General features: G+C 40.9%; 9 protein-coding genes across 10 annotated transcripts in view; 5 read left to right on the top strand and 4 right to left on the bottom strand.

Annotated features, from left to right (window-relative positions):
- The window catches only part of Ifrd1 (Interferon-related developmental regulator 1), a 24,822-nt gene extending 20,093 nt beyond the window's left edge, over positions 1–4,729 (bottom strand). Inside the window, exons 1-3 of the mRNA XM_080272032.1 lie at positions 4,506–4,729; positions 1,244–1,318; positions 289–415 (exon numbers count right to left, since the gene is read on the bottom strand). Coding sequence (XP_080128158.1) covers positions 289–415; positions 1,244–1,318; positions 4,506–4,572 — 269 coding nt within the window. The 5' untranslated portion in view covers positions 4,573–4,729. The remainder of the gene's footprint in view (positions 1–288; positions 416–1,243; positions 1,319–4,505) is intronic.
- A 7,788-nt stretch (positions 4,730–12,517) lies between these two features.
- Positions 12,518–13,818, top strand: LOC145399478 (uncharacterized). The gene is made up of 4 exons (XM_080272085.1): positions 12,518–12,564; positions 12,812–12,953; positions 13,114–13,233; positions 13,681–13,818. The coding sequence occupies exons 1-4, from the start codon at positions 12,518–12,520 to the stop codon at positions 13,816–13,818; spliced, it is 447 nt and encodes a 148-aa protein (XP_080128211.1).
- An 85-nt stretch (positions 13,819–13,903) lies between these two features.
- Positions 13,904–20,678, bottom strand: LOC145399477 (uncharacterized). Its single transcript, XM_080272084.1, has 5 exons — positions 20,632–20,678; positions 20,207–20,345; positions 19,391–19,510; positions 17,980–18,078; positions 13,904–14,002 (listed from the first exon to the last, which is right to left on the bottom strand). Exons 1-5 carry the CDS (start codon positions 20,676–20,678, stop codon positions 13,904–13,906), a joined length of 504 nt encoding a protein of 167 aa, XP_080128210.1.
- Positions 20,679–22,898: 2,220 nt separating this feature from the next.
- On the top strand, positions 22,899–24,945 carry LOC145399476 (uncharacterized). Its single transcript, XM_080272083.1, has 4 exons — positions 22,899–22,945; positions 23,314–23,455; positions 23,937–24,056; positions 24,811–24,945. Exons 1-4 carry the CDS (start codon positions 22,899–22,901, stop codon positions 24,943–24,945), a joined length of 444 nt encoding a protein of 147 aa, XP_080128209.1.
- A 9,865-nt stretch (positions 24,946–34,810) lies between these two features.
- On the bottom strand, positions 34,811–44,155 carry LOC145399518 (tubulin alpha-1D chain). 2 transcript variants are annotated; one of them, XM_080272124.1, is made up of 9 exons: positions 44,080–44,155; positions 40,486–40,708; positions 39,047–39,211; positions 38,543–38,679; positions 37,763–37,962; positions 37,160–37,334; positions 36,376–36,528; positions 35,774–35,937; positions 34,811–35,207 (listed from the first exon to the last, which is right to left on the bottom strand). In XM_080272124.1, the coding sequence occupies exons 1-9, from the start codon at positions 44,080–44,082 to the stop codon at positions 35,069–35,071; spliced, it is 1,359 nt and encodes a 452-aa protein (XP_080128250.1). In that variant the 5' UTR covers positions 44,083–44,155; the 3' UTR covers positions 34,811–35,068. The 2 variants fall into 2 exon arrangements, with proteins under 2 accessions (XP_080128250.1, XP_080128249.1); XM_080272123.1 differs by lacking the exon at positions 44,080–44,155 and having other exon boundaries at positions 40,486–40,729.
- A 2,763-nt stretch (positions 44,156–46,918) lies between these two features.
- On the top strand, positions 46,919–73,004 carry SMC5 (structural maintenance of chromosomes 5). Its single transcript, XM_080272082.1, has 24 exons — positions 46,919–47,013; positions 49,387–49,460; positions 49,842–49,983; positions 50,459–50,529; positions 52,512–52,596; positions 53,672–53,801; positions 54,369–54,492; positions 54,847–54,952; positions 55,169–55,309; positions 56,525–56,726; positions 56,934–57,094; positions 57,566–57,691; positions 58,284–58,489; positions 59,983–60,137; positions 60,920–61,070; positions 61,820–61,936; positions 65,958–66,066; positions 66,939–67,115; positions 67,801–67,917; positions 68,392–68,490; positions 69,876–69,991; positions 70,895–71,186; positions 71,911–72,006; positions 72,802–73,004. The coding sequence occupies exons 2-24, from the start codon at positions 49,396–49,398 to the stop codon at positions 72,946–72,948; spliced, it is 3,135 nt and encodes a 1,044-aa protein (XP_080128208.1). The 5' UTR covers positions 46,919–47,013; positions 49,387–49,395; the 3' UTR covers positions 72,949–73,004.
- A 15,362-nt stretch (positions 73,005–88,366) lies between these two features.
- On the top strand, positions 88,367–94,108 carry Mps1 (dual specificity protein kinase monopolar spindle 1). The gene is made up of 7 exons (XM_080272081.1): positions 88,367–88,554; positions 89,339–89,487; positions 89,806–89,981; positions 90,754–90,878; positions 91,826–91,921; positions 92,537–93,139; positions 94,035–94,108. Exons 1-7 carry the CDS (start codon positions 88,480–88,482, stop codon positions 94,071–94,073), a joined length of 1,263 nt encoding a protein of 420 aa, XP_080128207.1. The 5' UTR covers positions 88,367–88,479; the 3' UTR covers positions 94,074–94,108.
- Positions 94,109–98,084: 3,976 nt separating this feature from the next.
- LOC145399414 (cytoplasmic dynein 2 light intermediate chain 1) lies at positions 98,085–107,306 on the bottom strand. Its single transcript, XM_080272031.1, has 10 exons — positions 107,191–107,306; positions 106,027–106,263; positions 105,268–105,369; positions 104,839–105,012; positions 104,609–104,698; positions 100,593–100,705; positions 100,018–100,131; positions 99,762–99,894; positions 99,220–99,321; positions 98,085–98,409 (listed from the first exon to the last, which is right to left on the bottom strand). Exons 2-10 carry the CDS (start codon positions 106,243–106,245, stop codon positions 98,341–98,343), a joined length of 1,116 nt encoding a protein of 371 aa, XP_080128157.1. The 5' UTR covers positions 106,246–106,263; positions 107,191–107,306; the 3' UTR covers positions 98,085–98,340.
- Positions 107,307–108,200: 894 nt separating this feature from the next.
- On the top strand, positions 108,201–138,433 carry LOC145399472 (rho GTPase-activating protein 17-like). The gene is made up of 8 exons (XM_080272080.1): positions 108,201–108,358; positions 122,756–122,894; positions 125,128–125,222; positions 125,334–125,490; positions 126,003–126,131; positions 127,873–128,088; positions 130,452–132,047; positions 138,359–138,433. Exons 1-8 carry the CDS (start codon positions 108,300–108,302, stop codon positions 138,377–138,379), a joined length of 2,412 nt encoding a protein of 803 aa, XP_080128206.1. The 5' UTR covers positions 108,201–108,299; the 3' UTR covers positions 138,380–138,433.
- The last annotated feature ends 5,746 nt before the right edge of the window (positions 138,434–144,179 follow it).

The following is a 144,179-nucleotide window of genomic DNA, read 5'->3' as shown; positions in this document are numbered from 1 at the left end:
GGCACAACCATCCACACGTATGTACACATGTTACCTATCAATTAACCACACTGCTGTTGATCCTTTCATTCTAATAATGTACATTTGTCTAATTCTTGCTACTTCCAGATGATTTTATTCATTTGGGGGGTAATATCTTTAAATGAAATGACAGTGAAGATACCTAACCCCTCCAGTTTCAAATATGTCGAGCTAAATGAAACTGGCCGGAAATGGCAAGAATAAACATATCACTGGACCAAATGGGTTATCATCATCATCACCATAAAACAGAAGTAAACAACTCACCTCTTCTGTAGTGCAGTGGTGAGTGCAATGAGTGCATTGGTGCGTGTATGGACAGACTTCTCCAGGGCCAGGTCCATCGCTTCTTTCACCTTGTTCTCGTATGCCTCTATTTCAGACACTCCCTCATCTGGTCACAATTATAATAAATCACCACCTTGATCTCATTTTTAAAAATTCACAGCAGTCTACTGTATGCTTATTACCCATTACTAATATTAACAGACAACTGAGAAAATGGAAGATGTGCACGCTCATTAACTAGTGATGACGAGAGAGAGAGAGAGAGAGAGAGAGAATCCTAGTAACAATATTACAGTAAGTAGGCTATATGTAAAACATGTCACACACCTCAACCCACACTTACCATATAATAGTGGGTGTATCATTAGGCCAAGGATTACAGAGAATATTAGTACCGGTAACAGACACTAAGATTTATAAACAGTTCTGGCTCCATGGAAGGAACAGAGGGGTGTGGTGGTGTGATGGGGAGGAAGAGAAACACAGTGAGGTGGTACATGTGAACTGAAAGCAGGAAGTTCAAGTTACAAGGACTGTCTTAAAAGAAAATGGGAAGAGTTGCATCTATAAAAACTAAGGAAAGAAAGAGAGAGAGAGAGAATGGATGGATATAATGAGTATCAATATGAAGGAAACTGCACAGTGCTGTTGATATGAACATGTGATAGGAAAATAATATAACAAGAGGTTCCTAGGATTGGGGAAGGTGTGAACTAGATGGACAAACAGACAGCTCTTATATACCATCTGAAATCTGAGGTGGACTGTGTGCTTGCTGGTAAAGATATACAGATAAACAGATAGGTACTGTACATATGTATTGGGAAAACAAATAAACAGGTACTGTACATATGTATTGGGAAAACAAATAAACAGATAGGTACTGTACATATGTATTGGGAGAAGCATAGATAATACGAAACATTGCTCTTACCATCTGAATACTGTGCTGTGGACTCCGTGTGGTCGCTGGTAACACTCCCCACGTCATCATCATCCACACCAGGACCTGTAATACAAAAGACCTACTGATTACCATGCCGACAACAATACTAAATACAGCTCACAGACAAAATAATCATTATGCCCTCACTGCAATGCAGTCCCTCACATCATCATCATCATCATCATCATCCATACTGCCATCTGTAACACGTACTGTTTGCCTTACCATCACTACATAGCAACAATGCAAAATACCACTCAAGAACAACCTAATATGCTCTCACTATGGGTCTGGTTAGGGACATCTTCATGTGGTGGCACTGATATCGATGAACAGGCAGTGGCGCCAGTCAGTCCTTCTCTGTACATCCCCCAAGAGGAGGATGGATTGCAAGATGAGGCCAACTTCTGCCACTGTTCCATGGGTTCATGATTCGGATAAGCCTGGGGTTTGCAACTACTGTTACTACTACAGTCCACAATGTAATGCAGCCCCTTCCTGACACTATAACATCTGCTTATTCATTTCAATCAGCTACAACACAGACAACCCTTACATACAGGCCCAACAAAAAATCTCAAGGAGCACCTGACTGAAGTGACTGGTTTCCTAAGTTCACAACTTGACCTAGATTTTCACCCTTTTGCAGATTATCTTATGCAACTCAGTGGCAGGAATATACTGTACAGTATCATAACTCAATACATTCTTTCCACTGCACATCTTTATGACTGGCACCATCCTCTAGTGTTATCACTGCAACTCCACATTCAAGGTGGAGATGGCAAAAGGCACATATCATGGGATTACTTCCCCATATTTTGTAAATTGATCCTATTTTTACCAGTACTAACCCCCACTCCCTTTCCTTCATCTTTCAAGCTCTTCTCTGTCATTCAAGGTGGAGATGGCAAAAGGCACATTTCATGGCATTACTTCCCCATACTTAGTAAACATGATCCTATTTTTACCAGTATTAGCCCCCTCTCCCTTTCCTTCATCTCTCGAACTCTTCTCTGGCCTCCATCATCGTATAACAACTACTATGGCAGCTCACTTTTATTTCTTCTCAGCAATATTCCACAACCTATACCAAGGTGAACTATAATTATGGGATTTAAAAGCATATTTATCAATTTGGAAAGTTGCCCCTATGCCAAATAAACCAATGCAGTAGCAAGAATATAAAATACTTGTACATAATTTCCAAAGCTGCAGAGCCTATAACTTACAACAGCTAAAATAAAGACTTAGCAACTGATCTAAAAATGTTACACTCTCACCCAAGTATGCATCATTTCCCAAAGCTGAACTGAACTGCTATTAGCTGAAAGAGAAAATAAATAAATAACCACTGAAAAGGTTATGCACTCATCGAACAAGGCACACGTTGAATGGATGACGACGACACCATGACCCCAGGTGACCAATCAGGTACCAGTACCATCTTACACCTGTGCAGGCTGTTGGACAGCCAATTAACACATGGATTGCACACCTCATTGCCTTTGTATCCCTTTACAATCATCAGTAAACAGTGGATGGACTTTTCTCTCAATGGCCACCCCTGAAGGGGTGACCATTTGACTCTGCATTAGCTAGTTGTTTTACAGGGAGGGGCACTAACCCTCCGCCAACCCACTTGTTAATGAGTAGGGAACACGTATGAGTTGGTCACATGGTTACAACCCAGCACTGTAAATGGTTTCCTGGCTTACAGGAAACCATTAGACTTGTCACTTAATGTAAAGCCACCTGAAAAGTGTCAGGGCAGATGCAAAATACAGGATGAGAAGGGCAGACATAAAAAACGTAAAAAAGGAACGCTAAAGGTGCAGGCAGAAGTACGTAGCACCACATCAAGTGAGCTAAAGATGAAGGAAGAAGTAGGCAGCTCTTCTTCAAGTGAGCTAAGGGTGAAGAAGTACGCAGCACTACAGTACATCAAGTGATGGTTGCTACTACCTACCACATTTTACAACCACATAATATGTTTGTGAGTGCCTTTTTCTTCACTACAGCATCAATCGATAATTACATGTACTTACTACCTACACAAAAACCTGAAAACAATGAACCATATAAGTATGAAAGGCAGTGTTTACCCTGGATACTCACAGATTCTGCCCATGAACTTATTTTCATTTTCCATTTATACTTTATTATAAAATGAACTGCTTATAAAAGTGTATCAGTGGTGAGCAATGGCCATCTGTTTAAAAATTAGGCCATCCACCTGTGAGACTTAGTACCTGAGCCCCTATCTAATCTATAAAAATCCTATTGTATGTAAAATGAAAGGGAGACTGAATGACAGGAATGAGACTGAACACACTGTCACTATCATTGTCTTTTTCTATCCTCATTCTCCTCTTGCCACCTCCTCATTCTCTCTTCTTCCCCTCTCCTCCTCCTCTATCCTTCAATTCTAAATGTAGGGTTTTCTGCACAACACCTACTTCCTCAAATCTAAAATCTTTCAATTGTCTGTGTATGAGGTCAATATTTTAAACAACATCTGCTGCTACTGCAACCAGTTAAAAAAAAAAAAAAAAAAAAAAAAAAAAAAAAAAAAAAAAAAAGGACAATTCTGAAGACATTGGCAAAAGCTGACAGATGTAAAAATAAAACACACCCACGATGAATGAACAGGATACCGTACAACGCTCACCGAGGACAATAGCTGAGAATAAAGGATGCAAGATAAAAATGAAACAAAAGCCCCAAGAATACTGTAAAATTACACAGAACTTCAGTACGGTAAGTGCCAAAGTAAAAAGTGCTGCACATGAAACTTAGAATACAAGACCTCCAAAACCACAAAAACAGATTCCTCATTAACATGGATTCACGTGCCTACTGAATGCAACAAATATCACCATACATATAACAACTACTAGTCATCTAACAAGACTATAGCATGGCTAACTGATGGAAAGGTCACACTTCTACACAAACCTTTCACAATTCACTCATGGACATACTCTATACATTTTCTTCCTCACACATTTACATCTAGTTGGGGGAATCCATCTTGATCTATTTTCAGGAATCCTACCATTCAAAAGTGATGAGGTAACTGTACATTATGAAATCCCACCCAGGGGCTATGACCAGCTGGCCCCGTCCCCCTCCCCTCCCGCATCCCCACCCAGACCCATTACCCCTCGTACCACCCCATCACGGTGACTCGTGGATAACCCTAGATCAAATGGCATAAAATGCAACTTGCAATCTCGTAAAATCTTACTCTGGGAGGATGCGGCAGCAGCAGCAGCGGCGGCCGCCCTCTTGCTAGCCTTCTTGTCTCGTGGCATTCTCGCGGCACCAGCACACTAAATCACTACAATTTACACTCTTCACGAAGGCAGAGTCTTGGGATTCCTAAAACAACACCAGAATATCGTTTCAGAAGAGTGTGAGAGGGACAGCAGCTCCAAAACCATACGCATCGTGTTCAGGCGCTCGACTGGATCGTGGAGTTCACGATATGGCGGCCACCAACCTCTTACACCATGCTCATATTATCGTTGACACTAATTTCGCTATATATTACGTGAATTTCTTTGCAAATTTAGTGCAATATACATAAATTTACTAGAATATTTTTTGTGACTATATACATACACACAGCAAGCATCTATGCTTCGTTTATTGTCATTAATGCTCAAATGAGGAAAACTGAACACGCGCTATTTACGTGTGATTTCTATTTTTCTTACATTTCTTCTCAATATCTAACACTCATAAAATTATATAATGGTACATCCGTATCTTCTATGCAACATATTGCTTGCCAACATATATCAGAACCATTGTTTCCGACTGGTACCAGAGCAGTAGTTATCGTACACCGCAGAAATCGATGACCAAAAGTTCCAAGGTTGTGGACCAAGGCCAGAGCAGCCTAGGTGGTTTATATTTAATTCCGGGAAATTCAGGTCACTCAGCTTCGTGCCCAGTTAAGCGAACGACCCCGGAAGCAATATTATCGAGATGGAGATGTAGTAACTCAGCCCTAACAGAAGAATATTTAAATTTAATGGGTGGATTCAAACAACGCGGGCTTTTTGAATGACGCACATGGCACCATATTGCGTCATCACCAGTCATGAGCAGCCTGTTAATTTCTCATGATTTTATACTGTTTAACTTCACTATTATTTACTCAAAGTAGCAAACTGGTTTAATTATGAAAGAAGATTAGAGAATGGTATGGACGATAAAGAAAATTAATGAGTAGGTGACCTGTGCTTTGTTACCGCATATATGGTGACGAAGAATATGACAAAGCGACACACGGAACAAAGAAATTGGCATATTTTAACCTATTCAGTCAGAGAACCTATTAATATTTCATTTTATGTAACTACCTGGTAATTTATTCAGCACAGGAGTGGCTTTTCGAGCACGAGAGGTTAGATACAGCCTTCATTATCTTTCAATACAAGAGGTCATTCCCAAGTTGCATAAATTCAAGGAGCAACAAGAATAAACTTAATTTTGAACTGCATGAAAATTAACAGATTGTTTCTCTTTAGACGTGACACGTTACGAAACGGGGTACGCGTGAGTGAAAGGTGACTTTGGGGAGTCATAGCAAAAACAAGAACCTCAGCAACGTCAGGCAGTATCTGACTAATAAACTATACCGGAGGAGAGGATGATATGTCTTTAAATTGTCTTTTCTCCTTCCCTTTTGGTTACTGCAAGGGCGAATCTAGCAATTATAAAAAGAAGCGTGGTAATGACAATCATGCATTAAAAAAATGAATTAACACCTTTAATTTGTACCATAAAGTAAGGCTCTATCAAAATGGTCAAACTTTACCATTAGGATTTAACAAACGGGAATAATGCTATGTGAAAAGTAGGGGGGGAATCCAAAAAGCCTCCCCCCCCCACACACACACACAATATTCTGGATCCGCCACTGTTGCCTACTCGTGTCCGCCGCGTGGGAATCTCCTGCGATCACGTGCTATGACACATGATGCTAAAATCTCGCTTACGTCACCCACATCAGCTGCAGACACGAATGCTGATAGTCTACCGCAGCTCACCACTTTCGTTATCGTCAAATTCGTTATGTATCACACGAATGCCGAATATATTGAGGGTTTCACACTGTGCGTCGGTTTGGTTTTTTATATGCTTACGCCATTACATAAACAAGCACTGTAATCTACATAGTGAGTCACAACATCTGTCTGCTTGTATGTTTTTATTTGCACACTATGCACATCCACAGTTTTCAAGGTACAGTCTCTCCAAACAGTATCCGAACGTTGCAAACAACACGCATTTTGAAATATAAAACCATGGAATATGAAAACAGCTTTCCTTATGTGTACACCATAATGGCTGCTGCATTGGACATCAGTATTCCATCACTCATTCCGAGATGAATACTTTCAACTCCAAATTCATCGTGCCCCCCCCCCCTTTTTTTTTTTTTTTTTTTTGAGGGGGGGATGGAAGATACTGTCAAATATCCGGATGAAGGTCACGGACACATTATGGATAACGCATGGGGTTAAGGGAGCTAACCCCCGCCCCCTCCCCGCGCCAAAATATGTCAGGTTTTTAAGACTATGAACTATGAATATTGCTGGTATTAAGCCACAAATGCAATGGTTTTCTCAGGATCAGTTTAACCTGGTCTATTCCAGAGTTAGAGTATGAACAACTTACAATCGAAAAAAAAAAAAAAAAGTCAGCAAGTCACTTTCTCAAAAACGATCTGTGATTCCACCTTAGAGAAGAGCGATGTGGAACAGGTGTTTTTTTTTTCTTTCTTTTTTTCAGTTTAAAGCAATGAAGAAAAAGAAAAATGTAAGGGCCAAGACAAATCCTACTGGGCATGCTGTGAAATGTGTCTACGATAGTCTCTTAGTTACGAGGCTGCATCACAAAAGCTGGACGATGGCTATTCATTTGTAAATTAGGTGTCATGTACGTTGTGTCACTGCAGTCATAGTGGCAATTCAAAATATGTATGTCATTTAACTGGTTCCTATGACTCCCTCAGCTAAATGAAATGGCTGGGCGTTAGAATACCGGACTAGAGTTTTCATGTTCAGTATTCTCGCCGGTTAAGGAAGTTCCCTAACACTTTTTCTTAAGCATTTATTTCCCTTATTGCAACTTGGTATCCTCTTCTGTTACATAAATCTTTCGAATATCGCCATATTCTGTATGAATCACGTACAAAAGGATATCAACCACCCGCATCCACAAATTAATCGCTAAGGAAGAGGTGTTAGAGAGCTTCTTTATCCGACGAGAAGACAGGCACATTACATAGCAAGGATAAGCGTGACAAAGCTTGCGAGAATAGTTGCTAGTTGTTATATCCAGACCTCTAATGACTTGAGAAGCATTCACAACAAGGAGTGACATGGCCTGCGAGAATATTATGCAAGTTGTTATATGCAGACCTCTAATGACTTGACAAGATTCATAACAAGGATAAGGGTGACATAACTTGCGAGAATATTTGCTAGTTATTATATGCAGACCTCTAATGACTTGAGATGCATTCATAACTAGACATGTCATCTCCATATCAATCACGTATCTGAAGTGCGTTATCGCCCCTGAAGAGTCACTGTGTTACGGTGCAATGACTTTCGTCCTTAAGAAGAGATCGACATTGGATGAGAAGAGACAAGTTCAAGGGTGCATCTACGTCTGTCAAGTGCCTCATGCAGCATCCAGTTACTACATCACCACCTCCAACCACAACACAACATCCTCCCTCATACACTCAGGTTCACATATTATATACAATCACCTAGTTCTAAAATACTTCCTACCTTGTCCCTCCATACGTACTCCACATCTTCCTCTCCCAACCACGTCACTCTCATATACCTGTACTTCCAACCTCGTCCCTCTACTTTTTTTTTTTTTCATCTACGTATTCTGCTCCCAACCACGTCACTCTCATATACTTCCCACCTCGTCTCTCTACCTGTTTGATGTACCTATTATTCTCCCAATCACGTTTCTCTCATACACTTCCCACCTTAATTGTTCTTTTACCTCGTTAATAATACTCTCTCTCTCTCTCTTCCAACCATCCCATTCACATACCACTCAAATAACTGCCAGGCATCAGTAAGGATAAAACCAAATACACTACCATACAGACAAGTCTACATAAATTACGTAAATATACAATTACAGTATATATGCACGGCTGTATGTATATATGAATGTATGTAAGTATATATGTATGTATGTGTATTCTTGGTACGTTCAGAACATTGTAGTCACTTTAAACTGGACTTTTTTGAACTGTCTTCCTTAACCTCTTCACTGACACGGTACTCTCCTCATACATAAGCCTCCGGTACCAGCAAGAAACTATTATAAAAAAATAAAATACATAAAATAAAGGACGTTGCATTATTGAAAGGAAAAAATTAATAATAAATAAATGATAATAACCGGGCCAGACTGCATCTTAACTGATAACCTTGAATTTCGACAACAGCTGCCGTTCTTGGCCCTATTCTCCTGGGTTTAGCAGGCTCCCAGTGCAGTCTCTCCTGTCACATAAAACTACTACCATTACTACTACTACTTCTACTACCACCACCACTACTACTATTACGATTACTACAGTTACTACCACTAATAACAATAATGAGTTCTAGGTCTGGCCAATTAACTGTCTTTCTGTGTTAAAAATTTGCTCTTCTTGGCTACGTGTGTGTGTGTGTGTGTCTGTGTGTGTGTGTGTGTGTGTGTAGATAAGAAGATACAGATAACACCCACACGTTCTTTTTGTAACTGGAGATGAGTGTACAATAGCAGTTTTATGTTTTCATTTTGTCCTGGTTCTGGATCCTACCCACTTTTTTGGGCAGGAAATGAGGTCATGGTGATGAAGATGATGATGATAATGATGACGAGAAACTGGGTTAGGATGGTGGTGGTGAGGAGGAGGAGGATGGAGGTGATACTCAGAGCTTAGCATGAAAATAAAAATGGAACAGATCCGTGCAAATGAAATCAAGACAAATTTTAACACTGACTACTAACGTTAGGATTTCTTTCATCTATCGGAGTAGCTACTAGGGAGGAGAGAGAGAACGTTAGGGGCGCTCATTACATGACCCCAGTCCCCCTAAATTATACGGAACACTGTCGATGAAGGCCAAGAAGGAGAGGACACATGAGAGCAAAAGGATACTGATTTATGTGTGAAAAAAGTTAACTGAATCCAAAGTTTGTGAAGCTACCCCTGGATGACATTTGAACTTCAGTGGTCAACTTTAAGACGAACTTGCCTTGTGCGTCGTTCACCAATTTGAGAGGTCTTCGTTAGAGCTCAATAAAAATCATCTGGAGGTAACAAGAACAGAAGTAAATATGCCAGTGTAATAGGGGTTAAAACAGTTTAGACAGAGGGATGGAGTGGAAAGATATTAGAAAGATATTAGAAAGAGGTGGTGAGTTAGACGGAGGGCAGTCATGTGGAAGAGGAGAGTGACAACCTGTAGCAGCGATTTGTTTGTGGTCACCCCTTAGGAAACTGAGGCGTGACAAACACATAGCCAGGCAGATGGAAAACTTCACATGGTTTCCCCACGTTACATAAAATCACATGGTGGTAGGTTAAAACAATGTTTTAGTAATGAAGGTATTCCAAGTGTATTCACTAAACGAAATAAAACGCCTTGTGTAATGCAATGGGATATAAATGCAAGACCCACCACCTTCTTTTGTTGTATTAGCATTCCATACTTTTTACAACAATAAACATTTCAATTCAGTTCAAGATACAAGAACATTATTAATTTTACGAGTATTTCTATATCACAGAAAACGCTCAACTCATATCCCTGAAAGAAAATCCAGGAACATAAGCTTCAACTGCAGTAGATCAATATCTAACAAGTTTGTCCTAAAATAAGCAGACTATACATTAACACACCAAATTCTACTGTATTTACCTGGCTACTAAACAGAAATCATATAAAAGTACACTGGATTTTACATTTCTTATACTGAATGGATGTCTACCGATTACTGTAAAATGACGTAACTAGGAACACAAATTAAACTTACTTGCGTATGACCTAACGTCCAAGTATCAATGGTTTCCTCTGACAAGTATTCACATATCCATAGCAAAAAGAAATGGGAGTCAAAGAATAGGCTACTTAAGAATGGCCTATTGACGTTTAAGAATAGGCTACGTGTACAGAACCTACTAAGCTAAAACAGTGCTGGTATTATTAGTTTATGTGCGAAGACAATGAGATATATTTGGACGCCTTGGTGGCATCGATATAGCCGGGCAACTTTTATATTGTTAAACTACAATATTAATACGTCACCGGACTGAAGGGATTAAAACTGAGAGCGCCAACTTCGCGAAGATGTGGGCACTGCTTTACTCTCCAACTGACAATAGAAGAAAAATTTTATGTCCGTCGTTTGAAACTGATCTACGTGAAAATATGAAGCAAGAGGACAAAAAACTGGACTAACTTTAAGTGGAAGCGCTATATCACTGCTCACCTCACCCTTGCACACGTTCTTGCAAGCGTTAGCATCGTCAGTGCTGGAATAGGTGGTGAATGCGTTGCAACAGATCAACACTAGAATATTATGCTAGTCATGACGATGTGCTACGGAAATTTTGTCGAGACATAGCAATGTTTTTCTGCCAATTGAGCTACGTGGAAAACGCTATAAAAGGACCAATACGCTGAAAAGGGACGAAAATCTGGCCCAAGTTAAGACAAAGTAAACTACAAAAAAAAAAAATCGAAAATCTGGCCCGTTACGGTAAAAGCTGAAAAAAAAAGAAAAAAAAAAATCTGGCCCAAGTTATGACAAAGTAAACTACAAAAGGACAAAAATCTGGCCCAAGTTACGGTAAAAAAAAAAAAAAAAAATCTGGCCCAAGTTACGGAAAAAAAAAAAAAAAAAAAAAAAAATTCTTGCCAAGTTACGGTAAAAGTAAGCTACAAAAAGACGAAAATCTGGCCAAAGTTAAAATGACAGAAATATAATGTAGTTGCCCACCTCACTCTTGCACATATATTCCAGTAGGTGTTGGCGTTGTTAGTGCAGGATTGAATAGTGATCTCCGGAGCCCCGCAGACCATGAGTTGGGAGTACACAACACGAAGGGCTGCAGCGACACCATGGCTCCCTCTCACACCTGTAGAAGAATGCACCGTAAATTGAAGGTATGGTCATATGGACAGAATGGATATAAACATGATGGTGAAAAGGGTACATGTGAGTTTGAAGGTGAGAGGAGGCATAGTAGGCAGAGAGAGAGAGAGAGAAGGGGGGAGGGGTCGAGGCCTTGTCTACCCTCATAGGAACGCTCTGCCCTACTGCAGCCTCATCGTATGCACAATTTACGTAAACACTAAACACACACACACACACACACACACACACACACACGTATTCCTCGTTACACTGGACGATCAGTAGCACCTTTCTCCAGGCAATTATGCCTATTGGATACTGATGTCCTCTTTTAAATTAACTTCCAATGGTTTAGTAAATAATGTGGTAAAGTCGAACCGTATCCTAACCTGCGCTGGAGGCTGTCTAGCACTTTTCTCTTAGCGATTTATTATGGTACTTACACCTTGATAATGCACTTATAAATTTTCTGCATTTTTAGTACCACATAGTTTGGTTTATTGTAGGTACTCAGAGCCACACATGGTAAAGGAGGTGGCCACCCAATAAAATAATCCTGGGACGTTTGAAAAATCTTGAAGACTGAACGCGATCGTAAAAACGTCCTGCTCAAAAATAAAACCTTGCAAGAAGGATGAACGTTCGTCAAAAGAAAATACAACCTGCCCTGCAAAACTGCCGGTCAAATTGGGGACACTGTAGACCTTTCTAACACACCACCAAAAGTGCGACGTTAAAGGCACCTCAGAGGAAAGAGCTGATACGTCCTACTGTAAAGGCCCGAAGGCATGTGCTTGTTTTCTACATATATCCTTCTAAGATCAAGCTGCATATTTCAAGCCGGTGTGTCTATTATGGAGGGGAATGAAGTTTATCTAGGACACCCAAACAGCCGGATGGATCCCACTGTGATTAGGCCTAATATTGAATCTTCATTTCTGTGTTGGGTAAGACGTGATGGCGTTGTGTAAGATGCTGCTGTGACGTCACCAGAGGGCATCATGAGGCCTCAGGTCGTGGGTATATAAAGGTCAGCACAAGTGGGGTAAAGCCAGTACCATTCAGGTCTCCCTCAAGATGAAAGTCGCACTTCTCCTCCTGGCCACTGCCTTCGCCGCCGTCAGGTAATGCACACATACAAAAAATAGGCTAACTCCAGACGATTTTATTCATCCCCATCAGTCTGACTTCTTTTGCTTCATTCTTGTCACCACCAAACTAAGTTCACATTGAAAGACATCTACCTTTCCTGCTCTGCACTCTAGCACTTCATCGTGAACCCCCCACACATTCGTCCAGCACCAAGTAACCTTACCAAAGAAACACGGCTAAGCCTTTTCCTTCTCAATTTAAGTGTTTTTCTCCCCACAGCGCGGACAAGGAGCCGTGGTGTCGCTGTGCTGCCTTCATCACCTATGAGTATTCCGAAATTATGGTGTACGAGGCTCCAGAAATCGCCATCGAGTCCTGCATTGACGACGAGAATCAGTGCAAGAAAGCCTGTGCCAATGAGGTAGGTAACATCAGCATTTTCACTTTTTTTTTTTTTTCCTTCCATCTAGAACAAAGCAACCATCATTCCCATACTCAAACCAAGAAAACCACCCAACAATAGACCTATACAGACACCATATAATTTCCTGTAATGTATATACGTGATTCCGTGTCCACAGTTGAACGGAGCCAGCAACGACGGTGACCTCTGGATGATGACGGATCACGGCGTCACTGTTGGCCAGGACATCTGCTCATACCTCGCATCTCGCTTCATCTTCTGGATCAACAACAAGAAGGTAACAACACTTAATCCAACGTAAGCTAATGTAACCTAACCAACTGCAATAATAATAATAATAATAATAGTCTTTAATCACAGTTTTGCTTTCTACCTGCTTAAAATCTGGCGAAAAACTCCTCCCAAAACCCCCACCACCAAACGTCCGCCATCTTAACCGCTCCCCACGATAATTCCTCCCAAGCAGTAACACATATTCATTCTCACGTTTCCCCACATCATCCCGATATTCTATTAACCATTTCACACACCCTGTCTCTCTCCCTGGCCATAATTTTGTTTCCTATCTGCTTAAAATAAAAGAAATCGGTATAAAGAAACACCGTAATGTCCGCCATCTTCCAAGCCTCCCCAACACACGCGCTGCTACGATCCTCCCCGAAGCATCAAACCCGCCAAATTCAAAAGCAAATCCCTAACCTGTGTCTTTACCTACACCACACAGGTCTACGGATACTACGAGGTCTGCGGCGGAGCCTGGCAATGGTCTGGTGTGGAGTCCATGCAGGAGTTGTGCTGTGATGGTGGCCAGCAGGAGCACTGTGTCAGCAAGAAGCACCCTCGTAGCCTCCTCAGGAACTAAACATCATCACTGCTATTATACCCAACTCAGGCAACGTTCACATCAGCAGTCAGTATTGTGGCCACCTGAAGCAACAATTATTTCATCAGTGAGCATCATGGCCAAGTGAAACATCAACTGTATCATCAACCAGTCTCATGGCCAACTGAAACATCAATTCATCAATCTCTACCATGGCCAGTTGCTACAAGAATTATCAGGTAAAATGTCATGTTCATCAACCAATATCATAACCAGCTAGCGTAACAATTATTTCATCCATCAAATCATGCCTGGCTGAAACAATTACTTCATCCAACACATCCCATAAATACTGATAAATGTAACTAGTGGTACTGCTGGTCTTACTACGACTTTGCAAGAAAATATACTGAACAGAAATTAATGTAACAAGAGCGGCCATGTTTATAAAAAGCATGCAGGAGGATATACCATCTACCTATCAATAAAATGTTAAAAAAAAAAAAAAAAACTTTCCTTCCTACCTATACCCTGAGCACTCTATTCGTCTATCTATCTTTCTATCTGTTACCAGACGCCGTAATCCCGTAAGGGGTGGCCACAAACATATCGCCTCCATGTCGTCTATTTGAAACTTCCATTAAAAGTTCCTCTTATTCAGGGCTGTATTTTAGCTGGCACTGCAGGCTCCGTAGCTCCGTTTTCATGGCGATTTATTTTACTTATTACACCTTAATATTCTCTCATCCTGTTTATATATACTTCAGTACCAACATAGTCTCAGTAACGTACAAAAGGAAAAAAAACACACAGCAATATCAATTATAAAGAGATGCTATGAAGTCTCTCCTAAATCAGCTACATCGCCCTTGGAAGAGCAATATGGTAAAAGGAATATTTATCCGAGGTGAAGCCAGGATTTCGGGGCATGAAAAATTGAGTGTCCGGCTCATTTCACTGGGAACTGTTAACTGTACTCCGACTTTCGGGCTTTCTTTTACCTTGTTTTCTAAATTCTACCTCACTCCGTTCTTGAATGGAGGAAAAAAAAAAAAAATGATGATAATGATGAATACTACTACTACTGCTGGTGCTGCTGCTGCTTTCATTATTTATTTATTTATTTATTTATTTACTTATTCGTATATCATCACCATCATGTTAATCCTTTTTCCCATGAATAATAGTCACACCGATATAACCAAGTGGCTTCATATCCTGGTTATGCAAAAGTCCCTCAATTAGTTCCCTATCCCCCAAAGAGCGGATGAAGTGACACAGCACAGAGAAAACAGAAGTTGAGTCCTGTCAATAAGGCGCCAAATGACAAGTTGTTCATCCATCTGGTCCTTTTATTAGTCTTCAAACTTCTCAGCCGCACCTAGAGGCACTGTGAGCTACATATTAAGTAGCTCTGGTGTGTGGTAGATATAATTTGATATTAACTTTTCGTCCCTTGAAGCAGGCGACTTTTTTTTTTTTTTCCTCCAACAAAGGATTTTGTTAACTCTGACATCGTTTTGACAGCGTGTCAAAAAATCTGGAAACAAGGGAAGAGGCACATCACAGGAACTGCTCAATGTGACGCCTATCTCTGTGCTTCCAACTTTTTTATTCACCTTGTAGTGGTGGGGTTAATTAGTGTTCATTAACCTCTTCACAGCCTGCTCTCTCTCCCTTAGCTGAAGTAAATCGTCGGTGGCAATCATCAAATTAATAATGCGCCATCGGACTCACGACGTTACCTTGTAATTTTAGCGGGTGCCGTCACCATGACATGCCCCTTAGCCAGATTTGCCAGAAGCGCGCGGCACAGACCCTCCACGGCACGAAAACCCAAGCCGGGCAACATGACGTGCAATAGAGCGCGCAGCATGACCCCTAGTGTGGACGGAATTTTAGATGTATTAGCCATTTGAAACTGCTGAGAGAACGAATCAAGAAAGTACTATTATCTAGGGCCAAATCATTAATTCGTGAAATAATGTAATCCGTTACTGTGCAGGTAAAATTTTCAGGAACATAGTTTCAAGTTTCATGCAGGCTGGCAGCTTAATATTTCAAAAAAAAAAAAAAAAAAAAAAAAAAAAACTCTTGAATCTCGATCATCAGCACTTGCTCATAGTGATACGACTTCGTAGTGTGTTGTCAAAACTATACATTTCCAGAAAGTATCCATGAGTCCTTTTGTTTTCATCTGACAATTAGGCCACTGCCATAATTTGAATACTACGTTGTAGTTGCATGAAATTCGATGCGCTTTAATTACGAGACAGGAATGTGTCTCCTTGGTTACTAGAAGAATCAAACCTTCAACCTGATCATACTTGGCCATCAACCGAGCTTAAATATGTTAGGGATCTTTGTCAGACTGGAGTACACACACTATAGTATCCTAAACACCCATTCAAAAGAAGGCATTACTCGAAACATTAAAAAATTCAATTCCCGGACCTTGGAGAGGCAAGGTGAACAAGTGGTTACAGGTCATCTGCTGTGTAAACTGACACCAGTTCGATCCCAAGCCAGGGCAGAGAACAGACTGGCTTACTGAATTTCGCAGTTAAACAAGTGGTGCCAGACACAACAAACCTCGCCCGACAGCAGTTATTTTATTGCTGTTAAACACTGAACTGCTTGCTGCTGTTGTCAGAACATGAGTAAAGTCTAAGGTAATGGTGCAAATGTTTTCCAGTTACGCCCTCTAAAAATCCGTGATCTTGCGTTTGACCCTTCATGATCACTCAAGGTCACAGGTCGTGGTGCCAAATGAAAGCCCATATGAGACTTCCTATATCTTGATAATAATAAATATCTGTCTTCAACGAGATTCGAGTTATAATTCCCTTAATATCCGTGACCCTAAAGAGTTTGACCTTTCAAGGTCACTTACGGTCAAAGGTCATGGTATCAATGAAAAACCCATATGGGATTTCCTGTATGTTGATAACAGTAAATGTCTATCAACCAGTTTCGAGTTATAGCCCCCTGAATATCTGTGAAACTGAATTTGACCTTTCAGCGTCACTCAAGGTCAGATGTCTTGGTGCCAAATGAAAACCTATGTTACGAGTTTCTGTGTGTTCCAATAGTAAATATCTATATCTTCAACCGGTTTCAAGTTATAGCCCTCTGAAAATCTGTGACCTTGTTTCGACCTTTCAAGGTCACTCGATTAAATCCAAAATTTAATCACTTTCTTCTGGGACCAGTGTTCACATATCCTGAAAGTTTCATGTAATTTCATTCAGCCGTTTTTTCGTAATGGTGCTAACAAACAGAAACAAACAAACAAACAAACAAACTCGACCAAAAACAATACCTCGCCGGACTCAATCCGGGCGAGGTAAAAAATATTACTGATCTTTATAGGACCCACCGATACGTCATCAAAATATTCCCGCTACTACCACTGCAACAAACCTGAATGAGACAACCAAAGCATACATTAAATATGGATGGTGGGTACTAGTACTAACGTGGTTACATGTGACGATGTGTGACATGTGGGAAGACTCCTAGAACTAAGGGAACGGACTGTTAAACCTATGCCCAGGGTCGGACACATAAGAAAAACAAACCACTTTAACCAAATTTTAATTCATCAATTACTCGTTTCTCTAAAGATTTTAAAAGGATGTTGACAATAAAATGTGACAGTACTACGCATGTCTTTATTTCCTCAACTTATCCAGCTTCTCGACATGTTTTTATCGTTTATTTGGCTCTATTATTGATGTCTTAAGTTAAGGTCTAGTACATGTTATGAGTACATCATCATCATCACTGTCATCACCCTAACCCAAATTTACTCTCAAACGGATGGGTTGCTCTTTGTTGACGTGAACCCATGGACTGCCGACTCTTCGGCGGGACGCTCCCAGATATTTTTTACTTATTTATTTATTTATTGTATAGGTTATGTTGAGGCATGATGGATGTTTCAGATAGAAGAGGACAGAGTTGTGATGGTGTTAGTTCCTCCTGATGATACACTGATAAAAAATAGGGATGGACTGTGTATAATAGATTTTGGGCAGATTTATTAAGAAAAATGAGTGTTGGTGTTCGTCCCTCCTACCAATGCAGTGATGGTGATTATTGGTAGATAGTATATGGAGGGATTATGATTAGGAATGGCTAGAGGTGGTGTGGAAGTAGGAATTAGTCTTGATGATGGTGTTAGTGTTACTTTGATACGCAGTGGTGTTGCTGTCCACCCTCACAACACAGTCTCTGCTGGGATTGCACTCCAGCGTACTGCCAGGCCCCGCCACACACCTCGTAGTAACCGTATACCTGTATGACGAAGGAAAGCATTACATGTTGCACCCTAGGACGAATTGGGTTCTACTGGATCCCATCACCGAAATAACAAGAAAGTGGCGCAACCAGACGGGTGGATGAGGTGCGACTGGCCACTGACGAAAATATACCAGGCCACATCATGTTTCAGGGAGAACAGCCCCGATCCCTATTCACGAGTTCTCCATGGGCTAACCTGTAACTAGGGTTGGCTATCCTGCTTCTCAAAACCTTAGCTAAGCCACTGTTATACTTGAACTTTATTCTGGCCTATACTTTCGTCCTTCTGCAGCTATTTCATGTACCTCAGTGGCGAAGAAAGGCAGTGCTACAGGGCTACATCTTTTCCATAGCACTTTTTCTTTACCGGCAACATATTCTAGTGTTATCTATTGCTGCAATTCAGTATTCATCTTGGGGAGATGGCAATTTTTGGCCAGGTTAAAGTAAAAAGAGTACAGTGAATAAATTTGTCCGTCCCTGACTATGCCGGCTACTAATGGACATGATCAAAATTAACTTAAATGCACATCTTTACACAAGTACTTTATTCTGTGCGCTGGTGTCTGCTTCTGTGTGTTGGTTCCTGTGTTATGTGATGATTTTTTTTTTTTTTTTTTTTGTCTGCGTTGGTTCTAAATTCCCGTGTTGTGAGCTTTTTTTCTTTTTTCTTATGTCTGCAGTGATTCTCTTGGTGTCTTTTATGTCTGCACTGGTTTTAAGTCTGCATTGTGTTCTGGTGTGTTGATGTAAGTGTTGTGAGGTGTTTTACCGGTGCTGTTGTTTTGTGTTGATGTTTTTGCTTCCCCCTATCCCATGTGCTGCTTCTGACCGTCTTACTGAGAAGAAGGGGTGGCTGGCTGGGTATGGATAGAGCTGTGTAATGTCTTTGTTCTGTATTTTGGTGTTAGATGTTCCCTTGTTCTCCTGCCTCTTTGTCATTTATCTATTCTCTTACCACACTGTTCTTTGTTATAGTTCTTCAGCTGCCCTTACCTCATGCGCTATTCCTAACCGTCTTGTGGGTATGGAAGAAGTGAGGCACGTGCAAGTATCTATAGTCTCTATGCTCTCTACTTTGATCTTTCTTTGTTCATGTTCTGTTACGACTGTTCTTTGTGATAGTTTTTGCCCTTATCCTATGTGCTATTACTAACCGTCTTATTGGAACGGCAGACGAAGTGAGGCATGTGCAAATCTCTGTAATTAATCTCTATGTTCTCTACTTTGATCTTTCTATGTTCTTGTTCTGTTACGACTGTTCTTTGTGATGGTTCTTGCCCTTATTCTATGTGCTATGACTCACCGCCTTGTTGGTAATGAAGAAGACGAAATGGCTGGCGAGGTAGGAGCAGATCTCTTGTCCAACTGTCACACCACTGTCAGTCATGCTCCACAGGTCACCATCGTTGCTCACATCACCAAGCTGCAACCAAGAAGGTGATTAAGGAGGAGGAAGAGGAGGAGGAGGAAAAAGAAGAGGCCTTATGATTGAATTCTAAATGTTTCTGACGATTTTATAACACTTTCTTAACTATATAATCACTACTATAAATGACACCTTAGAATTCCCTTATATTACTGATGCAAACTATGTCGATCTTAAAACAATATAAAATATACATGCAAGAAAATACTAACATACAGAAAAGGCAGATAAATCGCTGAAGGAGAGGCACTGCGAAATCTACTACGCCAACAGAGAGAGAGAGAGAGAGAGAGAGAGAGAGAGACGCGAAAAAACTATAATCCTTTTACTCTAACTTGGACCAGAGTTTTGTCCTTTTTTGGCTTATTTCAAGTAGCTCACCAGCAGAACAAGACACTGCTATGGCTCTACATTCTTTCCATGGCACTTATTCATGACCAGCATCATATTTCAGTATTGTTCTACCGTTACAACTTAGTATTTAAGATGGAAAGATGGTAATTATAGGCCAAGTCAGAGCAAAAAGGGGGATGGAGTGGAGAGAGGGGTGTGCGCTTGGGGAAGGGCATCGAAATAGCAGGGGACGGGGCGACATGGAGGCGATTTGTTTGTGGTCACCCCTTATGGGATTAGGGAGTCTGGCTATACATAGACAGACAGGTAAAAAGAGTGGTATTGCTGAAGTGTACCAACCATCTGGGCACAGGTCTTCTTGCACATCTGGACATCCTCGCAGGAGTCGATGGGGATGTTGGGAATCTCGTACACGTAGAACTCCGAGTGTTCATAGGTGACGAAGGCGGCGCAGCGACACCAGGGCTCTTTGTCCGCGCTGTAGGGGTAAATAATAATAATAATAATAATAATAACAATAGTTGTAGTAGTAGTAGTAGTAGTAGTAGAAGTAGTAGTAGTAATAATAATAATAATCATCATCATCATCATAATAATAATAATAACTCATATATGACCAAAAAGTAAACATCTCTCAGACTCTTAAAATGCCAACTGACTCGATTCATATGCCAAACCTAGCATAGACCCTTGGAGGTTTGTGTTTCCCGCCCAAAATGTCACCTCAGTCTTGCGAGTTAAAGGTAATAATGATGAAATATGACCTGACGGCGGCGAAGGCAGTTGCCAGGAGAATAAGGGCGAGCTTCATGTTGAGTCAGTGAACGTTACTACTAGACTGACTCCATCGCCAAGTCAGACCTTTATATACTCCACAGCCCTCCATAAGGCCTACAGTATACCGTGACGTCACACCACCTGGTAACGTCACATCACTTGTACCCGTCAAAATCATATCTGTTTCTGTGTCTACGTAACTCCACACAAACTAAGAGGAGCATGTGGAGTTACGTGGAGAGGCAGGCAGACAAACTGGGAAGTTAAGCGTTGTGATGTTAATGTGGATATGCTGCAGAGAGCTGGGAGAGGTACCCTTAGATGCTCTGGCCACTTGGAGAGAATGGAGGATGAGAGACTGACTAGGAGTATATGAGTGCGGTGGAGGTGGAGCGGGTAGGGAAGTTGCAGACCGAGGATGAGGTGGAGGGATGGGGTGGAGAGGTACATGAGTAAGGGCGACGTTAGAGGATGACCTTCTAGGAGAAAATGGTTTCCCTTATAAGTCACACACAATGTTAAGGAGGCTCCCTAACACCTCTTCCTTAGCGAATTATTTTTTTTAATATGGCTGGTTAACATCCTTCTGTACGTTGCATCTACCCTCTGCAGTTCGAATAGTATCCCCTTCGTGAACAAAATCATCTGAAGTAATTTTCATTTTGTTCTCACTGCCTCAGACGACCTGTTTCAGCTTAAATGAGACTTCTCTAACTTGACGGGTTAAATGCAAGGTGAAACATTTTTCCTAAGTGCAGGGTGAGAGATTTTTCCTAAGTGCAGGGTGAGATCTTTCCTACGTGCAGGGTGAGACATTTTTCCTAAGTGCAGGGTGAGATCTTTCCTAAGTGCAGGGTGAGATCTTTCCTAAGTGCAGGGTGAGAGATTTTTCCTAAGTGCAGGGTGAGACCTTTCGTAAGTGCAGGGTGAGAGATTTTTCCTAAGTGCAGGGTGAGATCTTTCCTGAGTGCAGAGTGAGATCTTTCCTACGTGCAGGGTGAGATCTTTCCTAAGTGCAGGGTGAGAGATTTTTCCTAAGTGCAGGGTGAGACCTTTCGTAAGTGCAGGGTGAGAGATTTTTTCAAAGTGCAGGGTGAGATCTTTCCTGAGTGCAGAGTGAGATCTTTCCTACGTGCAGGGTGAGATCTTTCCTACGTGCAGGGTGAGATCTTCCTACGTGCAGGGTGAGATCTTTCCTACGTGCAGGGTGAGATCTTCCTACGTGCAGGGTGAGATCTTTCCCAAGTGCAGGGTGAGATCTTTCCTAAAATAGTCGTCAGAAGGTGGTAACAATAAACTGTAGCCAGCACAGAGCCTCACAGGTGACTCTATGAAACCTACAAGCAAAGTCCATAAGAATACCATGGACTTAGCCTAGAAGCTCACAAGTGCACATAATACCGCAGGTAGTACTAAAAAGATCTGGATACCAATACCACACATAGGCATAAAACCGTCGTCTGTAACGGGGCAGTCCCTCTCGCTGGGCAACGCTTTCTCTCCAAACCTCATTTATCGTCGTCTTCCTCATCATCGTCCCTCTCAAAAATGGACCCATTCCCTGTCCCATTCCTCTCGCACGCTTTGAAGTGAGAAAAAAGACGCGATCGGATGAAAGGCGGAGAGACTTTCTGAAAAGGAGTGGTCAGGTACAGCCTTATTGAACCCCACCAGCAGAAGGGTATCCTAGGCTTAAAAAAAAAAAAAAAAAAAAAAAGGTAACCAGACTAAAACTGACGTCCTCAGGTTGCAGACGGTGACTCTTCCCTCCCATAACGAATTCTATTTTTTATTTTATTTTTGCCGAAGTGCAGGGATGTATGAGAAAATCTGACTCCCAAGTGGACGCCGTTGCTGCTTCACCCAGGGTAAACAGTGCCACCACGTGTAGGCTCCTCAAATGCGCCTGGGTGTTGTACATCAGTAGTCAAACATGAGGGATGAAAAGCAAGGCGAGTGGGGACCTACCTTCCCCTTTCGTTGCCCACAAAGTAATGATACGGCTTATTGCCTGGGGGGTCACAGGACGGAAAACTCTGGGAACTGCTGGTATGGACAGTGTACACAGAACGAACTCAGTACATTTTTTTTATGTTTGGTACCCCCACGTGTTAATGGGTATGAAATGGTGGTGTTGTATAACAGATCATGACATAAACACACAAAAACCGAAAAAAGGGTACAGGACATGAGTATATAAAACTCGAATAAACTCAAGGAAGGGCAGTAACATTCTAACTCCCTCAACTACAACATGAAGCTCGCCCTCCTGCTCCTGGCCACCGCCTTCGCCGCCGTCAGGTAAAGACACAATCTACTCGGTCATTATTAGCCCTCTCATGGTCAGAACAACTCAAGCAATATATTCCAACTAAAGCCAGACGCTATTACTGAACTGAGCAATGTCAGGTGGAAAGGTGGTGATGGTGATGTATAGGCGACTGATGATGTGGCGTGAGAGCAAATAAATAAATACCATAAGTAAATAAAAAGGAGCTGAGGGAAGTAAAGAAGGGCTGCAGAAGTCTTACTCCCTCAGCGACAACATCAACCTTGCTCTTCCCATCAACCTCAAGCAAGCAACCATCCCTGTAGTGTCATTATTTATATCGAACCCATTTTTTTAACATCTAATCTCTTTTCGTCTTAATCAAAAGTCCCCTACACAGTGCGGAAGTGGAGCCCTGGTGTCGGTGCGCTGCCTTCGTCACCTATGAGCACTCTGAGATTTTGGTGTATGAGGCTCCTGAGATTACCATTACCTCCTGCGAAGATGACACCAACGAGTGCAAGACCGCCTGTGCTACCCAGGTATGTATATTCAATGGTTAATACAGAAATGAATATAAGAGATACATAAAGAAAATTAATACAGAAAATAAATGAATAAATAAATTAACAGATAAACAAAGCAACAGCTAAGTTAAATCGACAAACAGAGAAGTGAATAAAAATAAATATTAATTACATGTCGTCAAACCAATAAAATAAATAATTAAACAGACACATAAAGATAAAATAAATAACGATAAATAACAGACTAAATAAGTACCTCAATCAATCAATCAATCGTGTTGCGGCTCAGTCAGCTTTCTCAAAATCTACTGTACAGTATATCACATCACCTACTCACTTCCTATTCCCACTGCCACACCCACACCAGCAGACTGAGCCGTAAAATAATGCCATGTGAGTTTTTAGTGCTACATAGACAACCCCCTCTTATATCTATTTATTTACATGTTATCTAGCGCTTTTTACGGACTATCCTGTATATTTTCCTACTCGCCAGCTGAACGAAAGTAGTAACAATGGCGACCTGTGGATGATGACGGATCACGGGGTCACTGTGGGTCAGGATATGTGTTCCTACCTCGCATCCCACTTCATCTTCTTCATCAGCAACCGCAAGGCAAGTATTGTGTGTGTGTGTGTGTGTGTGTGTGTGTGTGTGTGTGTGTGTGTGTGTGTGTGTGTGTGTGTGTGTGTGTGTGTGTGTGTGTGTGTGTGCTATACTGGCTAAAAGTTCTCTGTTTCTGTCTCGCATCCTACTTCATCGTCTTCACCTGCATCCGCATGGCAAGTACCGTGCATTCAGGGATCAAAGTTAGCCTAATGTTTCACCTATTCTCTCTCTCTCTCTCTCTCTCTCTCGCATCGCACTTAATCTTCTTCGACAGCCGCAATGCAAGTAGACAGGCACGAATTCAATTTTCACCTCTTCTACGATTTTCACCTCTTTTACTCCTCACTTTCCTCTGCTGGCTAACATTCCTAAGCTTATCGAGGCTTGATATGTTTCTCTGTCTTGCATCCCACTTCGTCTCTTTATCAGCAAGCGCAGTGTCGGTGAAGTCAAAAGGTCTCCTAATGTATCATCTGTTCTTCAGTTCATTTTCCTCTACTGGCTGAGAGAACTTTGATGTACTTCTCTGCCTAGTATTTCACCTCTACTTCTCACCTTCCTCTACTGGGTGTTACTTCTAAGCTGAGAGTTTCAATATATTTCTCTGATTAGTATTTCACCTCTTCTTCCACCTTCCTCTACTGGATAGTATTTCTAAGCTGAGCGAGATTTGATTTCACCTCTTCTCACCTTCCTCTACTGGGTAATATTTCTAAGCTGAGAGGGGCTGAAAGTATGATATCTAACATTTATCCTACAGGTGTACGGTTACTACGAGGTGTGTGGAGGGGCCTGGCAATATACTGGAGTGGCGTCTCAGCAGGAACTGTGCTGTGATGGTGGACAACACGACCACTGCGTTACAAAGAAGCACCCTCGTAATCTCAAGAAATAGGGTCATCACCACCACAGCAACCTGACCCAAGAGTAGAAAGGACCACACAATATATCATCTTTTATAAATGTGTCCAGCTGTTGAACTAGATATTACATCAGACAGTATCATGAATTGTGACCCAGCAAACATAACACCCATCTAGAAAATCATAATCACCTTATGTATTTGAAACTCTAAAAGGCAATGTTAAGCTCATTATTATAATGACGCTGTTACCATCAAGAGCCATCATCCTCTCACAACTTAAGGATTGATTTTCAGAGTGTTCGTAGTGCTATACTGTTCATCTTAGCACACATGTTGACAAAATATAATGATAATCCTACGAGTAACAAGAATGATAACCCTAAAATATCCTGTAACAAGGGCTGTACATGTACCTCGGGAGTGGCCATGTGTGAACCACAAGCAAAAGCATATCCCTTGCCAGCAGTTAATAAAAATCTGAAATGTACTGCAGTTCTTACTTTTTTCCTCATAACAAGTGTATGAGATTTCTTTTTCTTTCTTTTTTTTTAAGATCTGGACACATCAGCTACAGACCGGCCATTTCTGGAACTTTCTCCAAATTAGTTTCCCCCTAAACTTCAACCTATAGCATTTCAAGTCCAACTGTTACAGATTTTTTAATGAATGGAGGAAATCTGTAATCTGGTGCATGGATTTTTAAAATTTGTTTTTCCTTCCTCTGTTCATCATCTTCACACACACACACACACACACACACACACACACACCGCTCGCTGGTGCAGTGGTAACGTTCCCGCTTGCCAACTGGTGGACGGGAGTTCGCGCCTCGCTCAGGTTGCGAAAAGTTTCACTGACGAAGTGGGTGGTTACTGTCCCCCTTGAGCAAGGGGACGGGTGTGTGCGTGTGTGAAGGTCACAGCCTTGCCCTTAGATCGGACTATATGAGCTTTCAGCTCCCTTCCGGGAGGGTAAAAGCTGACGATCACGACCATCAAGTGATCCTGACCGACCCGGTGAATTACACACACACACACACACACACACACACAGAAGGATATCCCACCTATACCCTTTTCACTCTAACTTGGACCAAAGTTGCCATCTCTCCATCTTGAATGCTGAGTTATACGAATACTTTAGCACTTGAATAGGATGCTTGTCATGAAAAAGGCTATGGAAAGACCGCAGGGACATAGTATTACCTCTTTCTATCACTTAGCTACATGAAATAGCCCATAAACCGACGAAAATCCGGGCTAAGTTAGAGTAAAAATAGTATAGCAATTAATAATGTCAAATATTATATATACACACTAATCTCCTTTGTTTCTAATGGTGATGAATCCTACGAGATTCTGGGATGAGAGTGGCGAAGAAATTCCATCTAGTAATTAACAAACTATGATAAATTTTCTAGTAAAAATATATATACGGTATATCCCAGTTACGTCTGAAGAAAATTTACAGCTGTCGAAATACAGTGAAAAACCCCATCTCTACTAGTGCCTGATGGCTCGATTTTTCTTCTATGTATTCGTCAAACTTAGGGAAGATGCTTGTGTTTCTGTACATCCTTTACTTGTTAAAATGACAGCAACGAGAGGGTGCACTGCGATGGGGGGAAAGAGGAAAAAAGAATTGAAATGCAGCTCAGTCGTATCCTGAGTGGCTTTGGAGATTTCGTAACAGCTCTTGCTTAGCGATTTATTTTGCACATTACGCCCTGACAACCTCTTCTTTGCGATTTCTTTTGCACATTACGCCTTGATAACATCTTCTTAGCAATTAATTCTGAACATTATGCCTCACTACCCTCTTCTTAACGATTTATTCTGAACATTATGCCTCAATATCCTCTTCTTTGCTATCTATTCTGCACATTACGCCTTGATAACCACTTCTTAGCGATTTATTTTGCACATTAAGCCTTGATAACCTCTTGGTAGCAATTTATTCTGCACATTACGCCTTGATAACCTCTTCTTAGCGATTTATTCTGCACATTACGCCTCGATAACCTCTTCTTAGCGATTTATTCTGTACATAATGCCTTGATATCCTCTTACGCTATCTGTTACTGATCGCCTATTACCTACATATATCTGTATGAAAGCTACATAAACGGCATACAAGACAGTATCATGGCGTAGATATGCAAATAAATCGCAGAGGAACAAGTGCTTCGACGTCCCTCGGGCCACCAAGAATACGTCAGGGCCTCCTTGTGTGTGTGTGTGTGTGTGTGTGTGTGTGTGTGTGTGTGTGTGTGGAGGGAGGGGGCTCACCACATACACCACCTCTAAATTGTGAAGTCAATAGCATTTTTTGCCATCAACTGCACTCACTGGCTTCCTTTAGTCTCTTCACTACAACGTTCCCTCTCTCTCTCTCTCTCTCTCACACACACACACACACACACACAAACACACGCACACACACGCACACACACACACACATTAAAAACTATAAAGATCCATGTGAGTTTTACAGGTCGGTGGGGAGTTGTGACGTTAATATCTTCTCAAGGAAAAAAAAAATCATCAGAGAACAAGGCAAAGAATAAATGCCCATCACCTGAACAAGGGTCACTGAGGCGGATTATTCTTTTTTTTTCTTTTCGTTTTTTTTTAATTCATTTTCTACATCTCAATTTTCCCCTACAGGCTAATACAACAAGGAATAATCGACTTTATGGTACATCCAGGTCACGTGTACTGCTGCGAGAAGAGGAACAAAGGGGAACGTATTTTGTCCAGGAGGCTGACCGGCACGAGAATCGACCTCCAGTTCCAATTGCGAGCTGGATAGGCTATTCTACCACTGCACCACCAGCTACCCTTCATAAAAGATAATAAAGTATAATAAATAAAGGTGAAGTAAGGGTATGGAGGAGGGTAGTGGGAAATAATAAATGAAGTATCAGTATTCCTTATAAAGATGGCAGAGAGAGAGAGAGAGAGAGAGAGAGAGAATCTACTGTATAGCATACTCCATCTGTCAATTCCCACCTTCCGTACATTATATAACCTCGCCCAGACGCCACATTTCGTCAATCATTTTACATAAGCATGGAAAACTTTGGACAAACAACATACTTGGGTTAAATAAGATTCTTTTTTTTTTTTTTTTTCTCAATAGATCAGTTTTTATTTGGTTTGGACCATACTTGGTGAAAGGGTTGCGGATCTTAGAAGCTGACTTTTTTTTTTTTTTAGAACAATAAAGCAAAGATGAAGGTCAGAGAGTATGGTCAGCTTAAACACTTTTGATTCAATTTGGTCTAGACTTGGTAGTTTAAGGCTCAGACACGGTTGAAGTAATTCGAAAAAACATTAAATAAATGAATAAATAAACAAATGAGGCAAGGTTTACAGGGCAGAGGCAGGTGTTTAGCCAACTGATCAACTTTGAGGTGCCGGTGTTTCACTCTAAGTGCTCCTTATGGCTCTATAGTGTATGCTTGCTGCCTCCAGACAATTTTATTCCACTTTCGGAAGGCTTTCTAGAAGAGAGGAAATAAATTGTATCTACATCAAACGTCGCTCTTAGCAAACCAGTCACATAAGCGTGGAAAACTTTGAGCACAATAAAATTAGGTCAAGGAAGATTACAAGATGGAGAGCAGATCACGTACCGCGTAACCATTTACTTGGGTAACGAAATATAAGAGATTAATAACAACTCTACTGTTACCGGTATATATATTCCGTCCTCTTTAACCTGGCCTAAAATTATCATATCTCCATCTTGAATTCTGATCTGTAACACGAGATAAACACATGAATATGATAGTGGTAGCAAAGAAGCGGTATGAAAAGCATGCAAAGCAGCTGTATTAATTTTATAACAATTACCTACGAGAAGAAAGCTGAAAACGGACAAAAATCTGCGCCTAGTTACGGTGAAAGAATTATAGTTAACTGTGGCAGGTCCTCCTTTCTTTTGCCCCTGCATGTTAAAAAAATAATGCCTAAAAATAAACACAACGTCAAATATTACTGCAGGAAAAAGGGTGAACCATCTTTACGCTAGTAGACGTTTCACTTACGGTTTTCATGCACGAGAGAGGAAACTTGTGCAACGAAACATGCAATAGCAGCAGCGCGTTTGATAAAACCCACAAGCTGTTCTTTTTAACTAGGTTTATAGTTGTCGTCTCTCCACCCTGAATGCTGATCTGTAACAAGAGACTATGGTAACGCTAGATTAGGGTGCCTCGTCACGAAAAACTATGGAAAGGATATGCTGAGCCATCGTATTGCCAAATTCTGCCACCGGGCTGCGAGAACTGACTGCAAAGACAGTCTCCGCCATGCTAAAATATTCGTAAATAGAACTACAGCTGTCGAATTTTTAGGAATTGTTTTCTTACTGGTTATTTACCAGGAAAGACAAGCTGTTCAAGTCTGTGATTCATAACAGTACAATATTTTACATTATATTTACCGATATTTATTATTTACTTTCATTCAGTTAGTAAAACACCAGTATACACTATTAGTAAGAGAGTAACCATGTGAATTGCATAGCTTACGTGTTTGTACTGTATTTGTGTTTTTGCATCTCACTCGACTTAACATCATACTGGTCGTCTAACATTATATAGATACAAATAGACAGACAAACACTGAGTAGACAGGTAAACATACAGACACACAGACAGACAGATTTACTGTGGGTATATCGTGGCATATGAAGCAAGAACTGTCACTATTGAAAGCTCTCGAGCCTTGGAACTAGCACTGCGACCTAGACTTCAGTAACCAATAAATAATACCGAATATAATATACTGCGTAGTACATGGCTAAGCCCTGGTTTACGTAATAGGAGACACGGATAACATACGCCATGGTCTCGCCATTACCGTTGGGAAGTGAACAGATGCCTGACTTGAAGGTGCGCGTGTAAGGGTTAAGTGTGACACGTGTTAATGTACAATTTTTTAACCCGTTCGATGAGTATGGACCCACTGAATAATAATAATAATAATCTCATTATCATAATTAGTACCGTAATTAGTTACCAAATTGCTGTTGCTACTGTTAATACAAAAGTAATACCAATGTAGTCTAGTTTCTCAGAAGTGCCAGCTCTTCCGTAGGAAATCACTAACGCTCAACAAGTTTGCATTTTAACAGTTAGGCTACAACAACTGATAAAAAAAAAAAAAATCTGCAGACTAACACCAGACTACTGTATATTGTTGATCTGAGAGAAATCTTAGTATTCAAAGAATGTATCTCCTTGATATCGGTGACGCATTCCACACTGTACTGATTTATTCTTAGTACGATACGATTCTATACACCTTAGATACGATTCTATTCACCTTAGGGGAAACTTGCAGTGATGTCATACAAGCTACACCAACTAAGTCATCAGTGTATTGACCAATGCAGTATCGGCCGTAGTTATCCCACATCTTATTCACACACAGGGATTATTCCCCCGTGTTAGACCTGGATAGATCATATAGCCTTGCTAGGGTTATGGGAGAGAGCTACCCCTTCCAGCAAAGGCAGATACCGTATACAGTACACGGGCGGGACGCCAAACTCTCCACCTCGCGATCTCGAGTCACACGCTCTACCACTGAGCCACCCCACTCCCCTTCACACATACAGATGGAGTGAGGCAGAATTCACAGAAAGCACAGGTATAGACGAAATATCAAGTTGCCCAGTGAAACGGGCCACAAAAGCTACAGGCTTTCGGAATCATGATTAAAACTCACAAACCCATGTCATGTACTCCTATGTAGCCTATACTTCATTCGTTTGGTTTAACTTCCGGATACCGCTCCTTCACCCACTTGTCATACACTACTACATTCTTGGCCCACCATGCCTCCCCTTACCTTCAAATTCGCCCATTTTATCAGTTTCATCACCCCAGCTGTAAATTTTAAATATGGCCATACCATGTAAAATGCCATTCTTTTACCGTCGATCGTCTTCCTGACTTCATTCTCTCCCGTGACCATATTTTATAACAGCTATATTGTAAGTAAAGGTAATGTGCTACTTACCTTTTGATGCACAATACTGGTTACATGATGGAACGCCTGGATATTAAACATCCCTCAAAATATTAAGAGTGGTTATCACAAAAGCTTGGAATGTTTACATGGCTCCTCGTGCTGCATTTTTCTCGTAAATTTCATATTCACAGGGATAAATATAACAATTTCTGCGCAGTTCTGTTCCAGGCGATAATATCAGTCAACATATTTAACAGATACTGAAAACATGCACTAAATTCTGAAAGAAATCTTCAATTTCGGAAGAGTACCTCGCACATAGCTTTACCACAACTCACAAGTCACTTTTTTGCGCCTGAAAATCAAATGAGTGTTGATATTGGCAGTCGTGAAAATTTTTTTTACATTAATGTTTGATATATTTGTAAATTACTAAATTTGCGTTATAACAGATCAAAAGTAATGTAATAGCCTATTGTATTCACAGACAGTAGAATTTTTAAAACCTATTTTAGAGTACGCCTACTCTGATTCTCATTTAAGCCTACGGTCGGTCTAGAGCAGTGGTTCCCAAACTTTTTCTGGTCGTTACCCACTTTTCATACATGATCCTTGTCCATGGCCCCCCTTCCCCAACCATAACCCATGACTACAGTGACTGTCTACACTACAGTCCTACACTCATCATGTCCATATAGAAATCACTCTAGCAAATCCTGTAATTTTATTGATTCCGTTTGTTATTTTCTCTTTTGTTAAGTATTAATAAAGAAATGTGTATTTTGTCTTAGCTGAATCTTATATAATTATTGAAATGGTACTAAAGGAGTAATAAAATACACATTTAAAAAATCCATACTTAGAGTAATTAAAAATTGCATTATTGCGAAAAGCTGTATAGCAATAAAAAAAAAAATTCACTGGATTGAAAAAGTGTATTAATCCCACGCAATTTGATCTGAACTTTGAATCTTACAAATCTGATAACTTTATAATTCTGAAATGATATGCTAACATAGTGAGTCATAATTATCTACCACAACCATGGCCTTCAATTGCGACACACCCACCTCCTCCCAGACCATTTGCTTCTGAACATTCATACCAGGTTCATTTTTCCTTCATTTGAATCCCCATTCCACTCAGTGTGAAGGGTGTTGTTGCAGATTATCAACAAGCTTCTTGATTCTTGGTTTTGTTTCACTTAAAGCACACCGTAGGTCATGCTTCACTTCAAGTCTGTTGCGATGTTTCGTTTTAATGTGGAGTAGTTGAGAGAATGCAGCCTCACATGAATAAGTTGATGAAAATGGTAGGAGGTGGCGAAAAGCCAAGTCACATAAGTTTGGGTATGAAGCTGCCATTGATGACCAAAATACTGAGAGAGATACAGTTTCAAACTTCATCCTGGCTCCTGAATCCTCCTGAAGTGTCAACAGCTCAGTTTGGGCATCATCACTGTCATCAGTAATGCATGTCACTGGAGCAGTGAAGGGGAACCTTACTAGCCGAGAAGTTAGGCTTTGGATATCTGGGAAGTATCTTTTAAATCCTCTCCACTGACTACCTACTCGCTAAACTCCTTCGGTTCAGGCTATGGCCCCCTACATTCTGATATATGGCCCCCAGTTTGGGAACCACTGGTCTAGAGCATCAGCTTTTGTCAGAAATCACTGTTCTGGATACACGATTATTATTTCTCTCTTCAATGACTTACTGTGCATTATTAAAGGGAATAAATTCCCCCTGGCTAAACCTTGATATATATAGCCCTGCTAGGTGATGGGAGAGCCCTACCTCTCCCGGCAAGGTAGCTACCCTGGCGGGGCGCGACCTCTCGATCCTATGGTCTCGAGTCAAATGCATTATTAAAGGAAATACTGTATTAGATTACTGGTGAGTACTTAACATGCAGCAATGATCTTCATGAGTCTCCACTGTGGAAGAACTCATGGAGAGTTAACACCCGATATTGTCGTATCCAGCAATAAACAACGTTGATATGATTTGAAATTAGTTTCTTTGGGAATTACGTAACAGCTCATGAGTGGTAAAAAAAAAAAAAAAATCCTAGCTAACAGAACCAAATATTCTTGGGCTGGGTGAATTTGCACCGATTTCCTTAACGGTGAAGTCAATACAACAGGTTTCTCAACCAGTGCTCTGAGCCTCCGACACCTCACATGCATCACCGGACAAAAATGAACTCGAGCTGAATGGGTATGATAGGTAATGCTATATAGGGAAAATAATTAGAGGTGCCATCTTGGAAGAAGTCCCTTTGGTTACTATTCAAATTTCCCCGATCTGACTACACTTCGCCATCAGCTGAAGTGAAATGGTTTAGGGTAATAGTTGTGCTACATTAGGAAAACAAAAACCTGGATTTAAGTGGTTTTCAAACTAGGAAAATAAAATCCACAGCGTTGTCAATGTTATGTTTTATTGTTTCACCGTCTTTGTTCCTGTTTTGAGGGTTTGGCGGGTGATCCTCCCTGCTGCCCTATACTGACCAGGTTGTGACCAGTCAGCTCATTCATCAAGTAGGCTACACATTCCAACCACTTTTAAACTTGAACTACATATTTTTAATCCTTCCTAACTCATTGTTTATTCACATAAGGGGAAGCCATCACAATGAATGGTAATATGATATACATCTCATCTTCTGCAAAGAACAAACTTTATATCTTATTCTTCCTTGCGTTACATGATTCTATTTAGCCCATGGCTTCTAGTAGCGAAAAGGTAAATTATGGAAGATCTAACATGAGCAGTAACAGCATAATCTTATCATTAATACACTAGTTTCTGGTCCGTTATTCCTCAAGAAATATAGAGGTACCCTATTTTTATGTGCATAAAGAAAATAAACATAATTTCCTTCGTAAAAATAAAAATTTGGCACATGGACTTTGGCACGAAGACGAATTTCTTTTTTCTTTAAGTAATAATGTATGTCAAATTAAATACTATATTCCGTAACAGGCAAAGCAAAATGTAAGACTCGTAACGAATGTACAACAGCAGTTTTGGCACAGTATATGGTATCCACTGTATGGGATAGGCTACCACAAACCTGAATAATTTCCTTATGAAAAGCCTTCTCATTAGCTCTAATAAAACAGCTTGATACCACAGATGTCCAAATACATTAGTATTACTGCTGACTTGTATAGTATGGTATATCAACAACTACAAACTTCAAACCATTTCACAATAAGTGCAGATACTCAAAGCCTACTGTATTCAACACAATGCTGACACCAATTATGTTCAAGTACTGTACTGCGATTACTTATGATGAACAGTATTTATATATTATGCTTTTAGCTACACACAATATTGATATTAGACATTCAGGTATTAAGATATTTCAGCGTGTTTTGGATGCTGCAGTAGGCTGGCGGCATTTAAAGAACTGCTAATTAGTCTTACACTGTCGGTACATGACTATATCGTTATATTGCTGTTGTAGCCTACTGATATAAGGGGCTATACTGTTGATCTTGTAGCCTACTGAAAGATCTGAGGCAGCAGGGGTGGCGGGTGCTCGTGGCCATCATCTGGGGCGGTAGGCCTAGTCTTTTGAGGGCTACTACTAAACACGGTAAAACTAGACTCCTAAGGCACAGAACCTCTCTTAAGTGGTACTTCTGGCCAGTTACACCCAAGGTATATTACGGTCCTGACATATTGGTGTTGACTCTTTAAACAATCATTTCATTTTGAAGACGTTGTTTACATTGTTATTGCCACCACTAAATTTTATTCAGTTTTAAAGGAATTTTTGAAATAAGAGAAATTAGATCTGGAGGGGTTAGATATAGTCTTCTGTTACTCACTCACCGCTTAAGCTCTGACGTAAGCAAACAAGTGGCAACAAAAATTATGATACCGGTATGTCATCGGATCAAAGAGGGTGAGGGATCTATACCAAGTAGTGATTTTTTTTCTTCTATTACTGCTGGTCAGAATGTTTTACTTCCAATAATTGCTACTGGCTCAAATGGCATACTGGGTGCCGTAAAAAGGAATTTATACCTACCATGGCCTCCTTTCCCTATTAAGTGACAGTCCAATAGCCTTTAGTTTACCTAGTTAATTTCCACGTTAAGACCATACTAGCCCCCAAGAAGAGATAGTCCCAGCCCCGGGTCGTGGTGGGCCTAGTATTCTTGACCTTCCTCTTCTTCCCCCTCGCCTTCGGCAGAGTCGAGTCCCACTTCTTCATAGTCCTTCTCCAGGGCAGCCAGATCCTCACGAGCCTCTGAAAACTCACCCTCTTCCATACCCTCACCAACATACCTGTGAAGAGATATTATTTAAATTCATCAACATTATCCTATCAAAATACAACCTTCCATTTACTCTCCAATCATTCAAAACACTTTTCTCTTCATGCCACGATAAAGATGCTTAGAGCACACGTTATCAATTAAGGAATTAAGCAGTAGACCCCACCTTGACAAGGGCCACTGGCTGATGTCAGCAAGTACCAGTTGCAGTGTCATACGTTCCAACAAAAGTCCTTGGTTTGGGGTATTGCCTTAATCTCCAAGAATGGGACTGCATGGCATAAAACTGCATCAGCAAGCCTTCGAATCATATTTTTAATTATGCCTTGGGGAAAAAAATCCACTCTCGTTATGAAAATACAACATATATTCACGCCATTAACTCAACAAACCTCAGTCCCTTTCCAGGGAAGATTTTCTTGGCATACCTGTGATCGAACTTCTCACATTTTCAATTATACCTTGAATTTCAAACATTTCTCTTCAGACCTTGGAAATACAACAATTCCACTCATACTAAAAATACAATACATACCGACGCCTATGGATCAAAATTTGGCGATCCAGATGTCTTACCAGTGAACGAATGCCCTCTTGGCATACATGAGGTCGAACTTGTGGTCCAGACGTGCCCAGGCCTCGGCAATGGCAGTGGTGTTGGACAGCATACAGACGGCACGGGCAACCTTAGCTAGGTCTCCCCCGGGAACCACAGTGGGAGGCTGGTAGTTGATGCCAACCTGGAAAGATGTTCACCAATTACTCTGTTTGCAAAGTGTCAGAAAATAGAAAATAGTCTGGCGGTGACGACAGAATAAGAGAAGTTGTCGCAATGAATGGTTATTGGAGATTGTTTATATGACAGAATAAGATCAGGAGGCTGTGAAATATGGTTAGAATGAAGGTTGCAACAATTAAGAATCAGCCCACCACTAAAAATACCTTTAAGCTAATGGGCCACCCTTCAATGAAATCGTCAAGATGATGAAGACAAGACTCAACCCACCACTTAAAAGTACCTTAAAGCTAATTGGACAACCTCCAATGAAAAAAGTGAAAATGATAGTTAAATAAAGCAAGATTATGATGAAGAAATTTGACCAGAATTATCATACTGTAGTTAGCTAGGATAAGAATGACCACAAAGAATAAAATGTTGCTACTCCTTTCAAACCTACCTTGAAACCAGTGGGGCACCAGTCAACGAACTGGATGGTGCGTTTGGTCTTGATGGCGGCGATGGCAGCGTTGACGTCCTTGGGCACCACATCACCTCGGAACAGAAGGCAGCACGCCATGTACTTGCCGTGGCGGGGGTCACATTTCACCATCTGGTGGCAGGAAAAGGTGGATAATATGAGAGAGACCATTGCAAGATTTAATAAAGAAACTAACGATCGGCAATTATAAGAAAAAGTTATAGTACCGCATAGGAAAATTTTATAATGTACAGTATGATACAGACCTTGTGAGAATTGACAGAAACTACCTATTGGCGATTAGGGTAATTAAACAGTCATAATACTGAATAGGATGATGAGATTATGATGATACGCATGAAATACAGGCCTTGAAAAATGTGAAAGGACTGACTATCAATTAGCAATTAAAGCTGAACAAGAAAGTCACAATACCGAATAAGTTATGATTGTTTCTTAATCCTGCTTTCCTTTTCTTTATCATTATCAGATATGAACGACCATATCAGCACTTATCTACCGGTTCAAAAAACATGTAGCTAGGTTACTGGCGATTCCTGCGATTGAGAGCTCCCCTTTTCATACCAAACATCATCTTGATTCCTTAAGGCATCCACTCAGTTAATCTTTCAGCTCTGCACTGTTTACTCTGCTCCCTTCCAACCTCCCGGCTCTCCACCTACCCTTTCTCCCTCTCAACTCTGCACTTTCTACTCTGCTCCCTTCCCACCTCCCGCCACTCTATCCATTTTTTCTTTCTCACCTGGTTGGCGGGCTCGAAACACGCATTAGTGATTTCAGCAACTGAGAGCTGCTCGTGGTATGCCTTTTCAGCGGAGATAACGGGTGCGTAAGTGACGAGGGGGAAGTGGATGCGAGGGTACGGCACAAGGTTGGTCTGGAACTCGGTCAGATCCACGTTCAGGGCACCATCGAACCTATGGATAGGCAGATAGGTTAGCATTCAACTCCTGTACTGCGATATTCAACCTTATGTAACATATCTACAAACGTTTTAATTACTGACAAGAGAAACGATACAGGATTTGTGGCATGAAATAGCTTACGAGTATAACCCGTCTCACTGGAATGGCTAAATTTACAGTGAATCTATGCAATCAACTAACTAAAAGTCTAGTTGGAACCGTTAAGGGTCAACATATTTCGCCAAAAAGCTTAATGATTAGTATGGCACCAGTCTAGAGTGAGGACACTGCATTCATACTTCTTTTAATTTCGAAGTTTGCAAGACATTTTATACTCAGTAAGAGCGTTAATGCTCCCAAACCCCTCCGCCGATACGTCTTAAAGTGAATAAAATCTGGTGATAACAAGGTACTAAGGTGGACAAAGCGACAAGACACACCGAAGAGAAGCAGTAATGGAGGACACAATCTGGCCAATGAGTCGGTTTAGGTTGGTGTAGGTGGGGCGCTCAATGTCCAGGTTCCTGCGGCAGATGTCATAAATGGCCTCGTTGTCAACCATGAAGGCGCAGTCTGAGTGTTCCAGGGTAGTGTGGGTGGTGAGGATGGAGTTGTACGGCTCAACGACGGCTGTGGCAACCTAGGGAGAGACGATCCACATTATATATACAGTACAGTACTCAAATTTATGTGTGTGTAGACATAACTTTACATATATCCACAGTATGTATGAAAATTTTTTTGCACAAGTGTCAGGATGATAAAGAAGATGTACGGCCTTAACGACGGTTGTTAATCTGAGAAGAGGTGATCCAGGTAATACATACTGTACTCAAATTATGTGTAGATTATTCAAGGTGACGTCTACACTATACTAAATAGTTGCAAGTGTTTGAGTGGTAATGAATGAGCTGGGCTGTTTCACGATGGCTGTGGGTGAGGTTATACTCAAATATGAATCCTATCATAGATTGATAAGAGAAGCCTGTTGTTGTTAAATGTATGTATTAGTTACTGACTTGCATTTAAATATATGTGGACAGCCGTAGCTCTAGATATGAAGGCCCAGGATAAGTGTTCAATGGTGGAAATGATTGGGATTCTATATACAGGCAAACTAATATATCCACACACATACACACAATTAGCTATATATATAAAGCAACTGACTGAGTTTAACGGTAGAGGTGTTGGGCTGGGCATGACCAGTTAGACATTACCTGAGGGGCGGGGTAGATGGCAAACTCCAGCTTACTCTTCTTGCCGTAGTCCACACTGAGGCGCTCCATCAGAAGGGAGGTGAACCCAGACCCGGTGCCCCCGCCGAAGGAGTGGAAGATGAGGAACCCTTGAAGACCTGGAGTAAATGAAAGGGTTAGCAACGGTAAATGCCTCAGGGAACGGACTGCCTATAGCTTATGCTCAGAGTAATTCGGGAAAAAAAGTAAGTTATCTCCTCAATAAGGTGACTTTTTCTTTTTTCAATCATGTAACCACTAGATGATTTTATTCAGCTTAGGAAAATCCCGCATCAGTGAATGGGTTAATGTAGGCCATATCCAAAGGCTAGTTTGGACATCCATAAACTGAATTGTCTAAAAAAAACTGTAGTAGTTTAACAATAAATAAATAAATAAGCAATAATACGTCATCGAACTCAAAGGCCTATACATCTAATCATCCACCATTTCACTCCTTACCCTTCCCTACTCATGTATGCTCACCTGTGCACTGATCGGCCAGCTTGCGGACCTTCTCCAGCACAACGTCCACGATCTCCTTGCCAATGGTGTAGTGGCCACGGGCGTAGTTGTTGGCGGCATCTTCCTTCCCCGTGATCAACTGCTCGGGGTGGAAGAGCGCACGGTAGGTTCCTGTCCGCACTTCATCTGTGGGGGAGAGAGGGCAAGTTTAGTCTTCATAATGTCAAGGCTCTACTAAGTTCTACTAGGTTTCTTTAGAACCCGTAGCGTCTTCCACATTAACACGCACACTAGTTCACTATATGGGAATGCTGCTGAGTTATACTTCTGTCCCCTCTCTTTCTCTCTCCTGGATCCTACCTCACCCCACCTCTAAAGGGGGATACTGATCTGCAAAATTATCAAGTTGCTGATGAACTTAAACACCATCAAACCCAGGAGGCAATGAAGGCAAAAGAATTTTCTCAGCCTAGCCGGATCTTGTTACGAAAAAATAAAAATACATAAACATAAGTACAGTTACAAACAGGCAATCTTATAATACTTTTCTTACCAACATGAAGGACTCAAGTTATGTTTCAATGGACTATGGATGGATGGATCGATGAAGGCAATTGATTAGGCAGGACCAAAGAGTGAAGTGGCTAAAGAATGAAGTGGAGGAGGGCTTGAAGAAGAGGAAGAAGGGGGTGCAGTGAATAGTGGATGGTGGTAGGGAGTGGAAGGAGTGTGAAGTACAAGATACTGGAATATGTTGTGTTACATCATGACAATACACTTATAAACCTTACTAAGTGGTAGTTTTACTGATAATTCATTTAACTAAAGAAAATAAGAATAGGAGAGTAAAGGAACCACCCACTGAGAGAGAGAGAGAGAGAGAGAGAGAGGCCCCCTTTAAGGTATTGATCCTGGCACTCTGCTTTCCATGTCTGGTCTCCGTCCCACTCATCTACCCCCCCCCCCACTCGCCTGTCTCCATTCACTTATTTCACTTCCGTTGGTCCCACTTTATCATGTATTTTTTTCCCCTCTCCTCCCATATTCCTCTCATGTCTAGACTTCCATCACTATTTTAAATTTTTTCATTATTCTTTCTTCTCTCCGTGCCTGTTTTCATTACTTATTTCACCTCCCAGCTTTCCTAATTTACCACTTTTATTATCAAGGGGCTGTAGTGAACGAATGCAAATATACCGTCGAAACAAATTGCGTTTTAGGGTCCCCAGTCCAGCACCCACGGCATCATACAAACCACATTTTCTTTCTTCCAATTGGATGGAGTGAAGTATATGAGAGTGGCGGGTGTGAGCTGCGAGCAGTCGGGGGACAGGGCGACATGGAGGCAATTTGTTTGTGGTCACCCCTTACGGGATTAAGGTGTCTGGCAATAGCTAGATAGATAAATAGACAATAGGATCAGAGGATGTAAGGGCGGGATATACGGGTCTAACACTCACCAATCACCGAAGGCTCAAGGTCAACGAAGACTGCCCTAGGTACGTGTTTTCCTGAGCCAGTCTCGCTGAAGAACGTGTTGAAGGAGTCGTCGCCGCCGCCCACCGTCTTATCGGAGGGCATCTGACCGTCAGGCTGGATGCCATGTTCCAGGCAGTACAGTTCCCAGCATGCGTTGCCGATCTGCACGCCCGCCTGGCCAACGTGGACGCTGATGCACTCACGCTGGCAAAAGGGAAGGGGCATCTGAATTCAGCAATTTGAGGTATAAATACGATATAGATAAAAACACAGAGGGAGGGGAAGCAGGTCCAAGAAAATATCAGTTCAAGTTGACAAAAAACAAATACGAAGAAGGGGAGGGGGGGGGGCTGCTCCAAGAAAACATACCAGTACAAGCTTACGGAGACTAAACACGAACCCAGATGATGGGAGACGATTGATAACAATGGACGGGGATGCAGCTCAAGTGCATGAGGATGTGGCTTTTATAGGATGGATCGCAGCTACATGTTTTGTTCTCCACCAATATATCACCTAAATAAATAAACCCCCCCCCCCCCAAAAAAAAAAAAAAAAAAAAATCGGGCCCCTGGAAGTACCGTAAATAGGTTGAGGGAAAAAAAATGAAAAGATGGATATTCACTTGTCATCTTTGGCTTTGCATGAAGAACAAGGTGAGTGCAGGATTATATTTTTTGCTATAAAGAGGGGAAAATAAATCAAATCTACCTTATAAAAAATCATATATTGTTATGAACCCCAACCCTGATGTGCCACGCCCGACTGCAGCATATGGCGCCGCAATACGTCAATACGGCCACTTCAGTAATGAGTCACACGGGCATCACCTTTATCTATAAACTACTTTAATTTTAACTTGGTCTAAATTTGCCACGCCTCCATCATGAATGACAACCTGTAACAATAAGTACTTAAAATATGATGCACGTTTTACTATATTCTTTTATTTTTGTCCCCGAGTCGTGAAAACAGTGCTAAAGGACGCAAATTTGGGACAAAGTAAAATAACTATAGACAGACTAAGGGCGTAAATGAGTTCGTTTAACATCTCACTTCTGCTACTTAATTTCCTTTGCTGTCTAATGTTCCTAAGCTGAGAGAAGCCTTGTATATTTTTCTGCCTATTACTTCATTTCTACTCTTCACTTAGCTCTACTGGTTAATATTACTGGGCTGAGACGCTTGGTTTATTCTCTGCCTCACATTTCACCTCTAGTACTCCACACTAACCTAAGCTGGCAAATATTCCGAATCTGAGAAGCTTAGTGTGTTTCTCTGCCTACAAATGACTAATATGATGCGTCTGGGAGGGGGGAGTGACAGTCATGCCCAGGTAGACAGTTTCCAGAAAATAAAGGAAAAATGACACTCCATTGTTCACTTTAACCCCTTACAGTATATGTTATCTTCGTACGTCTTTGTAGTGAAGGGGTTACATCTACTTTTAAAACTTCCGCAAAACAAAATAAAATAAAAATAATATGGCAAGTAGGAAGAATAAAATGAAACCTCCCAGTAGTAAAGGAGTAACGTCAAAGTCCCTACCCCCTTCTAAAAATAATAAACCTGGCAGCTAAAAAAAAAGTTAAAGTATTATACAAGTTTCCAATACCTCCCCTAAACAAGATAAATTAATTAGGTAGAATAAAAGATTAAATCAAAACTACCAGTCCAGTTTGGTTGACATCTGATACCGTGTGGGGGGGGGGGTCATTACAGTGAGTGCTGACTAAGTAATGAGGGCGTGGCTCAGCAGAGGGGAGGGGGGCAATTGAGAGAGAGAGAGAGAGAGAGAGAGAGAAATATAAAAGGAGTGTAAGAATGGAGAGGCTCTTTCGGGCTATCGATTTTTCCATTTGGTGAGTCATCCTTTCCCTCCTCTCTTAATCCCTCCAGATCACACCACCCTTCCCCTCTTAACCTCTTTAGCTAATACGATGACAACCAAACCTAACCAGCCAAACCTGGCCTAACAAATATTTACCATACCTGTGTTGGTGTTGACTGGTACGATATGACCCATCCCGACCCGAAAAAAAAAAAAAAATCCTTTACTTTTGCCATGAAGACAACTCTGATGTATTTTTTTTTTTTTTTTTTTTTTTTAAGCTTCACTTTGGAAAATCAACTGAGAGGCACCTTTCAAAATTGAACATTAAACAGAAGGAATGGTCGGATTTAAAGTCACACTAAATACCATGTATAACGAAATATGGCTGCAGTAACCAAATGATACATATAAAATTACTGGATGCATCAGCCTACTTAGCCTATACCGAGTAGAAGTATACATGCCTGGAGTACTGTGCCCACTGCTCCCTACTCAAAGATTACAATAGCATGGTATCAGGGAAAAAAGTCATGGGTATGTGGAAATACTGAAAACAACCCACTACTCATCACTTTAGTCAGTCTCCCACATTATCACAGGTAGTCAGGTACTCGTGGGCCGCCTACATGTTGTGGCACATATAACCGGGCGGCTTTGTTAGCCTGTTTTTGTATGTGTCCCTCAGCTACTTTCCTCTCGAAAAGATGGTGGACTGGCAGAGGAGTAAACTGGGCCTGAGTTCACGTTTCAGATAAGCACGGGACCAGAACAATATCAAATAGCCTCGAGGCGTGCGATATCCGGGCCTGGTTATACAATCGTCCCTCCACTACTTCCTAATCCCTGAATGGAGGATGGGCTGGCAGATGTGCAAACTGAACCGGCCATCCATAGAGTCCACGTTTCAGAACATAAGGCACAGCAAAATCACAAATATAGGCGTACTGATTGCAACAAGCATTATTTACGGGCTGATTGTACTTGTAACTGACAAAACTGACCCCTGGATGATTTTCCAACAAAAATCACCCAGATATAATCTTCAATACTGTTGGCTGGAGCAGCGTAGAGCTGTGGAAATATCTAATGGTCTAAAGGTATTATATGTACCGTATATACACACATACAGTATATATATATCCATCCATCCATCATCCAATCCTACATTGCCCCATGAGGAGCGTGGGAGCCCGGGGCTAGGCAGCTGGTCCCGACATTTAAGATAAGTGAAGTATATATATATATATATATATATATATATATATATATATATATATATATATATATATATATATATATATATATATATATATATATATATATATAATTTTGAGCAATCCTACATACAAGGCACTTATATGCATGTTTACATAAATTTATTAAATGGGCTTGCAGCTGTTTATTACACATTATCTCACTGTTTTCCGAAAGCACTGGAGGTAGTAAATCGTGTATTTACCAGTGTACTAATAGGTACCAATTAGCCTGCATTAGTATGCCAGCCGAGCCCCCCAGATTTAAAATTATACATGCGACAAGTGCAGCCTCATCTTCCCACAATCTTGCACGGCCATGCTATTTCAAATTTGAGTTAATCGTGTGCGCGGCGTTAACGAACTTCAAACCGGCATCCTCGTGAGTGGTTTGATAAATCTAGGATACTGACAGAAAAGCGATATATCTTCCCATCTATATGGCACAAATGAACTGAAATGCAATTAATTTATACGGCACTACTCACCATTGTTGCTTAATTAAGGGTTTTCGAGATACGGTGGACTGGTGAGGAGCGACTGATGACTCTCCCGCGCCAAGACCGACTGTGACGGGGAACGCTGCGCCCTCTGGGTTTAAATAGTCTCACCCCGCCAGCCAGTCACGTGACCCACCCCGCCCTGCCACTGCAGACGACGCTGACGGAGGGAGGAGGGATGGAGGGATGTGGAGGTAACGGGGGAAGGATAGAGGATGGGGGAGAGAGAGGGAACAGAGAACACAGAGATGGACGGAGGGGAGGATGGAAGGAGAAAGGAAGGCAGGGAGGGAGGGACATTGAGAGGGAGAAAGGAGGGAATGGAGGAAGAGGGTGTGGGATAGTTTTTTTTTTTTTTTTTTCCGACTCTGAGCAAAGGCTTCAGGGCCTCTCCCCAGGGCATATCCCCAAGGCCCAGTTGTCCTCGTGGAGCAGTGTATAATTGTTTGTGAGATGGATAGCAAGATAAAATGAAGGGAAGAGGGTGAGGGAGGGAGGGAAAAGGGATAGACGCAAGGGAATAGGGAGAGGGAAAAAGAAGAGGGAGGGAATCGATGGAAGAAAAGGGATGGAAGGAGGAGGGGATGAAGCAGGGAGAGGCAGAGGGAGGAAAAGAGAGAAACAGAAGGGAACATCATGAGAGAGAGAGAGGGAGGGAGGGAGGGAGGGAGAGAGAGAGAGAGAGAGAGAGAAAGATGAGTGGGGTGAACGAAGGGAATATAAACATGATAGGACATGAAAGGTATAAAGAATAACAGGAAGAAAATAAATAATGGAGGTAAAACCACAGGAATTCGAGAAAATTATGGAGGAGGAGGAGGAAAGAGGAGAGAGAGGAGGGAAAGAAGGAGAGAGAGGAGAGAAAACAGGAGATAGGAAGGAACTGAGGAAGGGGAAAGAAAGAGGGAGAGAAGGAAAGATGGGAGAAGAAAGAGAAAAGAGATAAAGGAAAGAGAAAGATAAGGAAGAGACGGAAGAAAGATATGAGGAGAGAAGAAGGGAAGAGACGAAGGAACAAAAGAGGAAAAATATAAGAGAATGGACGAGGGAGGGAGGAAAAGATACAGGAAAAGACGAGATGGAAGGAAACTGGTGAGGGAAAGGGGGAGGAATAACACAAAAAGCAAATACACATAACGTAAAGACATGCAGAGCTGGAATGAAATACATGATTGAGTTAAATACACGAGAGAGAGAGAGAGAGAGAGAGAGAGAGAGAGAGAGAGAGGAGGGAAAGAACAAATAAATTTAGAAGAAATGAGAGAGAGAGAGAGAGAGAGAGAGAGAGAGAGAGAGAGAGAGAGAGAGAGAGAGAGAGAGAGAGAGAGGGAGGAGGGAAAGAACAAATAAATTTAGAAGAAATGAGAGAGAGAGAGAGAGAGAGAGAGAGAGAGAGAGAGAGAGAGAGAGAGAGAGAGAGAGAGAGAGAAAGAATAAATAAATTTAGAAGAAATGAGAGAGAGAGAGAGAGAGAGAGAGAGAGAGAGAGAGAGAGAGGGAGAGAGATCCAAGAACTTTGACCTCCTTTGACCTTTGACCTTAAATTGTTGGAAAATATTGGAAACTATCTTTCAGTTTTTTTTTTTCTGCTAAAACTAAAACGTATGGCTGAAGGGTGGTGGTGTGGTGTGTGGTGTTGACAGTGGTAATGGTGGTGATGGTGGTAGTGGTGATAGTGGCGATGGTGGTGGTGGTGATGGTGATAGAATGAGATGGTACTGTGTTGGTCGTGATGGTGAAAAATGGTGAAGTATTAGCAGGGGTGGTGGTGGTAATAGCAGTGGTTATGACAGTGGTGACGGTGATAATGGTGACGATGGTGGTGGGAACTGGAGAGGGAGGAGGAGGGGAGGGAGGGATGCGGTTGCTGAGGAAACGTGCCAAAATCGATGATTCTCTCTACCCTCCCTCCCTCCTTTTTCCTCCCTCTCCTTCCCCCTGCCCACTCCTCCCTCCTTTCTCCTTCCTTCCACCCTCCTTTCTCTTCCCTCCCCCCCTCCCTTTTTCCCTCCTTCTCCTCCCCTCCATCGCTCCTTCCTTCTCTCCACCCTCCTCCTTCCCTACCTCTTCCCTAATCCCTCCCTCCCCTAGCTTCTCTTCTCCATCACTACGGCAAATTTCTTAATTTGCTCCCCCTCTCCCTACATCGCCTCGCCTCATTATTTGTCTCTTCCCTTCCCCCTCTCTGTAAGTAGCCTACATGCTGCAACATTTAATCTCTCTCTCTCTCTCTCTCTCTCTCTCTCTCTCTCTCTCTCTCCAGATAGCCTACATACTGCAACATTTAATCTCTCTCTCTCTCACTCTCTCTCTCTCTCTCTCTCTCTCACCAGATAGCCTACATACTGCAACATTCTCTCTCTCTCTTTGCGGAGCCGTAGTATTCTATTTTTGTCATTGAGTTACGTGAGATGAGTTGGAAAATGACGAAAAACCTGGGCCAAATTGTAAAACGAGTATACTAGAGCAGTCAGAATAATGGCAGTTGCGATGACTGCACAATCACGTGTCATTGCATAAATGACAACTATAATCAGTCCATCCAACATGTATAAAGATTTTGCGCTTCTTGTTCGCCACATGACAAGATTATTGAATGGAATAACACTTCATGTTTGTTGAAACCGAGAAATTTTAACACTACTAAAGCAAGTGGAATCTGATACTGCTTTTTCATACCCCGTAAGTAAAAGCAAAAAGCACATGCCTATATACATAAGATTTATTCATGGTTTCAAGTTAATAATCAATAAGAGAAAACGATTCATGAAGAGACTGTACCAGTGAATGATGGAAAACATTAAGGATTTTAGATGGCGCCAACCATTGGAAACAATCGGGTAATCACTTCCTCAGTCCTGGAGCGAAATATTTGTCTTCACTGGTGTTTGTACTGGACTGCTTAGTATAAGCATATGCAGGGTTAGTATGCTAAACTGTATGCCCAGGGTAATTTTAGTTCATTTTTTCTTTTATAACAATGGGTCTGACTTCCCCAAGAAGAGGAAACTACTATTGTTTGAGGAGACTGAAACCTGTTGATGTTTACCATTCCCAAGTATTTCACAGACATCCAATTTTGCCTATTGTTGCTACTGTTAATTGGCTTTATTCGGTATAGCTGAAATTTCAAGGGGTGGGAAAATAGGGATAGGTTGATGATTGTGGCGAGAATGTTAGGGACAAAATACAGGAGAGCTCTTATTAACAAATAATGAAAATTTTATGATGGATTATTTTTCGTGAATATAAATTCATTTACAACACCCAGATTCTGCAGAACTGTCATTGGTAAATATTTACAAACCCATAACATCAGATTCATACAGAACATTAACATGAATCAATAAGTTGTACAGTTCTAAGTCGACTTTCTTTTTTGACATTTCTTCCTCAAATTAAAAGTGAGACTGTGGGGCCTCAGATGTGCTAAGGCTATATAAACGTTAACCCCAGTCTAGCTTCTTCTTTTTTTCTTATTGATGAAATTAAACAAAAATTAATTTCAAACCATTTTAGGCATTACTGCCAGTTACTCTAACCTACATCTGTGTCATTCAAGCCTAACCAAGACCAATTTCCAATCTTACCCTGAGCCATTGGCTGACTCCATCTTAACTGATTTCAAATTTGAAAACATGCAGCTGACTCTTTTTTCAGCCTCTGATGGACTGAATCAGAACCATAATGCACCGCTTCGTTTCGTTTCATTTTTGAAGGCGCCAACGTGCTTGCATGCATTTTCTTTGGTCACTTGATGGTGGCTGTCCGTGCTGCCTAATCTCTGGCAGCTTCACTATTCAGTCCCTTATCCCTGAGGTCACACTCAGTGACCTCGTCCCAGGTCTTTTTTGGTCAGCCTTTCACAACGCTACCCCTAACATTAACACTTCTCACTTTCTGCACACAGTTATCATTCCTCATCCTCTCCACATGCCCAAACCACCTCAGTCTACCTCTTCTCATCATAACACCAACACACTCCAGTCCCATCCCACCTCTCAACTCTTCCATCATAAGCTTAGCCCCTCCAGGCCACACACTCAGGGATGCTTTGCACATCCACCTAATCATTGTCATTTCTGTACATTGGAGCCTGCAAATCAAAGCCCAAGTCTCGCTACCATACAGCATTACACTTGTAACACATGCCGATTACAGAGATTTAGCACGGAGGAGAGCCCTTTCAAAATCAGGAGCAGCAACAGCTCCCTGAACTTCTTCCAACCACTCCTCACTCTAGCCATAGAGCTAGTTCCAGCCCCACCTCCAGCACATAACATGTTTCCCAAATAAAACTCAAGAGACTCACCAACAAGTTCAGCCCTTTCACGCTTGGCAATCTCCACAGGCTCTCCCCGACACACTGCACACACGAAATCAGTGTTATCTCGCAGTTTGCCTCTAATACCATTATATCTCTTATGTATCCACTTATCACAGACACTGCACAAGATGGAATCACTTCCAGCGAATACAAACACATACTGCCTGTGACTATAATGCTTCACCAAGAAACTAAAATGCACAGCTTTTGATGAACAAATTGCAAGCAACCACCAGCACAGGCACACATTAGACCCCACAATAGCTCCTTTATTTTTAATTTTCAGGTGAAATTTCACAGGAGCAAGTTAACTTAGAACTGTGCAACGAATTGATTCGTGTTATGGTATTATTTCTTGGGAATCTGGTGTTATGGTTGTGTAAACATTATCTATATCAATTATGTTACTGAAGACTGTAATTCATTCATGATACCCAAATTCTGGAAAAATATGTTTTTCAAGAGCATAAAGTTCCGGTAGGTTTGTTGATGTTGGTAGTGGTGTTCTGCAGAGGACAGTGGGTAGATTCAAACCAGAAACTCATTCATCCCCAAATCATTTAGGTTAGTAAGTTTAGGTTAAATTAAGTTAGGTTTAGTTAGATTAGGTTAAGTTAGGTTTGTAGGTATGAACGATTTGTGATGGATTAACTACAGAGCTGAATCAACCTAAAAGTCCAACATGGAGGGTGGTCGCTTGCTATGGTTTGCACGTAAAACTGTTGGTTCTGTAGTTGCTGTCTTCAAAACTATGCCTTTCTGGATCATTGTGTTACAGTTTATTGAGAAAAAAATACATTTGTAAATTTTATGTTTGCGAACTCTCCTGCAGTTTTACTGTTGTTAGTTGATGATGATGACGATGACAGTGATTGTGAGAATGGTAATGATGATGTCATTGGTGAAGGTGATGATTGTGGTCATGATGGTGATGATGATGATGATGACGCCTGTGTATCTGCCCACAGGTCTACACCATGGGGCATGCTGACGGTAACTTTAAGACTGGAAACATCTGCCGTATTTATATCAGAGATTTTCTGTAAGTACTGGTATTGATTTTTATTTTTCTGATGGCTTGAATGATGAGTGAATGAATGTTGGACAGATTCATTGTGCACTTTGTTGATAGTTTTACCTTTATGTTTTTCTACTGGTACTCCTGTTGTTAGTACTGGTGTACCAGTAGGTGAAGGAGCCTGCCATCCACTCACTGTATGTATTACTGCCTTCAGATGACTACATAGCTATATATATGATTAAAATGGTGTGCAAAGATGTGGATAAATGCCCAATTTTTTTGTGATACTGTATATTCCTGAAGTTTCTTACGATGATGGAACATACATCTCCCCTTTGTCCTCGGTCTCCCCCATCCCATCTCCCCTATTTCTTCATTTTGCTAATGTCTTGCTGTTTCCAGAACGCTAGACGAGGTAGAGGTCCGCCCCAAACCTCACTTGAATATCATCTGTGGTTCAAATGGCAGTGGCAAGTCCACCATACTGTGTGCCATCTGTATCTGTCTGGGGGGAAAGCCAGCTGTCACAGGGAGAGGCAAGGAGGTGAGTATGGCAGTGAACTTTAACCAGTTCATCCTGAGTACATAACTTTTTTTATTTCTTGTCTTGGTCCAGTATTGCCAGCCAGTTTATCTTTGGAGAGATTTTTTAATTGGAGGGATTAGATAGAGCCTTCATCAACACCTTCACAACGAGAGGTCCTTTCTTAGTTGAATTAAGCAATCTGGTATTAGCATGATGAAGTAGAGATGCACCTCAAACCCTAATGATAAGGAGAGATGGGCAGTAACACTCTTATACACTTTAACACACTTTTTCTTTCTTTCTGACAGCAGCAGAGCAACACCTTTTTTCCTCATATGGAAAGTGATAACCTCTTAAATGTAACCTGAAGATACTTGCAGTCTCCAGATGAAAAACTTGAAGGGATGTCCTTAGCAGATGATAATTCAAGCTCATCCCCAAATTTCTTTAATAATATTGAATAAACATAGACACCCCCTGATGTCTTTTGCAGGTGAGTGACTTTGTTAAACATGGGAAGGAGTCGTCAACAGTTGAGGTGGAAATATTCATCGAGGGACAAGAGTAAGTAGCCATTAACTTGTGAGTAAATGGGAGTATGACTCATTTAGTATGATAAACCTTGGATAGTTCTCAGTCTGTCAAGCCTTTTCTTGCTCTCTGGACCTCATGTAACCCGGTCCTTAGGTAGGAAATGAGATCTGAATGATAATGATGGTGATAATTATTGAATTGCATTCATTGGTGCTGGAGAGATGCTTTCATGGAGTAGCACAACTTTAGACATTTCCGCCATTTAGTTATACAGACATCACTCATCTCACTCCCTATCTTCTGGAAGGAGGATGATGTACTGCAGGAAAAGGGCAACTTCAGCCTGCGACCGTAGGGTTCAAAATCAGATGAGCCTGGTGCCAAAATATAGAGCAGTAATGAAGGGGCAGGTGACAGAAGTTTTGCACCCTTTTTGATGGATTAACCATTTACCAGGCACATGTGACATGTATGTAAAAATAACTGACCAAAATACTGTGTTCCGGTAGTTAGGCCAGGATTCTGGGTTGTTTGAATGGTGTGTGGATGACTGGCTGGGATGTCTCACTGGGCAGTGGCATGTTGTTGATAGTCTTCTGCATTTGTAGTTTCCGGATCCTACCTCACCTCATCATTAGGTGGGAAAAAAGGTCAGGATGGTGAATATGATGATGATGGTTCAAGATTTGTTCCTTGTGTTTTATAATTCCAGGCTCAATCCAGTCCACATAATAGTGATGTAACATTAGTGTTATTATAATGATCAGAATGAAAACGATACTGATGGTAATGGTGATAGTAATAATGGTGATGATGATAATGAATATAAAGAAGTTAATAATGATGGTGAAACTATGGGTTGCCTTCTAGATGGCATAGTAGGCTTTGTAGCATTTCTTCCATAGCAGTTTATTTTACATATTTCTTTATATTGTCAGTTTGTGTGTGTTTATACGATTGTAATATTGACATAGTTTACATCAGTAACAGACAAAAGAATACCGAGGTGTAATCCATCCATCATCCAGTCCTTTTCTGCCCCATCAGGAGTGTAGGGGTCCAGGGCTGGGCTGCCCATTCCAAGTAATTAAGCAAGGGGTGATGAGTCTTTCTTCCCCCTGAGTGTCATTATGTCAGCTGTAAACCCCAACCATCCTTCAGATTTAATCCATTGTAGGCCACGGCTGGTTGGAGCACCTTAACCTGCTAGACCAGTGGTTCCCAAACTGGGGGCCATGGCCCCCTTGGGGGCCATATATCAAAATGTAGAGGGCCATAACCTGAACCGAAGGAGTTTAGCGAGTAGGTAGTCAGTGGAGAGAACTTACACTGAGTGGAATGGGGATTCAAATGAAGGAAAAATGAACCTGGCATGAATGTTCAGATGCAAATGGTCTGGGAGGAGGTGGGTGTGTCGCAATTGAAGGCCATGGTTGTGGTAGATAATTATGACTCACTATGTTAGCATATCATTTCAGAATTATAAAGTTATCAGATTTGTAAGATTCAAAGTTCAGATCAAATTGTGTGGGATTAATACACTTTTTCAATCCAGTGAATTTTTTTTTTATTGCTGAATCAGCATTTTGCAATAATGCAATTTTTAATTACTCTAAGTATGGATTTTTTAAATGTGCATTTTATTATTCCTTTAGTGCCATTTAAATAATTATATAAGATTCAGCTAAGACAATATACACATTTCTTTATTAATACTTAACAAAAGAGAAAATAACAAATGGAATCAATAAAATTACAGGATTTGCTAGAGTGATTTTTATATGGACATGATGAGTGTAGGACTGTAGTGTAGACAGTCACTGTAGTCATGGGTTATGGTTGGGGAAGGGGGGCCATGGACAAGGATCATGTATGAAAAGTGGGTAACGACCAGAAAAAGTTTGGGAACCACTGCGCTAGACCATGAAGTTTAATATGCAGAATAAATGTTTAAGAGGTGTTATGAATTCTCCAGAAGCTGCTTATAACTTTACTTCTTTTCCCTTCCACAGATCAAACGTTGTCATTTGTCGAAAGTTTGACCTGTCGAACAAATCGTCATGGCGTCTGCAGGGAAAGGAGGTAGCCAAGAAACAGGTTAGTTCAGTAATAAAAGGCAGGGTTTGTAAGGTATTTTAAAGCACACATGCATGCATGCAGATTTCCCACACTGAATAGTAACACAAACATTTACAAGTATGGAAAAATGTATGGACCACACTACTTGTACATGGGAAACAGTAGTGATGATGATGATGAGGAGGAGGAGGAGAATAAGGATGGTGGTGATAAAAATAACAATGCTGAGGAGAAGGGGGAGTAGGATAGGGATGATGGTGAGGAGGAGAATGATCAGGAGGATAGGGATGATCATGATAATAATGATGATAATGATAACAGCAATAATGATGATGATGAGGAGGAGGATATGTACTGTATGTGATTATGGTGATAATATTTATGAGAGTGTTGATAATGGTTATTATTAGGATGTTGATGAGCATGGTGGTGGTGGTAGTTATGATGATGGCAGTTATGACAAGTCATCATCATCATCTAACCCAGTGTTGCTTCACGAGGTGCGCAAGAGCCTGGGGATAGGCAAGTTGATCCTGACATTTAAGATGAGAGTGACCAGCCTCACTCATCCCTGAGTGGCATTACGTGAGCAGTAAACCCCAACCACCCCTTGGATATAAACCTGCACAGACTCAGTCCAGCTGGAGCACCCTAATTACCCACTAAACCACCAGGCCCCATAATTTGGTTATACGGTTACCACCCAGCATAGTAAATGATTTCCTGGTATACAGGATACCATTTGGCATGTCACTCAGTGTAGAGTCACCCATAGGCAGAAGGAAGAGGAAAGAATGAAGGAAAAGAAGACTGAAGAGGGGGTGTAAAGTCACCCATAGGCAGAAGGAAGAGGAAAGAATGGAAAGAAAGACAGAAGAGGAAGGAAAGAAGAGAGGAAAGGGCAGACACCCAAAGCAGCACTACAGCGAGTGAGTAGATGGTGAGCGCCCCCACCTACCAGCAGCACCCAATTATTTTTGTTAATAATAATAGTGAGGAGAAGGAGGAGGGGAATAGGGTAAGGATTATGTTGATGAGAATAGTGGTGACGATGATGATGATAATCAATTTACCATCCACCCCTCCCCAACAGGTGGATGCCAAAATAGCGTCACTACATATAGAGGTGGACAACCTATGCCAATTTTTGCCACAGGATCGAGTGGCAAACTTTGCAAAGATGAACCCCAAGCAGCTCCTGGAGGCCACCGAAAAGGCTGTTGGTAAGTGACAAGAGAGAGAGAATTTGTTGGCTGGAACAATATTAGGGGAGAGAGAGAGAGAGAGAGAGGATAATTAGCAGACAATGAAGGATGCTTGGTAAAGACAGAGAAGAGGGGATGACAGAAGAGGAGGAGAGAGAAAGATATTGATGAAACAGGAAATGAGATAGAGGTAGAAAGTGAGAGAGAGTGAGAGAGATCTGTTTGTTAGTGGAGTGAGTTAAACATTCTCCAGTATCCTGCCTAATACAGTTTATATTTTTTATATATCATTTGTATATTTATTTTTTAATTTAATTTTAGATTTTCTCCCATTTTTAAAAGGTGGAGCCAGAATTCCTGGGTCTTAAATGGTGAGTGAAGGGGAATGTGTCTCATTCATTTGAGCACTTTTGCTAGTACCTCATTCTTTCATTTATTTATTTATTTATTTATTTATTTTTATTATTATTATTTTTTACTATTATGTGGTGGGAATGGTCTGTATAAAGATGATAATTATAATAATTTATATATATCTTTATTTATAGTAGCTACAGTTTTTTTTCAACTTGCCTTTTCCTACAGGTGACCCAAGCCTATCTGAGGAGCACGCCCACCTCTGCACAAGTGGGGACCGTCTGGTGATGCTTCAGGGTCGGGTTAAGGATCTTGAGAACCAGCTGAGTCTGGCTGTCAAGAGTAATGCTCAGTAAGTTGTATCTATTTCTTCATCTGTCTGTGGTACTGGTGAGGGATGCCTTCGTGTGGTGGCATCAATATAGCTGGGGAGCTCCACTGTCTGGGTATTTAAGTGTCTCTCAGCTTACTCCCCATCCCCCAAGAGGAAGATGATGGGCTGCAGGAAAAGGGCAACTGTTGTCCACTTCACATTTCAGATGAACTTGCAGCATCTACCTACCATTGTCTGTAGGCCGTCATTATAGTAAGGTGTGAATGTGTTTGAAGTACAATATCACAGCTCACTCCTGGTTGCATATAATAATGATGGTGATGGTGAACAGTGATGGTGATGGTTATACAGATGAACACCTATGATCCTCAGACTAAAGGATGCAGTGGCGAATCATGAGACCAAAGTGAAGCTGGAAGATAGCATCCGTAAGCTGCAGACCCAGCGGTTGTGGTTCCTGTACGACCAGAAGAGACAGGTAAATATTTATTATTATTTCAGTGTTTGTTATTGCCTGTGAGGTGAGGTCAGGATACCATGGGCTTGAATGGTGAATGAGTTTTTTTTTTTTTTATTATTAGTTTTTTTTTAATTGTTGCCTGTGAGATGGAGTCAGGATTCCAGGGCCTTGAATGGTACACTCTGATTGATGTATACAGTATATGATGATAATGTTATTTCTCCTTTCCCCCAGCTTCACACACAGCAGAAGGAGATATGTGACAAGAAACGAACGGAACTGGAGAAGCGACACAAGGAACTTGAACCGGCACAGCGGTTGTTGGACCAGAAGCAAAAGATGGCGCTAGAGCTCAAACACCTTCAGAAACGAAAGGTATCACACTTAAAACCTTTAGTAATTATGTGTGTTTTATTCTTGCTACCTTCAGATAAGTTTATTCGCCATTTGCCCGTTACTGTAGTTGTCATGTGGTTAGTGGTGATAGATTCCTTTCACTGTAACGTGGCCTGAATTGCCATATCACCATTATGAATGCTGAATTTAGCAGTTGATTGTAACTAGAATATAATGCACCCCTTTTTAACGTGGCAGCGTCTAGATTGACTGTATCGTATATACGATTATGTGAAGCAACAGAATGTGGTGAATATGTTTGGCATATCCGATTGAGCCAGGATTCTAGGGGCTTGAATGGAAGCGTGGCCCATTGGATTGGGCAAGTTTGGGCTGTCTGGACATTGCTTCTCCTCACCCTGCCCTAGTATGGGAAAGGAGGTCCGGATGATGATGATGATGTAATGCAACACTCTTTTACTTAAATTTGGCCAAAAATTTCCATCTCTTCATTGTGAATGCTGAAGTGTAGCAATAGATTAGCACTAGAATATGGTGCTAGTTACAAAGAAATGTTATGGCAAGAATGTACAGTTGTAGCATTGCCTTTTTTTTTTTTTTTTTTTTTTTTTTTTTTTCCCCAGTTAACTTCATGAAATAAGCTACAAAAGGATGAATATCTGGACAAAGTTAAGGTAAAAAGGGTATAGCTACAAAGATGCTGGGCTGATAACACCAGAGTTGAGGTCCATTGGCAGGCAACAGGCATCACTTGAGTAACGTTGCCATCCATCCTTCATTGGTTGGTAGGTAAGATGAGTACTTAGGGTAGCATGTATGGGAGGTAACCATGGTAATGTGGATGATGCAGTAGCCTTCTTGTTGCCTAGCCTCATTCTGTCTGGCCGAGCAGACCTGTCAACCACAGGGAAGCAACTGCTTCTGCAGGGCCATCCTACAAGTACCGGGTATAGCACAGTACAGTACATCACTCTGTAGGGATCCAGTGCCCCCTTGTAGTACAGCACCTTACCAGGGTCTTTCCCATGATGGGGTTTAGGGAACTTTGAGGAGGTTTGGTTTGTGGGTGAATATCTGGGCTAAGTTTAGGTAAAAAAAGGCATAGCTACAAAGATGCCAGCCTGATAGCACGAAGGTTTAAATCCTCATGTAGACAGCTGAACACCACATATGGTAGTCTTTGACCATGCCTGGTTAAATGAACTAACAATATTTTTGTGCTCTCTCCATTAGAGTGAAGAAATCATGAAAAATCAACATGCAGCACAGGAATTACAGAAACAGTATGAACAACAAGATGAACGAATCCAAGATGCCTTAAGGGAGCTGGCAGGCAAGAGGCAGGAGGAGGAGCAGCGGCAGAGGCAACTGGGTGACATGAACAAACAGTTGAACGTCCTGCAGGCACAGTTGGATAATATGCCGAAGCTGAATGGTAGGGTACAGATGCAAAAAATAATAATCATAAATTAACCCCATAATGATAGTGCTAACAACAAAGGGTTAAGATGATGAGGATGATGACAGTGGTGTTGATAATGATAACTATATTGATGATGGTAAAGAAAATGATCTTGACAGTAATGTTGATGATATTGGTGATGATGAGGATGATAATGATTGCTCTCTCCCAACCCCTCAGAACAAGAAGTAGCCATCAAAGTGCGTGAACTAACTCAAAAAATCCATGGAGCGTCTCAGTCCCTTGCACAGCTACAGGGTCGGCAGGATGAGGCCTTGATGACTAAACGAGCAGCTGAACGCAAGATAGCTGCCTGTGAGAAGGAGATGAAGATCATACAGGTAAGAATGAAAGAAAGAAAGAAAGAAGGAGGGAGAAAAAGAAACTAGTGGAGAGAGAGGAGGGGGGGGGAGCAAAGCTGTGGCAACAAAATGAGAGGCTAACTACAAGGTTGATATCTGTGAAAAGGAGGTGAGGACTATTCAGGAGAGAGAGAGAGAGAGAGACCCCTGATGACAAAACGAACAGCTGAACACAAAATGGCCGCCTGTGAGAAGGAATAAAGGACTGTCCAAGTTGGCGACAGAGGTTGGTGTGAGGTGTTGATAAGTGCTAAAAAGTCATGGAGTAGCAATTGAGTGGTGAAAAGAGAGGATAGAAATCCTTGGAGTGGTAATAGAGAGGCTGGGAGTGGTGATCGAGAGGTGTGGAATGGTGATTAGAAGTAATAGAAAAGTTTTGAATGTTGATAGGAAGTGATACTGATGATAAAATGATGATGATGACAATGATGCCATCTCTCCCTCCCCTAGGATGTGAAGCATCAGAGAATGGATTTACTACAGAAACGCAACAAGGACGCATACATTGCAGCTCAGTGGCTAGAGGAAAACAAGAATAAGTTCACAGCACCTGTTTACCTACCCATGTGCTTATTGGTAAGTGCACACACATGTGGATGTATGTGTGATAAAGTTTCGTAGTGAAATAATTCTTATTCTTATATGTTTTTGAGTTACTTGTGTATTAAATGAGTTGGATTTATTCACAGATTTTACTATACCAGTTGCAGCCGAAGGGTTCTTTCATGTGGTGGCGCTATGCAAATGTCTCTTAGCTCTCTGATCCCCAAAAAGAAGATGGTGGGCTGCAGGAGAAGAGCAGCATCAGCCTGCAGTCCACCAAGTTCACCCTCAGATGAACCTGGTACCACAGCAATAAAAATTATAACCTTTTTCTTCTAACTAGCCAAAAATGCCATATTTCTATCTTGAATACTCGGCTGTAACAAGAGATTAACTTTAGAACATGATGCTAGGCACCAAAAAAAAAAAAAAATGCTATGGAAAGTAGAGACATAGCATAGTCTTTTTTTGCCATTGAGCTAAGTGAAGTAAGCTGCAAAGTGATGAAAGTCTGGGCCAAATTAAGGTGAAAAGAGTATATGGGATATATATATATATATATATATATATATATACTGTATATGTATATGTATATATACTGTACTGTATATATATTTATTTCTAGTTGAATCTCAGTGACCCAAAATATGCGAAATATGTCGAGAATCGCATCTCCGGGAATGACCTCGTCAGCTTCGTGTGCGAGAATAAGGAGGACATGAACACATTTAAGCACGCCATGGATCGCCAGCGCACACGTGTAAACATTGTCTATGCCTCTCCCCAACCTCCCAGTGCCTACACACCCTCAATGCCCATTGAGGAGCTAAGGTAGGTTACTGAGGAAAGAAATGTGAAAGTGTGAAGGATGTAAGTGGTAGATTAACCCATGGGGATGAAGTAAGGACCAGATAGAAAGAATATTTTGAAAGCCTGATGAGTGGGAATAGAGGGAGCAGAGCCGTTGTAAACATGATTGGTTTTGGGGGTGTACAGAGAAGGAATGCAGTGCCAGGAGACGTGATACTCGCCCGGGTGAAGAATGCTGTGAAGCAGCTGAAAAATGGGAAAGCAGCTGGGGTTGATGCGGTGTATGCAGAGATGATTAAGTGTAGTGGAGAGAGCGGAGTAAAGTGCATGTTGGAGATATGTAAGAAGGCATGGATGAGTGAAACTGTGCCAGCAGAGTGGAAAAAGGCTGTGATTGTACCCCTGTACAAAAATAAAGGTGAGTGAATTGAGTGCAAGAATTATTGTGGCATAAGTTTATTGAGTGTGGTAGGGAAGGTATATGGAAGAATTATTAGAGAGAAAGTAAGAGAGATGTCAGAAGTCCTAGGGGGTGATGAACAGAGTGGCTTTAGGAGCGGCAGAGGATGTGTGGATCAAGTATTTGCAGTGAGACAGATAGTGGAGAAGGCTTGTGAGAAGGACTATAAGGTTTTTATGGCATTTATGGATCCGGAAAAAGCATACGACAAAGTAGACAGAGACGGATTTTGGAAGGTTGTGATGATGATGATGATGATGATGATGATGATGATGATGATGATGATGATGATGATGATGATGATGATAATTATTATTATTATTATTATTATTATGTGTGGTTGGTGGGGGTGCTCACCATCCACTCACTCGATGTAGTGCTGCTCAGATGCCTGCCCTTTCCTCTCTTCCTTCCTTCTTTCCATCCTTCCTCTTCTTTCTTTCTTTACTTCATTCTTTCCTCTTCCTTCTGTCTACGGGTGACTACACTCAGTGACAAGCCATATGGTTTTGTGTACACCAGGAAACTTTTCACTATGTTGAGTAGTAATCAGATAACCAAATTATGGTGCCTGGTGGTTTAGTGGGCAGTGAAGGCACTCTAATCAGATTAAGCCTATGTAGGTTTATCTCCAAAGGGTGGTTGGAGTTTATTGCACATGTAATGTCACTCACTGATGAGTAAGGCTGGTCGCTTTCATCTTAAATGTCAGGACCAACTTGCCTAGCCCCATGCTCCTGCGTTCCTCATGGGGCAACACTGGATTAGACAATGGATGGATTAGCTATTACTGTTATTGCTGTTGTTGTTGTTAATATACGGTAGTTATTGTTAGGGAGTTTATACCTGTGATGTGGAGTCAGAATTCTGGGGCTTGAATTAGTGTGTGGCTCATTTAGTTGGGCATACATTTAGTTAGTTTCTGCTTCAATAGCTTTTTTCATTTTTCCTTGTCATCCGACCCCTATCTCACCCCATCCCAAAGTTGGAAAAGAGGTATGGATGGTGGTGATGTGATGGTGATGATGGAATTAACCTGTGTCATATCCTGTAGAATGCATGGGTTTGAGACATACATGCGTGAGTGTGTCGACGCCCCCCCTGCCGTGCTGTCATACCTGTGCCGCAACTATGACATTCACCGCATACCCATAGCCAGGCGGGGAGACTACGGCTCGGCACCACAGATATTTAATAACTTTTATATTGGTGAGTCTCTGAGCAGTACATTGTAGAGAGGCGTATTTTGTATTATTTGTGGTTGATGCCAGATGCTTGAGAATTTTTTTTGTGTTGAAGGAAACAAGAGTAAATCCCTTCAGTCCATTGATGTATTTTTTATTTTTCCAGCTAATATCAGCTAATGATATTTAGCTGGAGGATATCCTTTCTTGAAGAAATTAATCTTAATGAAATGCAACCAAAAAATTAAGATATGAAAAATGTCATTATGCTGTGGTTGTTGTTGTTTTGGCCTAAGGCTCATCTAGTCATGAACCTGTTGAACTGCAGTCTGAAATCACCCTTTTGCTGTCCCAGTAATGAGATAGAGAAGGATCTGAGTGATCTTTGCATAGCAATGCATTGGAGCTCCCTGATTATATCAGTATCACTGTCTGAAATACTCCTCTTTAGTTCTTTGCCAAGGTAAATATAGTCATGCTCAACTTAAGAGGCGCTAGGGAGCCTTGCAAGCACACCAAAAAACATCTGTAGAGTGACACTAACCTAGGATAGGCTGAGGTTGTTGTTGCTTAACTCCAGTCTGCCTAGCTGAGGAGACAAATTGACCAAAGTAAAGAACTTCACCTATGGGGTCATCTCGTTGGTTCCTCACATTATTTATGTTGTGTCTGTGTGTAAGAGGCATATGCTTTGTGGTGCTCCATTGAATGTGTTGTGGCCTGTGAGCCAGTTCTACATATGGAACACATGTCATTATTTATTCCATGTTATATAATCCCTAACCTTGACCTCTCTTCACCACACAGGGGACCGTCGATATAGTAAGATGAGGTCGCGGTATGATGGGGAGTGGTCCACCAGCATACAACACCTGAGGGAGGCTGAACTGCTGCACATAACAGTTGATACTCAGCGAATGGAACAGCTTAGAAGAGACATTGAACTGTCTCAACAGTGGTATGGTGTAGGATGTTAATGTGCAGTATATACATTCCCTCCCTCTCCCTCACCCTCTCCTCTCTGTCTCTGTCTCTCTCTCTCTCTCACTTTTGTTCCCCTCCCACTCCCTATCCTTACCCTCATCCCTCTCCTGCTGCTTCTCTTGTCTCTCTCATGTAGGGTTCTCTGTTTTACTCTGCTGTGCACTGCACACATTCTCAATAATGTAACAGTTGATATGCAGCGACCAACACTGGTGTTGCAATAATTGGTGTATAAATGATGATTGCACTTTTCCTTCTCCTCCATCTTCCTCATTTCTACTCTTCTCTCTCCTCCCCTCTCCTCTCCTTCTTACTCACATACGACTTCATTTCATCATAGTGCATAGTTGAGTTAGGAAGATGATATTGAATAAAGGAGGACAAAGTAAATATACTCTATATACAGTATATAACTGCATACAATTTTTGTGTGTGTAAAGGATACAGTGAATAAAAGCTAAGAAGATAAAGGTAATATTTATAACTCTTCACCATTTTTCTGTATGTATTATAAATAAAAATAGAGAATGTATACAACTGGCTTTATTTGGGAGTGGTTGTGGTTTATTGCACGGAGAAGTGAGGCTGATCACTGTTTCCTTTTATGTCATGTCTGTGTAACCTAGCCCTATGCCTCTACACTCCTCTTTACCTGGAGCAGAATGGGATTGATGATAATGATGACAAGCATGATATAGCTGGTTGCCTTTTTCATGTGTGCAGTATACGAGATGCCGAAAAGGAGTCGCAAGAGGCTGCGACGGAAAACGCAGAGTTGATGCAGCAACTGGAAACCTGGCGGAACGAAAAGCGGGTCCTTGTGTCCCGCAAGGATGAGAGGTTAGTGTAGTCAGTTTTTACCTCTGTCTGTCTGTCTCTTTATCTGTCAGTCTACCTGTTTGTCAGAGAACACAGGCAGCAACCAGTTGGAATTCTGACACAACAGCAAGTGTGTCCCCATGGCATGAAAGGATGATACGTAGGTGCACTCACTGGTTAGTTCTAACTCTTTTTATCTGTTTGTCTGAATATTGATGAGATGCAGTTTGGGTTTATGCCAGGCAAAGGGACCACTGATGCCATATTCATTGTTCAACAGCTTCAAAAAAATATATAGGAAAGAAAGGGGAACTGTTCTTTGTTTTTGTTGATTTAAAGAAGGCCTTTGACAGAGATCCTAGAGAGGTGGTGAAGTAGGCAATGAGAAAGCATGGGGTTGAGGAGTGGCTGGTTAGGGTTGTTATGGCCGTGTATGTGGGTGCTTGCACCCACATGAGGGTTAATGGAGATTGGAGTGATGAGTTGTCTGTGATTGTTGGTGTGCATCAGTGGTGAGTTTTGAGCCCTTTGTTGCTTTTCATGGTGCTTGAAGCCCTCTCACATGACCAGAAGTGGAGTCCTGTGGGAGATGTTGTATACTGATGATCTGGTGTTGAATGCAGAGAATAAAAGGGAGGTGGAGGAAAGATTTAGGAAGTGGAGAGATGGTATGGGGCACAAGGGCTTAAGAGTAAATGCAGATAAAACAAAAGTGATGGTATCTAGGGCTGGTGGCAGTACTGTCAGAAAGGAGAGGGAGTGGCCATGTGCTATTTGCCACAAGGGCATGGGAAGTAATTCCATCTTGTGCAGTGTCTCTGATAAGTGGGTGCATAAGAGATGTAGTGGTATCAGATGTAGAATGTGAGATAATGCTGATTTCATGTGTGTGGTGTGTCAGGGAGAGCAGGTGGAGATTGTCAGGCGTGAAAGGATTGGACTTGCTGGTGAGTTTCTTGAGTGTGTGGAAGAGTTTTGTTATTTGGGAGGCATTTTATGTGCTGGAACTGAGGCCTGAGCTACCTCTGTAGCTAGAGTGAGGAGTGGTTGGAAGAAGTTTAGGGAGCTGTTGCCTCTCCTGACATTGAGAGGGCTCTCCCTCTGTGCTAAGGGATCTTAGCAGCATGTGTTAGGAGTGTAATGCTGTATGGTAAAGAGACCTGGGCAGTAAAGGAAGAGGATGTTTGCAGGCTCAAATGTATAGAAATGACAGTGATTAGGTGGATGCTCAGTGCGTCCCTGAGTGCGAAGCCCGAGGGGGCTAGGTTTACAATGGAAGAGTTGAGGGGTAGGATGGGATTGAAGTGTATTTGCGTTGTGATGAGGAGAGGTATATTGAGGTGGTTTGTATATATGGAGAAGATGAGGGATGATAATTGGGTGCAGAAAGTGTAAAGTGTTAATGTTGGGGGTAGGGTTGCAAGAGGTAGACTGAAAAAGACTTGGGACGAGGTCACTGAGTGCAACCACAGGGATAAAGGACTAAATAGGGAAGCTGCCAGAGATTGAGCAGCATGGAGAGCCGCCATTAGGTGACCAAGGTTGACTCATACAAGCACGTTGTGGCCTTCAAAAACGAACGAATGGACAAACGAATCTGACTATCTATCTGTCAGAGAACACAGACGATGCACTTAATGGAATCTTGATGCAAGGACAAGCAGGTTTTCGGGCATGCTGGGTCAAAAGGTTGGTCAGTTGAAATTATGGTACTGTAGTTTCATGTTATAATCACATTTTCAACATCTATCTATCTATCTATTGCCAGACGCCTCAATCCCGTTTGGGGTGGCCACGAACAAATCGCCTCCAAGTCGCCCTGTCCCCCGCCATTTCACTCCCCTGCTCCCAACTCACACCCCCCTCTCTCATATACCTCTCCACCCCATCTCTCCATCTCATCCTCGGCCTCCCCCTCCCTCTTTCCCCCTCCACCTCACTCACATACACTCTCTTCGTCAGTCTTTCACCCTCCATCCTCTCCACATGGCCAAACCACCTCAGTGTGTTCCTCATAACGCTTCCTGTCACATCCACATCAACACCACAACACTCCTTTATATCCTCATTCGTCAGCCTGTCTCTCCATGTGACTCCACAGGCTCCTCTTAAATAACTCATTTCCACGGCTCTCACTCTTGACTTGTGTCCTTCCAACAACGTCCAGGCTTCACTTCCGTACGTTAGAGTTGGTATCACAATACTGTCATGTAGTAACTTTTTCACTTCCATGCTCACTTCCCTGTTTCTTATCACTGCTTTCAAAGAACCAGCAACCTTTCTTCCCTGCTGTACCCTTTCAAGCACTTCACCCTCCAAACCTCCATCTTTACTCATCACACTACCCAAGTACTTAAACGTACTCACATTTTCAACATACATACATAATAAAAATGCCATGTTTCCTTTTTAGGAATTCCTCCGTTGGTGTTGGCTTTGGTACAGTTGTTTTCTATGGACTAGAAGCAAAACCAAGTGTAAGAAAATCAGATTACCAGTAAATCCCAACTTGGAAGTTATTGGGAAGAAAAGAAAGAAAAAATTTGTGAGAATCTCAGCTTAGGCTTTGACCGTATGTACTTGTTGCAAAGTTCCGTGCCCAAGAGCGATTATTGCGTGGATTGTTACAAAGCTTGTAGCCATATTTTGCTGTCATTGTAGTACCTCCCAGGGTTGGTGATAGCCAGCCATGTACTGCATAATTGAAATGATACAGTAATTCATCATTTAATACACTCAGGTAAGATGCTTGTAACTGTTGCCCATAACTGTTAAATTAGTATAAGAACCAGGCACGGATTTTAGAGGGGGCAGGAGTGAGGGGGTGTACACCCCTATTTTTGGCAGGCCAAAATGATGTTGTTTTGGCGAAATATATGCAGTAAATCCACTCACTCGATGTAGTGCTGCTCTCGGATGTCTGCCCTTTCCTCTCCTCCCTCCTTTCCTTCCTTCTTCTTCTGTCTTTCTTTACTTCATTCTTTCCTCATCCTTCTACCTGCGGGTGACTTTACACTCCCTCCTTTGTCTTTCCTTCATTCTTTCCTCCTCTTCTGCCAGTGGGTGACTCTACACTGAGTGACGAGCCAAATGGTTTCCTGTACACCAGGAAACCATTTACTATGCTGGGTGTAACCATATAACCAAATTATGGCACCTGGTGGTTTAGTGGGTAATTGCGGCACTCCAATCGGATTGAGCCGGTGAAGGTTTATACCCAAGGGGTGGTTGGGGTTATTGCTCATGTAATGCCACTCAGGGATGAGTGAGGCAGGTCACTCTCATCTTAAATGTCAGGACCAACATGCCTAATCTGGGCTTCTACGCTCCTTATGGGGCAGCGTAGGATTGGATGATGGATGGATGGATGAACATCTTACATAAATGTGATATAATAATTTCAGTGAAAAATGGATTTGTAATAAAATCTGAAGAAGCTGATAATAAATCAACATGAATTACAACTTATGGTAATTCTACAAGGCTAGGAATTGTGTCCTTCCTCCCTTCCCCTCCTTTTCCAAAGTGCTGAATCCAACCTAGGGAACACTTTTCACATAACATGCGATTGTTCACAGCACTATTAAGCAGTCAAGGTATGCAGTGAAGGGTTTGGGTGGAAAAATATCACACTAGCACAGATCTTTCACAATTTCCTTAACTTGCTTATGGACTTAAACGTTTAATACACACTGATACACTCATCCACAGCATAAAATCCATTCTGATAATTATTTGTTATCATGAATATGATTTTAAAAATAATTTTGTTTCGTTTATAAAGGCTTCAACATGCTTGCATGCGTTGGCCATGGTTATCTGATGGTGGCTTTCCACACTGCTCAATCTTTGGCAGCCTGCCTATTCAGTCCCTTATTCCCTTATCCCTGAGGTCACACACGATTTTCACCACATGCAGTATTTTGAAAGAATACATCTCGCTTCAGTGTTGGATGAGGAGGTACTGTTTTGTCCAGTGACTGCAAGATTTAAATGTCAAAACTATGCTCATAGCAAAGATAATGCTTTTACCCCCTGAAAGGAAGGTTCTGGAGCAACGTATCACTCAGAAGAAAAGCCAGGTGGCGAGGTGTGCAGCTGGCTGTGTTGATATGAAAGCCGAGGAGGAGAAAGCCAACGCCAAAATTAAGGTAAGTTACTGAATGTTGACGCTGTCACTGAGGATACATGCGTGCGTGCGTGCGTGTGTGCATGCATGAGAGAGAGAGAAAGAGAAAAGGGTTTAGTATTGCTGTTTTTAACATGACATTAATTGATTTAGCTCTCTCTGATAGGTACAGTAATTATGAAGCTACATATATATAGAAGATGCTCCTATGAGATGGAGCCAGAATTCCAGGGGGAAGGTGAACGGGTGTGTGGCCCATTTCACTGGTCGTGCCGTTGATTAGTTCTCACACATTTTATATTTCCATTTTCTTGCTTTCTGGACCCTGCCTCACCCCACCTTGCAGGTAGGAAAGGTCAGAATGATGATGATGATGATGATGATGATGATTAATTTATTATTTTTATTATTATTATTTTTTTTACGCGTTTGACTCTGGGCAAAGGCTTCAGGGCCTATATCTTGGGGGCAGTGACCTATCCCAAGGCCCAGTAGTCCTCCTACACCTCCACATGTCACCACTTTGACACTAACACCCACCATCCATATTGAATACATGCTTAGGGCTGTCTCATACAGGACTGGTGTACTGGTATTAGCGGGGGTATTTTTACGACATGTCGGCGGATCATCTGGTAGATCAGGAAAGTCTGCTTTTTAGGAAATTCAGATCCTTAAACTGTTCCCTGCCCCAGCCAGGATTCAATCCTGGGTCCATCAGTACTGCAGGCCGCCTCTCTACCAATTCAGCCACCGCCTCACCTAATATTGCCACTCAGGAATGTAGGGGTCCAAGGTTAGGCAACCCAAACAAGACCTTTAAGGCAAGAGTGACTGGTTTTGTTTCCTTGAGCAGTTTTGTGTGGAGTTATTTACACAATCCTTCATTTACAGGTACAAATAGGAGCCATGGTGAAAGTAACAAAGGAGCGAGGTGTGAGTGTGGATGGGTGGGTGGTTAAGCTGGAGAAGCACATGCAGTCGGTGGTGAAGGCGCGCGTGTTGGCCGCCGACATACAGCGCCAGCGACAACACCTCTCTGCCACCACACAGGAGTTGGCTGTGCTGGAGGTGGGTGTTGAGACAGTTAGCAGTATGATGATTTGGTGGTCTTTACCATCATCATTATTGTTATTGTTATCTTCATAACATTAAAGTTATAATTATAAATGATTTAAAAGTGAATAATGGAACCACAACAAATGGTGTGGCAGTGTTTCTAGTGACCCCTTAAAAATAACAGGTCATGATCATCTTTGAAAACTTAATCTTGTGGTTCCCTCTGTATCATCGTACCATGTAGTTGCATAACTGAGGAGACCTGGATCCCCCCAGTCAGACCCCTGGTCTCAATCCCCATCTGATATTGGATTATTTAATGTGTGCAGTGTGCTGTGAAACTGATTTACATAGTAGTGGGCTTGGTGTGATCCCACAGAGTATGGTTTGGCTCCACATAGGACCCTCCCATTTGTGTAGATTTGGCAATACCACTGATACTGTCTGTAGAATTTAAACACATATCTTCCTGTTTAAAAGCACAGTTCCTTGCATTACATCTTTAATGAATCTCTACTATTTATCCTACCCGGTAAAATTTATGATAATAGTTGTTGTTTTAAATGAGATGATGATGACTGGGAAGGATGGTGATGATGATGTTGATTTTGTTGATAAATAATGGAAGGCAGTAGTGATGATGTTGATAAGTAATGAAGATAACAGTGAGATGATGATGATATTTACTCCCTAACAGGATGAAGTTACGAAAGGGTCGAGGGAGGTGGATGTACTCAAAACAGATGCCCAGACAGCTCTGCAGAAGTTACTTAGAGGCCTGGGAGTCACACACTATAAGCAGATCTCCTCAGAGGTGAGAGAGAGAGAGAGAGAACTGGATACTAAAGCACATTCATAAGAGTTCACACGTACTATAAGGATGACTTGATCAAAAAAATATTGGTGCACACTTTGTGCGAGTTATCAATAATTTTATTCCCTGTTGGTGAACTTGCTTCTCTGGGAATGCCATGTATCTCTTGCTTGTGACACTTGCTGATCAGTGTTATTATTATTATAAGCTTATTCATATAGTAATAAATTAATCATGGGTCTGTAGAGGCAGTATTGATCATTCTGGATATCTTCAGACCCCTCCTACAAGGTACATACTTGTTTAACTGAACATCATAGTATTCCTTGTAGATGGGATTTTGGAGACTACTGTATGGAGTTTATGATTCATTTAATTGTCCATAATCCATCCTAACATAATTTTTTGTGTGGTTTATCCTGTATTCAATAAAGCAACAAAGTGTACAGCATTATCTAGTGCTTCTGTTACCAGATTCGGGAGCAGTTCCAGAGTTCCAACCTTGAGGAAACAGAGCGACAACTGGCAGAGGAAGAAGCCCATCGTGACTGTCTGGTTACCGCCACTGATAAGGTTGTTTATTTGTGTATCTAAGGGACTTGTGTGTAGCATGAGATTAAGAAACCCACTGGGACGTGTTTTCTTGCCACTTATACAGTACGTGTTTCTGGGGAGAAGGGACACCTTCATGCAGTGGCACTGTAAATATGTATATGTATATGGCTGTACTATCTACTGTATCTATTCTATCTACTGCCAGACACCATAATCCCGTAAGTGGTGGCCATTTGACTTTGAGTTATTTGTTTTAAGGGGAGGGGCACTAACCCTCCACCAACCCACTTGTTGACACGTAGGGAGCACATATGGTTTGGTTATATGGTGACCACCCAGTGTTGTAAATGGTTTCTTGGCTTACAGGAAACCATTTGGCTTGTCACTCAATGTAAAGCCACCTGTAAAGGAAAGAAAAGCAATAAGAAGTGACAGGAAAGATGGGAGAAATAGGAAGAGCGGAGGGCAGGCACAGAAAAAAAATGATAAAGGCTAAGGAAGAAGTAGGTAGCACTACATCAAGTGAGTGGATGATGGTCACCACCACCTATCACAGTGGCTCTACTACTGGGTTAAATAAACATTGCTGAGCTCCATCCTAACCCTTAAAGGAAAATGGGGTGGACAGCTGGAAATCAGCAACTTCAGCCTGGTGTCCACCATGTTCATATCCACATAAGCCTTGGACCACAACACTAACATCACTGTTGACCTAACAGATCCATAATCCCTCTGCTCAGTTGATGGCCAAGCATAGTCACATTGGATTAGTAACCAGGGAGGCTCATTCCTGTCGTATAACTGAATTTCATCAAATATCAACCAATCATAACTTAGTATCCAAGTTGTGAGAGTGGCTGGGTTATTATACTAAATGTTAATAGTAAGTAGATATTAATAACATGTAAGGCATCATCTTCATCACCCAGACCTCCTTTCCCACCCTAGGGCAGGGTGAGGAATAACATGTAAGGCATCTCAAAATGATTGGATATTAAAATTGGCTTTATGTTTGTTCACTTTTCTTTGGAAAGAAAATAATTTTGCAAGCTGTCATCATTGGCTACTTAGAAAATAAAATAAAATAAAGTATGTAGATGGTGTGAAGTGTTCTAAGTATGGATGGAGTGAGGGTTCCAGGTGAGTAATTGAGTGTGGTCCATATAAGTGGGCAAACTCTTGATTCATTTCTCCTTCCGTCAGTTTGTTCTCTTGCTTTCTGGAGCCTGCCTCACCCCATCCTTAGGTGGAAAAACAAGCCTGGATGATGATGATGATGATGATGAAAAAGTTGATACATGCTTGACAGCCTTTAATGGTGACTGCCTATACCTACAGTTCATTCAGCCATTCATTCCTTCATTCAATCTTTTTTAACTCCTTCACTCTTCGGTCACTCACAGGAGGTTGAGGAGTACAAGAAGCGCGAGGCTGAGATGCGACAACTGCAGTGCCGGCTGGACGACGCACGGGCTGCCACCGACTCACACAATACAGACTTGCAGGCCATCAAGGAGAGGTGAGTTAGGGAGGGGTTAGGTCTTAGTTGTAACTTCATATGTCTGAAGAATCAGTACCGAGTTATTGGAGTTATAATCATTGTCCATATAATACAAAATTTTTTTTTTTTTTTTTTTTTTTTTTTTTTTTTTTTTTTGACAGGGCATAGACTTGATAAACCATTCTTTGAGGCCCAACAAAGGGTCCTTTTGCATGCATTACACCTTAACATGTCAGCATGTGGGTGCTGATGCCCATCATCCATATTGACTATGCTTGAAGAGGGTCCAAGCTGGTCTAAAACTGTTGTATATCTCAGTTATATAACTTTGGGTGCTTTTATATATATATATATATATATATATATATAACTCTGGACATAAGCTTCACAGCCTGTTCTCAAGGTCCAGTAGTCTTCCTACATACCATACACCTCTACATGTCACCACTTCGGTGCTAACACCCACTGTCCATATTGAATACATGCTAGGGCTCTCTCATACAGGGCTGGTTTATTGGTATTAGCGGGTGTATTTTTACGACACGTCGGCGGATCGTCTGGTAGATTAGTAAAGTCTGCTTTTATTGAAATTCAAATACTTAAACTGTTCCCTGCCCCAGTGGGGATTTGAACCGGGCTCCGGTAGGACTGCAGGCCACCTCTCTACTGATCGAGCCACCGCCTTCATACAGTAGCACCAATATAATGAGGCAACTCCACTGACAAGCTAGCGAAACACATCTCAGCCCCCTCCCGCTTCCTTGAAAGGAGAATGGTGAGCTGCAGGAAAGGGCAGCTTCAGTCTGCTGCCCACCGGGTTCGCATCCAGATGAGCCTGGGGTTACAACAAGTACTAACACTACTACTAAAAAACTTTTGCCTGATTCACCCAAGAACTTACTGTTCTTTGTCCTTTTCTAGTTGGCTTCCAAGAATCGCCAAGCTAACGGAAGACATCAGCACCAAGTTCTCCCAGTTCATGGCTCGGCTGGGTTGTGCCGGGGAGGTGTTGTTGTCTCGGCCAGAAGACCCCAATGCATTTAACTTGTATGGCACCTCCATCAGAGTCAGCTTCAGGGACCATGAGAAGCTTAGGGAGCTGACGGCACAGCACCAATCTGGTGGGGAGAGGGCCATGTCAACTGCCCTCTATCTCATGGCACTGCAGTCACTAACACCAGTGCCATTTAGATGTGTGGATGAGATCAATCAGGTGTGTATTTAAGTCAAGGAATGGTTGGAGTTTCTTGGAGTGGTATGGCCTTCTCTGTATCGTTGACTTGCACTGAGGACTATGTAAACCTGTGTTATGTGGATAATGTGACATTCTGGAAAACTTCCTCAATTTCTGAAACTAGGAGTATTGCCTGTACAGTTTGGAATAAAAGCTCATCTGTTATTTCACCTCTTCTTTTCAACTTCCACAGCTGGCTAATTTTCCAAAGCTGTTTCCTCTGTAACATTAACCCCTTCAGTATGAGGATGTATTTCTGATTTTATTCCTGCTTTCTATTGATGATTTTATTCAGCATATGACAGTACCTGGTAGCGAAGGGGTTAAGTGAAAGCAGTATATGACCCTTCCACTTTGAAAAGTGTCTCTTAAGTTAAATAAAACTACCTGGATATAGCAGGAATGAAGTAAAGCAAAATACATAGACTGATGACCATATGAAGAAAATGTAGAATGAGATTGACTAGGAGAGATGGAAAGGAAGGGGGAGTGGGAAACCAGGGATGAGATGGAAGAGTGAGGTGAAGAGGTGTGAGTGAGGAGATGTGAGCTGGGAAAAGGAAAGCCTGATAACAGAGAACAGGGTGACGAGGTGATTTGTCTGTGGCCACCCCTTCTAGGATCAAGGCATCTGGGTAAGAGAAATAGATAGTAGGGTTTAAAGTTAATCATGTATCTATCATTACCTCTCCCCCCTCCACAGGGCATGGACCCGATCAATGAACGTCAGATGCTGAATATGCTGATGGAGACCGAGGCACAACAAAATGCAAGCCAGTATTTCTTTGTTACTCCCAAGGTGAGCTGGCATGTATTTATTTAACACTTCATGATGTGATATTGGAGATGGGGTGCTGGAATATGATGATGGTGATGAAGATGATGGAGGGAAGCAGTAATCCATAGCGACAGTGAAGAACTATTGTGAGCCTTCATGTTTCTGTATCAGCTGAAAGGGGACACCTGCACGTGGTGGTGCCAATATAACTTGGCTCTGGTTATACAGATCTCCCTCAGTGTCCTTCTCATCCCCAAAATGGAGGATGATGGACCATAAATGAGGATGAAGGATCCCATTCATGTTGTAGAAAAGTCAAACTTATGGTGATAATTGATATATACTGGTACCTACTTTGGCCTAACAGTTGGTACCAGATATTGATAATTCATATGGTTCTATACTCTCTGCTCTCCTTGTTTTGAAATCTTACCTTGACCCATCTATAAGTGGGAGAAAGGTCAGGATGATGTGCCATTGTATCATAATATACTATTAACTTTTATTGTGGTGTTAGAGAGGGATACCTTCATGTGGTGGCACTGATACAAACAGGTGGCTCTGCTTCTGGATTATACGTGTCCCTCAACTTCCTTCCCATCTCCAGAAAGGAGATGCTGTACTTCAGGAAGGGGACAAAATTGTGTAGTCTAGTGGGTTCTCATTCAGGTCCAGAGGTTACAACAACAACAAAAACTACTACTGCTACTGCTACTATGACTACTACTGTACTATTACTACTGTTACTGCTACAGCTACAGTACTGCTACAACTACTATTACTGCTAACATATACCCTTTCCCCCCCCCCCAACAGCTGCTAACAGACATGCAGTATGGTGAATGTGTCACTACAATGGTGGTCTTTAACAGCCAAACGATGCTGCCACACTCCCGCCTCAACCTCAAACGAGTCCTCAGAGTCAGAAGACAAAAAAAGAATAGGGAAGAGCAAACGTCATGATTCAGGTGTTAATGGTGATGTGTTGGAAAATGTTAAAAGTACCTCAAGGTGGTTTGGCAGTGTAGAGAATGAGAAGTTGACTAGGAGAGTATATGTGAGTGTGGTGGAAGGGAGGAGGAGACTTATGATGGAGGGATTGGGTAGGTTTGGCCAAGTATAGAGAATGGAGAATGAGAGATTGACTAGGAGAGTGTGTGTGAGTGAGGTGGATGGAGAAAGGGAGAGGGGGAACTGAGGATGGGATGGAGGGATGAGGTAAGTTTGGTAATGTGTTGGGAATGAAGATTGAGAGACTGACAAGAGAGTATGTGAGCAAGGTGGAGGAGGAGGGGATGTTGAGGATAAGGGGGAGGGTTGGGGTATAGATGTATATTAGTGAATGGTGTGAGTTGGAGAGAGACAGCCTGATGGAAGAAATCAGGTTCTCAGAAGGGTCCTCAGAGCAGGAAATCAAACTAAGGAGAAGAGTGATTATTAGAGTTAAGGGAAGTTGAAGGGAACTGATGAAAGTGGAAAATATACAGGGTGTGCTATGACATTTTGAGAAACTTTAGAACTGTAAGTTATTTTAGGGATAATTTCAATAAAAAGTGCTATATCAACATGGGTCCAAATCTCACCTGTTAAAGAGTTACGGATGATTTTATGATCAAAATTGATGTCTCTCTTAATTCATCCATGTTACTAGTAATTGTAGCTTGAGAATGGTTGAGATTTGAACTTACTTTGATATAATATTTTTTGGCAAAATTAAGACAAGAACCTTCATGTGGTGTCACCAACAGAACCTGCCAGCTTCACTGCACGGTTATACAGACATCCCTCGACTCCCATCCTATCCCTCTGGAAGTAGAATGGTGGATTGCTGGAGACAGCTTTACCCTGCAGTCCACTGGGTTTATATTCAGATTAGCCTGGGGTTGCAACTACTGTGAATACTGCCACTCAACATTATGTCTGTAAGATGGAACTATGTTATGTGAAGGCTTATGGTTGTATTAGCTGCCCTAAGAACAAGGACATTTTGTATTATATGCTAGCTTGAACCAGATGATTTGATGCAGCTTAGGAGAACTCCGTGATAGTGAAGGGATAAAGAAAGGCTGTGTCTAACCCTTCTTTTGTGTGTGTGTGTGTGTGTGTGTGTGTGTGTGTGTGTGTACACATGCTAGCATGGAGGTACATGTGCATGTATGTAAGAGAGAAGTCCTGTGAGAAGAGATTTTTTTATTTTTTAATAGAATAAATATCAAAGAGAGGATAGGAGGATATGCAAGAGAGAGAGAGAGAGAGAGAATAAGAATGCATGTAAGAGAGAGAATAGGAGTGTCTGCAAGAGAGAGGGAGAGAATACATGCAAGAGAGTGAGAGAAAATAATACATGCAAGAGAGAGAGAGAAAAAAGTATGCATAGAACACAACAGTATTAATCAAACAAGTAACACTGTGCTAAGCATAGTGGTGCATAGGTTGCTGGAGTGTAGTGAAGGAATCTGTGATTGTTTAGGCATTTAGGGTCATCAGTTAGGGTCGTTCAGTAGTTATAGGTAAAGAAGCTTGGAGGAGTATGTGCAGGAGGGTAGGGAATTGGAACTGGTTATAGTAATACTGATGCCAATTATTTGGTGGAAGTAAGATTGGTGAATGACAAAGTGTAAGTGAGGTGGAGGGCGAGAGGGAAACTGAGGATGAAGTGGAAAGGGAGTGGGGGAGGGGGAGACTGTGGAAAAATTGGGGAATAGGATGGGGAGGTATATTAATGAGGGTGGTATGAGTTGGAGGGAGGGTAATTGTTACTGATGCTAGAGGACAGGGTGACATGAAAGTAGGCTCTTTGTGGCCACATCTGGGATTAAGACATTTGGCTTTAGACAGATATAGGATGATAATAATGATAATAAATACTGTAATGTCTATCTATCTATCTATCTATAGCCCGACGCCCTAATCCCGCAAAGGGTGGCCGCAGACAAAACGCCTCCAAGTCACTCTGTCACCCACCATTTGACCCCCCTCCCCCCAACTCACCCCCCCCTCCCTCATATACCTCTCAACTCCATCCCTCCACCTCATCCTCGGTCTGCCCCTCCCTCCCTCCACCTCACCTACATACACCCTCTTAGTCAGTCTTTCATTCTCCATTCTCTCCACATGTCCAAACCACCTCAGTGTATTTCTCCTAATCTTTTCAACCACATCCACATCTACCCCACAACGTTCCTTCACTTCTTCATTCGTCAACCTGTCCCTCCACATCACTCCACATGCTCCTCTCAGGTAACTCATTTCCACTGCTCTCACTCTTGACTTGTTCCCCTCTTGCAAGGTCCACGCCTCGCTTCCATACGTCAGGGTAGGGATCACAATACCATCATGCAGTGACTTCTTAACTTCCATACTCACCTCCCTATTTCTCATCACTGCTTTCAGTGTACCAACAACCTTTCTTCCCTGCTGTACCCTTTCACGCACTTCATCCCCCAAAGTTCCATCCTTACTCATCACACTACCCAAGTACTTGAATGCAATCACATTCTCCATATCCTCACCATCCAACCTCACTGCACACTCTGTGACTTCATTCCTCTCAAACACCATAACTTTACTTTTGTTTACATTAACTTTCAGCTTCCTCCTCCTACACATTATCCCAAATTCATTCACCAAACCTTGCAACTCCCATTCATCTTCACTCAACAATACTGTATCATCAGCAAACAGCAACACCGGAAGCTTCCAAATCTCACCCTCATTCATTAGGGCCACCCCCACATCCACTGCCCTACCTTGCACCTCCTTTACAACCCCATCCATATATATATTAAACAGCCATGGAGACATCACACACCCCTGTTTCAGTCCCACATTGAGATCAAAGAACTCACTCAGCTCACCATCCACTCGCATCGTAGCCCTAGCTCCCTCGTACATACTCTTCACAGCACTCAACAATTTCCCCTCCACTCCATATATTCTTAATACCTTCCACATACCTTGCCTATCTATTCTGTCATAAGCTTTCTCCAAGTCCATGAAGGCAGCATACACTTTCCTTCCCTTCTCTAGATACTTCTCCACTAAACATCTTAGAACAAATATCTGATCTACACACCCTTTTCCCTTCCTAAATCCCCCTTGTTCTTCTCCAACTAGCTCCTCTGTCATATGCCTAACCCTATCAATGAGTATTCTACCATATATTTTACCAGTCACACTAAGAAGGCAAATACCCCTATGGTTACCACATACTTCTCTCTCCCCTTTTCCTTTGTACAGAGGAACAATTATACCTGATTTCCAGTCCTCTGGAACCCTTCCCTCTTCCCAAGCCAATCTACACAACTTCCATATCCACTCCACAACAATCTCACCCCCATACTGTAATGAATGTGATAAAATACAATAAGATATCCTCAATTTCTTTCGTGACAATTAGAACTGTGATGATGGTGATGATGATGAGTAATATGTAATCAGAGAATTGTCACTGAATCATAACTAAAGGGATGCCAAACCCTTGTCATGTGCATCTCTGTACATTCATTATCTGACCAACTCAGTTTCCTGTCAGTTCACTATAGGCAGTTTGTTTTCATCTGAGGGAACTGAGGCACTCCCACATAATAAATAACAAGTTGTACTGTAGTTGCATAGAACTCGCTGAGCTTTAGTTACAAGGTAACTATAATCTCCTTGGTTACTAGAAAAATCAGCCCTTACAGCTGACTACACCTCACAGTTAACCAAGCTGAAAGGAGTAAGGGATCTTTGTCTGAGGGGAAAAAAAATTCAGTATGCCTAAGTTATGAGGTAGCAATAATTTCCTTGGTTACCAGTCAAGCCAAACCTTCAGTGTGATTACCCCTGGCCATCAACTGAACTGAAAGAAGTTAGGGACCTTTGTCAAGATGAACACAAATCGGCTGTATCCTCATCAACTTCGGCCACAAAATAGTACAAATTACACCATCACTTTTTACCACAAGGTCTCCACTGATATTGATGAAAACAGGTTGATTTGTCATGGGATCTTATTTTCATCATTTACTAAGACTTTGTAGCATATCCTCCCCATTGATAAAATTTGCCTACTTCATCTGATTACCCATTTGTTATGTGTTTTGTAATACCATGATAAGCTGCATAAACTTCATCTCTCTAGCTATCCATTATCCAATCCAGTGTTTTTCATGTTTTTGTAATACCATGATAGGCTGCATAAACGTCATCTCTGTTAGTCCATTATCCAGTCCTGTGTTATTTATGTTTTTGTGTAATCCATGATAGACTGTATAAACTTCATCTTATCATATCTCCTATTCGATCCCATGTTTTTTGTGTTTTTGTAATACCGCAAAAGACTGCATAACCCCTCCACCCCAGGTACCTAGTGGGAAGTCAGTAACCCCTACGCTGGTATATTTTGGGCGCAAATGACTTTCTGAAGATTGCAAAACCAGTCTTACAAAATAGTTGGGCATGCTACAAATAACAAACAAATATTGATGCGCAGTCAAGGAAGGAGGGCTGTGTGTGTGTGTGTGAGGGGCCTGCAGGAGGGACGAGTGGCGGGAGGCCACAGGGGTTGCCACTGAGGGAATTGTGAGTCATTTGGAGGAAACACATAGGCCTAGGTGGCAACCTCAACCAGCTTGGGCCGCACAGCAATGCAGACAGTGGGATGATGTGATAAAAAGTTTTTTTTTTACATGAACCAACATGAACCTGGGGGGAGGGGTTAAACATCATCCCTTAATCTTATGTGTTATTTAATTTTTTGTAATACTGTACCATGATAGACTGCTTAAACAGTATCCCTTCATCTTAAGCGTTATCCAATCCTGTGTTGATGATGTTTTTGTAATACCATGATAGACTGCATGAACATCATCACTTTATCATATCTGTTATCCAGTCCATTGTTATTTATGTTTTTGTAATACCATAACAACGTAATCATCACCTCTTTTATCTCTGTTATCCATTCTTTTAATATCCTGTCAAGAGTCTAGAGGCCAGGGTAGACTATTCAGATGACTCATGTAATGTGGGAGTGACTTGCTCTCTCCTGAGTGTCATTATGTGAGCAGTAAATGTGTAAGCCCCAACCACCCATCAATTGTAAGCCCTTTTGGTCATATCTGGTATGATTGCCTTAGCCCACTAGAGCACCAGGGTTGGTATTCTCGTCATTTGAGGAAGTGCTTAACACCTTTTCCTAAGTGATTAATTTTGCCTATCACACTTACAGAAATCCCTCGACAATCGCCATACTCAAATGTACAAAACATATCCAAAATTAAATTGCCAAAGAAGTGGTGTTAGGGAGCTTCCTTCACCCACAAGAGTACGGGCCCATGCGTCATAAGTATCATACAAGAGAATGTTAATGTGTTATATGGAGAAATAAACTGACAAGGGTGACATGCTGGAAAGACTTAAGCCAGTAGAATTCCATACCCTGTACTTCTGTTAGAGCTGCAACTGCCCTTATACAGAGTGGCTTGTTAATAGTGCTGGGCTAGAGACTAAAATGGCAATTCCTCGTGTGTTGCAGGGACAGCTCAGAAGGCTAGTGCCGGTGTTTTCGTGGTAGTGGGAGTAGGAAATGAATAAATGATGCAGGTTATATCCTAATAGTGCTGTGGATGGATTGTGGCAGTGGGAGTAGGAAATGAATAAATGATGCAGGGTAGATCCTAATAACACTGACTGAGCTGTCCCCACAACACTTGGGAAATCGCCTGGCAGAGTGGAAGTGGAGCTTTATACATGGACCACCCTCTTTTATTCTTTCTCATTGATGCTGCACTATCATACAGTATTTTATTACTTTTTTTTTTTTTTTTTAATGGCTTTTCCATCTGATGATATATTATTTAATTACATTCTTGCTACTGGAACTTGATTTTATTCAGCTTAGGACAGATGTCTATAATGTATTCTTTCCACTTTAGCTTAGCTTAAAACTGCCTTCTCACCAGTTTGAATGCTAAGCTGTAAGAGAGTAACATTAGAATGTGATGCTAGTCATGAAAAAGAGCTGTGAAGAGGATGTAAAACTATATCATTTATTTTTCTACTTCTGAGCTATGTGAAGTAAGCCACAGAAGGCTGGGCCAAGTTAAGGTGAACAAACTGTAGTACAGTACTTAAGGTTAATGAAGGCTATATTTAATGCCTCCAGTATAACAGTGACTTAGAACCACAGGGGTTTGATATAGCCTTAAATAACTCACAAAACAATCCCAAATCTCTGCTGATTTGGGCAAAAATTATCTGGTGGTAGCAAGAATAAAATACAGGGTGACTCATAAATAACGGTTCACTAAGTACTCATCTAGTGGTATCTTATGTGTTGTGGGAATGACAGTACTGTATGCTGGTGTGGGTGTGAGTACAGCAGTGGGACTAGGAAATAAAATACAGTAGATGATTCAGGATAGATGCTGGTAATGTTGACTGAAAATAAGGGTCCACTAAAAACTCATCTAGTGGTATCTTATGTGTTGTGGGAACAACAGTATGATGGTGTGGGTGTGAGTATGGCAGTGGGAGTAAGAAATAAAAAATAGATAATTAAGGATAGACACTGATACTGTTGACTGAGCCGACCCCACAGCACACAAAAAGTTACTCGGAGGAATGGAAGGGGAGAGTTGCATATGGACCACCCTGTATGTGCTGGAGAGGGACACTTTCATATGGTGGCACAGATGTAACAAGATGGCTTCACTGCCTGGTTATATAAACATCCCTCATCTCCCTCCCTATCCATCCCAAAGAACAATGTTGGACTGCAGGACAACCTCAGTCAGCACTCCACTGGGTCCACATCCAAATGCCACAACAAGATTAAAATATACATCGTCGGATTGAAAAGGTTATTTACAGAGATTGTGTATTTTGTTTACATGTATTTTGTAATGCTTTAAATATTTTGGTACACATTAGGATATTGTTCCAACTTGTGTAATTATTTAAGTAAAGTTAGTTTTTTAAAATTTTGTAATACAGTACTCCCACATACTCAAACTAAGAGTTTTACTATTAACCACAACAAATTTATGGAGCTTTATTACTCTTATGTCATTGCTTTTGTCAATATTCAGGTATCCATTATGAACGATTTTGGCAGTGCAATTTTTTTTGTTTTGTTTAGTCTACATTATTCTCCCATTTTTATTATTTGTCTTTTCCTCTCATTCCATCACGTGGTTCTGTTGTTCTGTGGTCATTTCATATTTAACTTGGGGCAGACATCTTTTGCAGCTGTTTCCTGGGGCTCATTAGCAGAATAAGACAGTGCTTCATCTGTACATCCTTGCTATACCATTTCATGACAAGCACTATATTCTATCGCTAATCTCTTTTCAGAGCTCAGTGGTAGAATATAACAGAACTCCAGCTCTACATCCTTTCCACAGCACTTCCTCGTGTCTAGCTCCATATTCTATTGTTACTCTCGTGTCAAAGCTCGGTGGTAGAATAAGCCAGTAGTTCAGCTCTAGTACCGTTTCCTTTCCATTGCACTTCTTTGTGACTAGCAGCATATGGTAGTATTAATCTCTCCCCACAACTTAGTAGTCAATACAAAGAGCATGCAGATTTAACCTTTACTACTACTACCTTTCCATAGCACTTCTTCATGACTAGCATTATAGTTTAGCCGTAATCTTTTTACATCTCGGCATTCAGTATTAGGAGATGGCAATTATAGGAGAAAGTGAATATTCTGTAGTTGTTCATCTTGTTCTCTTCACCTTTCTCTCACTCTCTTGTTCTGTCTCTTGGTTACCATGGTGTTCTCTGCCTAACACTTCCTCAGTTTTTCTAACAAACATTTCTGTTTTGTATGTCATGTCAGATTGTACACTATTTTCTAACTGTGGGGAAAAGGTCAACAGGATGTTGATGATCATGATGACATTTGAGTGCCATTGTTGGTGATGAATATAATGATGATGAGGGTAATGGTGATGATGATAATAGGAGTACCAGTTTAGGGTTGATGTTGATAATTATGGTGAGGTTAATAATGGTGGTGACTTTTTTTGTGATGGTGGTGATGATTATTACAGTGTTGATCTTGGTGGTAATGATGATGATGATGATAATGTGTGCCAACTTTGGGGAGTATTGTACAAAACTGAAAGTTCTGAGGCCTGTCTTAGATACCTGAATTTTGTAAGAGAAATATATACATGAAATACCCTTGCAGTTTTACTTCTCATTCACTCTGTAAACAGCTCAAAAGCTTATTAAAACCATGAGATTTGGCAAGAATTAAAAAAAAAAAAAAATGTTGGATGAAGGGAGACAATGGCAAATAAGAAACTGACTAGGAGTGTGAGCTGGAGCGAGCAGAGGAAGGGGACTGGATGAGATGGAGGGATGGGTGGAGAGGTAATGCGTATTAGAAAGGGAGAGACAGAATGAGATGGAGAGGTATATATGGAAGGGATGTGAACTGGAGAAAGGGCAGTTTGATGACATGGAATAGGGTAGGAAGGTATATGAGGAAAGGGTAAGAACTGGAGAATGGGCAGCATGACAGAGAAGGCTTTCCCTTCCAAAATAATGGTGTCTCAAAAAACAAGTTAGAGCAAAAAAAGTTTAATTTAAAAATACAAAAAGGGAGGGAAGCTGAATATTTCGAAATGCCTGTTAAGTGCTTTGTTTACAGCTCATATATGCATGTTGGAACTTTATAAACTTTTATTTTAAGTATCATCATTTTAGGATATTGACTACCTCTTAGAATTTTAACTAAGAGCCATAAAAGGCATAATACAGGTTAAATACTCAAATACAAACGCATCAGCTGTAGCCAATCATGAAGCAGTATTTTCCTTCCACCAATCAAGGCGACGAACTTCGCTTATGTTTACGTTGTTCAAAAGCTCTTCCAGTGTTGAGGGCGTGTACTCAGAAATATCATGCTATTGTGCTAAATATAGGTAATGTAGCACTATTTTTATTATTTGGGATATTTGAGAAAGTAGCGAGGGCCATATTCAGTAGGAGAAAGTTAGCTAAAGGGAATATGATGGGCGAATAAGTGGACTGCATCGTTCTGGGTTGGGTGATAGCTGTCTCCTTCCGGCCTTTTTGAAATAGCATTTCTTACTATAATGAAGATAAGTTTACAATATATGGCGAGCATTATTGAGACAGCTCAGTAAACTGATGTTTCCCATGGCTTTCCCTAAACTAAGAAGGGTGACAGGCCGAGTGTAGGGTTTTTAACATCTAAACAAAGTAAATAATCTCTAATGGAAGACTCAGCAGTACGGTACTCCATGCATTCCATCTTCAGTGATTTTAATAAGACAGTGACATACTTGTTTTAGTTTTGATTTTCCTTCTTTGTAGTGTTCTGTGCAACTGAATTGAATGTCTGCCCATTAATAATTTCTTTCAGATCCATTGTTTTCATGGTAATGTTCTGGCTCCCTCACCTTAATTTGTCCCAGATAGTTTTCCTTTTCCAGGTTATTTCATGAAGCTCAATAGTAGAAAAAAAAAAAAAATGCTACGACACTACATTCCTTTCATAGCACTCCTTTGTGGTTAGCTTACTCTAGTGTTAATCCATTGTTATAGATCAGTATTTCAAGTTGAGAGATGGTACATTTTAGGACAGGTTGAGGTGAAATTAGTATAGCATTGCTCCTCCCGTAACTTACCCAGAGAATTTTATGATTTTTTTTGTTTTTCAGGGAGATGCAGGACCATCACTTTAATATTTACAAAAAATTTACCTTCCTTTTGACAGATTCAGCGAGTTTGTAAAGGTATATAAAAGTATTTTTTAGTATTAAGGAATGTCATTAAACAAGCAAAGTATGATTTATGTAAGGGATAGAGAACTGGGCCTACTCCGCTGCATTATGGTGGCATCCCAGTTTTATAAATGCTGAAACCAGGAAGTTAGGAGTAGGTTAAGTTATAAGTTAGGTTAAGATTTGGTTGGTTAGCTTTGGATAAAATAGGTTATTAGGATAAATTATGGTATGGTATTAGGTATGTAAAGATTGGTTTGGATAAATTAGGTTAGGTTATGAATATATTGGTTAGGCTAAAGTAAATGAGATTAGGTATAGGTGGGCGGGTGCGACGAAATACTGAATCAGTGGTCATTTACTGAATCGACACTGAATCAGCACTTTTAATTGGGAAATATAATTTTTATCAACATATAGGTTCATACATACCTAATTACATGAAATGTGGTCAAAATTTTGTTTAATTTAATTTAAAAAATCAGGATTCAGAAGAAAAATTGCTAAAGTTAGCAGAAGTGTTTTACATTTAGCATGGCAGCTTGCCTTGACAAACTTTTAGTTTGCATAAATATTCATTTAACGTACAAATGCGTTCATTTACATTGTAAATCATCATTTATGCATAATAGATGTGTCAAGACGTGTTGGCAATCTAAAGGGGAAATACCCACTAACTTTAGCATGTTTCCACTCATAATCCTGATTTTTTATTACCGTAATATCTTATTTGAGCACAATTTCCTGACCAGATTTCAGATGTTTAAGTGTCTGTGAACCTATATGGTGAAAAAAAATGACTGGTTATAATATTTTCCTATTAAAAGTGCCAATTCATTTAATGACTGCTAATTCGGTATTTCATTGCACTGTAGGTAGGCTAGTATAACTGGGATTAAGTTGTTGGGAAAATTTCGGTTAGTTTTGTGTAAAGTGGCAATGATGAGGGTAGATTAGTGCCAAAATACTGTCTGATTTGACATCCATCTATTTTCGGCACACAAGATAGCATCAGTCTGCCTTCAGCACTGTTGTAATTTAAAAAGACCACTTTGTAAATGCAATTCATTATGTATAATAGAAATGTCAAAACTTGAAAATGCAATTCAGAAAAAAAAAAAAAATTATCATGAAGGACTTTGGTGAAGGAAAAAAAATGAAGAAAACTGAGTAAATGGTCCTACGTCTCCATGAAGATTAGCAGTTTTTCTTCATGCAGAAAGAAATAACCTCGGGCTGGAAGTGTTCTTGAAGAATTTGTACAGAAAGTGAAAATTATATAGCTACAGGTATGTGATTTTGAAGGCACCAAGGGTAGAATAGGCTAATGGAATGGAGCTTTTATGTGGCTTTCTTGGTTAGGTTTTGTGGCAATCTAGATGGTTAATGTCATTTTGGGTGGTCTGGGGGGGGGGGCAAATCTCTTCCCCTAGTTAGGTATCCCTTTTTTTTTTTTTAATGATTTATTATGTGTTTACATCAAATTTTCATGTTCAGTTTTATCCAAATAGGCCTATGCATTATTCCTATGAAGAGGTGGTGGGACAGGGGAAGAAACCGGGAAAGTACCATAGGACATTTCCAATTAAGATTATCATTAAAATCATTTAAATATTTGAAAAACTGAAAGTCAAAACAAGAGGGATGAGGTAATGTTAAGGGAAAAAAAAAAAAAATGTGTTGTCCTTTGCATCCCAGAAACAGCCATGGAGGAGGAAGATGCGTGGAACACTGGCCCATCCATTGAGGACATCATCACCTCAGTCCTCAAAACAAAAACAACAAGGTACCTACAGGAAGTTCTGTCACCCTTTTGACATGTATTCCTTTTTCTTTATTACTGTATTTCATTCATTTAATTATGTCTGTCTGTCTGTGCATTGATTTTGTGAGGACATGTGATATCACCACCCTCCTTTTGCATGAAAAAATATTTTGGAAAATGGAGGTTACTAGATGTTCAGATTTGGAAGATTGTACTTTACTGTACTTGTATGTGTTTAACATTACTTTCCAGATACATAGGGTGAATTATACAGAGCATCACTCCATCATTATACCTTTGTTCTTTTACTTTAACATGGTCTAGATTATTGTCCTTTTACTGCCTAGGAAGCGTTAGGAGGAATACACTGAGGTGGTTTGGCCATGTGGAGAGGATGGAGGGTGAAAAACTGACGAAGAGAGTGTATATGAGTGAGGTGGGGGGGGGGAAGAGGGAGGGGGAGGCCGAGGATGAGATGGAGGGATGGGGTGGAGAGGTATATGAGAGAGGGGGGGGTGAGTTGGGAGCGGGGCAGTGAAATGGCGGGGGACAGGGCAACGTGGAGGCGATTTGTTTGTGGCCACCCCGAACGGGATTGAGGCGTCTGGCAATAGATAGATAAATAGATAGTCACATGGTTAGTGGCCAGAAGACAATGCACTTCTTTGTAACTAGCATTATATTTTAGTGTTAGTGTTCTTATAGATATGCATTCAAGATCGAGAGATGGCACTTTTAGGTCATCAAAATGTAAAGCATTTATGTTGTATTTACTTCACTTACTGGTCCACAGCAAGTTTGGTTCAAGGCTGAAGGCTCGGCTGTCACAGTCAGCAAGGAGAGACCCTTCCACAACCACTGATGGAGTGCCAAGAGTAAGTCCTTCACAACACTTCTGTACAATCATTTGTGATGGTGGTAGAGAGGAACACCTTCACATGATACCATAACACTTATATGACTGTTTGACTTCATTGCCAGGTTGTACAGATGTCCCTTAACATTTCCCTGTTTCTTGAAAGGAGGAGGATGGACTGCAGAAAAGGGCAAGTTCAACCTTCAGTTCACTGGATTCACCTTCAGATGAGCCTGGGGCCACAACATCAACAGCAATTTATGATGCATGATGTTACAGTGGTTAGACAGCGCCATTCTGTCTCAGCCTTGTCATACACATGGACTAAATATTCTCAGGGGTAGCTTAGTCTATGTTTAGTTTACATTTAGAGACCATTGGCCATGCTGGCATGAGTACTGTAGGTCATTTCACTTGATGTCAACTCTGTTGAGATGGTAGTTACAGGGCTGCATGTCATCATAGTCCTGGACTACAAGATCAGCTGCCATAGTGTGGTAAATTGGTGCTGGGCTTTAGGTATGTAACCATTTGGCCAGCCACTATCTACAGAATCACCAGAAGGTAGTACTACTTCAAGTGACTGGAAATATGTTTTCAGTTAATTGGAAAGTCTATTTTAGTACTCATACTAATTTATACCTAGCCATCAGTATCAATACTTGCAGATAAAACCTTAGTATTTGAAGTATCAATATTTTGGTCTTTACATGGCCACCATTAGTGCTTATGTTAGCCACTAGACCACATGGGATTACTGTACACCAACTAGAGGCTAGCGGGATACAGCGCCTGTCTGCTGTACACTGGGTGGTAAGTACCGTACTGTAATTTGTTAATTTCTTTTGCAACCTTCATCATTTTCCTTTATTTATTTGCAGATTTTTGTTGTTTATGCATTGTTTTTGCATTACATTGAAAATTTCCACATGTGTTTTGATGTCTAAATAACTGAAAGATCATCATCATCCTGACCTCCTTTCCCACCCTATGGCAGGGTACTGTACATGTAGATAGGATATTTGTGGATTTTTGGTGTTTGTGCGTTGTTTTCTTAATGTCAAGCATTATATTTGATATTCCCATGTGTGTTTTGATGTCTAAGTAACTGAACGACCCAAGAACATCCACAATTAGGTAGGGTATGATATATATAGGTTGGATATGGGTAGGGTATTGGTAGGTAGGATATTGCTCCGTATCCGGATTTCGACTATCCGGATACACTGAGGGCCCAATTATGTCGGATAATCGAAGGATTACTGTAATGTCATTGTGTGTAGCTGGTATGACAAAAGAGAATATGTTTTGTTTACTTTAGTATTTTCACTGTAAATAATTGCTTCTTATAATTCATATGTTGAAAGAAGTCCTATTTATTAATGGATATAATTAAGTACTTTCACCCTCTCATTAAGTGGCAGTAAAGGTTTGAATGATGATTATTATATACTTAAAAGTATGACAATGAAAGGAGTCTTATTTGTTTATTCCCCTTAGTGAAAAAGTCTTAGTTATTTATTGACATGTTGTAGTATCATCATTCACTTATTTGATGGGAATGAGAGTTTGAATTATGATGATGACATAGGTACTGAAAAGTAAGCTTGTGTTTATTACAGCAAAGAACGGAGGAACTCCGGAGCTGGGATAAGAATGGCAGTGGTGGTGGTGGTGGTGTAAGGGTGGATTCAGGTAGCATGAATAGACAAGACTTACAAACCAAAGACCATCCCCATCAGGACCATGTACCCCTGTCAGCCAGCAAGCTAAAGAAACATTCCATCTCCACCCCAGAATTGCGGAGTAAATTCATGGACCCAGCCTCGTACAAGAATGCAGATGAGAACTCCAAAGCCAATCGGAGAGTTGATTTTTCTAAGTGGTCTGTGAGCAGTGGCAGCTTAGCAAATAAGGAAAATACAGCGCCCAATAGAGATAGCTCGGTCATTGGTGCTCCCAATAAAGATTGCTCAGCCATAAGTTCTGCATCATATCACAGGTCTGATGGAAGGAGTGGCAGGGAAATGCTGGAGCCAGTAGAGAAATACTGGGATGAGTATGATACATTGAAACACACAGGTGTCCTCAGCAGTAAGCATACAGAGGAATTAAAAGAAAACATGTTTCGGGTACCTGTATCAAGGGACCCTGGTTTGGGACATGCAGTCAAGAGGTCAGCACTTGCAGAGGTGTCAAGGCATGGAAATATCTCCCATGTGCAAAGAGAAGATGTGTTTGATAGTTTTAATATTCATCAGCATGAGAAGATGGAGACCCCAGTAAGACATAATGTTTTAGGTGAGCAAGGAAGACTAGGAGCACATAGTCAGAGGTCACTGATAACTCATGTTAGTGGAGAAGGGAAACCACTGTACAGTTACCCAGACATAAGGACAATGGGTAACACGTTCACAAAAGAGTTACCATCACCACACATTCATTCTGTTAGCCACACCATAGGATATAAGACTGCAGAACAGCATCAGCAAAAGATGGCAGAACATAACTGCAGGACAGCAGAAGCACACCATAAAACAGTAGAATGGCTGCACAAGACAACAGAAGCACAGCATAATGTACCTGTGGATAGACTCCCTCTAGAGCCTGTGCTTACGAGGGTCTCTCCACCAGTTCCATCAAGTAACATCCCCACTTCGCCACAGCTCTCCACTGCAACCCACAGTGCGCCTTTATGCAAAACAGTGGAGGAGTATGATAGGAGTCTGGATCTAAGTCATAATGCAATGCTGACAGACTCACAGCAGCACAGTGCAACGTTGACAGGCTCACAGCAGTATAATAGGTCCATCAACACCTCACAGATCAGCAAGACATTAACACAGCAAGGCAGTGCATCGCTAACTGGACAGCATTTCAGCAGATCCCTCACAAACTCACAGATAAAGTCAGCAGTGTTAGATAAGCAGCACCCTTCCTCCCAGCACCAGACTGGATCACAAGCCTCAAACAGCAACACAGCACCAAGACAGCTACCTAAATCAACTGCTTCTAATTTGCCAGCATCACATAATGCCCATCTGCAGATTCAAACGCCAAGTCACCCACAGCTGCAGCCACAGCCCCCCACCCAACCCAGCACCCACAAGCTGCAGAACAAGGACATGATCACTGTCAAAGGGAAAGAATACTTCAAGCTTCTGTTGCTGGGACGAGGAGGATCAAGTAAAGTGTATGAGGTGAGGCAAAGCAGTCTAGAATTGGCATGCTAAGTCAAGATATGCAATCCAAAATATAGCATCTTTACATACATGTGATAAGGTACTGTAAATTAGGGGGAACTGTAAATCACAGTCATAAGTAGTAGTGTATAGTATGTCATCAGTATCAGCATCATCCTGACCTTCTTTCCCGCCCTAGGACAGGGTGAGGGGTAGCAGCGTCCAGACAGCCAAAGTGCCCATCATCGACCCACGTAGTGAAATGGTACTCAGTTTTTTGGGTAGCTCTGCATTGAGTGGCAAGCTAAATGATTTTCTGTAAACCACGAGAGCATTTACAACACTGGGTGGTAAACTTATAGCCAACCAACACATGTTCCCTACATGACAACAGTTGGGATGGCGGAGGGTTAGCGGCCCTCCCCAGAAAACAACTAACTAAGAATATGAACAAAAAGCCTCGGACCAGGACTGACCAAAAGACAAGGTGACAAGGAGGCAGTTTGTTTGTAGCCACCCCTTATGGGATTAAAGCATCTGGCAATGGATGGATAATTTTATATATCCATCCATCCATCATCCAATCCTATGTTGCCCCATGAGGAGCGTAAGAGCCCGGGACTAGGCAAATTGGTCCTGACATTTAAGATGAGAGTGACCAGCCTCACTCATCCCTGAGTGGCAGTATGTGAGCAATAAACCCCAACCACCCCTTGGATATAAACCTGCACAGGCTCAATCTGATTGGGGAGCCTTATATACCCTACCATATATATCGCTTGTACTACCATATTTCCAACAGGCCATTGATTTTGAAGAGCGTCGTGTAGTGGCTGTCAAAGTGGTGGACTTGGAAGGAGTGGATGATGCAACACGTGCCCTCTACAAGAATGAGATTGCCATCCTTCAGCGGCTGCAGTGGTCAACCAGAGTCATCAAGCTCTATGACTAGTTAGTTTACCATTGTTGTGGTTATGTGTGTGTGTGTGTGTGTGCATGCATGTGTGCACATGTGTGCATACACTTTAAAAGCTTGCTTTTATATGCTTAGAAAAATGTTGTTACTTTATTTGTTTATATTTTTCTCTGGGCTATTTTTGTGGCTGTATGAGGCTCCAAAACACCACTTTCTTATTATTTTACTTCCACACATATCATTCATTCATTCATTCATCATCTATTCCTATGTTGCCCCATGAGGAGCATAGGAATCTGGGGCTAGACATAACACATTAATATTAACAGTGATATTGATGCATGCCCCTACAGTGAGGAGAGAGGGAACCAGCTATCCCTGGTGTTGGAGAAGGGCAATGGTGACCTGGCTTCAGTGTTGAGTTCTGTCAGAGGCAAGAATGGCAGCACCACCACCACCATCACACCCTTCACCATACAACACTACTGGCATGGCATGTTGCAGGCAGTGCAGGCTATACATAAGGAAGGTATGTTATCAGAGAGAATGTGCATATGTATGTATGTGTATGTTGAGCTAATGAGGAGAGAAAGGGGAGGGATGAGGAGAGGGAAGGGGGGAAGTGGAGCAGCAAGATTAGATGTAGGAAAGGTGGGTAGGGAAGGTAAGTGGGATTTTAGGGAGGCTTCAGTGTTGCATCCTTCATCATCATTTTCAGTTCTACGTCTCGTGTGCATACACTGTGGGTCAGATAGTTTCACTTGATAGCTCTTCCACCTTTCTCTGTTCTGCACCAGCTATTTAATAATAACTTTCGATCTGAAGTCAGCACACACCACCTCATCCTTAGCGCCATATTTTGATTGGGCTAGGGAGGTGACAGGGAATAGAGTTGGATGAATTATGCTCGGAGGAACATATCATTTTTTTTTTTTTTTTTTTTTTCCCCCCCCCAGATTTGTGGCAGCCATTTGTGAAGTGCATTTGTAAAGAAAATTACCCAAAAATCTATGTAAAAATAAAAATGGTTAGGTTTGTGATTTAGGAAACAGGATTCCAGGGGCTTAACTGATGTGTTAATGATATTGTAGCCTAACTCACTGGGCATACTGTTGATAATTTTTTCCCACATTTCATACGGTGTAATATTTATCCTTTCTGGATCCAACTCCACCTCATAATCAGTTTGGAAAATGCCAGGCTGATGATGATGAAAACAAAACCGTTTAAATGACTGCCTGTTGTTATTATTATTTGTTTATTTTATTTATTTTCTTTTCACAACGGTACTTCCCTTCCAGGCATCATCCACTCTGATCTCAAGCCGGCCAACTTCCTACTTGTAAAGGATGCAGTGAAGCTAATAGACTTTGGCATTGCATCATCCATCCAGCAGGACATGACCAGTGTTGTGAAGGATAGTCAGGTCTGTTGCTATTTTAACATCAAGGTTATTCATCTTACCTCTTTTATTATTGCTCTCCAGATTTATCTTCAGCTTAAGGAAGACTTTTCAAATTGGAGGGGTCAGGAATGGCATCCCCCCCCCTTTTTTTTTTCTATGTATTTCTTGTTGTGACATGGTAGATGCCTGAATTGTAATGCTTGTAGCCACCAGTAGGTAAGAAAATTAATTGAAATACTGTAAAGCACCAAGCTTCGTGCCTGATTGGTTTTGTGAAAAGTGCTGCAAACCATGAAACCGTTTAAAGTAGGGGCATTGATCCTATGGGAAATAATCTAATTGATTCCAGTTACTAAGCCAACTCCCTCGAAAACCCATTTATGCAAGGTAATATTTACTGATGACATCTGAAAAGAAGCTAGTATTAATACAAAATACATAATAGGCAAGGAAACTTGCTTGGAAGGCTGGAGTGAGGTGCTTAATGGAAGGGATGGGGTTGTAATTTCTGAGGCAGGTGGTGAGGCTACTGAGCTGTGCCACCTGTGGCACTTCCTCCCTCCTCTGCCTCTGCCTCGCCATGCAACACATCCATCCTGTGCTGCATGTCTTCTGTGGCAATGGTGGCAAACAAGTGACAATTGCTTTCCACGCGTGCGGTTTGTTTATGTTTTCTCAACACTAACGGAGGGGTTCTCGTGCGAAACCCAGTGTTTGGGAATGCAGTATTTGCAGTCCACTGCTAACCATGAAATCATGAACGAAGATGTTGCTAAACTTGGGGCCTTACTCTACTCTACATGATTCCCTAGCCTAGCTTCAGGTCCATACACCTCACAGTGTTAAGATGTGTAGCTTTGTGCTTTCCTCTACAGTCCTTAGTCTTCCTTTAACAGAACAGATACCAGTCATATTTTACCATTTCCATAATAAGTCTCTGAAGTACTGTAATTCTTGACCCATAACAGGGAGGAACTTTCAGCTACATGAGTCCTGAATCCCTACGTGACATCCACTCAGGCCCCATCGTCAACAGTCGATCAGGCGGCAATCTCACCATTAAGGTATGCCTGGGTTTACTCTCCTTTGTTGACGAGAAATCCGCTGCAAAGCTTTGATATTTTGATAGCAGACAAGTGTATTTGGTGTTAGGCAGATGGAAAGATGAAGAAAGGACAATTCTGAATAATGTGCAGTATGTATATAGTATTTATTCCCTTTTCAGAGGTGAGATAAACCCAGCCCACTGATGTATGAATATCCAATTACAGGTTGTGCATATATTAACAGAAACTTCTTATTTTTTCAGTTTTGTTTCCAAGTGCCAGTAAACTTTCTTATTCAGTGCTATTACTGAATCATCATCACAGTTAGTAATACATATGCAGAAAATGGATTAGAAGTACCTGTATTTGTGTAGAGTCAAAGTGGGAAATATTATATGCAGTGTTTTCACTTAGACCTTCAGGTAGCCACTCCATTCCTTCACCTTATCCTCTGTTGACCTCTTGATCTTCCAAATAATGGCTCCATCCAGCTATCTTAATGGCTTCTATTTCTTCTCTCTACTTCAGGCTACCTTCTCTAACCACTTGGCCACCACTACTTGTATGGCAGTAGTTAATTTTGTCAACAGATTTTGCTCAGCAGAGACTGAGTAGCTAATTTTATGTTGACAGATTGGTGTGAAGTCAGATGTGTGGTCGCTGGGTTGTATCCTTTACAACCTTGTCTATGGCTACACCCCGTTCCACCACATCAAAAACCCACTGGAAAAGCTCAAGGCCATATCCTTAGAGTCCACCCGCATCAGCTTCCCAGAGATTGAGGACAAACATTTGATGGATGTTTTGAAAAGGTGTCTCCGCTTCAACCCTCGTGAACGCCCCACCATTGAGGAGCTCCTGGATCACCCATACTTAACACAGAGAGAGCACGGACACCTAGAACACGAACAAGGACAGCAGGAAAGCTCAAAGAGACAGCAACAACAATTAAAGGGACAGAAGGAACAGTATGAGCAAGGAAGAAAAGAAGACTCAAAAGGACAACAAGAAAACTTAAAGGTAGTGCAAGAGCACTTAAAGAGACAGCAAGAACCAATAAAAGAACAGAAAGAACATATGAAGGTACAACAGAAGTCACAGCAGGCTCCTGAAGTGCAGGAGAAGGAGCGGTCACAAGTGAAATCAAACATCGAGCCAAGTTTGAAGCTTGTGATGGATCAATTTGCCCATCTCTCGCCTGACAGCCTAAAGAAAATATCATTACATGATTTGCTGGTATGATGAATTAGTGTTTCAGTTACCATTAGGCTACTAAGAAATCTGTAGTGATGTTCTCATACATATTTACAGTAATTTCCTTGCCATAACTTAGTCCTGTTACTAACTGATAATTTTATTCAGCTTAAGAGAGACCCTTGGAACAGGAGAGACTGTATAAATCCTTTCACTGAGGGAAGTCTATCCTAAGTTGAGTAAGATCATCTTGTAACAGCAGTAAGAAAATTAATTTGACATCCCCCAGCTTCAGAGGGTTATATTATCCCTTGAATTCAGTAATGTATTTTTTTATTTTATTCTAACTACTGGTGCTGGTGAGAGTTGCCGTCACACAGTGGCATTGATATGACCAGCTAGTGGAGCTGTCTGGTTATAACAATGTCCCTTAGTCCCCCTCCTTTCCCCCAAAGGGGGTTGCTGGGCTGCAGGACAACTTTATTCTGTAGTCCACCGGTTTCTTGCTTCAGATGAACCTGGGGTTACTACTAATACTGTACCACTGTTACCACCACGCTATTCTAAATACCTTCAGATGAGTTTATTCAGATTAGGGAGAGAAATGGTCATGAAGGAGCTATTGGAGATAGTTACCTGTCTCTATAAATTGCTTATCTAAAGTCAAGAAAATTGTCTGGTGAAGTAGCTAGAAAAAACTTTATTGCATTTGTTCTCACCTTTTTCAGCTCAGTTAAAGGCCAAGTAGAGTCAGGACTATAGGGTTGATTTGACTAGCAACTAAGGAGACTCATTTGAACATCATAACTAAGGCTTATCAAATTTCACGCAACCACGATGGAGCACTGAAGTTCCGGGAATGACCATTGTCATGTCAGTACTGACTAAAATATTAAATCAGCTTGATTGTAGGGATTAATGCAGATTCTTGTTTCAGGTAATGCAGAAGGTGAATGCGGATGGCAAGCCAGTATGACCCTTAGCCTAGGAATATCAAAACATCGTGGAAAGCTTTGGGACTCAAGAGCAGATGCCCAGATACCACCCTACCAGCTTGTCTTTCAGTAGCAGTACTGTTACATGGAGTAGTAATAGTAAGATCTGAGGCAAGGGAATAAGGTGGGTGGAAAGATGGGTGGAATAGGTGAGAATGTACAGTACATTACTAGGATAACAAAATTCTTGTCTTTAAAACATGTCTTAGTTAAACCTAAATTAATAACCACAGACTGACAGAATGAGTGTGTTAGTTTACCACATTGTCATATAACAAAATTCTTTATGTAAAAAAATATTTATTCCCAAACTAGTACAGGGAATGATGACCATGCATAGTTTCAGCCCCCAGGAGGCAACTGAGGGGGTTTCAGTCATATAATGCCGCTGAGGGAGTAGGTTGGTCATCTATCCATAAATGTACTGGACTATGGTACCCTAATCACAGGCCCCTACATCACTTCTTTAGCTGTTTTACCCTGTCACAAACATCAGCCATGGAACTCTCCTCTACCACAAGCATGTATCTATTCATCCCTCAGACCCTGTGTTCCCCGGAGTGTTGGGATGGTCACTGGATGGTAAGAAGCACAAGAAGAGAGAAATTGTAGGTAATACAGGAAGTTAGTCAGGGTTAATACCAGTGTGTGTTATGTATGAGCTTTTTCAGTACTAATTTAACTTTCATTATGATAACACATTAGATTTTGTTCTTGCTACTGTCATATTATTTTATACAGTTGTGGATAGACCTGTTACAGAGAATAGATTAGTGGAGATTGCATCTGTGCCATTTCCTATGAGGAATGTTTCTCCTGAGCAGTGTCAAGAATTTAATATAAGATTCCATCAATGAAAGTGGTACACCACCAGTGCTCAGGTAACTTACTATATAGCTATTCAGCATCTTGGCGAACTGTCACTTAGCTTATTGCATTTTTGTGCCATTGGTGCAATGAAGGGTCTCTTTAGTAAACAGGAAAATTCCTGCCACATAGGCGTGTGTTTGTGCATCATCTGCCAAGCAGTGGCAAACTTTTGACTCATGTAACCTGTATGGCTAGTTTAAAGCACAAAATACAAATGATATACAGTCCATTTTGTCCTCTTAGTGTAATGCAGCACCTCACACCTGAATCACACTTATGATACAGGCTGTCATTGTGCCTGCCCTGCATCGTTCTCACTGCTGGATTCATAGATTCTTGAGTTAGATGTACCGGTAGTGGACAAAGATGCATATTATCACTCACAAATGATTGTAAATATGCACCTCAGTCCAGTACTTAACTTTTAGCATCTAGGAATCTATCCATGAAATTTGTAGGGAAGACAAACAAACTTAATCATTTGACTGTACATCATGTATCTCACTGTTGCAACACCAACACACCATCATCATTACCATCCATCCATCATTCAGCCCATTATTGCCCTAGATTCAGGAGCATAGGCCTTGGGCTGATTAGTCTAGACATTTAAGCAGAGTGACCAGTTACCTTCCCCAGCCTTAAAAAAAATCTGTGTTAATGTCTGGGCAAAGTGACTGGATTCTTATTATTAAGCCCATGTTCATATAAGAATGGGAAATAAAGTGTCATATAGTCCTTTTACCTTAAATTGGCCCAGATTTTTGTTCAGTGAATCTTGTTCCAAGTTCAGTGGCAGAGTACGACAATAATATGGCCCCTCATCCATTCCACAGTACTTTATGACCAGCATCATATTCTAGAGTATTGATCTCACAGTACAGCACTGTATTCAAGATGAAGAGATAGCAGTTTTAGACCAAGTTAGAGTAAAAAGGGCATATTAATACTTGGGAGAATAAGCCATATAACTTAGGATACAAAAACCCACACTGGCAGACGAAAAAAGATGTATTCCAAACAGTCACCACTCTTGGTCTGTAGATCCACTGAAGAGGGCGACAGCTGTCGCCGAAACTGTTTGGAATACATCTTTTTTCGTCTGCCAGTGTGGGTTTTTGTATCCTATTTCATGGTCACGATAGTGTGACTCTTCAGCCATCAGAAGCCATATAACTTATGAAAGCTGAATGTTTTGCAGTGGCTTGACAGGTGGCATACATAAGAATGGAATAAGTTGTCAGATATCCTTTTACTGTAGGGTCTCTGTTGTAGTGTACTGATGCAGTTGAGGTGGAGAAGAATTCCATTGCAGGAAAAGTGTGATTGCTGGAACATTGATAATCAGACAGTGCTTTAAACCATATCATACTGCATTTTGTAATTGCAATATTATGATGCCTTCTTCTTAGCATGGCATACTTTTCTATAGTCCATTTAAACTTTTCTGACAAAGATACCCAGCCTCTCTTGCACCCTGATTGGCTGATGTGGTTATGGAAAAGGTATGTTACAGCTCTTCTATGTTTCAGTTATTTGTAGCCTTTTTTGTCAGTGTGCACTAGGGTGAGAAAGAAAGTCTGGATGATGATGATGATGATGTCACTCTTATGCCTGGACCAAATCTGAAGTCTTGTGGGGGAAAAAAAGAAAAATGAGATGAAAAACATTGCTCTATAAAGGGTGGCCCATATATATCGCTTCACTTCCAGTCCGCAAACGATTTCTTGTGCATTGAGGGGATGGCTTAGTCAGCATTACCAGTATCCACCTTTCATCACTTATTCATTTCCTGATCCTGCTGTCATACCCATGCCCATACCAGCAGATTGAGCCATCTCCACAATACATATGATACCCTCTGGAGTTTCTGCTGGAGCACTATTTACAGACCACCCTGTCCTTCATATTCCTTAGGGTTTTTCTATTTGCTGATCTGCCTTTACATTTGGATTGTGGCCTGATTTTGCCACATTAAAGTAGATGTACTATAGTATTTTGCTTTCACTTCTGAAATGCAGAGTTATATATTGGGCTGTATTCTCCTTGGCATAGTTGACTTCATTGCATCTCTTCTTTTGCAGTTTATTTTGCATAATATGCCATAATATTGTGTGTATTAATTATATACATAAAGAATTGTACTGAAAAAATGTGTGCAGATCGGAAGGCATGTGAGGATGAGGCAGGATTCTTCTGACTTGATGGATTTATGGATGTGTTACACCCATCTTATGTAACATGCCAATTTCTAAGCTTTCATATTTTCTCTCCTGGATCATGCATCACCCCATCTTTAGGTGAGGAGGGGGAAGTAAACCAGGATGGTGGTGATGATGATGTTGACATAATTTTGCACACATAACATGCAGGAGAGTATAAATGTGTAATATGCAGAGTAATTAACTGAGGAAGATGTGTTATTAAATCCCTTAAGCAAAGTAGAAAGCTGCCTTGATTCTAAGATTGTATTAACCCCTTTAAGCTGCCTAATACTCTTGCTATCACCAGATTATTTTATTCAACTCAGGACAGACCACATTTAGTAAGGAGGTGAATGAAGACTATATCTAACCTTTTTAGTTTTGTGGGGGGAGGATGCCACCAGATTCAAGGCTTCAGAATTTGTAGGTGTATCAGCAGCAGAGAAAAGTTTACTTGAGATAGTAAGTGAAACTTTGCCTGCTAGGACTTCTCTCAGTTGAAAGAAGAAAATAATCTTGTGTTAGTATGAATAAAATGGTGCTGGAGAGGGTTGTCTTCATGTGGTAGCTTTAATGTACTAGGTGGCTTAACTGCATGGGTTATGCAGATGTCTCTTAACTTCTATGCTGTCCACCAGCATAGAATGATGGTGGACTGCAGAAAGGCAGCTTAAGCCTGCAATCCACAGAGTTCACATTTCAGATGAGCCTGGAACCACAAAATGAATAAAATGCCGAATGTACCAACTGCAATCAAAGGGTTAACATTTTCCAAGGTGATGCAGCTTTTAGCACTGCCTCACAGGAATACATTTCTTATATATTCTTTCATAATAGACAGTTTTTGTATATAAATATTTCTATATTGAGAATAAATAATGCAGCCATTTTATGTTTATTTTTCAGTTATACAGTTAAAGTAAAAAATAGACTAGGAAATGAATGCCTGGTGCTCTAGTGGGTTAGGGCACTCATCCAGGTGTGGCCTGTATGGGTTTAAGTGTGAGCTATGTGTTTAGGGTTTATTGAGCACTTAGGTCTAATGCTTCTCAGGTACGGACATCTCATTTTCACCATAAATGTTTGTACTGAGTAGCCTACCTCCAAGCCCCAACACTCCCTATAAGGTTAATGAACTAGATGATGGATGGATAGATAGACAGATGGATGAAGACTATGAGATTTCCAGCTCTGCCCATCTTGCCGAGTTCCTTCCCACCTCACGTCTGATCCTCTCCAGTTCCTGCAAGTAGAGGTGAGTGTTAGTGAATAGACTAGATAAAATAATTTCCTTCTTTTTCTCCATCCTTTCTCCTCTTCCTCCCTCTCATCTCCCCCCACCCCCTCCTCCTCTTCCTCCCTCTCATCTCCCCCACCCCCTCCTCCTTATCCTGCTCCCTCTCTTCTTCCTCCTCCCCGATCCTCCCTATCTTCCTTCCTCTATCTTTCCCTTTCTTCCATCTCCTCCTCCTCTTCCTCCTTCTCTGGAGGTGATGGCTGTGACAGGTCTTTTCAGGTTGCTGTGTTCTTGCACCTATCTTGCTTTCTCAAACACTTTTCAAGGTTGGCATCTTTCCCAGATAACTCAAGGTTGTCCTCGTGCAATATAACCCATTACAGCTCTTCGCATTCAAACTTCTCTCAATATTACTTGCAATCCATCCACATGTCCATACCACGTGAATGTCTCTTCCATTTCACATTGCACTGTATGCATCATTATTATTCTAACTCAATTTCTCACCATATAAATAATGTGAGTCACAGCACAAATATCTAAAATACTGTAAAGTTGATTAACAAGTCTGTGAATTTTTAAAGTTCACCGATTAGCAGTGAAGGAGTATGCATACATTGTGTGAAAAGTTAGATGTAGTATTCATTAACTCCTTCACTACTAGAAATTTCTCTTTCAGCTGAAATAAAATTGTCTAGTAGCAGCAAGAATGAAGTGTGAATTACATTTGGGATGAAGTGGCTAACAGTAATAATAATAATAATAATAATAATAATAAAATGTAACAATAAGAGCTTCCTACACGTCTGCTCCTACCTGGTCCTTCTGTGTCCTGAGGTTGTCTATGTCTGGTTCTGCGTAAGTTGGGTCTCTGGCCGGGTCCTCTGGCATCACACCTGACCCTTCCTCTCCTTCTTCCTGTTCCATCATGGGGATATATTTGGGTGTTACAGGCAGTCCATAATATAACTCAGGAATATGTTCCAAAATGTCACTTTTTTCCGCACTGCTGATTCGGTAACTTGAGGAAACTAGGAAATCAGCTTTATATGTTGCAGTGGAATTTTTAACAGGTGTTTTGTCTTTATTTTCCTGTGGATTAACAGTAAAACTGCCTGTTGAAAATGCCACTGCAACCTGTAAAGCTGATTACAGGTTTAGGGAGATAGAATTATTTTACTACTGGAAAGAGACCAGATATAGCTTACATCAAACCCTTTCGCACAGAGGTTTTGATGATTAAATGGCTATAATGATTAAAATCATCTGGAGAACAAGATAAAAATTAAGTAAACTGTAACTTGGTTTAAGTGATTTTGGCATCTGACTGTACACAGATAGATTGATACTAGACCCACCGGGGGAAATCGTGTTGTCAATGTGCGAGCCCATGAGTTTATGTCTTGGGTTTCCCCTGGACTGATGGCTGCTAGGCTGTCACTCCCGGCTGGCACAATCAGCGGCTTGTTGTAGTCCTGCGCCAAACTACGACTGTGGAGAGAGGTTTTGAGTTCTTATAGAGAGATATTGCATGTGCCTGTTCAGTGTTATGTAGACCATATCCAATGTCTTTATTGTAAAGAAATAAATTCATATGGCAGCAGGAAGACTAACCTCCCAGCAGTACCAAATGCATGGTGACTGAGCAGTTCCTTAGCCTTCTTGACCAGTCCAGCATCCTTGGACGAGAAAAACTGTAGTGACGCTCCGTTGGTGTGATCCACATACCTGTTTAGGAATTGTGTACTGTTACAGTGCATTTATTTTAATCAGACAAAAAATCCCAAATTCTTAACCTCAGATGGTGGCCTTTAGTCTGAATGGATTGTCAGCTTCACTAGCATCAAAGGGGACTCGGTTCTATTTCATAACCAAGGCTCTAAATATGCAAGGAGAGTGGCCCAATTCTGTCAGGTATAAGCAAATAGACTATACAGTAATTAGTCAGTTTGCTCATTCCAGGCAGAGGATGTAATTTTTATTTCATTCTTGCTGCCACCAAACTTTTCCCAGTTTACAATATCACACAAGTAGTGAAGGGGTTAATGAACATGAGGAAACCTTATCCAAGAGCAGCATCTGGGAGGTTTTACATAGATGGCAGAGGTGTGTAGGCATGCTCTAAATATCTGACAGTCACTGTTAAATTCATGACGAACTTAGAGTGACACATGTTCCGTTCATCTTACCTGAGTGCCCTACAAATGATCCTCTTGCCCTCTGGCTCAAGGTCCTGGAAGAGGTCATACTTTCCACCGATGATAATCAGTGGCACTGGGAATGGATCAACCTCACCCTCATCCTGCAGGGTGGGGGTGGGGATGAATTTTTAATCCCTTCATTTTAATGATCTACAGTACTACCAGTAGGTTGGTTAAATCCTGCAGTCTCCAGACAATTGTTGTCAGATTACAAAGTTTTCTTGTAAAGGGGTTAATGAAGACTACTGTCTATCTAACCTCTGAAGTTCAACATCTTATCCCAGTCAAATAATACTCTGTGGAGATAGCAAGAATAAGGAAGCAAATATATTACTAGATTGAAGGGGTTGATCTGAATAATCTTTACCACTTCACTTCAAGGACATGCAAGGGGACATATTCTTTGAAGTTAGGTGTTTGGGGTCGGTCAGCAAATGGGGAGGAATGAATGGGAGTGGGACAAGGGAAGGAGTGTGGATGGGATGAGCTAAGATGGTAGTTGCTGATGTGGCAGAATGATATAAATACACCCTTTGAAGATGGGTATTATATGAAAGGCAGCACGGGATTGGGAAGGTATAATTTATTTCTCAAATGTGGGGAGAATGAATAAAACAATGAAAGAATTGTGTAGAGTAAGCGAGGGTGGTAGGTAATTACTACGAGGACTTGCACATTAGGTAAACTTGCCATTAAAGCTGTGACGATTGCTTAATTCAAATATATCTCCAGTAACAGCAAAATCAGCAAATTCAATACTCATTGCTTTCTTATGTGGCATATCGACAGGTAGATAATTACTGTATGTTTTGTGAATCTCGGCAATGGCGAATATTCTTAAATGATCTTAGCTAATATTACGATAACAAATCGATCACAGATTATGGTAAAAAGTTATTGTTTGGTTATATTTTTCACTCAAATTATGTCAGTGCTTTGGCTTTGATAGTTATGGTACCTGGATGGACGAAGGTAAAGTATAAGCAAAGCGATCATATACACGACTTAAACTCGAGAAATTTTATGAATACTCGAGTGGCGTGGGTCATGAAAGGGCAATAAGTAGCATAGGGTTGGTTATGTCACAATTATCCCTTGTCATTGAGTTGCCAGACATCGGAAAGATGATGGTGATGAGTGAAATAGTTTTGAGTTAGATGTGTGCATTGGAGGTTGTTGGTCTGCTTGCTGAATTATAGACCTTTTCTAGTGATGTCACAGAAATCACGTGGTTTTGTTTACGACTCCATGTTGGACGGCAAACTCCTCGCAGTAATCATTGTCTAGACAGGGCTGTCAGAGACTGAACTGTCTGATTTATGCAGAAATCTGGATCAACGCCACCAAGAACTGTACAGGAACAAGATAAAGTGTATGAGGTTGGACGCTTACACCATATCTAGGGAGAAATTCACCCATTTCAAGTACGGGAGACCGAAACCAGATCTCTGATATGGCGATCTCTATCACTGTTTTGTGAACACCCCGTGAAAGTTCACCGGGACATCCCTCAAGGTAAATATGTGTAACATATCTAGCTGGAATTGACATACAGTACATATAAATCGTCTTGGTAATCAGTAAATTATTGACGTGGGGCCATGGGGGGAGGGATTGTATACACTGACTGGGAATTGAGTAGTTGATGAATGAGTGGAGGGTGGCGGCGGGGGAGTGGGGGAAGGAGGTGGAGGGAGGGAGGGGGAGTTTGAATAGTGGTGGGGGTGGGATTAGGGTTGGTTTGGGGGAGGAGGGTTGGGGATGGGTGGTAAGGAGTGGGACGTGTAGGGGATGGAGGGGAAGAGGGTTGGGGGGTTTTGTGGGGGGTTAGGGGGCTTGTGGAGGTGAGTTGGGGGGCGTAAACAAAAGTCGCATGACCCGTGACGCCACGTGGAAAAGATCTATAGAACGTAAATAACAGGTTTCTGCCATGGGCTTCATAAATAAATCCGTTCGTTTGTTTCCCGATAGCCTGATTGAAATACGAAATAAGAGTTGCTCACAGATCACGGGGCCAGTTTACATTATTTGCAGTTAAAAAAAAAAAAAAAACAATTAGGAAGAGCTGTCAAGAGTGGTTTACATAGTCATGGCGTAATGATAAGGATGTTATGACGCGATAGATTGGGAGATAACGCGGACATAGTTGTGGACGAGGTTGTGTCATACTTCCCTCAACGCAGATTGGGTAGTCCCTAGTGGGCGATGTTTGCTCGTGGCCTTGGGAGGATCCATGACACTTTTGTTATTGACGCCTGATATTGAGAGGTCGGGGAACAGGTAAATTACCCCATCTAGGGTAAATTTAAAAATTTGGGGGGTAAGGCGTGCGTATGAGAGGTAATGTGTGCGGTATAATAATGATTTTTCACATAAATGATGTAAGTTTAATTGAACAAGATGTAAAGCCATGTATCATAATATTGCATTTTACTCAAATGAATTTTTGGGTAATGCCCTAAAAAGTCCCCCGACCCTTGGTATAGTGTGTTCAGGTGCTCCAGTGTGTGTGTGTGTGTGTGTGTGTGTGTGTGTGTGTGTGTGTGTTTACCTACCTACCTATTTATTTGATTATACGGGATTTGAGCTAAGCTGGTGTTGTCCCATCTCTTCTACAAATATTTCTTATCCAATCTAGATTTAAACACACGGATGCTCTCTGCTCGCACCACCTCTCCCTCAATATTATTCCACTATTTTACAGTTCTGTTTGGAAAAATAAATATCTTTACATCACTGAGGCTTCGACTCATCTTCAGCTTAAATTCATGTCCTCTTGTTCTTCCATCGTCTTTCACAAAGAGGTCCTCTCCCTCTACATGCTCTATTCCTCTTACTCCCCTAAACATTGCAATCAAATCTCCTTTCTCTCTTGTGTCTCTCAGGGTTGGCTATTTCAGCTTTTCTAATCTCTCCTCATAAGACAGCTCCCTTAAGCTTGGTGTCAATTTTGTGGCTATCCTTTGTATTCTTTCGAGTTTACTGGTATATGCTTTTTCAAGTGTGGTGATCATTACACTGCTGCATATTCCAGTCTCGGTCCTATCATGGTCACTATTAACTCTCTCAGCATCTCGTCATCCATATAATTAAATGCCACTCATGTTGTTCAGTGGCCAGTAAGTTCCTCCAGTAATCCTGTTGATATTTTTCTCTGGCGATAGGTTATGCTGTAGTCACATCAAGGTCCATTGCATCTTTTACCTTCCTTATTTCATCTTCCATCTTGTACTCATACCTTGGTCTCTTATCACTGACTCCCATTTCCAATACATGACATTTATTAGTACTGAATTCAGTTTTCCACGGTTGACAAGACTTGTAGAGTTTATCTAGATCTTTTTGCAATTCTTTACAACAATTTACTCTCTTAATATGTTTCATAATTTTTGCATCATCAGCAAATAAACTTATATGTATTCAACCCGTCAGGCATGTCATTTATGTATAAGTCAGGAACATAATTTGGGCCAGCACAGAACCCTGGGTTAAAGTTACTGTTTTCCACTGGGAAAACTTGTATCTTATTACGGTTCTCATTTGTCTTTCCATCAATTAATTTTCCATCCATTTCAACAATTTCTCATGTACACTTCCATAGGTTTTCAGTTTCCATAATAATCTGTGTGGCATTCTATCAAAAACCTTCTTTAAATCTGGGTAGATACGGTCTACTCACCCTTCCCTTTCTTGAACAATGTATCACTCTGCCATGGGTGTTCAACAAGTTCATAACAAGACGACACTTCTCAAAATCCAAATTGCTTGGACGTTTTTACCATATGCCCTTCAAGGAATTTTACCCATCTTTTTCTAATGTCATTTTCACATAGTTTGCAGACTTTAATAGTGAGGGAGACCGGTCTATAATGTGTGTGTGTGTGTGTGTGTGTGTGTGTGTGTGTGTGTGTTTTGTGGGGACGTGGATGGAATGTGCGCCCCCCTCCTATCAGCAGACCAGTGATTACTTACAATAAAGAATATTTAAACAAACCTCCACTCACCTGTGCACCTGGCTTGAGTCTCTTTTTAGCAGCCGCCTCCAAACTTTCGCTCAGTCCTGGAACTCCGTCTGCTGCTTTTTTCACCTCCGTCTGTAAAGATGGTTAGCACGATATTTAGATTAGCTGCTAGTGGAAGTGACGGTCCTGATAGCCTATAAACGTTCTCTCTCTCTCTCTCTCTCTCTCTCTCTCTCTCTCTCTCTCTCTCTCTCTCTCTCTCATTCTCTCACCTTCAACGCAGCTAACAGCGAAGTCAGATCCTGCCAAAGAGTGTGAGGTTTTGACAGGTCCAAAACGATGATGACTGTTAGTGTGGGTAGGGCTCGGGGGGTGAGAGGGGTGGAAAGGAGCGGGGTAGAGAGAGAACCGCCACCCAACTCCCATAGGTGGCATACATCCTTTACCTGAGGGAAGGGAGAGAGAAATGGACCGACTGACAAATAGACATATAGGTATATAGACAGTTGAATGTAGGCATGGACGGATGCTGAGATTTAGTAGAGAGAAATGACTTTTACGGAAACATTTTTAGTACTGGAGTTGGAGTCGATCCTTAAACCTTTCAACTTTTGTGAGTAGCAATATGCACTTATTTCGGATCAAATGAAAGACTGAGTTACAAGAGAGACTTGACCTCAGTATAATAATTACTAACATACCAGCGTCCTGCCAGTCTTCCTGCCATAGGTGTACTCCAGGGCGAGGGTGTGTCGTGGGGCTTCCTCACGATCCAGGAACCTCTGCAGCAGTGTTGTCTTGCCCTGCAAAGACAACACATAAGACATCACTACCGTTGGATTACCTACATGTGCTACAGTGATTCTAGTAACCAGCTGAAATGTTGGGCTTAAATGTTTTTTATTTTCTTGGAAATTAAGAGAGGAGAGATAAAAAAAAAAAAAAATGTACATGCAGATTCAAAGTACAGTTTCTCTGATTCCCAGCGCAGACTCTGTCTTCAGGCTGTGCCGGATGCTGAAGAGGGATAATTTCACATGGTGACAGATATAACCGGACAGGTCCGTTGATTGGTCATACAAACGATCTACAACTCCCACTCCATCCTCGAAAGAAGGATGGTGGACTGCAGGATATGGGCAGGTTCAGCTCGCAGTCCACTGGGTTGACATTCTAAAGTACCTGGGACTACAACAACTGCTACTACTATTGCCATCAGGCCTTGCCTGACCACATAAAAAGTGTTGGGAACTGCCAACTTTAAACTGCAAGGACTCTCTTTGTGGACTTTTTACGACTAACAGCCCTGGGCATTTAGCTGGATCAGGACAGGATGCCATCGCCACATCAGTTATATCAAACTATATGAAAGCCCTTGGATGGGGACGGTAATGTTGGAGGACTGCTGATCAGTACTGGCTCCAAGACAACAGCCTAGATAAAGGAAGGGCAGTACTCACGGCAGAGCGTGTGCCCACTAGGAGCAGTGTGGCCTCTCTGGGTGCTTTATCGGCCTCAGGTGGCCCTGCCTCCTGTCTCCGTTTCCTGGCCTCTGCAACAGCCAGGTCCCACACACTCATCCCACCGCTACCACCATTGTGACTGCTGCTGGCACGACTGCTGCTAGCACGACTGCTGCCCGACCGGCTGTTGCTGCTGCTAGCTCGTACCACCACCATCCTGACCCCACTTTCACTCTGCAAGAACACATAAATTGCTGTATTTTACTTCTGCCAACACTGGGTAGAGGAAGGTGTTGACAGAGGGAAGGAAAAGGGAAACAAGGGAAGCAGCTATGACCGGAGGGAGGGAATACCTGGGAGTGCGTGAAGGGAGGGAATACAGAAGGAAGACAGGTGACAGTGAAGGGGGAGATGGAGAGTTGAGGCAAATATGGTGAAAGAAGGAAGGAGGAAGTGAAGATGAGCAGAATGGAGGGTAGAAGGAGAGGAGGTGTGGGTGGAATGATGAAGAAAATACCAATTTTGTTAAGGATACCTACTCGTCTTTGAATATGATAATAATCTGTTTATCTATCTGTTGCCATACGCATTAATAGTGTAAGGGGTGGCCATAAACAAATCGCCTCCATGCCGCCCTGTCTCCCGCTATTCACGGCCCTGCTTCCAGCTCACATCCCCCCACTCTCGTATATACCGTATACCTCTCCACTCCATCCCTCCATCTAATAATAATAATAATGATAATAATAATAATAATAATAATAATAATAATAATAATAATAAAGCAGGTTGAATAAAACGTTTACTACAAAGCCGTTTATCTTTTCATTATCATTCGATTGTTTATCAAATAATCGATGAGAAATGAAGCTGACATGACAGTGACATGCTTGTATATGACACCACTGTTATAAGTTTTTTCATTATAACGATGTAAAATTGCCATCTATCGATTGTGCATATTGGGCTGTAAGAAGAGATGACTGGAATATGGTGTTAGTCACGAAGCAGTGCTATGGAAAAGGATGCAGAGACGTATTACTGTCTCATTCCATCGTTGAGCTGAGATAAATAAACTGCAATTTCCGTTTAGTTCAAATGAATGAACTACAGTTATCATAAATTACACGTGTAGGCTACAAAACTGCCTTGCCAGCTTACCTGTCAAAATAGGTCCAGCTGGCTCACCACGTTTATATTGCACCAAATTATAAGCCTATGCATGCAGTATTATTAGTCTGTAAAGTTATCCCCGGCAGCCATCACCCACAGGACAGGTATTTCCTCCAGACACACAGCCAGGCAGACTGACATGAGAGGAATTTGCAGTAGCGCATGTGCAGCTGCGCTACACCTGCCGACATATAATTTTTCGCAGGACGAGCAGCGAAATCGGTATTATGTCCTCTGTTACGTTCATTTATGTCCTACTGTTTTATTCTTTGTTGCATTTAATTATGCATGGTTAAAACAAATGCTTCAAAATATTATCCTATTGCAACATAAGACCCACCACCTTCTTTTGTTGTATTAGCGCCTTGTACCTTTTACAACAATAAATATTTCAGTTCAGTTCTGTGAAAGGAAACCTGTTATCCTGCTCACGGCGTCGAGACATTTATGCGTGCCTTTCTAAGGTAAGTTGATAATAAACTTTATTTTGGTGTTGATGGCTGGAAATCTCAGCTATATGATCAGTCTGGATTGTTTTTGCAGGAATAACAAGGAAAATGTGTAGAATATCCTCCTGTCTCTTGGTTTTCCCCACAGAAAAGAAAAAGAATGAAATAAAACAGTTATGACAGGAGTTTGATTGCAAATTTGATTGTGATTCTCATTCTTTGACAGAATGCTGTATAATTTTATTAAGAGTTTAAAATTAGCGGCCATGTGGCAAAGCTGAAGAATAATTTTCATTGGCTGACAGTTCTTCCTTTCAGCCAATCACAACCTAGGACAGCTCGTGACATTTATTTCGTCTGTCTTGTCAATTAAACCTTAATTAAATAAATTTTGAGAGAGAGGTGACTCATTCATTTTTAACAGGTTGTAAATAGGCGTTGTTGAGGTGCTAAGAGAAGTTAAATGCTAAATTAAAAGAGATAATTGAGTGCGAGACGATAGCTTCTCAGACGTAAACACGACAGTCTGGCTCTGGTCATGTACGAGGGTGGAGGGAGTGTTAATTTTCCTGCACATATCGCCTCTCGGGCCTCCATTTGCCTTCCAATGTGTGAGGGAGTGATGTAAAGCTACCCTCCCTCGACACCATGAACTTCGGGAGACAGTTGAAGCGGGTGAAACAGCAGGCAGACCATCTTTTCCTCAGGTGACCCAGCCCTTTTCTCTCGCACTGGCCTTCCGAATTATTCTTATCTATGGCACTTCCTGCTGTTCATCCAGGCCATTAATGGAATCAGCATATAACCTGATATTTACTTCAAACTTTGAATATACCAAAACATCCCATATTTTACTTCAAACAAGGATTATTAGTACTTTTTCTCAACCTTCACTCTGGGTTCTCCTCAGCAAAATACAAAGCCCCATTCTGCCTTTCATTTTCGATATTTTCATCGATTTTTCGTTCACGTGTATCTTACCTAGACTCATGAATTTGTGTATGCGTGGATTTTTAACGAATGGCTTCTTTGTGAGTGTGTGTATGTGTGTAGGGTGTGTGTGTATGAGTGTGTGTGGGTGTTTTTTAATTGACCTTCACCTTTGATCTCGTCTTGCCAGAAGCACTAGAGTATGAGTCAAAGACATACTTTACTGTTATTCTTGTATTGTTTTCCCTCCTGGCACAGTTTTTTGTGTTTTATTTATTTTTGTTCTTATATCCTTTGGGTACTCATTTTTTGGCCCTTGATGAAAGTTTAGCACATATTGTACTCTTGTAGGCAAATTATCATCATTATCATCACCTCATTCTCACTGTTATGCATGAGGTTGATAGGATCCATAAACAGGATAAAGAGAAAACACAGGGTAGGAGAACTGTTACTATTGTACCAGTATGAGTGGACGACGCCCCCACTCATTCTTCAAGCTTTCAAAATTCCTTGCATGTCTCCACAGCCAGAGCAGACCACACTAATTTGCTTCATCTGATTAAGGGTTATGTATATGTGTAATCTTTCACAAAGCATGCTGGTACTATGTTTTTAATAATGCTGTTATATACTGGTGCTGGTCTGTTTGCATTACGATAACATTGTGTTGGAGAGGGATGCCTTGTCGTGGAGGAGATTATTTTTCATAAGTATGGTAGTTATTATTCATTTATATGTATGACCAACTGTCACACTTGTATCCCTTTTGGAGTTGCAGTTCTGGTAACTGGCAAATTAAAAAAGGTGTAACCTTTGTCATGTGTTTTTTTTCTGTTCAGTGTGTTACCATGTTATTTTATTCTTGCTATCTGTAGGTGATTTTATTCAATTTGTAACAATGTCAGGCAGTGAAGGGATTAATAAAGGCTGTATCTAATCCCTTCAGCCTAAAAAAGTGTATCCCAATATGAATATTAATACCTGGATATAGGAGTAATACAGCTCATAATTGATCCATTTATTTTGGGATTGTTGTATTGTTAGGTCTTATTTGTATAAATACCTTTTCTTCTGTGACACTTCTGTTGGAAATCAATATTAACAGGAATATAAAATTCTGAAATCTAGCCTGTAGGCAGCCAGGACAGGTTGCATGATTCTCTTGAGTCAGTCACCAGCTGTATAATTGATTTTGCTGCTTGGCAGTTCGTTTTCGTCATGGAGTCTGTGAGTAACAGATGCTTTTCCATTCCTAGTGTTGTTAGGAACGTGCAGTCGATAATTTAGGTAAATTTGGAATTTCTTGGGGTTAGAACTGGATTGCTTGGGGTTTAGGTTAGGTTATGTAAGGTCAGAATAAGGTAATTCATAAAATGGTTATGGTATGTTATTCACACATGGGGAGGGAGAATATCTCAAAAAGTGGTAATTACCAATGAAGGTAGAACTCATAAATCAAAGACAAAATCAAGGGGAGCCATAGATTTATCGCCATCGAGTTTTAGTTGAAATGAGAAAATTACCCAGTAAAATACTTGATTTATCATTGGAAGTGATACTGTAAACACTGGTACATTCCCTCAGCCAGTTGTCACTCATTAATTCTTGTACTTCTTTAGTTTCCTTGTATCTTGGCTTTCTCACAGTCATTTATTATACCTATCATCTTGGCCACCTGTATCCTGTAATCCGAATGGCAGGGGACTGAGGGTCTTTCAGATTATTGTTTTTTCGTACTGTTGGGAGGGACCTTTGAAGACATTAGAAATATGTACATGATCATTAAGTAAACATTTAAAATGATATGGGTTATTGTTTTAGACACCAGAAATGCATAGAAGTGTAGTTGAATAGTTGCAGGCAGGTGCATCCAAGTCCAAGTGCAAGTCCAAGTCAGAGAAGTCCATAGATATAGCCCAGGAAAATTTGAAAAAAGCCCAGAAAAATTCCAAAAAATTTCATCTTGAAACATTCGGAGTCTTGGGATATTCGGATTATTGGTGGTTGTATTCGAGGACTTTTACTGTACCATGTTATCAGCCTTTTCATACTGGTATTCATTCTTTCTTTGTGACCATACAGTCTAAGTACCGGTATACTGTCCTCCTTCCGGTGATTCATAGACTTCCTTTCTCTGCATCATTCACATATCTGTTTCTTATCCCATCCAATCTACACAACCCACACATATTCCTCAACAGTTCCATTATCTTTCCTTGTTATCTCACCTGGTTGGCTTCCTGGGCCCTTCAGCCTGTGCACAGCAAAGAAGTGAGTAAGGGAAGACACACTTTGCTGATGTACAAGTTCATAAAGTTTAAATTGATACAAAACCATAGTATATATTTACTGTACTAACTGGATAGTTTTGCCACATGTAGTGTAACTCTGCATATTTGGCAATGGTGATCATGTTGAGTTACTGAAATTTGAGGGTAATTGATGTGGAGAACATTCCATAAAATTGAAAAAGTTTGACTCCAAGATAAACATGAATCTATCCTTTGATTGATATCTAAGAGAGTTTTGATTCAGACTTCAAAGTCAGTCAAAGAGTTTCACATTAATATACCACTTAGTCTTTAAAAAAACTTACTGTAATTAACTGTGATCTAACATGCAGGTTTAATTAATTCTCTCTGGCCCCAAGGATGTGTAAGAGGGAAAAACAAAAAATCCAGTTGATACAAAGCTTCCATGAAGAATAACCAAAGTTTGATGATATCCTGTTGTACAGTAATAATCTCTCAAACACTAAGCATATTTGGAGTTTGGTATGGTAGTTCTCTGCTTTCACTGATTTTTTATGCTTGTGCCTTAGTAGTGTTTTGCATCCATACATAGGTGCCAGTAGACTAAAACATGAACATGGAAACCTGGAGAGCCAGCTAATAAAAATGTGAAGAATGAAGAACTGTAAGAGCCAGCTAATAAAAATGTGAAGAATGAAGAACTGTAAGAGCCAGCTAATAAAAATGTGAATAATGAAAAACTGTAAGAACCAGTTAAAAAATATATGAACAGTGAAAACACTGTAGGAGCCAGTTATTAAAATACAGTATGAATGATGGAAAACTGTAAGTCAGTTAATGAAAATACTGTATGAGTAATGAAGAAGCCATAAGAGCAGGCACAAAAACTAACTGAATAACAAAGAAGCCATGAGTCATTTATTTAAAAAAATATGAATAGGCTAATGGAAAAATCGTGGGCCACTCAAGAAAAACATGAATAAGGTAAAAAACAAACAAACATAAGAGTCTGTCAATAAAACCAAACATTTACAAGAAAACATAAGAGCTGATCAATAAAAATGTGAATTAAAAAAACCATAAGGGTCAGTTACTGTAATAAAAACATGAGTATGATAAAAAATAAGTTAACAATAAATTCAGTAAAATAAAAACATAAGCGCTAGTTTATAAAAATATATCAGTATGTTAGACAAAACCTTAGGGTGGGAAAGGAGGTGTAGGTGATGGTGATGAATAACAGAAACATGAATAGCAAACATTGAAACCATGCGAGCCGGTCCCCAGGAAAAGGATGCATCATAGCATGTACAGTATTCTCTATGTTGTAGTGGCCCACGTGGGTTGGACGCAGGATGTAATGTCAAGGATGATAAGATGTGACATGATGCTTAGTTGTTGGTTAGGTGGATTTACTGTTTCTTTTGTATTGTTTTAATGTCATCAGTTCAGTGATGTCCATTTTAGTTTGATCTTCCTGGCTCTAGGTGGTTGTTTATGTCAGCTCTGGGTGATTTGGATTTTGTTTAGATGTCATAGATGCTAATATGTGACATTATGATGCCTAGTTTTTGGCTAGGTGGAGTAACTTTATTTTCCATCCTTGTTTTAACCTCTTCATTGGTGCTGGAGAAGGATGCCTTCATGTGGTGGCACTGATAACTGGACAGCTCACCTGCCTGGTTGTACAAATGTCCTTCACATACTTCCTTATCCCCTAAAAGGAGAATGGTGGACTGCAGGGGAAGGGTAACTTCAGTCTGCAGTTCAGTGGGTTCACATTCAGATGAGCATGGGGTTGTAACTACTACTACTGTACAGTACCGTACTAGCTTTTTCAGTCTGGTGATGTCTGTTTTAGTTTATTGTTGCTATATCTGGATGGTTTTATGGTAACCTTTACTACTATACCCTCTAACCTGGCCAAAAATTGCCATCTCTCCATCTTCATTACAGAGTTGTAACTAGAGATTAACTCTAGATTATGGTGCTAGTCATGAAAAATTGCTGTGGAAATGATGAAGAGTCATGGTGTTGCTTTGCCACTGAGCAGTGTAAAATAAGCTGCAAAAGGACGAAATTCTGGGGTAAGTTGAGGTGAAAGAACTATAGGTCAACCTCCAAAGGTAAATGTAATCATGTAGTAACAAAAACAAACTTTAACCAGGAAAAAAATAAAAAGTCACTCAATTAATGGGTTAAATATTGCATATACTTGTATATTTTAATGGAGTGTTATGCCTGAACTCTTTTTTTTTTTTTTTTTTTTTTTTTTTTTTTTAGTGCACAATTAAGAAACGAAGGTCGGAAACTTACAAAAATGTGTTCATTCCAGTGAAAGGAAAATAAAATGAGACAAAATAAAGTTCTGTTCACTTTGAGATGCCCCAACACATTGTATTTAAAAGACTGGAGGTAGAGGGAAATACAGTTTTAAGAGAGAGAGAGATGTCCAGTTGCATACACGAAGGATTGAGTGTACTGATGATAATTCTCTCTCTCTCTCTCTGTCTCTCTTTCTGAGGGAACAATATTAGTGGGCTTTTAAACCCTTTGATTCCTTCTTCATTGCTGTAAAAAAAAAAAAAAATCACCTTTCTTAATGACTGAATTTGGTTTGGTTAGTCACATACCCCTAACCCGTTTTACTGATGGCTCTTCAATTTTGTTTGTTTTTTTCTATCCTCAGATAATTTTTTCGGTTTAGGAGAGACTTTTAAATAAAGGGGTTAGATATACTGTAACCTTAATTAACCCTTTCACTGCAGGAGATCCTCATAAAGTGAGTGAAAGCCACTTGGTAACAAGAATAAGAGAAAAGTACGTCACCAGATTCAAAGGGTTTATTATCATGGTCTGCTGTAGCCTACCATTGAGTACTATATATATCCCAGTTAAGTACAGTATTATAATTTAGATTCTTGCTTTCTTTTTACACTTTATTCTTGTCGTGTGCCAAACAGTTATGTGGGTTTTATGTGGGTTAGGGTGAAGGGATTAGAAATACAAGTGTTACCTTCTTCACAAAGAATATTTCTTGTTTTATTCTTGCTGCTGCCAGTTGGTTTTATATGTGTGAAAGGGGTAAGGAATATATAAATGAAGAAAAAGATTATCATTATTACAGTCAGTTTGTATTTACCTAATGGAGTTGGACCACTCCCAAAACTTTAGTGCTAAATTTTGATTCTTTGAAATATGATAAACCTTAGTTATGAGGTAGGAATGAGTCTTCTTGCTTATTATGCAAATCAACCCTGTGTCTAACTGTATTTGGTAACCAGCTGAGCTGAAAGAAATAGGGATCTTTGTCATTTTAGAATAAGTACACTGTAGTTAGTAAGTTGAATGAACTATGAGGTTAATGTTTACATAAAATAAAAACATTAGTACTGTACTGTATTAGTTGCAACGAAATTTGATTCGAGTGCTTGATATTAGATATGACAGGGGTATAGTGATAGATCACTGAACCCATTTTCTTGAGGAGGTAAAACAGAGGGTGCTAATCCTGTGATATTTACACTCTGATAACACACTTTGCCTTTACATTCCAGCCTTTACAATGTCTTAGGTCAGCTGTGGTAGGTAACCCTCATTTTACGAACAGGTTTATTTAGTGAAATCGGAGATTGTGTATTGAAAATGGTACTTGGTAGGGGATCATAGTATTCGTATAATTGAAAATGGTAATCATATATAGAAAAAATGGTGTACTGTACTGTAGTTTCAGAGAGAGAGAGAGAGGCATTACAGTGCAGGCAGACTGGGCATTGAGAATGTGATGTTTTCTGTTATTAAGGCTATTATTCCATTTAAAGCTGAGTTTGTGGCCAGTGTGTTAAACTTTTAGTACGGTACATTCACATCTCTATACTCTTTTTATTTTACTTGTTCTGTGTGATTATATAAACAAAGAATAAACTAAAAACAAAAAGAAAAACAGATTCAAAAGATTAATATATCAGAATTGCTCATGGTTCATCGTAATGTTGCTGGGAAGTTGGTATTGAGGTTCTTTAAGGCTTGTAGCCTAGCAAGTTCCTTCACCCCATCATCTGTAGTCCTTTCACCTTAACTTGGGCCAGATATTTGTCCTTTTGCATCTTATTTCACGTGCAGTAGCTTGGTGGCAGAAAAGGACAATATAGTACTATGACTCTACACCCTTCCCATAGCACACTTTCATGGCTAGCATCATAAGTAGTATTAAATGGATGGATGGCATTTTTAGGTCTGGTGAAATTGAGAAGAGTAGCATGCTTTTATTATGTCTAGAAATGTTTATCAAAGTGGAGAGTTAGTTATAGATTTCATTATCCCTTTTCAGTACAAGATGCCTTTACTATCTCTGTCTATATCTGTATCTATCTATCATTCCAGTGTCTTGTTTATCTCTCTATCTACCACTATCCAAATGCCTTTATCCTGGAATGGGTGGCCACAGATGAATAGCAGTAGGTTTGTGCTGATGGCAGTAATAGTCCTGTCACTTCTCCAGCTTTACCCTCCATTGATGCAGAAAAGTTAAACCCATAAATTAGATGGACATGCAGATGAGACTGAATAGGAGAGTGTACGTGAGTGAGGTGAAGGGGGAGGGGGGAGACTGAGGGCGAGATGGAGGGATGGGGTGAAGTATACAAGTGAGGGGGTGAGAGTTGGAGAAAGGGCAGAATGACAAGGAGGTGATTTATTTTATGGTCACCCCTTCTGGAATTAAAGCATCTGGGTATTAATATATAAATTTGCATAGATATGGTAGATAGGCAAGATATGTTGATGGCAATGAGGTTGATGATAGATGGTGATGGTAATGGGGTTGATGATAGCTAGATAGGCTAGATAGAATGGTGATAATGGGGTTGGTGATGTTGATGATGATAATGACAATAGTAGATAGATAGATAGGCTAGATAGGATGATTATAATGGTGGTGATGAAGATAATGGTGATACTGAGGCTAGATAGGTTGGTCTCAATGGTGATGATGATGATATGATGAAGCTGTATAAAATAATCTATCCATAGCAGGACTAAAACCGCACTGATAAGAGAGAAAGCTTGGGTATCCTGTGTTGAATATGAACGTTCCAGATAATGACAGCCGTGGATGTCCGTTAATTGTGTGTATCCTGTTGACCAGTTAGGGACAAAGAGTGGCCCTGTTTTAACCATGCGACTGCTGTACTAAGATTTGTCTGGGCTAAATATGATCAGTTGGTATTAGCATGAATGAAATAACCAAGTACAATAATAAGGCTAGCTGAAGAAGTTGGCATGTATCTTTGCTAATTAAGATGATATAGTTTTAGCTTGATTTAAACAGCCACCTAAATGCATTCCTAACAGTGAAATTGATATCATGAACGAAATTGTTAGGATTCATAATTTCATTCTTTATATAACATCATATGACATTACTGTATCTTGAGTATATCAACTTACTGAAAACTTGTCCATAGTAATCAAAATCTAAATACTTTAAAATCTCCTGACATCTTGGAATTTTTGTCATGTAAATAAAATCGTATTGTGTTAGACAGAATATAATTTCTCTCTTTTCACTCATACTTGGCTCAGATTTTTGTCCTTTTTCGGCTTATTTCACGTAGCTCAGAGGCAGAAAAGGACAGTGCTATGTTTTTACATCCTATCCATAGCAGTTCACATTGACAAGTGCCATGTTCTAGTGTTAATTTATTCTCACAACTCAGCATTAAAGATGGAAAGATGGTGATTTCAGCCCAAGTTAGAGTAAAAAGGCCATACCTAAATGTGTCAACAAAAGAAGGGTTACCACTATCGAGACTGCAGCTGAAAATAATCGTTTGGTTCTAGTAGGGCTATAACAGTCATGTCATTATGCCAGAATTGGTTAAAACAAAGCTTGACTGCTGTTTAAAAGAGAATGGTTCAAGGAGTCCAAAATGCTCTTTCTGTAAATTATCTTCAGGTAAATATTTAATAAGTTTTGTGCGCACTCCCTCCTTCTCCCCTCTCCTCTCAGCTCTTTGCTTCTCTTTTCATCTCATCTCTTCTCTTCACTTCTCTACTCTTCACTTTTCTTCCCTCTTTTCTCTTCTCTTCTTTCCCATAGAAGAGATCCTGGGGCTATAAAGTAAGAGTAAGTAGTTTCTCTCTCTCTCTCTCTCTCTCTCTCTCTCTCTCACACACACACACACACACACACACACACACACACACACACACACACACACACACACACACACACACACACACACACACACACACACACACACACACCCCTCCCCCTTCTCACTTACACTCCGCTTGTCATATGTCAGAATGAGTGGTTGTTGTTGTCGTCATTCTCAGGCTCCTATGACTCACTCTCAGCCGAAATAAAATCATCAAACTAGCAGGAATAAGGAACTAGAGCTGTTTTTACCATGAGAGGGGTAGTGGTGATAGTACTGTATTAATTTTAAGCCACAGTATACAGATGAGAGCTCTCGTAATGAAGTGGTTAATGACGGTAATTGTGGTAGATGGGTGGTTATAGGAATTGTGGTAGTTGATAGATAGGAGTTAAAGGAATGGTGGTAGCTGATAGATATGATAGTTGTTAATGGAATATTGGTAGTTGATAGTTAAATTGCCGTAATTGTGGTAGAGGCCAGTAAGTAATTGTTGTAGTGAGAGTTATTGGAGTGCAGTTGATGGTTGTTGTAATTGTGGTTGTTGTGGCTGGGCCTTTTATGAATGGTTGTTGTGGTAGATGAGTATGGTTGTTGTTGGGGTTAGTGCTGATGATTGTGGTAGTAGTGGTAGTTGTGGTGGTTGTTAGGGTTAGTGACTAGTGATCATTGTCATAATGCTAGTAGTTGTGGTGATTGGTAGATGATTGTGGTACTGGGTCATTGTGGTAGGTGTTAGGGTTAGTGAGAGCAGATAATTGTGGTGATGGTGGTGGTAGTTATGGTTGCTAGGCTACGGTGTGGAGGGATGCTGGTAGTATGGTGGTGGTAGTTCTCTTGTAGCTTGTGTATACTCTTTTCACTTTAATTTGGCCTAGATTTTTTTTTTAATAGCTTATTACGTGTAGCTTAATGGCAGAATAAGACAATCATTCAGCTCTACATCTTTTCCATAGCACTTCTTGGTGACTAGCATCATAATTTAGCATAAGTCTATTGTTACAACTCAGCATTCAAAATGGAGAGAGGGCAGTTTTAGCCCAAGTTAGAGTAAAATGAGTATAGTAATATTGATAATGGATATACCCCAGAAACAGTAGTGGAATGGAGCATAAAACTGGCATGGAAAAAGAAAGACAGAAAATTGTTTGATGTTAGTTGGAATAGTACACTAGAATTGCTTAGACCATGGGCAGATTAATGGCAGGCAGTACGGTATGAACTCGGGCTTCAGTGACTCACCTTCAGCCGAATAAAATCATCTGCCGGTACCTTGAATAGAACATCTAGTACTAGAGTTGTGCCAGTCATGAGCAGGTTAATATTGTAGCTGTTATTGATGCAACTGATTTCAGTTTTAAAAAGATAAAAGGTACGTATAAGGCATTATGCAGGTGTAATCTGCAGGATAAATAGGAAATAATGTGACAAACTCATCTGTGTTCTCGGGTTTGTGATAGCTTGGAAGGTGACACAGGAGGATAACTTTTGCACACACACACACACACACACACACACACACACACACAGAAAGAGAAGGGGGGGGACTCAGTACATGTTCACGCCATGTTCTTTCAAGCGGAAGGATGTGGAGAGAGGGAGGAGAGATAGTAGAGATAGGGGTGGTGGGGAAAAAAGGAGATAGGGGAGGGAGGGAGGAAACAAGGGAGATAGGTGGAGACAGGGAGGTCAAAAGGGAGATACGTGAAGGGAGGGAAGGAAGAAAAAAAAAAAGAGAGAGAGAGAGAGAGAGGTAAAGGGAGGGAAGGAAGGAAAAAAAAAGAGATTAGAGATGGAGAGAAGTAGATGGAAAAAGGGAGGAAAGAATGGAAATAGTGGAGAAAGGAAGGGGAGGAGGGAAGGATTATGATGGAAGGAGGTAGGTAAATGGAAATGGATGGTATTAATCAGGAAGTATGGTCTGTAAGAAGTGTAAGTAGGAAAAGGATAAGCCTGTGGTGTAAATGGCTGGATGGGTAGGGTAGAACATGACTAGTGGGAGAGAGAGAGAGAGAGAGAGAGAGAGAGAGGGGGGGGGGTTCACAGAAGCTAGGGTAAAGAGAGGGAGACAATTTAGGGTAGGGTAGGGTAAGGCAGGGCAGGATAGGATAGATCATGTGTATATAATAAAAGCAGTATTGGTATAGAAAAGGGGAGGGAGAGAGGTGAGTAGGAAGGATGAAATTGAGAAAGGGTAGGGTAGAGTAGTAGGGTAGGATTGACTAGGGTGAGTCAGATAGTGGGTGAGGCAGGGTAGGGTGGGGCACAGCATGTGTATAACAAAAAGAAGTATTGATATAGAAAGTGGGAGGGTGGAATTGAGGAAGGATGAGGTTGGGTAGGGTAGGGAATGGCAAGGGAGAGCAGAATGTTTAACAGTGTACACAGCAAGGGACACAGTTTAGCACTGAAGCTTGTAGAGATATGGAAACTGGTAGGAAGTGAGTTAGATGTTAGGCTGAAACAAAGACATAGCTGATGATGGGATAAGATTAGGCATGACAGGGTGAGTGATAGAGAGTGAAACTGGACAGTGTGTAACAGATTCAGATAGAGACAAAGACAGGTATGAATGGAAGGAGAGAGCGAGACATTAAGGTGAAACAGACACAATGGGATAGGGTCATGCAGAGACAAATAAAAGGAAGCAGAGAGTGAGACACTAGCCTGAGACAACAGGGTAAGCTGTGTGAGTAACAGGAGAGGCAGAAGACAGATTAAGGTGTATGAGGAAGAAGAGGGACAGGGAGAGACAGATTAAGGTCGAAGCTAGTGTAGGCAGACAGAAGCTAGACAGAGGGTTGAGAGGGCAGGTTAAGGCAAGGCTGGATAGTGTGAGGCAGATTAGGACTAGGTAAGGTGAGGAGGGCAGGGCAGGGCAGGGTAAGGCAGAAGAGAGCAGAGTGTGTGAGTAACAAGAGAGCAGCGTGGTGGTGGTGGTGGTGGTCTGGTAATGAATCCTAATTACTGAATCGTTGTCTGCCCTGCGTCCATGTTAGCTACCCCATTGCCCCCTCTCTGTATGTATAAAACTACCTCAATCTATTCTCTTTTTCTCACTCTTTGTCCACTCCCTTTAATTTCACTTTCTTTAGTTGGTTCATATATCTTGAAAACTACCTTGGTCTTCTTATTCTCTCTCTATCCACTCTCTTATTTTCTCCTTCTGTCTTTAGTTTCCTCATTATTATTATCATTTCTGTTTATATTGTCAGTATCTTCAAATTCTCTCTCTCTCTCTCTCTCATATTTCTGTTAGCCACACTGTGATCTATCTCATTCTCTCCCAGCCTCGTTCTTTCCCTGCCTCTCATGTTTCTCACACGTTCTTTCCTGCCTCACTCGCCTCTCGCTCCCTTATTTTGCCTCACCCTACCATGCTGCGCTTCACCCTGCCTCTAATACTGCCTGCCAAGCCCTGTCTTACCCTGTCTACCCTTCCATTCTAGCTGGTATTACTGTACTTGCTTCTTCTAATTATTATTTACACATTCTGCCATGCCTCATCCTGCTTCTATCTCAGCCTCTATCATTCCCTGCCTCTCATATTACTCACATATTCCATTTTGCTCCACCCTTTTTAATCCTGTCTTATCCTGCCTCACCCTACCTTACTCTGCCTTACCCTGCCTTACCCTGCCTATCTTAGTTTCAGTCTCAGCCTCTTTCTTTTCCTGCCTCTCATGTTACAGGTCCTTTTATTGCCACACCCTTTTTACCCCTGCCTTACCCTGCCTAGCCCACTCTCTGCCTAGCCTAATTTACCCTACTGTCCTGACCTCAGTTCCCCCCCCCCCCTGCTCTCTCTCTCTCTCTCTCTCTCTCTCTCTCTTTCCATCTGTCATCATTTTGTGTGTTTACTCCACCTCTTTACTTCTTATCTCTTCCTCCCTTTCCCTCCCCCTCACCCTTCCTGTCTTCTTTCTGTCTTCCTTCCCTTCTTCCCACCTCTCTCCATTCCAACTCCCTCCATCCCTTCTTTTACCTTTCCTATCTCTCCCTCCTTTCATCCCCCCTCCACCTTTTCCCTCCTTTCTTCCCTCATTCCTTCCTTCTTACCTTCCCCTCTCCTTCCTCTCCCTCCCTCTCCCTCCCTCTGCCCCTCTGTTCTCTCTCCCCCTCTCCCTCCCTCCATCCCTCCCTTCTCTCTCTCTCTCTCTCTCTCTCTCTCTCTCTCTCTCTCTCCCCCTCTCCCTTCCTCCCTCCCCTGTCTCTCTTAGCGCTGCTCATCAATCATCCTTTCATTCTCTTTTAATCCCTGGTTTCTTAGGCCTTAATTCTCTCTCTCTCTCTCTCTCTCTCTCTCTCTCTCAGTATCTCTTATGGCACCTGACTATCCTTTCATGCATCTGTTTACTAGTAGACCTATACTTGTATGTCTGTCTATTTTCTACCTGTTTGTCTATATATCTGTTCTTATCTATTCATCAATTCAACTGTTGTATCAGTAATTACCTCTGCCTGCCCATTCATCCATCCATCCTTCCATCTGTCCATCCATCCTTCAGATGTCCATCTATCCGTCAATCCATCCATCTGTCCATCCAACCATCCCTCTGTCTATCCATCTTTCCATCCACCCACCCACCCATACCAAAAACCCCCCCACAGCCATAACAATCTTGTAGCTAGCATCACATCATTAGCCCTACCCCAATAGTACAGGCCACCAGCTTTGGTATTCCAAGGTCATTCATCAGTGTTGCTAGCTGTTAACTCGCCATATTGACTGGCCTTGTTGGCACTGTGCTGATTGTGTATGTGTGTGTGTGTGTGTGTGTGTGTGTGTGTGTGTGTGTGTGTGTGTGTGTGTGTGTGTGTGTGTTGCAAGCCCTCCCAGTTGGTCAGTTTGTCAACATCACACCCTTACCTTCAACAGTTTGAGTTTGCAGACATAGTGTTGTGGGCTTGACACCATTCCTAGCATCTCTAGTTTAGTGATTTATGTATTTTACACGATTAGATTTTTTATTTCCACTGTATTTTTAAAGTTATATGTCCATGCATAATATTAAATGATCACAGCTTTGGAGATAGAATATAGACATCCCTGTGGACCAGTAATTTTCTTATATATACAAAATTATGCCTTACACTTTCACATGTCACCACTTGAGCACCAATACTCGTCATCCATACTCAGTTCCACTTTCCTAGGTCTGTCTCCTTCAGAACTGGAATAATAGTATGGATGTTTTTATGACTTACTGATGAGTGTGTGGAAGATCAGTTTGTTGATATTTTAATGAAGTTCATGTTCCCAAACTGTTCCCCCTACAACTCAGGAATTGATTTTGTATATTCTTTCACTCAGCAACCCACAACTCTCTCTTAGCATAAATCTCATATTATTATTCAGGGAATAGTGTATGGTATTTTTATTTATTATTATTATTACTGTTGCTCCTAGATTAGTCAAGGAACCTCCTCCTCACAGTGGAGAGTTAATTACTGACTGGTGCATTACTGTGGGGTGTATTGAGTGCATGCAATGTACAGTCCATTCAGCTTTATGATTTTCAGACTATGGTGATGATGATGATGGTAATGATTAGTAATTTTATGAGATTATTATTGATGATAGCCATTAACCTTTTTGCATAAATTGGTTTGTCCTATCCAGGTAAAGTTCCTGATTAGTAATTCATAGTCAGGGTTAATTCAGTGTAGAAGAAACCTCTCATATTATATGGTACCTAAGTTTTGTAATTTAGTGCCCTGGTATACCTATATTAAATGAGTCTTCTTGCACCCCCAGGAGTGACCGCACAGATGTGGTGGGTGAGCTACGAGCAGCGGAGGAGCAGGTGGAGGAGGTGCGGGTGTTGTGTGAGGCATACACCCGCGCCCTCGACCGCTGCCTCCACACACACACCACACCCGATGAGAAGAAGCTGGTTAGTCTCAGGAATGTATAGTGCTACCCCTTTAAAACAGATTAATTAGGAGTGAAGGTTGTCTGACATATCAGATTTATAATATGATTCCAGAATTTAAAAGTTTCCATGTGTGGCAATTCACTCTCCAACATTTAATAAGTTTTCACAATGCTTTATTCAATCAGTAACAAATGAAGGAGTAGTGAAACAAGCAATGATAAGGTTTTGAAGCTATGCCTGGTTCAGTGCTTAGGGTTGTGTTTACTTCAGAAATTTTTTTCACTTTATTTGTTTGCCGTAAAAGAGCCCGTCTTCAGGGGTAATGAGGATCCTACTATGGTGCCCCTGTTAAGTGTTCAGATGGAGAGACACAAATGCATGTCATTCCAGGAACCAAACCTTTACACTTCCCTGTGCCTCACTGTGGCAAGGTGCAAAGGAACATTGGTTTACAGTAAGTGGCAGGGGGGTTGCTTGTGTGCATTTGATGAATCTGCTTGACCAGACAGACTGGGGTTACTCATCTATTACTACTGTAGCACCTGTATTTTTGTAGGGATGTGAGGCTCTGCTGTTCCACTATCTTTGTGCTTCATGTTTATTTTTACTCATTATTTTATCATTCTTCCTTGCATTATCTACACTTCACTTTCTCCTGCTCTCTTCTCTTTGTTCTTCCTCTAGCTACTGTGTGTGCTATGTTCTTCATTTAGCTGTGGATAATGTTAAGTATTTCCTTTACCTGCATCTTCGACCACAACCTCAACACACACACACACCACACCCAGTGAGAAGCTGGTGGGTGTGGCCCCTCTGTTATCTACACTTTATCTGTATGGTACTCTGTTCTCTCCATTTTTATCTTTCCTCCACCATCTCCACTTTATTTATGCTATTCTCAGAACTCTTTTTCATTCCTTCCAGCATTGTCTTCCACTTTTTAAAAATCTTTTTTTCTCCTCCCCTCTGTCTTTCCTTTCCTTGGCCCTTTCTTTTTTCTTTCCTTCCTCTTTTGTCTGCACTTTTTCATGCTATTATTTTCACTTATTTTTCCCTCCTTCACTGTATCCATTCTTATCTCTCTCTTATCCATTCTCTCCACTCTTTATCTTTCTTTCTGTCATTCTCTCGACTTTCACCTCTCTCTTCTCCACTTCTCCACTTTTAGCTTTAATATACATTGATGGTTTTGCTTGAGGTGAAGCCAAGATTTTGAAGACTTGATGGTGTGTGAATGATTTTGTTTATCTAAAGCTCTTTTACCTAAACCTGGCCCAATTTTTTTTTACCCATACTATTTCACAAAGATTAGAGGCAGAACAAAATAAACTATGGCCCTGCATCCTTTCCATAGCACTTTTTTGTGACTAGCACCATATTCTAGCATTATTGGTACATCTCAGCATTCAGGGTAGAGAGAGGGCAATTTTAGGCTAAGGTAGAGTAAAAAGATTTTGTACTCAGTGTTTATAGTTTTCTTTCTTTTGTGGTTTCACTTAGTTTTGGGACCTTGCCTTACCCCATCTCTTCAGTGGGTATTAGGATTGGAATGATGATGATGATGGTGAGCAATATGCAGAATGATTTTACCTTATGCCATCTCTTCTGTGGGCTTTATGGTTGATGATGATTATAAGTACACAGAATTTACCACTTGAGATATGTTTTGGATCACTCTGTATTTTTACTGTGTTGTGGGCTGAATCCAAGAATTTTGGAATTTGAATAATGAGTGAATGGATGTATAGCTCATCTTAATTTGCAATGTGTTAATTGGCTCTTCTACTTATGTATTTTGTTTTTCCTGCCTCGAAAGTAATTGTACCCACTCCATTGAAATAGTGGGAATTGGGATTGCGATGTTTGTGATGGTGATGATGACAGTTTGATGATGCTTAATGATGAGGGGAATAGTGTTATAGTACTAATGATACAGTAATTATAATAAAATTTTAGTGGGAAGGGTAATAATAATCCATCCATCCATCATCCAATCCTATGTTGCCCCATGAGGAATGTAGGAGCCCTGGGTTAGGCAAGATATTGTAATACAGTGTAATAATAATAATAAAGGAATGATGATAATGACACTAGTAATAATAATAATAATAATAATAATAATAAAAGTAACAATAATAATAATAACTAATAACAGTAATAAGTATGTGAATATGTAATGATGGTGGTGATGATGATAGCAGTAATAGTAATAATAATAATACATAATAATAATGTCACGCTTGTCTTTCAGAAAAAAGTCCCGCAATACCAAGCAGCAGAGGCTTTAAAGGAGGGACTTAATTGCCTACCGTCCGTCGAACACTCCGACCATCAGGATCTACTCAGGTTTGTCCCTTTATTAAAAATCTTATTTAAATAATTGCAGCCTACCTAAGACAAAATGTCACACATAAAGATGGTATGATGATGATGAGCCACTCTTCCTCTTTCCATCAGGAACATTGTGGGGCGGGTGGTTGAGGTGGAGCAGGCATTGGGTATGGAAGTAGTGGAGTATGAGGAGTTGGTGGAGAAGCAAGTCCTTGAACCACTCTCCACCCTTATCAAGGATGACCTTCTCTCTCTGGCCAAGCAGAAGAAACAGCTCAAACAGGTAAATAAGTAGAAAGCTGCAGCAGATATACAGTATAAATGGATAGTGAAGACAGATTGCTAGATGAAAGAATAGGAAGTGATGGAGGGATAGAAAGAAGCTGGAAGGGAGAGATGATAGAGAAGGATAGTAGGAAAGGAGGAGAGAGGGAGGGATTGTGTTGGAGAGGAGGGAGGGAAAGAAGTATTGAGGGATGAAAGGAAATGAAAGGAGGAAGAGGCAGGGAGAAAGGGAAATAGAAAAGAATGGAGATAGGGAGGAAGGGAGGTGGAGAAGGAAGTGTTGGAGGGGAGAGAGGAGATACAGGGAGAATTGGGGATGGAAGAAGGAGACAAAGGAGTAGGGAGGGAGTTGGAGAAAGGGAAGAGTAGGGAGGGAGGGAAGGAGATAAAGAGAAAAGCAGGGAGGGGAGATGAGCAAGGGAGGAGTAGGAAAGGGGATGGAGAAAAGAGAGGAAAGATATTGGACCAGTTTTTACTCTTACTCATCATTTGAATTAATCTCTCCTTCAGGTTGGGTTGGATGTAGATGCAGCAAAAACCCGATATCGAAGCGCCCAGGCCAACCCGACCCCAAACCCAAAAATCGATACATACCGAGAGGAGATGGAGGAAGCCGTTTTGAAGCTTGACCAGGCCAGGGTACGTTGAGCGAGGCATGGGTTCTGCCTATCGGGTCATATTGTATCTGGGGATCTGTTACCACTGTGTTTTAAATATTTCAAAAAGTAAGATGTTTGTGAAAGCTCAGTCAGGCCAGGATACATCAAATGCAGGGTGGTTTGCATTTGTTGCCTTTGTTGATATTTTTGAATTACCACTACTGTTTCTTTGCTTTATAAGAAATTTTGCTTCTGTGTTTGTGATAGTTCCACCAGACCAGGGTAAGTCAGGTGTGAAATGGTTTATGTTTATTGTGTTAGTTAATATTTTAAGAACTGGTATTACCGTTGTTTTTTATATTTTTTTAGAAGTTTGTACTTCAGTGTCTGTAAGCCCAACCAGGCCAGGTTATGTTGGGATGGGGTAGTTTGTATTTGTTGGGTTTAACGATATCTTAGGAACTACTGTACAACTTTTATTTTTAAAGCAATTATTTTATTATAATTATTATTGTTATTATTATTTTTAAACTATTGCTTCTGTGTTTTTTTATGAGAAATTTTTAGGTAATTCTACTTTTTCTACATTTTGTTATTTGTGCTGCAGCTTGCCTCCAATTTTCTAGGAACATCTTCTAGATTAATGATGCAGCATTTGTTTAATTTTCCAGGAACTTTGCTTCTGTGCTTTTAAAAGCTTCTTCAGCCTGCAGCACTGGGTTCATGCTCATCTGGAGCCACAGGAGTAACAACAACCACAAACTTCAGCTTGTTATGTTTTGGGCTGGACTTGTATTTTCTGGGAACTTCTAGCGTAGTGTTTTGTACAGCATTTAAAAACTTCTGTGCTTGTGATTCAGTCAGCCTTTTACATGCCTTCTCAGATTTCTTGTTTGTATTGATTTCTCAGATGCTGCACTAAATTCCAGTTAATAAATAGACATCAGTGAACACTATTTATATGTGCCAGTAACATCTCGTACCGCATCCCTCGACATACTTCTGATTCGTGACGAAAATAATAGACAGTAAAATAGTCGTTCTGTGATGGCAACACCTCAGTCTTGCCACCTTCTGATACTGAACCAGTATTTCGCCCCCAGTACTGGTGCACAAATATAAAAAGTTTAGAACAGTTATACGTGCCAATTTCTTTAGTGGCACGATGTTTTGCCACCCGATATGAAAGGGTTAAGGAAGAGGATGTAAGGAGCATGAGAAAGCTGATTAAGAGGAGAAGGTTAATCCCTTGACTATAGCATGCCTTCTGAATGGAGTAATTGACAGACTGTGACAATTCTTTTGGAACCTGTTTCTGAAATTCAACCTTTTGAGCTCATTACTCATACCATCTGGCAGTCAGGGTTATTATTTACTACTGGATCATAGTTTTTGCTACTTTTCCACTGGTACGTATGGTTAAGAGTCTCACAGTCTAAGGATTAATGACGTTGATAATGAACCAAACCTTGTACCTCCCTAGCAGGACTCGTGTGTGACATCTTCGGTGTGTTGGCCCAAGTGCATGTATTATCCAAGTGCAAATATGGCAGGATTCAGTGCTAGAATGTGAAACTAGGATGATGATGATGATGATGATGATGATGACAGTAATAATTAAATCAACCTTTTGCCACCACAGCAAGACTCATATATGTGCATGTAGGATATGAAGCTAGTATGATGATGATGATGATGATTGATGATGATAAAGGATGATGATTGATTATGATAACAGTGATAGTGATAGTAATTAAATCAGCCTTGTACTACCCCAACAGGACACGTACGCATGTGACATCTTTACTGTGTTGGCTCGGGAGCGTGAGATATCCAAGTACATGTGTGGGTACGTGGAGCTGCAGTATAATTACATCTCGTCGGCCCTTCAGAAGCTGGACCGTGTACTGCCAGACCTCAAGCACAGTCTGGACCAATCACCCTGTGGTCCAGTTTATGGTGTACCCCTGCATGAACACCTTAGGATTACACAACAGGTTAGTTGGAGGGTCCAAGTTTTTTAAGGTACGTGATATTGCTGTATGTGGTAGGTGGGGGCACTCACCATCCACTCACTCAATGTAGTGCTGCTCTCAGGTGTCTGCCCTTTCCTCTCCTCCATCCTTCTTTCCTTCCATCCTCTTCTGTCTTTCTTTCCTTCTTTCATTCCTCTTCCTTCTGCCTGTGGGTGACTCTATACTGAGTGACAAGCCAAATGCTTTCCTGTACATCAGGAAACCATTTACTATGCTGGGTGGTAACCATATAACCAAATTTTGGTGCCTGGTGGTTTAGTGGGTAATTACGGTGCTCCAGTCGGATTGAGCCGGTGAAAGTTTATATCGGGGTGGTTGGGGTTTATTGCTCACGTAATGCCACTCAGATGAGTGAGGCTGGTCACTGTCATCTTAAATGTCAGGACCAACTTGCCTAGCCCCGGGCTCCTATGCTCCTCGTGGGGCAGCATAGGATTGGATGATGGATTGATGGATGGATATTGCTGTACATGAGTTAGACACCAGATAGAGTAGAAGTAGTTGTTGTTGTTGTTATAGTAGTAGTAGCCCAGTAGTAGTAGTAGTTGTACCATAGTTATTGTAGTTGTAGTAGTGGTAGCTGCTAGTTATTGTAGTAGTAGTTGTAGTTTCATCTGAATGTGAATCCATTATACTGCAGGTTGATGTTGCTATGTTGCCTATCCCGCAGTCCACTATCCTTTTAAGAAATAGACACCATTATAACCAGTCAGTAGATCTGCCTGGTTATATTAGTACAACCACATGAAGGCATCCCTCTTCAGCACCTTTGAGCTCCTAATAATGCCTTGAAAGTTAAAAATACTCTAGTCTTGAAAGTTAAAAATACTCTACTATTGACTATCCTAATTGTTTCAGGTATGCATAAGGCAACTGCTTTTAGGGCATTGATTGTTAGTTTCTGTGTGACTTACTGTTCTTGCTGTTACTTTTACCATAAGAGTAGGATACCGTGATATACAGGATAGTTCATACATAGCACTCCACTCTCAATAGGAGCATTCACAAACTCCCAAAAGTTGCCAATCTTCAACTGATAATTTGAAAAATAAAAATACTGTCAGCTGAACTACTATTTTGTAAGTGTTTCCATGATCACTTTGTTCACAAGTACAATTGTATTAACATATCCACTCAATAAAATGAGGAGAAGAAGCTCATGGGCATCACTAAACTAACAAAACTAACCGTCTAAACTTCGGGACAAATATTCTTTGTAGCTTAATACCAATTACTTACATTCCCAGCCACAGCTTTTATTGTAGTTTTAGTCAAATAAAACTTTCAGACATATACATCTACATATAATACTAACGTGAAGGTGTTTGGTTGCAAAATGTTTGTAGGAATCAGATGAAGATTGTATGCACATGCCAGTGCCAAGTTTTGCTGTTGTCTTCCTGGAAACATTGGTACTTGCGGTTTCAGTCAGCAGCTTCATCTTTACATGATTTCGGTTTCATAAATTGGGCCCATTTTATAACGCATAGTTGGTACATTATCTTCAGCATTTGCCAGATAAAACATTAATCTGATATCTAAATGACGCATTTTATATTAAACATGCAGTGAGACTTCTAATAATAAGTGATGAATGCTAACAGGCCACTTGTTGTTTATGCATCCTAGTAACAGTTCTTAAGTATTTTACTTAGTAAATCACATACTGTTTAGCAAACTGTTATAATAACCAGTGATTACAGTATTGAAGAGTTTATGTACTCCTCATCACTAAATATCATGGAAAGAATTTTAGAAATTATACGGCTGTGCAAACAGGGAGTAGTTGACCAAGTTCCTAATTGAGTTGCCCAGTGATCACTGGCAACTTCAGTGTTTGTGAACATGCCCATTCACTGAGCAGTTTTTTTTTTTGTATGTTATGAGGAGGGCTGAGTCTTGTTTTCCATGTCTATCCAGCATCATATATTTATTTTCTGCCTCTACTACCACTCCCGCACCAGCAAACTGAGCTGTCCGTGCAATACTTAGGTGCTGCCAGGTAAGTTTGTAGTGGACTGCTATTTACAAACAACCCCTTATTTTATGTATTTAGCTGTGGTGGTGCCAGTGTATAAAAGGTTCACGATTGCAAGGAAGGGATTCAAGTTTCTTCCGTATGTTTGCCACCATCATCATAATAGTTAGTAAGATGTGGTACGGTATATACTGTAGAATATCGTGACTGTGATGTAGATGTGTGTAATGTGTCTATTAGAAGGAAATTGAATGCAAAAGTTCTTTAGATTTTAAGGTTCTCTGTGAAATGTTCCAGCACCTACCATCACTGTAATAGAGATACCAAAATGTGTTACATGTTGCAGGATATTGCTGTGGTACTTCAGGTGTGTGTAAGACATCTGATTGAGGTTGGTTTGAATGAGGAGGGGTTACTGCGTGTGGCAGGGAGCGCCAGTAAGGTACGACGCCTCAAAGGTGCCTTCGATGCTGGTTTGGTCACAAACGAGGCACTTAATGCGGCCTCTGACCAATATGATGTGCATGTAGTGGCTGGGGCACTAAAATGTTACCTGAGAGAGCTCCCGGAACCACTCCTAACGCACGTGCTTCATGACCAGTGGCTGGAGGCAGCACGTCACTCAGATCATCAGGCAAGGCTTCGTGCTCTGTGGCTTGTGGCACAGCAGCTCCCCCCAGCTAATCTGGCGAATCTCCGCTACCTGGTGAAGTTCTTCTCCTTGCTGGCATCGTACAGCTCACAGAACAAGATGACACCCAGTAATATTGCCATTGTTGTAGCTCCCAATCTGATCTGGGCCACAAGGGAACCAGGAGAGGGTGAGCCAGACATGTCCACACTTGGTCGCAACATGAGTCTCACTGCCGACTACCGCGCCCTGGTCGAGAACTTAGTCGAGTATGCTGGATACTTTTTCAAAGAGGATGTGGACTTTGGTGTGGTACCGAGACCCCCTCCCTCTCCGGCCCCAGCCCCAGCCCAGGTTCGTCCCACCCCAGAACATAATGGTGCCCTCCCCCAGCCTGTGCCCCGGCCCGCCTTGCCGACTCATCGACGCACAGCCAGCACTGACCTCAATATAATTGCCCCCGGCCCAACCCTGCCTGATCCCTGTGAGAGCCCAAAACAGCCCCAGCGCACCAAGAAGAAGCAGGCACCTCGACCTCCCCAGGGCCGCCCTGTCAGCACCCACGGGGCAGTACTCAGCCATAATGGTCCTGAGATGGTCCCTCCAGTTGTAAACAGTGCAACAGGGTCACCAGAACAGCAGCGCAGCCACACTCCACCCCGTGATGGCCCCACCCCGGCCGCAGCTGCAAGACTCCACCATAGCAACAGTATTAGAAGACCAACTGCAGAGCCCCCTAAGCCCCCTGGTGCCCCAGCCAAGCCCCCTCGACCAAACCCCCCAGCACTGGAAGCCCTTGACCGTTCCCAGGCCCCAGATGCTCGGCCATCTGAGCCCCGGACCACACATGGAACTGGGGAGAGCCAGACAGGGCCTCCTCTAGGGTTTGAAAATGTTGGGCCAGGGCAGGATAACAATGCAAGTGGAAGTAGCAGTGGGGATGAGTTCGAAGTGACTTTAAGGAGGCGAGCAGGGTCTGGCCAAATAGGCTTTAATGTCGGGGAGAAGGATGGGACAGAGGAAAAAGAGGATGGGGCAGGGGGTGGGATGAACACCTCCCAGTCCTTCAGAAAGTCATTGGAAAGTGTATTACAGCAGCAGGCAGCAGGACAACCCCACCCCCTGCCCCGTCACACCCATGCTGACTCTGCCTCCACCATCACTACCACCATCACCTCCAGTACTCTGCCCCGTCCTGCCCGACCTCCCACCCCTGCCCAGCGTACCACCATCCCTCCACCTGCCCACCCCACTTCTCGGTCAGTCTCCAGGGACCCCACACAGACGTCGGCGCCAGACAGACCCGACCAGGTCAGTAATGATATTCTATACTCTTTTCATTTTGACGTGGTCAGATATTGACACCTTTCTGTCTTTAATGTTGAGCAGTAACAAGAGCTTAAAAGAAGAACATAACCGCAGTCATTAGAAGAGCTGTGGAAATGTTTTAGAGTTGTATTACAGTATCATCTTCATCTCCCATTGAACAGTGGGAAATTAACTGGAAAAGGATGAAAATCTCCACCAAGTTAATATGGAAGAACCTAATGGGAATTATGTTTTAAACAACGTTGCCATATTAAGGGGGTTCTTGAAGGCTACACTTAACCAGTCTATTTCAGAATGTCTCTCCTAATCTGAATAAAGTCAGCTGAATAAGATTATCCTCTGGAGGCAAGCATTGTATAATTTTGTTCACATGAGAGAAATCTTTAACAGTCAGGGTAAATAACTGTCTTAACTATTTCACTGCTGTTGATGCACTCAGGTATAATAGTCAGACTAAAATCAGGTGACTTCATTTAGTTGAGAGGTGGATAATGTGGAATTCACATTAATGATCGTTGATGATAACATAGCTGTTGATGTATGAGGGAAACACCCACAGCTGTGGACAAGAAATGTATTTTTGAAAATTTTGGTGACAGCTTCTCAGTGGACAAGTTTAGATATAGGTACTGTAATGGCAGATTCATTTACAAGGAGGGACATACACTTGCATGCACACATTTATGTATGTGCATATACATGTATGCCCCCCTCCCACACACACACCTTGGCCTTAAGGATAAAACATTCTGAACTGTAGTAGCCTCACACCAAATGGGGTTTTATGGAATTGGCTGATACAATTTTTATACCAACAGCAAGTCCTTGATTTCATTACCTTTCTAACATTTTTTTTTTTTTTTCCCAGCCCTGTAGAATCAAGATGCAACTTTATTATTTTTGGTACTGTTGGGGTAGGAAAGGAGGTCCAAATGATGATAGTGATGATAATGATGATGATAATGTCAGGCAATTTTACTCAACTTGAAAAGAATATAGATAGCAGAATAATATTTAAATAACATCAACCTAGTGAAGTGGTTCAGTCTTCAATAAATTACCCAAAATTTATCCACTGAAATTCCAGTGCTGCCAGTATAGTTAATGTGCCAGTTTCACCCAGTTTTTGTTACCAGTTGTATGGAAAAATTCTGATTTTTTGAAACAGAAACCCTGACCTAAAGCAAAGACCAACTACTTGTTCATTGAAAGCGATAGTTGCTGCTGAAATTTTTTGGAATAGGTTTTTTGTCTGCAATTGTGAGTTTTCTTCTTGGTCTAACTGACAGTTGCTTGATGCCAAAAAGGAATCTTGTTTGTCTGCAGCTAAAAAGCTTTATATGTACTTGATCTAACTCACTGATAACCACACCACTGCAGCACACCACACTGCACTTCACCACACCTCTGCACATCATCACACATATGCACTTCACCACACCTCTGCACATCATCACACATATGCACTTCACCACACCACTGCACATCATCACACATATGCACTTCACCACACCTCTGCACATCATCACACATATGCACTTCACCACACCTCTGCACAGCACCACTGCATCTCACCACACCACATAATTGCATTGCATTACATCTCACCACACCACTACACTGCATTGCACCACACCACACCACACCACACCACACCACACCACACCACACCACACCACATCACCCTTCACTAGACTGAGCCAAGCAGTGTTACACCATACTACACTACAACACGCTATATTATTCCTCAGTACATTACATTATTATTGATTGATTACTGCACTGATGAGGAACCTACATGTGGTGGTGCTGTGCACCCCGGTTAGAGTAGCTACAGCAACAACTTGGGAGCCAAACCTCCTCATCATAATTCTAACACCTTACCATGGAAAGGACCCTGGTCTCTCTCTGGTGAGGTATCATCTACCTCAGAGAGTACCAGTTCCCAACATGGCATATACACTATCCTTGATCTCTGGGGCAGCCCCACAGAAGCAGTTGCTTACCTGTGGTTGATGGGTTTGCATGGCCAGACAGACTGGGAATATTCAACAACAGTACCAACAACAGCATCTGCAACACTACATCATGCTATGTTGTTCCACACCACACTTACCGCACTGCATTATCATGTTACATTCATACTAACCGCTTCTCTGCACTGCCTGTGTGTGTGATGACTGGGTTGGCCCACAGAAACCAGAGAAGCCAGCTTTGCCCGAGAAGCCTGCGCTAGCCTCACGCCCTCCTGTCATCACCAACGCCTCGGCCAGTTCTATTGGGGGAGAGCATCCAACCCGCCCAACACCCCGCCCACACATCGGTACAGCCACCTTACACCATACCCAGCCCACCCAAAACACTGTCACACCCAGTTTGTCCAATTCAGCAGCTTCTCTCCCCGCTCCCATTCCTCCTATCAATGCTAGCAACATTACAAACGTCCCTGCCAACTCCAGTACTATCGCCAACTCTGCTGCAAACCCCAGTCCAGCTTCCATTACTAGTTCCCTTCCTGCCCCAGTTCTTAGCACTTTCCAGTCGCCTCCTAAACCAAGCTCATCACCGCCAAAAACCAGCGCCTCTCCACCAAAATGTAGCACTTCTCCACCAAAACCTAGCAATTCTCCACCAAAACCTAGCACCGTGCCATCCTCCAATCCTAGCATGATGCAAGCACTCACTTCTAGCACCATCCCAGCCACCAGTCCTAGCACATTATCCAGCAATTCCCCATCTGTCCAATCCATCAATCCCAGCACCCAACCCAGTCAACCTAGCGTTGTGTCTGTTGCCAATCCGAGTGTTCCCCCCGCCACATCCACACCGCCTAGCACTGCATCAGCTGCCAGTCCCAATCCTGCCATCCCCAGTCCCCCCACCACAGTCCCTGCACCAATCAGTACTCCTGCCTCGCTCTCGTCTACCAATCAGAGCTCGGCACGCACCACCCTCCGCCAACCAGGTAAACACTAGTGGTTCATAATCTCATCTGCCAAGGAAACTCCCTGCTCTCTCTCTCTCTCTTACCAGTTTATTTCTTGACAGGACATCTTAGTATTCTCTTGTATGTTATATATGTGGTCTACATTGATGTTTGAGTGGCATAGATAGCATAAAAGGGAAACTAATGTGTCATATGGCAAGGAAATATGCTAAGGAAAAACTTCCAGGCAGCCTCCTTATTTGATGAGAATGCGGATCCTGGCTTGGTAAATGCCTTGCTTGTTGGTGCATCTTGACCCTCGCCTGTTTTCTCACAGTTACGTTTAAGCCCTTGTTATTTGTTGCATTTTTTATTTATTCAGTTATTTTTTTATTAACTCCCTGAATCTGGTGCTGTATTTTGTAGTATCTTCTTGCTACCTCCAGATATTTTATTGAGCTTTGAGAGGGATATCTATTGAGGAAGTGATTAAGGATGACTATAGCTAACTCCACCTGTTCAAAAAGTCACTCCAGTATTAAATAAAATTATCTGAGAGTGCAAGAATAGATTATAAAATGTCATTAGATTGAAGAGGTTAAGTCCTCAGTAAATTGAAGAAAATTTTGCCTGTTAAAATTGTAATTCTATGTACAGAGCTGGCTAACAAATTTTCACCCATCCCCAAAATATAATGAGGGCTTACTGGTTTTGTTATTCATTCATTCATTCATTGCCAGACGCCATGTATCCCAAACGGGGTGGCCAAGGGCTTAGAGTTAATTGTTTTACAGGGAGGGGCACTAATCCTCCACCAACCCCACTTGACACGTAGGGAGAACGAGCCAACAGCATCTGGTGTTCCCAGGCGGTCACCCATCCAAGTACTAACCAGACCCAACGTTGTTATTACTGTGATTAAAAAAATATTAATGCTTGCAGGATTTGGGTACGGGAAGGATTCTGGAAGCAGTGTTTGGTCATTGTCAGGTTGGTAGATAGATACTGTACATGGATTGTTTATTGATGACAGCACTATGAATGGTAACACACACAAATTATATACACAAGGAAATAAAAAAAGTAGTTTCTTGTACATGAGGAAGCTATTTACCATGCTGGGTGTTAACCATATAACCAAATTATGGCGCCTGGTGGTTTAATGGGTAATTAAGGTGCTCCAGTCAAGATTGAGCCTGTGTAGGTTTATATCCAAGGAGTGGTTGGAGTTTATTGCTCATGTAATGCCACTCAGGGATGAGTGAGGCTAGTCACTTTCATCTTAAATGTCAGGACCAACTTTTCTATCCCTGGGCTCCTACACTCCATTTGGGGCAACAGAGGATTGGGTGATGGATAGATGGATGAAAAAAGTGTTATTCTCAGTTTACCCCTCTTGGATGTAGGTTACATATACATGAGGGGAAAAAAAAAGTTATTCTCTTTTTACCCCCTTTTGAGAGTAGGTATCTGAGGTCTGACTACTGTCAGCAAAACATGTAAGGGCAGGAGACTGACCTGTGCCCTTTGCAGCATTTTACAGGATACAGAAACTTGCAGTGACTGATAGAGCTGCTTCTAGAGATTCTCCCACATCAAAAATTTGTACAAGCTGAACATAATCATCCAGAAATGACAAGAAATAACTCAGAGGACATTGTAACTGTGAAAGGGTTCTAGATTTTATAAGCTTAGCCTCAGGTTTTAGTACGTCAAAGAGGGATCCTAAAACCACATCACATAATGGTAGAAAATTAAGATGATCATGATTATACATAAGAATTAACATTTTTTGAATTGCCCTGTTTGTTGTTTAGTGGTTTTTGCTTTTCTGGGCTTTATTAATGTTTTTATGTAATCTGCGTTGCTTTTGGAGGAAATTTGAGAGTGGAAGGGTAATAGAAAAACCATGTGTAGTCCTGTTTTATCACACCTTATTGAATTAGTGGTACTCCATTATTATAATCATTATTATTAATATTATTATTATTTTTAGTATTATTTACAGTTGTTATTCCAGTGTTTTAGTATGTTTAAAAGATTTTTGTGTAGAAATTGTCGTATTGTTTTTACCATTACAGTTATGATAAACCCTTCCAGTGTGAGAGCTTTCCCTCAAATTGAGTAAAGGTGTGTGTTTGTGGCCAGAAAAAATAAAAATGAAAGACAAACTACTGTGGATGAGTTAGAGTGCAATTTAAACTCCATCACTATACAATCATCCATCTTTGATTTGAGCAATATCATGTGGGAATTCCTAGATTAAGGTATAGAAAAGCATTGTAAGTTCCAAAGGGCTTTTTTTTTTTTTTTTTTTTGAAGAGAAATGCCACTCTTAAGTTAATAAAAATTGTCTGAGGGCAGCGGGAATGAAATAGTCATTGTACTGAAAGGGTTTATCTTGTTTCAGTTTTAGTTTTAGTTTGTTATCATATCTGGTACTGTACTTAAGTTATTTATGTTGATGATTTGTGTTTTTACTTTTCAGAGTTTATTTGTTATTTTTAGTTGTTGGCTATAGTTCTGGAATTTGAATTACTGGTAGTAAACATTGTAGGTACAGTAGTAGTACGGTATGTTGAGATGGTATGGACAAATTCAAAGCATACACAGTACTGTATATCGGTCCTGCAGCCTGAAAAATCTTTGAATCTGAAATTGAGGGTCATATTGGTAGAAGAAGAAAATGGTAAAGAAGAGGAAGAAAGTGATAAAGAAGAATAAGAGTGGAAAAATGCATTGGTGAGAGAGAGGAAGAGAAGTTTGTGTGAGAGTAGGAGAGGAATGGGAGAAGAGAGTGAAGCAGTACATTAGTGAGAGAGGAGGAAGAAGGGTGTCTGAGAGAGTGAAAGAGGCAGAAGAAAAAGTGGAGCAGTACACTGATCGGAGAGACGGAAGTGGAAGTGGTGTGTATGAAGGAAATATGGTAGAAAAGAGTGGAACAGTATGCTGATGAGAGAGAGTGAAGAAGAAGACACATTTGTGAGAGAGTGTGAGAGGTTTGTTAGGAGAAAGTAGCCTTGAGTTGGTTCTGTCATGGCCATTCTTCGGAGAGAGTCAGGTGCTGGAGATGATAACAACAGAATCGCTGTACAGGTTTTACGAGGACCATCATTGTTTCAGCCATGTTTTCCCATAATGAAAGGGGTGGGTGGGTGCCTGAGATGGGGTAAAGAAAGCTTAAAAGGTAAGGGAAAAGACTACATATCCTCTCACCCATCAGTAAGCCCTCCAGAATTCTCAGCCACCTCACAGATAAATTTAATAAATGAGGAAAGCTTAAGTACAGTCCTGCTTATGCAAATTTAAACCATGTTGAATTAGAGAGGCATAATAAGACCTTAAATCAACCCACCTACCAAAACAGAGGGGTCCCTGGCAGACGTAGATGCCGATCCCACAGCAGCCAGCAGCAGGGGGGAGGGGGAGGGTGGAAGAGAGGAAAATGGTGGAGGAGGAGGAGGGGGAGGAGGAGTGAAGGTGGTGGTGGAGGCAACACACACGGCGGAGAAACAACAGGCCATGCTTGTAAACGTCCAACCTCAAGGTGCGTCTTGGGACATGCAAGCACTGTTCTGGGCATTTGTTATGTTTTTATTAGTTTGCTGAGTTATTTATTGTTAGATTTGTTTTGTTTTTCTAATTTTTCCAAGCCATAATTTCTTTCATTTACTTTTTTCTGCATTTGTCATTGTATATAATTTCCCAGTTAACCCAATTTATTGTTGACATTAATTTAGCCTATTTTTAATATCAGAAGTCATTTGAATCTAGTTATCTTTTTTTCATTATGTGAGTTTAAGAGTCCTTTTCCTCTTTTGACTGTTTCATTTCCACACGATATTCTTTTAATGCTCTATGTTCAGTTTTAGTTTTGTTTTTTCACTTTTTTTTTTTTTTTCTTCTTTTTCACCAGATTTTTTTTTTTCTCTCACTTTTTTATATACTGTAGTGTTCCATGGTCTAGTGTATGAGTATGTTTTGTTGTATGTTTTTTACCCTCATGATTTTTTTTTTTTTTTTTTATAATGTAGTTGTATATTTTGCTGTATTTTAACATTAGTTGTAGTTCTCCAATTTTTCACTGTTAGTGTGGGTTTAACATTAGTTTTACTCAGTTCATAAACTTGTTTTTCTTTAATGTAGTTGACATTTTTAAATTTTTTTTTTTTTTTTTTTTTTTTTTTTTTTTTTAAACATCAAATTTTATTTCATTGCAGTTTTCTTCTTTCATTCTCTGAGTTTCAGTTTCATTGCTATCTGCATTTTGTTATTTTCTTTTTCCTTTTATTGAATATTTAGATGTATTTTCCTATTACAGTATATTTTCTGCTCTATTACTTGCACTTAAAAGATCAAAGTATTAGGCTGTTATTACAAGTCTAGGTTAGATTGGTTGAAGTTAGGTAGATTGCTTAGGTTAGGTTAGATTTAGTTAGATATTATTATGTGAGGTAATGTTAAGTTTGGTAAGTTATTCTGCATTTAGCTAAGTTTACTCTTTTAAGTTTGGTTTGCTTTGGTTTAAGTACTGTATGTTTCAGTTCAGTTTTATTTTGGTTTGCAGAGAAATATTTAGAGCTTAATTTTACTTTTGTTTATTATTTTGGTTTACAGAGAACTATTCAGATCTTAATTTTACTTATGCCCTGATTTCTTTCTTTTGATATTAACCCATTCAGTACCAAGGGTGTTGAAGCCGAGTAAGATCAATTGCCAGTCAAAACATTCAGTAACAAATCATGGCAGTAAATAGGTTGCTGGGGAATACTTCTAATCTGTTTGCCACCAGAAGATTGTAATAAGATAAATGAACTTGTCTTGTTTAGGATGGTTTAAAAAGAAAACTATGGTATTAATTTTTTTTTTTTTTACTGTCTGTTCATGACTAGAGGTCTGAAACTGAATAAAATGATCCAGTAGTAGCATCAGTACAGTACTGTGTTTGGTGCCATGGTACTGAAGGCTTTAGGCATCAAATATGTTTTTTATTTTCAAGAACATGCATGACATTCTTTTTTACCCGTTTGTTGATCATTACATATTTTCAGCAGATTTGCAGTATTAATTTTGGGGATACCTGCCAGGACTTGAATTCTGGTCCACCAGCAAATGGATCAAAGTGCTTTCCATTCCACCTTAGGCCCTCTCATGATGGACAGACTTTCTTATGTGAAATAGAACATAGTTTTTATTGACATTAGCCCCCATTTTCTTAGGTGTGTAGGATTATGTAGACTCCCTGATTACAAGAAGGTGAGCTGTATACTAAGATAACATAGTAACTTTATGTGAGTAATACTTTTTTTTTTTCATAGCTCAACTTTAATATATACAGCATCATACTTTTGAAGTGATATAGTATACAGTATGTTGCCTCCCAAATTAGTAGTCAAATAAATTTCCAGCTATGATGTTGTACTTCACTTGATTATTTATGTTTCTTAATGTCAGCCGGTGTTTCCTTCACAGGAGTCTTTTTCCATGTCCTGCCCCAAATAGGATCAGAAGAGGTCCACCATTTTCGTTTTGATCCATGACTTCCAGCCATTTTCTATTCAGGATCTGTTATGTGGTTTTTGTAACATGTGCACAGTGTGAGGTGCTTTTTACCTTGCTTCAGGCAGTAAGAAGCACCTTGATCTATGCCTGATGGACCTTTATTCAGTTCCTGTAAGGTGTACCTCAGCTCATTTTCATATTCAGAAGTACAGTATCTGTTGTTTTTTGTTGATTTAACTTTGTTCACCTTGAGTGAGAGTAGGAAGAAAGGCACTGCTTGCAGGTATTGCTGATATTAACATGACATTCCCCAAATTAAGAAGACCATATGATTAATAATTGTTTCTTTGCCTTGCATGAGACCGGAAAAAATGTATTTTTAATGCAACATGCTGATATTAACACGGCAGTACCAAAATTGAAATGGCCATTTGGTAGCTTATCTTTTGCCTTGAATAACGGCCAGGAGAAATATACTATTGACCATTATATATTGATATTAACATGACTCAGTACCAAAATTGAGATGACCAGATGACTGTTTGCTTTAATCATTCAGAATTACCAAGTGCATGTTTCATTTCATTTCCTCTGAAGATTGTTCTTTATTAATTTGTGCGCACCTGCTATTTCATATGCTGTTATTTGCCAATTACATTGCAAAATTCTCATCACTGGAAATAATCCTGTACTGTACATGCATGTTTTTAATTTTCTTTCTTTATATCCTTGCCATTTCAGCATTTTAATTTTCTTTGGCCCTTATCTTTTCCATTTCAGCTGTTTACTTTTCTTCAGTCTTTATCCTTTCCGTTACAGTGTTTTATTCTCTATCTGTGTTTTCTGTTACAAATTTATTTAAAGGCAGTCCTCACTTATGTCTTTGATGAGCAGGCAATATTATAAGTGAATAAGTTCAGATTTGATATATTAAAACAACGGCAGTGAATCATGAGTAAATATTAAGTGAAATTGACAGTGTTCATTCAGAAGTAACTTAAACCCTTTTAATCTAAGGACATAATCTTCTCTTGGTTTGTCACCTGATATTTTTGAGGTTAAGAAAATGTCCTTGGGCTGAAATGGTTTTCTTACTCTACAACTCAAGATGTTGTACCTAAAGTAAATAAAATTACTTGACATTAGATAGAATGTAGTTTAAAATATGTGTTTAGGGTGAAGGGAGTTGTAATGAAATAACATAAAAAAAAGCAACTTTAGGTGGGGATTGCTGTTATTTAATGTGATCTTTGTCACTGCCATTCTGGCGACTGAGAAATAACAGTTGAGTTATGATGACAGTTCGTGAGGCTTGGCCAACGATAACCATCAACTCTCGCCCAGCGGTTCCAGCCAAGCCCCCAGTCCTGCCCCGCCCCCCCTCCCTCACCTCCCAGGACCCCTCCCACCCACCCCTCGTTCTGCCCGTTCCCTCCCAAGGTCAGGCATCCAGTCAGGGAGAAGGGAATTGTTTGCTAACTCACCCGTAGTGTGTCATAGCGTTCTAACCCAGTTTGGTTGATGGTGTTTAACACACTTGGTGTGGGAGTGGAGTAATAAAACCTCGCTGTGTTGGACTGATTATATAGCAAAGAAGCAGCCTGATTAAAAGAAATAAAATCTGGTACAGCAGAAACAAATATGTATTATATAAGAATTTTCAAAAGAAATTAAAATACAGTCTCGAATATGGGAGAAAAGTCAAGTGTGACTGATTTTTAGACTACTGTACTTAATCAAATATGCATACCAGTGCATTCTAGTTAATGTAATGTGGTGAATTATATACAGTACATAATATATACATACATATACATATGTATATATACTGTATATATGAAAGTGAATTATATTTTGTTGATTAAAAAAAAAAAAAAAAAAGCGTACAGCTAAGTATTTGGTACTCTAGATTTTTCCTGGCTCTATTGGTCTACTGTACCATATTAGATGCAGTTTTATGTCATGTGGTCTTCCTCTTGAAGGCCTGAGATATTGCCTGTATTTAGAGGATTTTTTGGGTTGTGTAGCTAATGAAAACAAAGTCCATTATAGTGAAGTTTTACTGTGTAAAGAGTGAGGTGTGGAGGATTTTGTAAGTATAACACTTGAGGATAGGTTTGTATAAAGAATGAGGTGTAGGGATTTTCTAACTTAGCCAGAAGTGAGATATTTCTAACAGACTGTAACTACCAATGGTCAGAAGTAAGAACAGTTTCACCCCAGTTGTATTTTTGATGGCTATTTCTGCACCTGTCACTTTTTTTCATTTTATATTTTCACAGCCATTTTTCCCCTTTCTTTTTTTTTTTTTTTAAATCTCCTTCCTACTTTTAATTTTTGCCCTCATTTCTGCTTGTCTCATCTTCATCCTCAGTTCAGAGTTTCACAACCATTGTTCCACTATTGCTTTTTTTTTTTTTCACCCCCAGATTTAATTTTCACACTTACTGGTAGTTCTGCCATTTTTTCACTCCCAGTTCTTCTGACCAAGTCTGACCGCTGACTTTTTTTTTTTTTTTTTTTTTTTTTTTTTTTCCCCCTCATAGATATATATATAATATATGTATATATTCCTGTGGCATTCTAAGCCAGTCAAAAAGAATTGATTTTTTGCATAACCATCTGGAGGTAAGAATATTCACCTTAACAGTTTAGAGGATGGGGGTTGCTCCTCTCATTAAAATCATCTCGCTAAAAAAAAAAAAAAAAAAATGAATATGGCCACAAAATTTTATATGTGTGATTGTTATGTATACTGTATTATGTAGTTGAATCTTTTGGTAAGTTTATTTATTTTATCTATTATTCATTTTATATTCTTTTGGTGCAGTCATGGTTGTTATTATTATTATTTTTTTTCATTATTTAAATAATTTTTCTTTTATACACCATCCTTCTCTCCTTTTTATTTTCCATTTGATAAATTATGAGGATTACTGTAGCCTAGTCTTGGTTCCTTTCACTGCTTTTATCTTCCTTCCTTCACATGGCTTCACTTTAACTAACGCTTCTTGAGCATGATATTAGCTTAACTGAATATTTTGCATGACCTTTTTTTTTTTCCAGATTTTTCATTTTACATATATACAGTATATATATATATATATATATATATATATATATATATATATATATATATATGTATATATATATATACAGTATATATATATATATATATATATGTACATGTGATGGTGATTATTGGTGACTATATATGGTGGGTCCCTGTCCTTTTTTATACTGACGGGACATTACTGTATAGAACTGGAGAATGAAAGAATGTGTGGATGATGATGATGATGTGTGTAAATTACAGTATATGATATTACACAATGCACTGCAGACATAACTAAATAGCATTTGTTTGAGAGACCTATTAGAGTAAAGAAACTACCAAATTATGTTATTGGTTCTGTAGATGTGTGGTATTAAAGTCAAGTTATTCCATTGTCATGTATAGAAGGAATAGTTCGTCTAGTAGTTCGAGCTTTGAGTTGGTAATGCAATAAGGAACTAGTAATGCTCTGTTGTAGTTAGAGCTGAAGGTGGTGTGGAAGAGTTTTGGAGGTGACCATGATCATATGAAAGTTTCTGTGGATATATGTCTGAAAGCTTGAAGGCAATTTACAACTGCAGTATGCCCTTCATAAGACATTTCCAGTAGCCTGTAACTAACTTTGAACTTG

The sequence above is a fragment of the Coenobita brevimanus genome, chromosome 49, assembly GCF_032717465.1.
Source record: "Coenobita brevimanus isolate Jiangsu-jjx chromosome 49, ASM3271746v2, whole genome shotgun sequence".
In the NCBI taxonomy this organism is placed as follows: domain Eukaryota; kingdom Metazoa; phylum Arthropoda; class Malacostraca; order Decapoda; family Coenobitidae; genus Coenobita; species Coenobita brevimanus.
This window is presented reverse-complemented; position numbering and strand designations above follow the sequence as displayed.

Coding starts and splice junctions, on each gene's coding strand:
- LOC145399478 (XM_080272085.1), top strand. CDS start 12,518: ATGAAAGTCGCACTTCTCCTCCTGGCCACTGCCTTCGCCGCCGTCAG. Junction 12,565..12,811: donor ACTGCCTTCGCCGCCGTCAG/GTAATGCACACA, acceptor TTCTCCCCACAG/CGCGGACAAGGAGCCGTGGT. Junction 13,234..13,680: donor TCTGGATCAACAACAAGAAG/GTAACAACACTT, acceptor TACACCACACAG/GTCTACGGATACTACGAGGT.
- LOC145399477 (XM_080272084.1), bottom strand. CDS start 20,678: ATGAAGCTCGCCCTTATTCTCCTGGCAACTGCCTTCGCCGCCGTCAG. Junction 19,511..20,206: donor AGAAGACCTGTGCCCAGATG/GTTGGTACACTT, acceptor TCTTGGTTGCAG/CTTGGTGATGTGAGCAACGA. Junction 14,003..17,979: donor GTGGACAGCAACACCACTGC/GTATCAAAGTAA, acceptor TAATTCTTGTAG/CAACTGGCCATGGTAGAGAT.
- LOC145399476 (XM_080272083.1), top strand. CDS start 22,899: ATGAAGCTCGCCCTCCTGCTCCTGGCCACCGCCTTCGCCGCCGTCAG. Junction 22,946..23,313: donor ACCGCCTTCGCCGCCGTCAG/GTAAAGACACAA, acceptor TCCCCTACACAG/TGCGGAAGTGGAGCCCTGGT. Junction 23,456..23,936: donor AGACCGCCTGTGCTACCCAG/GTATGTATATTC, acceptor CCTACTCGCCAG/CTGAACGAAAGTAGTAACAA.
- LOC145399518 (XM_080272123.1), bottom strand. CDS start 40,729: ATGCCCCTTCCCTTTTGCCAGCGTGAGTGCATCAGCGTCCACGTTGGC. Junction 36,529..37,159: donor GTTTCGAGCCCGCCAACCAG/GTGAGAAAGAAA, acceptor TCCTGCCACCAG/ATGGTGAAATGTGACCCCCG. Junction 35,208..35,773: donor AAGAGGGCATTCGTTCACTG/GTAAGACATCTG, acceptor ATCTCTTCACAG/GTATGTTGGTGAGGGTATGG.
- SMC5 (XM_080272082.1), top strand. CDS start 49,396: ATGGGGCATGCTGACGGTAACTTTAAGACTGGAAACATCTGCCGTATT. Junction 49,984..50,458: donor TCACAGGGAGAGGCAAGGAG/GTGAGTATGGCA, acceptor TGTCTTTTGCAG/GTGAGTGACTTTGTTAAACA. Junction 52,597..53,671: donor AGGAGGTAGCCAAGAAACAG/GTTAGTTCAGTA, acceptor CCTCCCCAACAG/GTGGATGCCAAAATAGCGTC.
- Mps1 (XM_080272081.1), top strand. CDS start 88,480: ATGATCACTGTCAAAGGGAAAGAATACTTCAAGCTTCTGTTGCTGGGA. Junction 88,555..89,338: donor GATCAAGTAAAGTGTATGAG/GTGAGGCAAAGC, acceptor TATTTCCAACAG/GCCATTGATTTTGAAGAGCG. Junction 91,922..92,536: donor GCGGCAATCTCACCATTAAG/GTATGCCTGGGT, acceptor TTATGTTGACAG/ATTGGTGTGAAGTCAGATGT.
- LOC145399414 (XM_080272031.1), bottom strand. CDS start 106,245: ATGGTGGTGGTACGAGCTAGCAGCAGCAACAGCCGGTCGGGCAGCAGT. Junction 104,699..104,838: donor CGCTGTTAGCTGCGTTGAAG/GTGAGAGAATGA, acceptor CCATCTTTACAG/ACGGAGGTGAAAAAAGCAGC. Junction 100,132..100,592: donor ATCATTTGTAGGGCACTCAG/GTAAGATGAACG, acceptor ATTCCTAAACAG/GTATGTGGATCACACCAACG.
- LOC145399472 (XM_080272080.1), top strand. CDS start 108,300: ATGAACTTCGGGAGACAGTTGAAGCGGGTGAAACAGCAGGCAGACCAT. Junction 122,895..125,127: donor CACCCGATGAGAAGAAGCTG/GTTAGTCTCAGG, acceptor CTTGTCTTTCAG/AAAAAAGTCCCGCAATACCA. Junction 128,089..130,451: donor ACCTTAGGATTACACAACAG/GTTAGTTGGAGG, acceptor TACATGTTGCAG/GATATTGCTGTGGTACTTCA.